The sequence below is a fragment of the Anser cygnoides genome, chromosome 4 (assembly GCF_040182565.1).
Source record: "Anser cygnoides isolate HZ-2024a breed goose chromosome 4, Taihu_goose_T2T_genome, whole genome shotgun sequence".
NCBI lineage: Eukaryota > Metazoa > Chordata > Aves > Anseriformes > Anatidae > Anser > Anser cygnoides.
The window spans coordinates 37,330,355-37,474,533 of record NC_089876.1 but is presented as its reverse complement, the minus strand read 5'-3'; the positions used below and the strand labels follow the sequence as shown (position 1 = coordinate 37,474,533).

The 144,179-nt window shown below is 36.1% G+C and overlaps 1 long non-coding RNA gene across 1 annotated transcript; it reads right to left on the bottom strand.

Moving 5' to 3' along the window:
* Positions 1 to 80,336: 80,336 nt before the first annotated feature.
* On the bottom strand, positions 80,337 to 132,635 carry LOC125184564 (uncharacterized). Its single transcript, XR_007168780.2, has 5 exons — positions 132,557 to 132,635; positions 118,158 to 118,281; positions 106,193 to 106,313; positions 104,793 to 104,892; positions 80,337 to 80,758 (listed from the first exon to the last, which is right to left on the bottom strand). It is a non-coding gene; the product is annotated as an uncharacterized lncRNA (long non-coding RNA).
* Positions 132,636 to 144,179: the final 11,544 nt, after the last annotated feature.

The window sequence follows — 144,179 nt, the reverse complement described above, 5'->3', positions numbered from 1 at the left end:
CACAAAACCTGAGACTACTAAACATTTAGTTTCCTATCTAATTTGGAACTGTGCGAATTTAAATACCATCCTTTTTAGTGTGTACACAGAGTTAACAGCAAGTATTTAAGACCTATGTGGACATCTTCAGAATCATTTTTTTCAACTCCCTTGTAGTAGATACTACTAGTATCTGTTTAGCTAAGTATTTCATAGTCTTTTTTTTTTTTAAATAGCTTTACTCAGTGTAAATACTGCAAGTGCTCTGGTAAAGAAATGTAGGAACTTCTGGCCTTCAGCCACCACCTGACACACATTACCTCCTATGGCAATTTCTTGGTGAACCATGTTTTTTAGTTCTATGCTCTGATATTTGAACTGTAGTTTCTTGCTGCTTTTACTTCCACAATTATTTTAACAAGTACTCTTACTTGTTTTCTTCTTGACCTTAAGAATTTTCATTCTGCTGCCATGGTTTCTTCAAAAAACAGCCTTTAAAATGTTACCACATGAGCAAGCATGGACCCTTTTCCCCATTGCTGAGTGGAAAGTACTTCTGAAGTCTGTGAAACACAGATGAAAAAAGTGACTAACAGCAAAACTGTACCATTTTTAGACAAGCCCTCTGAAAGGACAGATGTCTTATATGAGCCTGCTAAAGTCATAAAAACAAAAGTGACATTAGATAAATACTCTTCTTTCAGCAAAATTTACTTCCCACTCAATAAAGAGATCAAGTGTTCACTTAAGCCATCATGAGCATCCCACATACAAATTAGATGAGGATGGCAGGTGGATGAATGCATCAAAGTTTCCACAATCTTTGCATGCCAGGAAAGTCATGTCTAACCTTATTCCACAGTCACAGTTGATTAAGAGAGACTGGAAATGATTACAGAATGAGACAAGAAGTTGTTACAGGCACATGACTGGGACCTAGGTGTCCACAGTACTGATTAGCAAGTCAGTGACATCCCGCTGTTCCAGCATGTTGAAGGAGCTAAGAGATATGGGCACCTGCTTTCTGTAGGCATTGGCACCAACTGTGAAAGGTGGATTTCATTATTTGTTACCCTCCCTTCTCCTATTACTATACCGACCTCACCTACTTTGCAAAGCATGAAGGACCTCTAAATTTTTTCCATTCTCTGCAGATTATTAGTTTCCCTAGGTGACTAAGAAACACTTAGTTCTGTGTCCTATGGTTTATTTTTAAAGCCAAACCACATTCGCTGACAGGTTAACAGTTACAAACAAGTCAAAACCAAACCATTTTGAGGGAATCTGAAGTCATGAAGATTCATGTTTTTAAAGGCTTTTATCCAAGTGGTGTATTTTGCATCAAACCTTAACTGAATAGAATACTTGCTTCTTGAAGCAGCAGCTGAAACTCAGGACTCCCAGCTCGCAGGTAATTGCTAGTCTACCAAGTCAAACCATCTCATCTGCTCTTTTTCATATTGTAAATGAATTATTTGCTGTGCATTGGCAGATTGGACAGAAAAGACACATTTCTCCTACTGAAGCCCATCCATAACTGCCAGTTAATATACTCCACTGGAAAACAAGAGACATGATTCTCTGCTGCTTCAGACTAAGTTAAGCAAATCTCCACTTTCTGCTGAATTTTGTAGATGCTGAAGGAGGTAATCTCACCCCCACTTTTCCTCCATTTCGAAAGGTTGCTATGACTCAGCTTCCAAGACAGGAGGAGGGTGAAATGAACTGATACACTGTAAGCCCAAAGTCAAGTCAGGAAAGTGGGGTTTCCCTCAGCAATATTTATTATCCCAGGAAAGGTGAGCAGGCATTGGGTGGGCTGTCATGCTCCACACCTACCTGCAGAGACAGAGCTCTAAGATTATCTCTGTCAAAGTGGTTTCCCTGTCTTTGACCACTGTCCATTCAAGATGTCAGAAACAGGTCGTGAGAATGACCAAAAAGAGAATTTTGAGTACCATAGACTTAGAATAAATAAATAATAAAATCAGACATCCAATGGCAGCAAACCAACTTCTAAGTCTTTTTCAAACTTTTTTTTTTTTTTTTTAACAAATATTCTCTACAAAAGAGACCTTTTTATTGAAGGAAGAACAACAACTACAAATATATATATATATATATATCCAGTACAGAGCATAGCAGGCTCTTTAGAGAGTCTGATTCCTATATAGGGGAAGCTATATGTATACTCACACATAAATACATTTTACTTATAATACAACAATTATAAGTAATTGATGGGACTTTTAAGTGGTTACAGAAACAAATATATATATATATTTAATCTTAATTGCAGGAAAGGGTGAAATCTATAATCAGTATCACTGAGGAAGTGTGGGAGAGGGTTTACTTATGTGTTTGTCTACATCCTCAGATTTTGTGTCCTGTCACTAGGTTTTATGTGCTGCTTTTTGTAGTAACAGAATATGGAACAATTCTAAAATTGAGCTAACCATAACACAGTACATCTGATCACTATTAGCAATGACTGTGTATGTTGGAGTTAAAGAACTCTATTTCCAGACAATATTCAGATCTAACCAGTACAATCTATTTCTAAATGCAGAACACACAACATTTTTTCTTCTTGCTTAGTGCTCTTCAAGTTTAAAATTGCCTTGTATGACAAGTGTAGTATACTGGAAGTGATTGCAAATTGCCAGAACAGAAGATTCCAAGTACACTTCAAGAGCTGTTCAGACATACCAAAAGCTTTGAAAATTGTTTTTCATAGAGCTGTATTTATATGTTTTTCACCCAAATTATATTCTAGGATTGTTCTCTGAGAAATTTACACTACATATTTTCTAGTTAAAGACAATCAGCACTGCATAAGAACGAAATACATAAAGAACTGGGATACAGAAAAATGGACTTTAAAAATTGAAGAGTTTTCAGGATTCAAAGTATCCTCTACAAGGAATTCACTGGGGACAATACAGACTATACTGAAAAGATGAGCTATTTCATAACACAGAGGAAAAATGAATTAAAATTAATAGTCATTAGGACAAGTTTTCAGAACATTTTGGCCTTAATGTAAAAAAAAATCATATATATGAAATAACATTCTGTAGTGTTGAAGTTCTCTTTTTCCTTTCCCCTAGTGTTTTTGTTCAAAATGATATTTAGAGAAAGTGTTTCATTAAATATAAACTTTTCTCCCCCCAAATCCAATTTTCTCTCAGTGAACACCATCATCATTTTGGGGGTTGTGATTTTTATGAGGTTTTAATCACAACCTTGTTACTGGTGTAATTCATATAATAAGCCACTAACATCAGAATATATCTCATATACATCAGACCATACCTCATCTCACAGAGGAATAGAAATGATAGCACACACTCAGAAAACAGAACACAAAACACTTTCATGGAGACAGATTTAAAGCTAGAGGTTGAACACAGCTCTCACATCTCATGGAACTAGTCCAAGTGGTAGGACTTCAGTCAGCTGTAGTCCAGTAAGTACATTTTTTTGTCATTGCTAGTAAAAGGCTATAGACTTTGCACAGACCCAACAGGACGAGATCTCTGGGTTGGCATGCTCTTGCCCTAGCTTTAGCTGCAATAACTGCTAAGTGGGCAAGTGACCACTGTGGGCACTGGCTCCAGCAGAGCAGAGGGCAGGGAAGGCCTCTTCCCATCCAGGCCAGCCCTGGGGAACCAACACAGCCCCATAGGGCTGCATCTGCAAGATGCTGGTGCAGCTTGCAGACCTCACCTGGGAGCCAGGGAGAAGGGCACATGCTGGGATGAACAAACAAACACAAGCAACTGAGAGCGAGGAGAAAGGGACAGCTCTCCTCCCACCCCACACCATCAACCTGCTGTTGCTGTGACACCCCTCAGTGCACGCTCATCACACTCATGAGTAGCATCATCAGCCTTAGGAAAGTTGTTCACAAGGGTGAGCCAGACAAACACCAGGTATGCTCCCTTTTGCCTATAATATTTTCTGTGTAACAGTTCTTAATCCCCATCTCCTTCCCCCTAACACTCCATTCCCCTCCCCCCAATTTCTCTAAACAATGCTAAATTATTTGTACTTCAAATTAAATTTCTTTCAAACTACCATTTTCTAAGCTATTAAAGGACAATGTTCTTTTGCATCCTATAGTGAGTAGCATTTTGTACCAAAATAACCAGTAAAGTTATTAGAAGGAAAAAAATACGATTTTTTTAATTGAAGTGTTTCCTGATGGATCATCACGTGGCAGAAGAATTTCAACTTATCTTATTCCATTTTTAAATTAACTTTACAGAATTAGATGACAAAATAAGGAAAAGGTACCTATACTTTAGAATATTAGACAAGGTAGAAATTAGCAACAATCATCTTGAAACACATTCTGTTCTTTTTTGGATCAACATCTTTACACTTAAGAGCTAACAATTCATAAAACTTTGATTTATCAATGTTGAGGAAATGTTTAAAAAAATAGGTTGCAATGTAAGATTGTCAAATTGTTAGAAAGAATTAAGATAAAATCATAATAAATCTATGGGAAACATCCTAAAAAAAAGTCTTTTAAAATGCTAACATTGTGTTACATGGCATTAGTAAAATCATAATTCAGAAATTGAGAAAACATAGCAAAAATCACCATATAAAGTATTTGTGGATGGAAAAACATTCTGGGCTTTCAGAATCATGAAATATTTTAAAAAAAATAAATGAGGGGAAAAAATAATTTTATACAATTGCAATAAGCTTTTCTACTGTGGAAACAGTGCTATTCTCAGCAGTAACTGAAAGTAAAAATAATTATTTCTTGCCAAAATAAATTCAACTTTACATTTTATCATTCCAACAGTTTTATTAACAAGATAACAGCATTTTTTCTTACAACTTGGAAAGCAGAACCATGCAAATTAATAGCTAATTCAGATTTAAAAATAATGAGCTTTACTGCGTTGATTTTTTCCCATTTTCTTGAGTAGTATTTTCTTTAAGTAGTCTTTCACATAATGCACAATCTTATAAGTCCCAATTGAGTAACAATGAAGTCTCGTTAGTCTTTGTCACCTCATAATCATTCATGCTGCATTTTAAACAAGCAACATAAATTGCTGCCTTGGGAAATTATTTTGGAGTTATGGAAGAAACATGTGCCAGCTTAAGTTGTAGTTTGTTCTTGTAAAGTATTTTATATTAAAGAAGTTTTACCATGTGTACAGAAGTGTTTTCTCATTATGTATTTTTTTCTGCTAAATGTGGGTTACTTCTCACATACATTAAAACTTAACTGCCTACCTACTTTGTAACAGCTCTATTTAAAACGAGCATTTTTCAGAGGTGATAATGTCAAATATATATTCATTTTTTTAAAAAAAAGTAGCAGCTCTTGAAGTATGAAACTGTTCAGAGAAAAATCAAAAGAAAAAACATACAGAAAATTCTTCATGAAAAAGGAGTTTCACAGGACAAGAGTTTATTTTGAGGGCTTCCTTTAATTTTCCCCATATTTCACTGTCAAGTTATCTCCTTCTGGCATTTTGACAGCAAATATAATGAAATGAGACCCATGTTTGCTGACCTACCAATTAAGCAAATTTGACAATTAAATAGAAATTTACCTCCAGGCAGAGGGCCAGCACAAATCTTACATATCACTTCAGCGCCATTTTTGACACGCTTTGAGACTAGGCTGTAGTTAAGTGATATGTATGTCTCACACTGCATGGATTAACCCTTAGTGGATGCTTTCATTTACATGAGGATTCACATCTTATCCTTCCGGCAGCATGCATATGGCTTGCTATTTTCTTATTAGGTTTAATGCTACAGGGTAGGAATGTATTTTTCCAAATCTCCTAAATGTGGAAAGAGATCTACCACCATATATGATACCAGCTCACTGTAAATAGGGAAGGCACTTATCTGAGTGTTGGCGCAAGAGCAGCTAGATGGTGTTTTTCACAGAGGCAGAGCCAGAAGAGTAATTATTCTTTTGTTTAACACAGAAAACATGCTATCAAGAAGACGAAGGTGAAGTGTTGCAAGCTCATAAAACTTAAGCAAAAGAAGCATTTGTTTAAAGCTTCTACAATCTTGCAGATCATCTAAGACATGCTTGCATCTTAGCAAAAGTAGCTTGAGGTTTATGCACACCCTAAAGATATTTATCTCATAAAGAGAAAGACTAAGACACTGTGCTGTAAGAAGATCCCTTTTTGGGATTCTTTTCCCTCAGTGTTTCCTTTCCTATACAAAAGTACAGCTGAACAGACCAGCTGATTGAAAACATGATTTGTTGGTTCTAAAAGAACAGAGCCTTCATCAACAAAGAAGTCTTAAAACAGACCAAAGAAAATGAAGAAATCCCTATGGTCTAGATGTATCTCCCCTTTTATTCCATCTTAGCGGAGATAAAACTCTTCACTTGTAAGATCTGAACTTTATACTTTACCATCTGACAAAAGAAACAGTTTACAGTGTTGTATCTCAAAACGGTCTTACAGTCTACTTCAGTGAAAACCTTACATTAAATACATAAGTGTTTATTGAAATAGAAATTTCTGTAAACTCAAATGCAGAATCACGTTCTTTGATGAAATAATATTTAACCCAAGCAAGATACAGCTGCTTTAGTACCCAGCTGAAAGACTCCAATACTCTAAGCCTAATGATTAGCTTTTCCCTATGGAAAAAGAGAAAGGTGGGTTAGATACCAGCAAAGTTCTTAATGCCCCACACCATACCATACACCATCCCGAGCACTACAAGGATTGTGTGTCTTGAGAGACAGTTGTATTAGGCACACAGTTCTGTTACAGGAATCTAAATTGCATGTCTTCAGCAGTAGGATGTAGGCCCCTGTAGGTCATACCCTGAACTTCTGAGCTATGTTTCCTCACAGAATTTTATTTTGTGGAGCCTAGGTCCCACCTCAACATGCAGACTTTTGGGTATCTCAGTCTTCAGCAGCTAACTCCAAATACAGTACCACTACCTAAAACTCCCTGAGAAGCTCTGCATTCCATGAAGAGTCAAAACGTTTAGAAGCCAAACTGAACTCTGAAATCACTTATTTTCATCTTGGATTTACCGACTTAGAGATTACTTAGGTACCTAAAAGCCTTCATCAATCTGAAAGCATTAAATAAAAAAAATAGTGGATGCCTTTCCCCTGATAATCTGAAAAACAAAAAGGTAACAATATCAGGTAACAAAAGGTAATCCAGTTTAACATGCTGATTTGGCAGATCTGTTACTGAAGTTTATGCAAAGGTGAGCTCTTATACCAGGAAACCTACAAAATCCCATTTTTCTGTTTAACTTTTCCATTTAACATCCTAACATGGTGGTTGTGGTTTTGTGGACTGTGTTTATTTTATTTTATTTTTTTATTCAGCTATTTGACACAGGCATGAGACGCAGATTGAAAAATCTCCCAATGGAGATATCTTCCACCTTTAATCACACACAGCATCAAGACAAGCTCCAGCTACAGACAGTGATACCAACATACATGAGAACTGACCAGGAGGAAGCTTTCTTGATGAAAACTGATTTTCTAGGTCATTCCTTCCCCTTGTGGAAAACAAATATAAAGCAATGATGTATGTTGTTACAGAATCATCTAGGTTGGAAGAGACCTCCAAGATCATCTAGTCCAACCTCTGACCTAACACTAACAAGTCCTCCACTAAACCACATCACTAAGCTCTACATCTAAACGTCTTCTAAGGACCTCCATGGATGGTGACTCAACCACTTGCCTGGGCAGCCTATTTCAATGCCTAACATCCCTTTCACATGAAAACTTACACATAGAAATATATATTTGCACCTCTCATTCACCTATGAGCTTTTCTTTTGCCTTCACAGGAGATATAGGTCCTTAGTTCCTTCTCAGTCCTTCAGGCTTAAAAGGTAGAAGTCGAAGCTTCAAAATAAGCACTTCCAGTTCTGCATCGGGGGATGTGGAAAGGCAGAGACTTTAAGATCCCTACAGCACGACTGGGAAACCTGACCTGTTGTTAGGTTCTGTGACATGGACTTGGGAAGCTCAGCAAGCACTAGTTCTTAGCTTAACTCTACGGTGTTACCTGTAACTGTAAGGAAAAGCCAGAGCTCAGAGCTGACCCTCCCCAGCCTCATTCTGTGAACACTTTAAAAAGCTTTAAAAAAAAAAAGTAAAATTTCAAAAGCTTACATTTCCCAGCAGAGCAACACTGATTGATTACAAAGCAGTTAGATTTTTTTTTTTGTTAAATAGAAAATTTATTTAAAGAGTTATGGTCTTGTGAGGCACTTACTTGAAAGAAAATGTATTCCATAACAAAAAGCTGGTTCTGCTGGACAATTCCCTTACTGGCTGTAGTCTAAAGGATCTGTTCCTGACCAAAGTGCTATTAGTCATGTCATTCCCATATTCTTAAACATTTGCAGAAGAAAATTTTCAAAGAGATAAGTATCCCTCTTGAAATGTCTGGTGAAAGAGGAAAGGAGTATCTTTATACAAGAGTTTGCAATTATTAATTGGCTTCACTTTTACTTAGTTAATGATCCAATTCAGCTGTGATCAAAGCACAACAGCTAGATAATTCAGAATAGAAAATTGAGTTAATTTACTTAGATATGATACTACTTTTCCTAATGACTTTACTTCAATGGAGTTTCAATTAGTTATTAGGTTATTTTACTCATTAGTCCAACAAGATGTCTGCAGGCAATTAACATGTCACTCCTCATGAAAAACAGAACATGTTTTTCCAGAGGGATGTCTAAGATTTACATTAGAGAGATTTAAAAGAAGTTTATGGAAAAAATAGACATTTTTGTTTATAGAATTATAGAACGTCCTGAGTTGGAAGGGACCCACAAGGATCATTGAGTCCAACTCCTGGCTCCACAAAGGACCACCCAAAAATCAGGCCCTCTGTCTGAGAGTGGTGTCCAAACGCTTGTTGAACTCTGGCAGACTCAGTGCTGTGACCACTTCCCTGAGGAGCCTGTTCCAACAGTGCCCAACAATCCCGTCAGAAAAGCAGCTTTTCCTAACATCCAGCCTGAACCTCCCCTGTCACAGCTTCATGCTATTCTTTTAGGACCTATCCCTGTCAGAGAGCTCAAGTCCCCGCCCCTCCACTCACCTCATGAGGGAGCTGCAGGCCGCCATGAGGCCTCCGGTCAGTCTTCTGAACAAACCAAGGGACGTCAGCCACTCCTCATATGTCTTGCCTTGTAGAGCCATCACCATCTTTGTAGCCTTCCTTTGAAGGCTCTTTAATAGTTTTTAATGTCCTTCTTATATATTTTGGTGCCTTAAGCTACACACAGTACTGGAGGTGAGGCCACACCAGCGCACAGCAGAGTGGAACAACCACTTCCTTGACTGGCTAGCAATGCCATGCTTGGTGTGCCTCAGGATACAGTTGGCTCTTTTGGCTGCCAGGACACACTGTTGAATGATTCAAGTTGCCGTCAACCAAAATCTCCAGAACACTTCGCACAGGGCTGCTCTCCATCTTCTTGTCCCACAGGCTGTACGTATATCCACTGTTGCCTCATCCAAGGTGCGGAATCCAGCACTTGCTCTTGTTGAACTTCATGCTGTTAGTGACTGTCCGACCTTCTAATTTGTCAAGATCTCTCTGCAAGAACTCTCTACCTCTAAGGGAGTCAACTGCTTCTCCTACTTAGGTATCATCTGCAAAATTACTCTATATGCATGAGTCCTGCATCCACATAATTTACGAAAACATTAGAGAGGACTGACTCTAAAATGGAGCCCTGTGGAACCCCAGCAGTGACTGGCTGCCAGACTGATGTAACCTCATTTACAATAACCCTTTGATCCCCTTTTGTATGGGGATGACTAAGTTATTTATTTTTTCATGTACAATTGGGAAGAGCCTCTTTTTCATACAACATTTAGTTTTCAGTTCTGCTTGCCAGACAAGGCTTTGCCTTACCTAATCAAACAGACAATACATATTTGAACTCGACCACAAATCAAGACATCTAGTTTTCATAATCCAGGCATTGTCTTAAGCAGCTGGATATCGCTAAGCAGTGATAAACCCCTTTGAACAGTTCAAAAACCAGAAACTATAGCAATTATTCAATCAAAATGTATTAAATTGTTGAAGTCAATGGACACATCATTCTCTAATACAGCTATAAAATTATTAAGGATCTTTTTTTCCTAGTGAGTAAAGGTTTCCTTCCACCCACAGTTGCGTATTTTAACCTCTTCATTCCAAATTATTTTATCTTTCAAATTTTTTAAGTGGTAACAATATTGCTATGTATTCTACCATTAATATCCAGAATTGTTGAGCCAGATGTGTCATTTGCAGCTATAAGCCTAAAATCAACAAGAAAAGGTTGGTTACTAACATGTTTCCTGAGCACACACTTTCAGAAGACAGCTTCCAACATATCAGTCTTTATAATGTAATCTCTCCTTAAAAACAGAAATACAAACCCTCTTTACTTTCTCCTTAGCCAGAGGCCCAGGTTGTCTAATTGCATTCCTCCAACAGTGAATAGAAGAAAGGATTTCCTTTCTCAGTTTTTTTTTTTTTAATTCTTACAATAAATCAGAACTAAAAGCCCTTACCCAGTAATTCATGTAGGCTTGCCCATAATGAGCAGCATTTGAGTGTGAGCAGTTTCAAAAATCTGACCTTTGTTCCTTCATTGCATGTTTAGTACTGATCTCTAATCACACAGCATGCGAGGTAGCTCTAACCTTCTCCAATTGCTATACTGATGTAGTAATTACGTACATACTAAATCTCACTTCCACACCAACTTGTGTTAGCAAGCTGAGAAGATAAACCCCTCTCCTCAAACCTACCTATTGCATGGTGAACTATGGAGATTTATATTTGTTAAAAAAAAATAAACACAAGGACAATAGTAGGTCTTTTAACCTTCTTTCTTGATTTAGCATTTCTCAGTGGTTCCTAGGCTCTAAAGTACTCAACACTCACAACAAGACACAGTGGTAGAAAGTAGGATAAGTAAGGAAAGGGGAAAGTTTCAGCTGTGGATTTGCAAATCTTATTGCTTACAGGATAAACAATGCAGATTACCCAGACATACTGGCCCTGGAGAAGTCAGGCAGAACTGCTTACTGGAGAGAAGCACAATTAGCTTATCCTTCTAAATGTATTTCCCAAGAGACAAGATCCCACAAGCTTCATCAGCCTTGCAAAAGTGCACAAGAATGGGTCAAACCAACTCAGAGGAAGAATAATGAGCCTGACAGACAGTACTACTGGGGAAGGCATCTGTGGAGACAGCAAGGCTGACAGGCTTTTTTATTGTTTTGTTTTTAATGGTAGTCTGATAATATAGGACAATCAAATAGAAATGCACAGTCATTCTCTGACTCACTGAACCCTCTTCTCTTATTTATGGTGAGATAGGAGGTCAAGTCAGAGAGGTTTTAGTTGATGAAGAAAAGCTGCAGGGAGGATTTGCTTGATTCCAAGAAACGCCAGCTATCGTCATCTTAGAAAATTAATTGCCACATCCTTAAAAACTAACAAGTTCCCAAGAAATCTGGTTTCTAGATATAATTTTTATAGGCTTTTTTTTAAAAAAAAACTAATACAGAGGATTTGACTTAATTTTCTAGAAATGTGTTTAGGAGGAATCCTCTGCTTTTCGCCCAAATAACATCACACTATATCCTGTGTTCAGAGAATTCTTAATTTTGTTTACCAACAGAAGACACATACCATTATGACCCACCTGCAGAAACAGTCAGAAGAATTGCAGAAGTTTTCAGAAAGGTGAACCCACCTTGAAGATTTTTCAGGAATCACACGACTAAACTTTTTTTCTCTTGTGTGTACAGTTCAGATTTAACTGTCATATGACCACAGCAGTAAGAATTTACATTTAATTCTTTCAAAGGAATTGGCTTAGAGTCAAACTGACCGTCTGTGAAATTCCAAATAACTATGTGCTCAAATAAGTGTTTAACAACATTGTCATGCCATCAACACCCTTTCTGAAGTCTTTACTGCATGAAGTAATTCCTACGTTGTTCAAGCATCATTTAGTACCTTGCAGGAAGAAAGTGAAGGTTTAGCTTTCAGGATGAAAGGAGTTTGAGTATAAATGATCATTTTGAAGAAAAAAATAAATAAATGGTAATCAAAGAGAAAATTTATTGTCTGGCAGCTAAAGGATTAACCACCATGGGGAAGTTCCAGATCCTTTCTACCCCAAGTGCTTCTGTACGGGCTTTAAGCTCTTAGGAACAGCACATGCATTACTGTCCCTGAACTTTAGACCCAACAACCCTATGTTAATAGCTTAGGTTCTCTCTGTGGTGCAAAATAACCATCAGATTCCCATTTTTTTCCTATCTCAGACCACAATTGTGGTTTCACAAGTATTTCTTCTACAGGCAGACCTTATTATTCACATCATCTTCTCACCTGGCCCTATACATCATTATGTAAGGGCAAAGGGTCAGTTAGGGAATGATGCTAGTTAAACTTAATCTGACAAAAAAAATACGGAAGGAAAGAAAGCATTTTCAATGATGTGCTGAAACAAGTGTACTTCTACTCACTCTCACTTTTTCTCAAAAACAAATCAAACCCCTATGTCTTCTCCTTCAGTTTCTCAAGAGACAGGGAGAGAAAAGTGGGCTCTCTGAATATGCACCTTCCAAATACTGAAATATTTTATTAACCAATTCCTACCTCAAGCTAAAGAGAGTCAAATCTAAATTTTCCCTGTCTAGAAATACCTCAGCCACCCTGCTATAGCCACTTTGAAGAATTTCAGCCAAGTGGCAAAGGTGACCTCCTTTGGAAAAGAGCCCTTACACTTTGAAGTGTTCAAGTCTTATCTTAAAAAGGCACTAAATAAGTGTGCATGGAATCCCTACAAAGTCCAAAGCAGGTTGGAAGTAGTTGTTTCTACAAAAGAAACAGGTAACACCACACTTACCTGTCAAGACTAGACAATGACTGAAAGATCCTCTCAGGCACTTATCTCTGAGCAGTTGCTTCTGAACAGCATATAGTGTCATGAACACAGTAAACAAGAAAGCCATAAGTAGAAAATGAGTTCCAATATCAAAAGCCCCATCGTTATGAACTCTTTGGAAAACAAAAAGAGCTACGTCTCTCTTTGGTTCTTTTTCCACACACACAGAAGAATAACCAGCTAGAGGGAACAGCCAGCAGCATTATTTTGGACAGTTTCTAATCCTGCAACATTTGATATGCTTAAGCTTTCAGTTAGCTCAGGCAGAGAAAGCTAATTATTAAGTTACTACAGAAAACATAATACAAGAATACAGCACTCCACAAAAAAAAAAAAAAACAGATGCATATGGATATGCTCTTCAAATACAGAGTTAGAAAGGAGCATAGAAATTGATAAACCAAGGGTGAGCCAATCTTTTTTTTTTTTTTGAGGGAAGATGGAGAGAAGAAGAAAAGGATATGTTTGCAGATAAGATCAGACTGGATTTGATCTTTCAGACAAACTTGCCATGGTAAGACAGTTAACAATGACAAAGCAGCTCAAATTACAAAGCAAATAGTTTCTTTAGCTAATCTTGAAAATGCTGGATGATAGGTAAAATTCCCTGATTACAGAAATTAGAAGGAAAAAATTACAGCTAGAAAACCATGAACATTCAGCATCTAAGCAACTTTCTGTTCTTAAGAGCACAGTAATAACTGCACATTTTTAACCATAAGATTTAATAGGATGAGGAAGCATCAGGGTGGCTCCTTACTTCTTTCTATTCTGGGACTCACCTTTCTACTTTACTTTCATACTTCATGATTGCACAAAGATACAACATACTAAGGCTTTCCCAAGTTAAGATGTCAGCATCCACTGACACGGTATTTCCTCATGTTTGCTTTTGATTAAGGTTTATTCAACTTTGAAAAAGTAGTCATTGTACAGACGCTGTGTGAATATCTTCAGCAGTTTTGAAGACCTCAGTAAGGAGTAATGTTGAAGCTAGTCAATGAACAGATCACTGACTTCTTCAATTTATTAACTTTTTCTAATCAATGTTCTACCAAATAATAAAATACAGACAACAAAACAACTGGTAGAAGGACTGCATCAGAACTCAAAGAAAAAGCTGTCCTGGTTTCAGTTAGGACAGAGTTAATTTTCCTCCTAGTAGCTGGTAGGGTGCTATGTTTTGGATTAGGATGAGAAGAGCGCTGATAACATGCTGATGTTTTAATTGTTGCAGAGCAGTGTTTACACCAAGCCAAGGACTTTTCAGCTTTTCAGCTTCTCGCTCTGTCCTGCCAGCGAGCAGGCTGGGGGTGCAGCAGGAGCTGGGAGGGGACAGACCCAGGACAGCTGACCCAAACTGGCCAAAGGGGTATTCCATACCATCTGACGTCATGCTAAACAATATATAGGGGTGGCTAGCTGGGGTGGGGGGGCCGGCTGCTTGGGGATAGGCTGGGCATCGGTCAGCGGGTGGTGAGCAATTGCATTGTGCATCACTTGTTTCTTACACATTATTATTATTAATACTATTATCATTATTATTATTGTTATTATTTTCCTGTCTTAATAAACTGTCTTTATCTCAACTCACAGGCTTCACTTTCCTGTTTCTCTCCCCCATCCCAGAGAGGGAGGGGGGAGGGTGAGCGAACGTCTGTGTGGTGTTTAGCTGCCAGCCGGGCTAAACCACAACAATGGTACAAACAAAGTAAGCTATCTTCTCTATTGTAAAGGCGAACCTGGATCAAGTATTTACTATCACATAGGTTGTGCATCACCAAGTCACAACAACAGCTTTATCAGTTAACACAGAAATCATGTCCTGTAGCTTCATTTTGAAACAATTTCAAAGTTAATTGGAAGTGAGTAATTATTTGTACCTAATGAAAACTTATTGTCTCCTGGAAGCGTGCATATTGATTCTCTCACTGATGGACAGCTTTTCATTTCTAGGATTTTTGTGAGAGTTCAGGCAAACTCAAAATATTGTTCTAAACTAAGCCAGGTTTTTCTGCTGCTTCTTCCTTCTTACTCTTTCCCTCTGCTCCAACATGGGTCCTCCATAGGCTGCTTGCTGTCCCTGCAGGGTGTGCCTGCTCCAGTAGAAGCTCATCCATGTCCCACTGTCCCATTGGTAAAATAGCTTCTCTGCAGAGAGCTTATCCGTGGCCTGCCAGCCCTCTGGGTGGGTCGCCTGCTCAACCATGGAGCACATCCTCCTTCAACCTTGGTGTTCTCTCTGCTGTTTCCCACTTGGTTTGTTCTCTCCTTCTCTCCCTGTCCAATGTTTTCTGATCTTTGTTAAATCCTTTTTCACAGAGGCACCAGCAGCTTTGCTAATGAGCTCAACTGTGTTCTGGGCTAGGTCCACTGCAGAGCTGACCAAAACCAGCTGTGTTCAGCACAAGCAGCTTCTGGCATCTCAGAGACATCGCTCCTGCAGCTCTCCCTGCTTGCAAAACCTTGCTATGTAAAACCAATACCAATGTTCATTACCAAAAAATCATTTTAGTAGGCTTTTCTAAAAAATATATAAAAATAAAAATACAAGTTTGATGCAATACTAGAAATAGTGCATATAACTATAAGTTTAGCAAATGGATAACAAGGCAGACCATAGGACTTAAGACTCAAAAAACCCTGGAAAATAGTCACCAGCTGTGAGCCTATTTTCCCTGGGTCACAAACAGATTAATTTAATGCAGTGAGTAATTCGTATATAATGGAATCTAGTTTATATATTTTTTTCCAGCTTAGAAATTAATGCACAACATTCAAACTCTGACTGTATTTTAAGACTACAGGTAGCCATCCCATTTCCAAGAAATCCTGATGCAAGGACAAAAGGTGAAATCTGTTTCCAAACATTCACTTTTTTAGGCCTTGAGTTACAAAGTAATTTTTACTCCAGAGAAAATCTAGTTCTGCACCACAAGACCTGCACACAAATTACTTCTTTTAGAAATCCCAGTTAATCTTTTTCATTATGGAAAAATATCGAGGTGCAGGCCTAAATCAGATAAATCTTCTGGCCCCTTTTTTGTACATTTTACATGTTTTCTAAATTATTCAACATTTTTTTGTTTTCTATTTTAATAATACTCCCCTCATATCTCAAATCAGTGAGTACTGTATTACGAGAAGCACTAGGTATTTGCCTATAACATTGAAAGGATGCAAGTTAGGAGACTGTAAGGGGAAAAAACAAAAGGAAGAAAGAAGAACCTCTTGCTCTGAGCCAGTCACGTATTTGAGTGAAAAACTCTACAAGCAAAATGGTTCCCACTGCTCACTCTGGTTGTGGGATTAGAACCTCATTTCTTGTAACCAAAACCTTATGAATAAAAATGAAGCTGAGCCTCTGACCTTTATCCTCTACAAAGAGGACCATGAAACTCTTTCATCCTGTTCAACTCAAAGATACGCTCAGAACATTTGACTAAATCTGCCAACAAACCAAGTTCTGTAATAAAATATAAATCTGGTCATATTAATATAAGGCGTCACAGGCCTTCAAAGGAAGATCATTAGGCTGCCTTATGAAAAAATCAAGCACTTAATGTTAATGATACAAAAATTCTGACCGTAACCAAGGAAAAATAAAAATAAAAATCAGAAGTTTCTTTACAACAACAGCTACTTTCAAGCACAAGTTATGGAACAGCACCATTACAATGGGAATTCAAACTACAGCAAAATTGCAAATGACTCTAAAATTATATTGTGTTAAAAAAGCTAAGAGCTCTAAAAGTAGATTTACGTGCACGTATAGCAGACAAGAAATAAGAAACCACAAAACACTTAAAACACAAAAGCCCATATATTATTCATTCTCACTTAATCTTATGTACTTCCTTCTCTCAACAACCACCTTTCATTTTGTTTTTGTAAGCTTACCTGATGTTAGCAGCTCTCTGAAGAATTAGCTGGGTTTGCTAGGAGACTAGACACAAGCCGGCAAGCAAGAGTACTTATTAATTAGGGCCCACCCAGGAAAACTAATTGCATTAATTGCAATTAGTTAATTAATTAATGCAATTAATTGCATTAAGTGTAGGGCAGAGTAAGGTTTCTAGCCAGGTGCCTCTACTCATGAAAGTAGTTAATATATTTTCAGGAGGAAAAAAAAAAAAAAAACAGATCCGAAAAATCACCAGATTCTCTTCTCACTCTATTATTAAAATCATCTTCATATGTATTCTGTACATGCAGACCAGTTTGTCTAGTCACAATTTTCTGTGAACAGGTATTTTTGTACTAAAACATAAACTTCATTAGGCTTAAGAAAAATGCCAGTGCATTAGATATGTCTGTGCTTCACCAAGTCTTGTGATATGACGATACACATGGGAGATGAGTATTCTTAAGTCTTAATCTAACTAGAGAGGTGGAGGAGGTGAAAGAACAGTTAACTAAGGAAAGCTCTGCAAGAAAGATGACACTGTGTTGTACTGAAAGGCAAAGCATGGGGCTGAAAGGAGATTAACAGTGGAGGTCCTCTAGGATCAGCCTGGTGAACCGATCTGATGTAAAATTTTCACTTGAGCATGTAAAGCAGGAGAAAGGCAATGACGTGACTTGATGATTCAAAACTATCAGTACACAAAATGCTGGATATTATCAAAACAAAAGGATGCCTGAGAAGTAGTGGGTCAGATTTAGAAGTGCAAAGTGCAGTGCTAAAGAAGTACTATTAAATAATATGAACAGGGGCCAGAGTTATGAAAGGAAACTGAGAAGGCTTGGCATATTTATCTTCACATACTGATAAAATGATGCATAAGTACATATTAGAGAAAGATGGCATTAAGCAGACCTTCAGTAAGATGAGTGTGAAAACATGATAGAACAGACCCTAGAACTGTGCTTTCACGTTTAGTTTTAGGTCAAACTGCATCCACCTATTAACCCATCCACCCATCAGGGCCAGGCTGGTTGGGGCCTTGGCCAACCTGATCTGGTGGGTGGGTGGCATCCGTGCCTATGGCAGGGGGGTTGGAGTAAGATGATCTTTAAGGTCCCTTCCAAACCAAGCCGTTCTATGATTCTATGATTAACACCAGTTTGCTAAAATGCTAGAAATTTTGAAAACAGGTTTTAACAGGAAAATGCTTTTCAATAGCTTTTACTTCTGTGTTGTGCATATTTAAAACTTGTTTATAGTAAACACATTTTCACTACACACCTACTACTATCCTGCCACTTACTCTTCCAGAAAAAAAAAATAAAAATAAAAATCCACTTTCATACTGAAGGAATGCCAAATGGTTCTGTATGAAGGCTCTCTAAACTACCCCTTCCAATAAAGAAACATGTTAATGTCATATTTTAGCTACTGACAGTTCCTATTTCACCATGGCTTTTGGATGCTCTATCTGTATAACTCTATTATACCCGTCCCCTCCACCTCAGCTCAATTCTTTGCTATGGCACAAGACAGAGTATTATCCTTCTGAAAATTACTATCCAGCTTTAAATTTCAGGGCTGTCATATGCAATATCTTGAACGCAGGGATTAGCAACAGTTTCCAGTGAGGTTCAGAGACAATACCATACAATTTTTATCAAAAAGATTTAACACAGCATTTGGAATCTTTCTTAAACTTGCTTTCAAATAAGACCTTATAGGTAATAAATGTACTAGGGTTTTCTCACGTACCAGAGGCAAAATGAGGAGAGTGCATTTTTCCACATTGGGTTACAACAAAGCATTAAAATGTTGCTGTGCTTTAAGACACAAAGGTATACATATTTGCTTCTAATTTTTCCAGAGATGATTTATCATTCTCCCTGGTGTGGCCCTAAAAGATATTTTATTCTTCAGCATCTGACAAGAACAATCACTTCTCCAGGCTTTTCTACTCAGGAAAGCTGGCATATAGTCAGCCTGAGTAGGGCTTTACAGAGCACTAACTGCTCTTCCTAACTGCTTGCATGGACGTTGTTAATGCAAAGTAAATAATAATAATAATAGAAAACCAAACAAATGAAAAAAAAAAAACAAAACAAAACAAGCAATCAACAAACCAAAACCCAAACAAAAAACACAAACCAAAACAGAATTAGTTCAGAATAGCTGATAAAGTTTAAATTCCCACCATATCTGACTGTGCTATTAACTTACCAAGGAAATGATTCATTTTTCCTTCCAGCAAATGGAAAAAAAAAAAAAAAAAAAAAAAAAGGCTTGTGGCTAGCAATATTCCTGTATGCAGGCTGGAACCTGGCTGGAACTAACTTACTAACTTTTAGCAAGAGTGCATAGGTACTCTGTATTCAAATCCAGGTCTTGCATCAATCAGAGCCCACAACACTGTCTTTCACTTTTCAAGTTTAACCGCCATTTGGGCACCCTGACTTTTTCTGGAGGCTTTTCAAGCAGCTTCACAAACCACAGTGGAGCACAGAGAATTGCTTCTACTTTTTTCCCCCTGGGTTGTTCTTCGTCTTTACTACACTGCTCTCCTTTGTCACCATATCTTACCAAGAATCCATATCTCTATTTTTTTTTCCTTCCTTTGGAGCTTAAAAATTAAATGGTGCAACATGCAGCACAGATTATGAGAATGAGGGCTGCTCCCCCTTCTTTACTTTTTCTTTAGAGAGCAAACACAGTCCTCAAATTAAGGTTCTTCCATTCTCTGATACAAATGCAACTTCAGGCATTAAGCAGATGGCATTACACACTCTGTGTTTACATGACAGCTGCATCTCCTGAGATAAAGGCATCTTCTTCCCTTCACTACTCACTAGCCCCTTTTTCCTCCTTGTATAGGAAGCATCTGGATCTGACTGCTTGATGAGCTTCAGTTATCTTTCTGGCTCTAACAATTAACTCTTTTCTACCAGACATCTTCAAATGTTTGAAGGCTCTAGGTTTGGAGAAGTTTTGCTTCCCATCGCAAAGGAGAACTGAGAGTTTTCAGGCACTTGCTAGCTGACAATAATAAAAATGTTCAGGGAAAGAGGTGAGGTTTTTACAGACGTTACATGAAACTATCTATATCAGCCAAGTCATGATTAGTGGGGAGAGGCTGAAATGCAGATTACTGGGACCTTCAGTGATGCATAGAAATGCCATCTCTTCAAATACATCTTCTAAAAAGTATTTCTCTCTTTCTCATAAAAATAAACTTTGAGGGGATTCATAAAGACATCACTTAAGCAGATACAAAAACAAAACAAACAAAAAAAACCCTCAAAAGTGGATATGTTAATCAATGTTTTGTGATTTTAACATTCTTATGGCTTTGTATGTATTTTACTATTTCACTGCCTCTGGCTGTTATTAGACTATTGCTGCAAACATATATGAGAAAAGTACTGCAACAAATGTGTAGCTGACAATGAAATATAATTTTACTGAAATATATAGCAGTAACTCAGTAATTGTATGTTCTAAAACATGATTTTTCTCTATGTCAATAACAAAAAACTGATGAGAAAAACAGAAGAGACTGACTGATGTGTGGAGTTCAAATTCATGAAGCTTTAATGAATTTCAGTGAAAACTACTACAATAGTTTTCACCTACACGTACCCTCAGAAGGATAGAGTGAAAGAAGAAAAAAATCTCGTTAGTCTTATGTCTAATGTGAATTCTCTCCTGATTTACTAATGTAATCAGAATTTCACTATCTTAAACAAAGATAATAACATAATAATTGTATTGCAAAACCACCACCAACAAAATTAAAAACTCCATCCTATCTGATGGAGCTTCCCACACTGATGGATAATGGACAGATAATCAAAACAGAGATATCCCAGCACCAGTCACTAGAATAATCCTAATGAACATGACGTGGAAGAGACCCTGCTCTTAGATACATGATTTAGCAGGATGCCTCAGATGATGTTTAGCTCTAAGCACAGCGTTACATTCATCCCTATGCAGCACAGGCTTTAAGCGTAGTCATATGTTTAAATATATTCGTGAATCACGGTCATAGCCAACTATCAGAGAGCATCTGTTCTTTGATGCTGCCTCAACCCTGTCTAGCTCCCAAATTTTCTGTTTAATATAGGAAATAATTTAAGTCTATGCCAAGACTTGTTTTCTAGAGTTATTTGTTACCAGGCTGCAGATGGCTAATGCTGCAATTTGTAACTCATAAAAAAAACCACAACATTTTACTCTTTGCATTTCTTATGCTATATGCTTCGTAGATCAGAAATACATGATTTTTACCTAGGCCAAGAGAGTTTTGACCCTGATTGGAGGTAGAGAAACTCCTATGGACTGAAAAGTAAATGATAATAGGAAAAAAGACATTTGTATTACTAGCATGCTGTTGTGATATGTGTTGACAACCTATTCATCAAGAAATCATAAAAACGCTTGGGAACACAAGTTTGGGGGTTTCAGTTATATAAGTAATATCAACTAAATGAATTTATTTATTTTACATTTAATTGTAAGAAGTCAAAAGTGATAAAAATAATTACGTGAGGCAAATTTCTGAGACTATAATGATGGATTAAAGATACAGGGTCAGATTGACAGATGATATAAATTGTCAAAGTCAATGGAGCTATGACAATTTCCTTTGCTTAGAATTTTTCCCATATATTATAAGTTCCTGATTATAAGATCAAAAGAAATAGAAGAACTATTAGGTTTAGTTTTAAATTGAAGCGGCAAATGTTATGATATTCTTGGTATGGATCAAGTAGCTGTACTCCATACAGACCTTTTCATATCTTAAAAATTTTATGCATTATATGCAGATAAGTATTGCCAGAAGCACTTTCTATTACCAGATTCTACTGTAATGAAAGATAGGGATAGAATTTGGAAGGAGACATTCATCATATTTCTTTCTTGATTTAGTTAATATAAAATCTTTTAATGTAGCACTGAATACCAAGAAGACTAAGCTTTTACATTAGCAGCATTGGTACTTTATATCAGGACCTGCTTAAGAAAAGGTATTATTTCTCTTCATAATTATTTCTTATTAATATTGCTAATATAATTGTACAGTATTTTAACAGGACTCTCCTTGATCAATTTTAAAAGTAGGAATGAAACTGCAGGCTGAAATTGTTCTTTATAACTAGCTTTCATTTGAAGTGGAAATGAGGGATTTTCGCTGACCTCATTCTCTTTGTTCTTGTGGTGGTGGATAGTCACTTCTGGGGTGTGCATGAAATACTGTCATTGCTTTTGGCCCAATACTGCTATCTTTACTTTGATAGCATTCATTTGCACAATTAATTACAGTGAAGTGCTGGGATTTCTAACAGAAATAAGGTGCCAATGAAAGGCTAGGAAAATTAAGCCCTGCTGAGACTTCAAATAGAAAGAAGTCTAAGTCCATGAGCTTACTCAGGAAAGCCTTTTGAACACGCTTAAGCCCTGTTAAAGTCAATTGCTAGCCATAGTCCATTTCTTTCTGAATTCGTAACGTGAAAGCTTAAACCAAAATCTTAACTATAAGTTTTAGGAAACGTACGGGTAGGAAATATACAGCTGAAGTAGCCCCGTATCTAAATTAGCAAAGAAAAGACTTCATCCTGTGCATCTTTCCTTGAAATTGCTTAGATATGTAAGGAAATGATAGAAATGCAGGTAACTAGACGTCAAGAAGGCTTCCTGTATGTCTGTCTTATGTAGGTCAGGAGGCTGAAGAAGCTCCTCAAGACATTTCTTTTAAGAATTTTTTTGAGGAACTTAATTTGACAGAAGTTACAAATAGCAATAACCATGATGGTCTTTGCATATAGCTAACACTATTAAACTTTTTAGGGTTTTCCAACTCATAGCCTTGAGAAGCAAGCCAGAGCAGCAGCATTCATGTTCTTGTACTTTCCTATTAATTATTCCTTCTTTAATAATTAATTTGTGCAATAAGTTACCTTTAGTCACATCTCCTTTCACGCTGATTAATTATCCTAATTATTTCTGTATCTCTGTATTTTTTGCTGCCATAAACAAGACTGATAACATGGGTGGTCCAGATTATGTGCATTATCCCTTATTGCACATGATTCATGGAGTTCTAGGGATAAAACTTGAGTTAACCTATTTATTTTAACAAGGAACAAATTACTCAGGCAAATCTCCCATTCAAATCAGTAGGAGTATTGCCTGAGTAATGATTTTATTTCAAAATTAAACTTAAATTTTCCCTTGAGGCTGCCCTTATGTATATTGCTGGAACCAGATTTATTTACAGTCCTCCATGTAATCCTTACTTTGTAGAAGTATAACAGTGGTTGAAGATAAGTGTTAGCCACTAAGTCCAAGTCAGTCAATTGTTCTCTACACAGTGTATTTAGTTAACATTTCTTACTGTCTACTGCATTGCTTTTTGTCAAACCCAAATGAGAACCAGGGGGAACATTTGTGATGCTATATTATTTATATATTAATAACAAACAATCCAATTGCCATACATTACTTCTAACAAATTTTTAAACCATTACATTATGTCAGTAAGTTTATCAAGTTTATCTTGTTCAACAACTGTTGATTATTACTTGTGATCAATGGTACAAAATTAAAAGCATAATTATAAAAGCGTATCATATATTTGTACTATGGAATTATATATGTTACCATATTGCTGATCATTCCTCAATAATACATCAGTTCCTTACTTTCAGAGATAAAGGAGAAAGTGAGCCCTTATTTTCAATGTGTTAAGGACAAATTCTAAACAGAAAGGAAGCATTAAGCAGATGGTTATTTTACTTTTTCACAGCAATGAAAAACTACATTAAACTATTGATGCTGAAAAAATAAAACTCAAAATTGGGAAATACCATAAATAAACCTGTCCAGATAATCTTAACTCAGAGTTTCTGTCTGTAAGTTTTATAATAAAGTCTTCAACTATATGATCATAGAACGCATTTTTATGCCAACAGATTTTGGACTGTGAACTAGATGGCTGATGCCCAGAAAATATTTGTGGATGTCAACTAAGTCATGTTACCTTCATCACCTTCACCTTACTTTTTCGGATATTGGAAGCTATAAAATTAATTGGTATGGAACTGGAGGGAGCTAAAAGGACATTTATTTGTAGAACTAGTTAGAATGATTGGGTTGAATTGCGTTGCACAAAAAAAAAATGTTTATTTGACAAAAACAAAATGTTTCTTCGAAGGTCATTAACTTTACAGAAGACTTGGATAATAAATTCACAGAATACTTCCTCCTTTTGATGTAGCTGAAATCTTTTGTTCTGAGCTGCTTAGCAATTCATCATGCAAGTTTATAATTTCAGTTTTACACCAAGACTGAAACAGCAATCTGTTTTCCAATGGGCTTTATTCTTACAGTTAAGACAATGTAATGCCAACTTAGAAAATGCATTTTCTGTCATCATCTGTCACAGAAATACCTTATGATTCAATGCAAGTCACTTAAACCCGACTTTTGAAAGGAAAGATGTTCCTCATACTTTGAGTGTTTATCTTGTCACAGCAAAGTTTTCATTTGCAATAATGCAGTATATTCACAGCTTCAACTGAGACCAATAAAAGTTGGGCTGTGAAAAAAATAAAGCGATAGACTGTGAAAATCTGCATGTAGGTCATTTAAGTTTGGAAAAGAAAATCTTAATTCTGGATTTTTCTTAAGTTTGTGTTTTCTAAATGCAGTTATAATTATCAAATTGTTCTTATTCTGTGATTCTTATTTAAAGATAAATCAAATTGAAAATGCAAATATCCTCATTTTGAGCCATTGGAAAACAATGACAAAAAATTCTTGGAACCCCAGTGATCAACGGGCAATTACATTCAAATGATTATTCATGTCTGAATGGTTTATGGCTAACTTCTAGCAGGAGAATCAGTCTCAGGTGATTCACCTAAGATTTAAAGGACATTCACATAACAGCATTCAGAATTTTCCTCCCATTTCATATAGTAAGCTCTTCTTTTCTGCTTGAGCACCTTCAGAATGTAATCCACCCAACAGCATTTACATCTCATATCAAAATTAAAAATACCAGATCAAATTATTTTTCTTCCCATTGTACTTCCCGCCTCCAGCATTAATTATATAAAAATAATTATAATCATTTATTAATTATAAGTTAATAATTCTGAGGTATGTGGAAATATCAAAGCCAAAAAGGTGTACAAGATGCTGCTGATTTTAAGCTTGAAACCTGTATTCAGTAAGTGGTAAGAAAACCACATTGGGGCACCTCTTGCCAAGCTATAACTATCTGGACATGACTGTTCATTGCTTCTGTTATTCCTCTGACCAGAATAAACAACCTGTTGTGGACTCAATGCCCACAGAATAATAAACAATGCGTTTTCTTGAGGTAGCCTTGATTATCTATGACTACATTTACAGTAACACTAATTAACCATTCAACTGGACTTTAGGCTCCTTTATGACCAAAGATTTTTCATCATAATTGACTGATAACAACCATAATTAAACAAACAAGCAAATCAATATATAAGTAAATAGGAGGAAAGCATCAATAGTATGAGTTCTTCTACCAAAGCAACACTCCTGATGAATTGTGTTGATAGTGTCTTGTTTTGTTTTGTTTTTGTTACCTACAACATGTGTGAGTGGCCAGCACCAAGCAATTAAAAGCAACAGCCGTATGAATTATGCTGCATGTTACAGAAGTAACAGGTTGGCAGTCTGAGCCTGAATTTCCAGTACTCTTTGATGCCTGCCGTGAAGATAATTTATGCAAGCAAGTAGTACACAAGCAGTAAACATAATCAGCAGGAACTTGTCCTTCTGCTTTTATTCATATAAAAGCCTGTTCCTTTATTTCATCTGTCTGCTGGCATTTGTTTTTGTTATCACAATCCACTATTCAAAAACTACATGATAAAGTGCCTGTTCCCTGCAAAACCAGGCTGGTGGGACAGCAACACAGCTTTGTTTCTGTTACTTTTTTACTGAAAATGGCAAGATGAATTCAAGGTCTTATATATTATACACTTAATAGCAGGGACACTGTAGTTCAGCGAGATTATCTGATAGCTACAGACAGTACAGCTTCATAAAGCAGAAGACAAGAACAAAACAAATAGAACTTTTGTTTTGCTGTAATAGGATTTTCTGAAATTGTTTTGCTATCCCCCCTCAAACTCTCTCACAAAGTCTTGTCCTCTGGTTGCTTGTTTTGACCAAATCCTGCGGCTGTTAGCTTTCCATAGAGGAGCACGAAGGTTTGTGAAATGTGAAGCAGTTGAGTACCAGACTATTTCTGGAAGAAATGGAGAAATTATATCCTCAGATGATCAGTCAGTGACAAGTAGATAGGACAGAGGCACTGTTTTAACAATATATATAAATTTTATATGTATATATAAAAGAATAAATAGTGCTTGTGTGTCTGTAGACTGAAAGCAAACCTCTCATGCTGATATTGCAAAATCTTTTGCTTTCTGTACCAGATTCACTTGGAAATGATTCACTTCTACTGCTGGGTAAGTTTTCTGATCATTTGATGTGCTGACTCAGAGGCTCAGCTGTGCAATCCAGCCAATTTAAGGCAAGAAGAAAGAATGATAGAGCCAAAAGCAGGAGAGGAAGAAAAAGAGAGTAAAGAATGGAGACAATAGCATTTTTCCTTTTACTGGAGTTCTTCTGTTAGATCAGATCAGATTTTTTATTAGACTAAAATCAAGAAAATTTATTACCTGAAAGACATGAAGAACTCACCTTGAAGCCAAAGAGAAGATAACTATGTTTCACTGATTTGTTTGTTGGTCTCTATCTTCAGAGACAATAGCTGCTTTCTTAAGCTTTGCTTTTCACTGTTAAGGACCCTTTTTGTCTTTGCCATAAGGTTTGCCTGGAGTTAGGAGACATCATAGGAGTGAATTCAGGGAAGGCTTTTATGTCACTCACACTGATGGTGCTGAACTCTGGAATAAGGTCATCAGCCCCTGAGAATGTTCCTGATTGAGCTCTACAAAGCTGCAGAGCCAAGGCTGGAGGTCAGTAACATGGTGTACTGGCTAAAAAAGGAGTCAGCATTAGCACAAGGGTAAGCCGCTTGGTGTCCATCAGGGCAAAGATGAGAAGACCTGAGACTCACATGTACCCTTCAGAATTGTGTCAGTGATGGTACTAACACCATGAATAGCCTTGCAGTTAAAGGAGAGCTTTATTGGAGAAAGAACATGCAAGTGGAGAAGAGGCCAACAAATTTGAAGGAAATAGGTCAAGGGTTTTGAATAAAATTGAGGTAAATATTTGCCGGTGTGTCTGATACATGAAGTGAAAATGAAGGTAGTTTTTCTGAAGTGCAGTAATACTTTTCACATGCAGTCTACCTTCAAAAGGTGCTGTAGATATATTTAAAGCAAACCATTTATTGGAAAACATATGAGGAAAGACAAAGGAAATCAGCATCCACCTTTTTCAGAGCAAATGCTTTCTCAGCAATTTGAACCATCATTTTTGTGCACTCAGAGAGGGAAATTTAATCCAGTGTCCTGAAGCTACTTTTTTTTTTTTTTTTTTAACATTGTGTTCATATTGAAAGCAAGTGATTATTAAGAAAACTGATCAATCAGTTGGTACAAGTTTATGGGAAGACTCATTACAGTTGACACTCTGGGGATGCTGTACTGCGGGTTTCAGAGCTCAGGGAGCAACAGAGAGCACCAAAGAGGGAAGCAAAGCAGTTGTTTGCTTGTGCCCATAACAAAATAACTTTATTAGCAATAATTCATAGCACTTCAAAAATAATAAAGTAACAGTTTCAAACTATAGCAGTCATAATTTTCTAAATGAGGTGTGTGTGTGTGGCAAAAAGCCTGACACATAATTACTTTCCTCTAGCATTATGGTTTTCATCATTTCTTTGAAATCCATACCTTTCATGTACAGTTCATTAACACTGATCAAAGCATATATCTTTCTAATAAAGTCTATTTTTCCTTGTAATCTTTTGTAGATGTTTTACTTCACGTAATATTTTGGATGTTCTTTATCCTGAAGTCTCGCTTTTAATTTGTGGCTACAGTCCAAAATGCGACAGTATATAAATGACATCAAGGTGTACTATATATCTCTCTATCAATGACATCCATAGCAAGCTTCTGACTCTACAAGGCAAAATAAGATTTTTATAACTGCAGATAAGGTACTTTCAAACTGGTGCCTGCACAATCAGCTGTTTGTGCTAAAATATATAATTTCTTTGTGCTATATAAGGTTAACTTCCAAAAGAATTTTCTGACTTGAAATAAAGACATTGAATGTACAAATCTCAGAGTTGCACCTCTCACTAAGCAGCAAGGTGTACGATGATTTGAATTTTATGTAGGAATATCTGCTTGCACATTGGAAAGACTGAAACATGGCTATTTAGCCCGTACATCAGGTGCTGATTTATTTCTGATCCCTGATGAGGATGGTAGTTAAGAACATCCACATCTTTTAATGATGGATTTCAGGAGGGATGTGGGATATGGTAAATGTTGTGAACCAACATCTCTAGTAATGGAAAGTTTAAAAACAAAAATAAAAATAAATAAAAAACAAAACCAAAAATGTTTGAACTGGGTAAAATGAGGTCAAAAGTGACAGCAGAATTAGAAGACAACACTCTGGAGGTTAAGTGGATGATGATAAAGAAAAACATATTAGGAAAGAATAAAGAGATTGAAAAGCACACAGTCAGATGGGTTTTCCTGCTCTGTCACAGCTTTCTTCACTAAGACTAGTTCTGTTACCTTCTCTGATTAGGGAAAGATCTTCAACGTCTTGTTCCACAAATTTTCTGCTGATTTCAGTGGCACTGCTGATATGTAAAGCCCTGCAGCTCAGCATTAGAAAAGATAACCATAGGCTTGATTTGCTCACACTTCTATGATTTAAAATTACTTAAAGTTTCCTTATTAATAAAGAGGAAAGAAAAAAATAAATAAAACCACACTTTTCCAGGTACAGACTGAAAGAAAAAATAAGTTCTGTGAGTCCAAAATTCAATAATTATTTACTGTAGGTAGAAGAACTGTTTATTCATTTTGAAACAGCAACATTTACTGATATAGGTAAGCAGGAATAATTTTTCAGTGATTCCTGAAGAATCTATTTAAATTTTTTTTCAGAAGGTTTTTTGTTGTTGTTATGCTTTACATACATTAACAGCAACCTTAGTAGAGAATCAAAGGTTTTACGTCCAGTAATAAACTTCCCAGCTCCAGATTATTATTCTGTTATTAAAATATATACTATATAATTGAAAGGTATTAGAAAAGCTTCTCTACTACTTCTCTTTAATATTATTGTAAATAACACTGTTTATGTGTCAATTTAGGGTGAAGCTTAAATCCTCTGCCTTGTCAGTGGTAAAAACAGACCATTTTTTGAGAGGTTGTTTAACGTTAATATTTCCACCTACTTCACCTTTAAAACTGTGCACTTATGAAAAAAGTATGATAAAGAGAGTTATTTTGGTATGCAGTGAGGTATATAAACTCACAAAAGATCTTGTAGTATTTAAAATGTAGAATGTGCAGCATGTATATTTACTTTATATAAACATACTTACGTACCTAAAGAATTGTTATGTCTATGCCTGTGGATACGAAAAAATACGAAGACAGATACAGTAGTGGGATGTATTCAATAGCACTAATTACAGTTAAGACTGAAAATATTTCAGTGATAACCCCCTGCTTTACCATGCTAATAACCTTCTAAGTGTTTCTCGTAAAGATTTTCCATGCATGTTTTCTGCCTGAAGGGTTGTGTTATTATTGCCGTGTTTGAATAGAAAAAAATGGTCTACAGTTAGGTTAAGAGTGAAGAAAGATACCTTCCATCCCTTAGAAGAAAATATTAATCACATTTTGAAACCAAGTTTCAAAAGAATGGCTAACATTTGAGACTTCAGAACTCGGCTGAGCATCATCTTATTTGTAGAAGTTAGAGATGGCAAATAGCAGGTCATACACATCATAGTTTTCAGATGCATATCTAGGTTGGGCTAGCATACTTATAGGTTTTCAGAGACTAACCAGCCATCTCAGCACTATGGGATATTTCCAGCCCTGCTGCCCTTTTGTGAAGAAGCTCTTAACCTCCTTCATACAGACAACTGTAAGCCTCATCACATGAGGAACTTCTCTCTTTCTTGTGCCATTCTCCTTAAATTCAATGTGACAGAGACACAGAATAGCTCCGACTTCAAAATCTCCATATCCAAGCACTTGCTTTATGCCTCCAGAAATGCGTGGTTTTTCTAATGCGGTATCGCACACTTAATTTGTTGACAGACTTATCTTTTGTAAGAGATAGTCAGAACACTTCAGTGGGCTGGACAGCTTTCTCATTTCTACTAGTGACAGCCTGCATGATCAAGCAAGAACAATGTCATGCCTTGCTGGAAGTCCATTTAAAGTTTCCTGCTTTGGAAGAAGGTTCACACACGCTGATCTTCAACTGGAAAAACAGACTTATCAACTCTCCAGGACCGAAGAGCCTGCAATAAAGTCACAAAAATATAAGAGGCTGATCTTATTTTTAACTGTGCTTCTATTTTCTCTGGTTTTGATGTCATGACACATACAGTTCTTAACAACACATTAATTTTATGTGCACCAGTATGCTTTCCTTTTTAATTCCTTGTTCTTCTGAATTTGGTATCCTACTTGGCCTCCTATGTCCAACACCAGAGAAATCAACACCAGAAGATGATTTTTGCAGGTGAGGCAATGAATTCCCAATGTCAGAAGCAGTAAGCTGTGCAAGTTCAGGTCAGAGAAAAACAAAGTTGTTCACTGGATAGGACAGATGGCTGGGGGTACTGGCTGTCCCTGATCTGCAGGATGCATTATTTTGAAATCATGGTATCTCTTCATAGCCTGGGTTCTACTTTTATTATTATTAATCAGCTCTCACACAGGGTTCAGAAGACTATCCCTTGAAAACTACAGGATAGATGCATGGAAGCTATTTAACATGGGAAGAAAGGACAGAGTCCAGGCTCATTAATGCTTTTATAAGTCTATATTCACTTCAGTAGATAACATACTCTATATCACACAACTTCTGTATCCAAATATTTAGAAGACAAAGAGACCTCACACTTCTGAAAATAATCCACCTCTCAGAGTTCCTGACAGTACACGTAATATAAAAATATCAATTTCACTGAGAACTTAGAATGGGCATCCAGGATATGGTAGACTATTTGCCTCTAGAGTGGGAGACTGTCCCTCTTGATATATGACCCAGGCTAGGAACTTTCAGTAGTTCCTACCTGACATGGAAATGACAGATGTGATTTTTAACCTCAAGGTAATAAAACCAAGAGAGAAACGTAGTTGCACACAGAACCTCCTTTGCAAGTACTGCCTCATAAACAGAGATGTAAAGAAGAGTCACAGCCCTATCAGCAGTGCCTTGACTACTAGGCCACTTTATGAGAGCTGACAAAAGGCGGAAGAGAAGAAACTCTGCTCCTGGGCATGTGCTGGGCTTTCCTATTGCTATAGTGTATGTCCTTCCAGAGTTGCAGGAGGCTCAGTCAAAGCACTGAAGCCCAATGCACCTCAGTGCAAAGAACGAAAGACATAACCACATCTCCTTCTCATGCTGTTTGTAGTAACAGCAGGGGAAAGAATAAATAAATAAATAAATAAATCAGATATTAATGTTTTTACTAGTCCAGCTGGCTTGTAGAAAAATAAATATTATTTGATACCCAATTTTAATAATATTCAGAAATGTGCAGACAAATGCTGAAAAGTAAAATAAGGATATCAAGATTTATTTTCAGCCTTTCTGTTCACTATATTGTGTGCCATCACACATTATCTTTTATTATACACACAAGTCTCTTTAGAACACTGTCTATGTATTTCTTGCAAATGGGAGACAGCTCCTTCTAGGTTATTATTTTATTGATATAGTGCTATAAGTATATGCAGAAAATGTCCATAAAGTGTTGTTTCAGTAGATCTACTTTACTGTGGGCTTTTTCTCAGATGATTTCCTCAGTTCATGCTTTCCTAATCATATTTCCTCTGATCACAAGTCTTTGATAATCAAAGCACTAAATACTTTGTGTTTGTGTCTTTTGTTCCTGAAAAATACCTCTTTCGTGATGCCTTTTGAAAGGATAAGTGTTCATTCCTATACTTCACTGATGTTTACTGGGGCCTGACCCACTGAGTTCAATCAAGTCTGTCCAGTCTTTACAAGAAATCCAAGGAGAACCCCTTAGGAGGACAGAGGAGTTGCTTTTGGCAGAATCATTTGCGCTTTTCAATATTTTATGAAGGAAAATAAATAGGCTCATGAGGAGGACAACATACTTTGGCACATCCACATATTACAATCCAGTCAGAGCAAATATAATCTACTTGTCAAGTCACTATACAGTGTGGTTTCATAATCATGATGATCTAAATAATTGACCCATGGGGAAATAACAGGGGTTCCTTGCAGTGACAGGACTGTTTAAGTAGCACTATGACATAAGTGAAAGTACTAGCAATTTGTTGAGCTACCAAGTATGTTTCAATAACCTAAACGCTTCAGGCTGCTGACAAAGACCAGAAGGCAGGTCAGAATACACCTATAAATAATTGAAGTATGTGAACAACAAAAGAAAGCACACAAATTAAACTATGTTAGAAGGAATAAGTCATTATAGAGATTTCATATTAATAACAGACCATTATAAAATTAATAAGAATGAGAATGGGAATAAGTTATTAAGCATAGTCGTTAACTGAACATTAAAAGCATGTTTGGAGGTCAGTGAATTTGTAGCATATTTGAAAAAATTTGTAGCATATGAGATTAATTCTATCTTTGTTTCCTCCAGAAACAAATTTTATCATGCTGTTACATTTTTGTTCATGCGTATGTTAGGCTACTTGTTGTCTCACAATTTGATATAAAGGTTAGAGTCCTTAAGCTCCTACAAAATTCAAGGAAATAGTCTGCAAAATAAAAGTTTGATAAGTTTCTCAACTCAGGTTTCATCTTCTATTTACACCTTATTAAGCACATGAGATCCCTACAGGGCAGGGCACACATAAGTGACCCAATTACAGAAAAACTGGAGATTACCAGGCTTGAGACACCAAAGCCAATCAACAATGAATAAACCTGTAAGAAACTAGGCTTCATAGTCCTTCCTCACCGAACTAATTTTTCGGTCTATTCCCCCTATGACCCCTGCCTTCTTAATTTAGTCTTAAGACCACATCTTTCAACTTAGAAAGCTGAACCATAGCTATGATAGATGTTATATTCCTGAAACACCTTTTTCTGTAAGTAGCAACAAGCAGAAAATATTCCTTGCCAACTTGCTTGTCTGTTGTCTCTTTGTAGAATTTCCTGTTCCCCAGATAGTCTCCACCTGTAATTCTGAAGCATAGTGTTGGGTTTGGTTCCCCTTCTGTCCTGTCCTTGAATGTGTTAACCTGTCTTTTAGCTTTTATTCTTTTCTGCCTCTCACGCAATTTACAAAGTCTTCCTTTCTTAGAGGAACAGCTAGCAGTTTCCATTCAACTGACAGGCTTCCTTCACAGTTTATATGGAAAACAAGAACTCTCCACCCCTCTAAACGCGCCCCCCATCCCACTCCGCCCCACCCCCCCACCCACCCCATCCCCCCCCCCCCCCCCAAAAAAAAGGAATAAAAGAAAACCTAAATTTTCCAATGCTGTGATCTTCAAAGACAGCATTATTAAATCTAACGTAATAGCAATGGCCACAGAAGGATCTAACAATAATTGTTGCCATACTCTTTTTCATGCCTGACTATCTTCTTTCAAATACATTCCTTGTGTCACCATTTTGTATTATAGTCCTTATGAGAGAGAGAATAGCATGGCTCAAAGAGTGATTTGAGAATGGAGAAACTTACTAAAAACTTGGTTGAAACATTATATGGGGTCCATGATACCCCATATAAATTTCTGGGGCTGCATGAACATAACAGAAAACTGAATTACACTTCAGCTGTAGTGAGAAACTGGAGCTCACGTACTGCATTTCTCAAAAAGAATGTTACATTTTGTTTTTGTTCAACCCAATGCTTTTATCTTTGATTACACCTAGTGTAGCACATGGTGAAGACAGCTACTGTATTCCACATCTAAACAGGAGACAATTCATATACAGCTAGAGCATAAATTCACATCTCCTACAACTTAAAATTTAATTTAAGCTGAAGAGGAAGAACAGAACTGGTCCTTAGATAAATAAATATATGCCTTGTTTTCAATAGTCATGTGTTTTCTGGCTATCACATGGGAAGACACTAGATAGTATTACACAATAACAAGACAACAACCAAAAGTAGTAACAAACGTATAACAGCAAAATGGATGCCTCCCAATTACAGAGCATGCCTTTGCTTTATTTCTTTGAATGATGTTCTTCATACACATGTCTAACAGATGAGAAAGGAGGGATCAGGAATGGACCCAATAGGCTCTTGTGGAAGTAATGCTGCAGCCAGCAGACTACTAGTGACTGAGTCACCACACACACAGACCCCGCTACATGGGTATACAAACCATTGTGCTGCTTTAAAATTCAGCCCTGCATATCCCGTCCTGCAATTAAAAGCCAAGGATCTGCCTTCTTGCTCCATTTCATCTCTTGATATTCCCCTCAACAAACTTGACAGAAAAACAGATTTATTTGATACAGTGCTAGATTGAGCTAATGTGACTCTTGTATAGTGTTTGTAGTGTAAATCTAAGCTGACATTTTAGGAGCAATACAATGAGGCTTTTAATTAAACCTTCCAGATAAGGGATCCCCATTCTTTTATCCTTGCCTACCTGAGGAATCAGTTACCCCATTTTGATACCTCTGTGGATCTCAGAAAATTGTAAATGCAGCATATATTTTTCAAGACTCACTGATACCTTTATGCCTTGCACTGTCTTCAGCTCATAGTCAGAGTTCTTGATGGTTAGTAATGCCATTAAACTGCCTCCTTCTGCTGTGCTTTTGTGTGGAGCAAATGGCAGAAGTGTATGGACAAGCTACCCAGGTATTCAAAGAAAACGTGGGAATTCCTGGTTAGACAGACTGAGATGAACACAATTGTTTTCACCTATTCCCTTTATTCTCCTGCCCTGAAGAATAATCTTTCCAATATCTCTTAATTGCTGAAAATGGCTGTTGTGAATTCTCTGAGAAGGCTCATTATTTCACAGAGCGTTTGTTGCTTTTCCCACAGTTCCTTGCTTTAATGCCTAATAAATAAATAATGTCATCAGGTATATGGACATAGCTCACACTGGCTTCAAAAGCAAATAAAAAGGGGAAATTTACTTCATCTATGTAAATGAGGCCTTATCATGCTACGCGATAGTGGAAGCACTAAGGAAGTTAAGCTAGCAAAACTCTTTATAGAAGGCAATTCTGCTTAATGCAAGAAAGAAAAATGACAGAAATTGTGGGGAAGGGAATAAGAGTGCACTTTTACCCCTCTAAAAGGTTGCAGCCATAAAACCAGTGCTTAATTCAAGAAGCTAGATACTAAGTGCAATAAGCTGAATATTAAAATAAAGTTTATTTGGCAGTAAACTGATGAACTTTAAGAGTGCAGTGAACCATGTGCCTTGTATACACATATTAAGCCAAAAAACTTTCAGTTAAACTAATGTTCAAAGTACAATTCAAAGACACAAAAGCAAGAAAATGCCCAGGATAGACTAGAATTAATGATTTTGGGGTACTAAAACACAGGTTTTATGATATAACCTATTGTTTCTAGACGTATTCAGTACCAATGGCATCAGCTTAGGACTCTCAGAGGAAAATAGCTTGACTGGGGAAAGAGACCTTCTATTAAAGACATTATATTATAAAGACATTTATTATAAAATTGGTATTTTGAATGACTTCAGTTTTTCTAAGCTTTAAAATAGTGTGCCAATGTGAAGAATTTGATTTTCAATCATCAGCTCTCTGAACAGGCTGAAAATTGAATGTTTATTGTAACCATCATGTTTACCAGAGAATAAAATTCTCCACCTGCTTTTAGTTTATCAGAAGACAAAGGAGATGATGACATTATTTGTAGGTTTTCTTTCTTTTTTTGTTTATTTACACTCATGGCTTGTTTGTGAATCTTTCTGCTTGAAACTGCTCCTTTCTGCAGACACAGTATAGCATTCATTATAGCATTTCATTAGGGTCTGGTATTGTTCCAGATACTTCATATTCCACACAAGGAACTTCCTTACTGCAACTACAGAGTCTCTCTTTCTCCCTCTCTCTTCTCTGCATCCAAACTTCTCACCCAATATTCTTACTTATAACATCAACTATTACCACAGACCTGCTGTTTTACTGGAGTGGGGTACCTCATTTGTGAGATTTTCAGTGCCAAGTAAAGCAGAGCGGTCTAGTAGTTATTGTTTCTATGCCTACAGAATGTGAAGAAATACTTAAATATATTATTTCAAGCACTCTTCCATAGGCACCCACCTGTGATCTCTGACAGAAAAAGACTACCAGAGTAGCTGGCTCTTTGTTTTTTTCCTAATACAGTCTTTCATGCATTCTTAGGAGCATGTGAATGATGAATGAAGGTGGTAATGCCATTTACATGCTTAGATCTTCAAGATTAAGCCTTGCTTCTGGGAAGAAGCAGAAACTGACAGTACTGAGAAGTCTTAAGCAAAGTTGTATCTTGTTCTCCCAGCTTTCCTCTGCACTTATGCTCTGTCTCAATTAGATAAACAATCAGAAATGTTTTCCTCTGATGGACAGGAAACCTGACATTGTCTCTTTAAAATCTAAAAGACATTTATTCTTAGAGACACCTTTGTGCGCAAATGTACTTAACTGGTAGTTGTAACAGAATAATTTGTGTGTGTTCAGGAGCAGCGATGCATGTGGGTGTTTGTCTCAAAGATCGTGTCAACTAATACACAAATATCTTCAATGGAAACAACTTGTCTGAAAGCATTTACAATTAATTGCTTCTTCCTGATACTTGTTGCACTGGCCTGAAAAGTTTCTAGATTAGATGTCTGCTAATTGAGCATTCAGGGAGAGTTTTAATGTGGCATCAACATTACTGACATATTGGACAGTAATTTAAGCACCGGTAAACTTGGGAATAGTCAGCAATTAATATGTACATGTCTAATTATACAGTGGTAAGAAGCAATATGAAAGAAATTTTAAATTGCTTCCTTGTTATTCTTTGTTTACTTTTTAATTGTCTGTGCCTGTAACAGGAATACTGTAACGTGATTCTCTATCTCAAGTTTTCAAGAATCAGTCCTGACATCAGTTGTAGGGCTGCCAAAAATAAAATAAATAAATAAAAAATAAAAAAATAAAAACAAAAATCTTAAAGTTATCTTATTTCTACAAAGTTTTCAACAAAACAGTATTTTATTTGGAGGGGGAGGATAACAAGTCTTTCTGTGTAGAATTTTCAGTGTTGGGTATTTCTAATCATATGGGTAAAATTAGCACATTTCCTAAATACTAGGCATATTTCAGCAGTTGCATGCCCCAATTTCAGCTGTATTGCCCAATCTTCTTCATAGACCATATTGTCCCAGTCGATATATTTAACTTTTAATAATGTACTGTTACTGGGAATCACAAAATATACTGTCATCCAAGGAAGAATAAGTAGAGAGAAAAGTAGCTTATCAGACTGGCAAATCAGTCTCTGGACAGAATGGCAGGAGGACAAACCTGAACCAGAAATCCCAAAGGAAAGTGTTGCAGCACTTCCACACATAAAAACAGGTTATCAATGCTGAATAATAAAGTAAATAAATAAATAAAACCCCACTGTTATAATTTACTTTCACTGAAAAGCTGTCTCTCATGTGAGTAAATCATCTTTTATAATAAACTCTAGATGTCACCCAGATAATAGGTTCCACAGAAGAAGTGATTGTTTTTCAGTGCAGACACTCCCAGGTTTTATTGGGTCCTGACATTTTCAAGTACGCTTTAACTCCAAATCTCATTATTTGTATCATATCCCTATTAAAACTTTGACAGTCATGATTTTCCTTCCCTCAGTCTAAACAATCACAGGTCCTCATAAACTGAGATGACAGGATCCTAAAACCAGCTCTAATTAGAGTAATCTTGTTCTCTTACTAATTTAGAAGTCCAAACAGCAGTCTATCATCTTATGCAAATTGCATCATGTATGGAAAAAAGCCCTCTGTATTAAAACAGACCCTATTGTTATTTTATTAAAACTGTCAAAAATGAACAGCATTTTCAACCAGATAATTGCACAAAAGTTCTAGCATAAAATTAAAAATTATAATCAAGTATGTAGCTTTTCAGATTTATACTTGCTTTAGCAGTCATCCAACCACTACAAAATGCAAAAATATTAATGAAATGAAAACTAAATTGAATAAAATATAGTTTAATTTAAAATAGTTCCACAACCAAGCTGTACAAAGGAAAATCTCTTTTATCCCTTGCTTTGATGAATCTAGCCTGTGATCTTGTGAGCTTCTAAAGATGATCAAATTGAGCAGAGAATCCCATGAATCCTAACACAGCACTCTGACTGATGTCCTTAATGAACACAGTATGAGGTATTTAGACCATCTTGAGGACAACTGCTTCCATCTAGCTACTGATATCTTCAAACAGCTCTTTAGTCAAGATACACCATGGGTCAGCTATTGAAGCACTCATCTAGTAACATCCCCTTCTATGAAACATATTAAATTTGCATATTTTGCCATGTCTCAGAGTATTTCTGTCACTGGAAAGGTTTTGTTTTATTTTACTATTTTTTCTTACTTTTATTTACTATTGCTATTGTTATGATAGTTTTACAGAGGAGAACTAAAGGCAAAGAAACAGCAAAGCAAAGAATACGAAAATAATATTTTTAGCACTTCTCTCTGTATTTCTATTACCAGCTGTAAAATTATTAGTTTCACCTGAGCATTAATTTTTAACAGAATGAAATGGGTACATTTAACAGAATGAAGTGGAATACAGGCCAGCTGAGAGGCCCTAGGCAGCACATCCTCTTGCTGAGAAGTGTTCTCACCTGCACAGAGCCTTGCCTTTTACAGAGAGGAGCTGCAGACGCTGGAGCATGGTGTGAACACTGACTTCTGCACCGATCAGGTTTGGCTCCAGCCATCACCAGCATTAACAATGCAGCAGGGCTCATTCAGAGCAGGGAGATAACTGCCTCGTCTGTCTCTTTCTGCACATCCACTGCTTCCATGCAGCTCATCCAAAGCCATACGTGCTGCTCACCTAAGGTATTTGACAGCATGAGCTTGCAGCTGGGGCAGGAGCCACATATCATGTCCTGCATCCAGCACTTACTGCTCTGTGAAAGGACTTTGAGGCTCATTTGACCCAGCAACTTCACGTTTCATCACTTCTTTCTCAAGTTTCACTGTCTCTCCATTCAAAACTTGACTCAGCTGGACACATACAGCTTCTGAAGCCTGGGCTGATAAGAATCCAAGTTATCTCCCCCCAAAAAAGAATAATTATGATCTGATCAAACGATTATGCAGATGGTACTTCCCAATTTTTACTGTCTTGATTTTACAGTGAAGTTAGCATTTTGACATGAATTTTGGTTTTGAGTAAGATGTAAAGACACCATTTTGGAGGTAACAGAGAACCATAAAAAACACAGACAAGTCCTGTTACATAGAATTTCTTCTGAGTTACCACAAAAGTTTTGTCTTCTCAGTAACACAATCACTTCAGCAGAGTACTACAATGAAATGAAGATTGCTATCATATTAGAGAAAGTTTTGTGCTGACATGGAGTTTCATACATATAACTGATTTTTCCTTTCTTGTAAAGCTACTGTGGCACATTATGGTAAGCAATATTTAATTTAACACATTCAATAATATATCCTATATATCTTTTTCTTTGTGACATCTTCCTTCTTTTTCAAAATGACACCTTTTTGTTCTTTTTCACAAGAGCAAAAAATATTCAGTCCTGCTTTTAATGAATGTGGAGAGTGAGTTTTCCATTTATCCAGCCCAGATTTATGCAAAATCCTTGCAGAATCTATGCAAAAATGACACTATCATTTACAGTGTGAGACCTAGTCATTAAACAATGAAAGAGGTGCAACAGGTGATATATTCTCTGGAATATCATTTCCTGCTGAAGCACACGCCTACCTTTAGACTAGTCAAGTTGTTAACAGTCCCTTCTACTTGAACTGTGAAAAAGTAAGACTGGAAACACCAAGTAAGCATGGCAACCCTAAAGCTGTTATTCAAAGCAGGAATTGGCAGGAACATGGTCATTGCTGGCTTACCTTGACTCACAGATTTGGTAAAATGAAAATGTAAAGCCTCTACAGACTTTTTCAGTGAAGAGAAATATAAATATATAATTACAGTGTAAGCTGTGTTATTTGTTTAAAAGTGCTGCTAGCAATCAATAAATAATAAAATGGGGTATTGCACATACCTTTTCCAACAACTTCCAAATTATCATAAATTAATTCTACTGATGGCTTTTTGCAAGCTTCTTAGTTATGCATCAGGCATTGTGTAACCTTACAAATTCACCTTTGTGTGGTTTTTGACTTTTTGTGGGGTGGAGAGGTCACAGAAAGCTTTGTTAGGTTTAAGATAGTATCATACTGAAGTTCACTCTAGGAGCACTTTCAATATAGCCTTACAGTTCTAAATAGCTATAGAGGTAATATTTCAAGGCAGAATATAATGCTTATTAGCAAAAACATCAAGTAGCACTGTTACCTGCTGCTACTAAATTTCCTGTTAGAAGGAGGAGATCATAAACAGCACTCTGGTGTATTTCACTCTATCTACTGGAATTCAAGTCTAATGCTTATCTAGGCATTTTGTTTTCCAAAGTAAGTGTTTACCTTTCAATAGGTCAGTTACTTACATATATATGCATACAGCCCCATTCTTCAAAATTTTATCATATTGAGTAATGTCTGCATTGACTTCAGTGATGTCACTTGCAGGGTTCAGTAATATTCACTATTGAAGAATGAATACTATTGAAGAATGTCACCCTTAATCAGCAGTTTATTTGAGAAGTAATTGTTATGTAACAGTTACCAGTGTGTGCTACTGGGAAAAACTTAAAAGGGAATCAATCTGCATATGCCTATTTACTCCTATCAGACTTTCCTGATTGAATATGGCAGCCACATTAGGATCAATAAATTCTGTGCTCTGAAGTATTCTTGGCATTCATGCCTCTAGGTAGATGGGATGTGGCTGACTAACACTGCTCACAGTGTATAAATTTTGTACATGGGTAGGAGCACAGATCTTTTTTGTGTATTTTGTACTTGAAGATCAGTGCCTGTGAAATACAACATTAGACTCCTTCTAATATATATGTCTAAAGAAACATATAAGAATATGTGGCAGAGCTCATCAATCTGTCAGCAACTTTATTTTGAGATGAAAATAAAGGTCAGCACAAGGCCTTTTCCAACACTGACACCCTGCTCAAAGGCTGTGGAGAGCTGCAGATGGGCACACAGGGAAGGTGTGCTGTGAAGAGCAGCCCCGCTGCAACCCTGGCAGGGCAACCTGCAGCCAGTAAATGCAGCGTTGACACTGACTTTGTATAAAAAAAAAAACAAACAGCACCGGCCCCAGGATTTGTCTGGACTCTTTGCCTGTCTGCTGCTTTGTTTTATCTTGTTTAGCTGTAACGAAAATTATCTAATGATCAGCTGTCTGTTAGCTGAACTATGGTAGCTTTTGCTTAGCTTTGTACAACTGTGTGATGCAATGCTTATCGTTATACATCCCCATGTGATATGATGCTTACTGCTATATAATCTAGAACACCAAAAATTTGTAGCATAGGCCCGTGTGAGTACTCTTGGACAGGCCTGTGAGGGGCCAGACAATGAATGTTCACTGTTCACTGAAAAAAACACACCAGGTGAGTGTGAAAGGAAGCTGCAGCTCCTTCTCCATATCACATGTTGGCTGAGAGGCAGCAATGACATGGTGGAGAAAAGTGATGAAGAAATGGATGCAGTGAAAATAAAGCTTGACTGCCTTCTACTTCCACAGTCGTTTTGCTTCTGGAGAGAAAGCAATGCAGAAGTTCACCAGGCCATAGGGAAATGGTCACTTCTTGTGTAGGCAGCGATTCTGAGACTACTGTTAGACCTTCACCTCAGTATCTCAGTTCCTTGCTTGGTTGCCATTCCTCAGTCTCCAGTGCTTGTGTTTTTGCTATAAGCTCCTTACAAAACACTCAGGCTATTTCATTCAAGCCACCATTTGCAAAAAAATAAAAATAAATTAAAAAAAAAAGTGCTCCTTTAGTCAAGTTTAAGCTAGGAAAGGGAGATCATAACAGATCCTCTATCATCTACATGACTTAAAGTCCTACAGTTGTTCAAAAAGGAATGAGATGGATGTCTTTAAAGTATTCAACTTACTCTAAAGACTCATAAATGAAACCACTTATCTATTTTCAGACTAAACAAAAACATTACAAAATTGCAGCCTTCCTCAAGTATAATACAAGGTGTTTACCATGGACAATCCTGCAAAAATATTTCTTATTCAGAGGACTATATCTCCCTTTCAGGCTATTCAACCAAAGAATTACCAGGTACCAACTGATATCTATATATCTAGCTGCATTCTCTTCTCTTCACAGAAATTCAGAAGTTCTTCACATCCTTTAAAAAATGTATACAAAACACTTCTTCCAGATGCTTGTCTAAAATATTTGTGGTGAATTTTATTTAACCGCTAGGTAAGGCAACTCAGCCAGGCTCAGTTTCTCTCCTCAGTTTTCCTCTGCTCCACAAAAATAATAAAAACTCATGTATAAGCCCAAGACACCTTCACCAATTTCCCAGTTCACCTATTCAGAAACAGCAAAATGTATTGCACTCAAACAATACTGAAAATGAAAGAAACAAGAAAAGACATGATACCAGTGCTGGAAATGACTGCTAAGAACTAGTGAAAAGATAAGATCTATGAATGAAAGAATATTGAATGAAAAGCAAGCTAAATAGTTGCTGAGGGATTTACTACTAGGATTAAGACTATTTAAGATTATATAAATTTGACACTACTTTTGCAGAAGCAGGAGCATATTACATTAAAAAGAACTTCATTGTTCTCTTCTGTAAAACTCTTCTAACGTAACTCTGTTCATCACTGTGGATGATTAAGACAACAGGCTTTAATTTCTTGCAGGAGAGAGTGGAATTTCTTGCAGCAGTGGCTTGGAATAACTTGTGCTGCTCCTGACAATAAGGAAATAAGGGTAATTTTGGCCATGTCATTTGATCTTGTGGCAATACCTTTTAATTTAAGTTGGGCTGATGGGAGGAGATCATAAAATCAAAGAATATCCAACTTGGAAGGGACCCACAAGGATCATTCAGTCCAACTCCTGGGTCTCCAAAGGACCACCCAAAAATCAGACCATAGGTTTGAGAGCAATGTCCATATACTTCTTGAACTACGGCAGGCTAAGGAAGAATTAAAGCACAGCTAAGAAGTATTTCCTGAAATTTGAATCAAGCGCTGTAGGCAGTTTCATTCGAGTTTGAATGCTAGTTTACATTGTAAATACAGCCACCCTTCCTTTCACTCAATCTTCCTCAACTCTACTGAGCAAATGTTTTCATCTTTCTCTGCGTGACTGAGTATTACAATACAGACTGTGAGTAGGCCTGGAGTACATATGCCTAGCTGTCAGAAGTTGAAAAATAAATGTGGGAAATGGCAAAACCCTGTTGTTCACCCATTCTCTGCCCAAGTGTAATAATGCAAGGACACTGGAGACACCTTCTAAAACCCATGTACCTCAGGCAGAGTAGATAAAATCAAGAGAGACATCAGTACCTATTTTTCATTGTACATCATGATATGAAGATATTTGAGACAATACTAAGAGTTAATGCAAGCATCAGAAGCAGTCTCATTCTCAAACTCCTATCAAGGACTCATAATTCCCGGTGTCTCACTTTGGTGTCTCTGATACAGTGCTCAGTGGTACTCTCCTTGATGAAGTCTGACTTTCCTGAATTGTGGAAGCTCTGAAACACTCCCACAGTCAGACCTTAAGGCTACTTGCCACTGCTTTTTACTGAGAAAGGTATGTGTGGCTTGCTGGTACTTTGCAAGAGAGAAAATTTATAAATATATATATATATATATAAAATTTATAAACAATTGTAATTTGCAGAACTTGCATCAAGGCTAAGTTTAATAATAAATATCTGACTTGCCTATTTTCAGGTATTGTTCTAAACAATGTAAAATGCCTTTCCTATGTATGATTGACTTATAATTAATTAATGTTAAAACACCTGTTTGGCTAGATATTATGAATGTAACAAAAGATATGGAAGAAACTTTTTTTTTTCTTATTTTACTTAGAGTTGCTATCATTTTTATTTTAGTTATGAAACATAACTATGGCACCAACAGATATTTGTCTGTCGTCATCAGGAATTCAGTGACTGTTGTCATAAAAAGTTAAGCCAAAGTAAATACATTACACTTTGCAATGAGGTGGAAATTTTTATACTTATGAGACATAACAGACAAAAAGCTAGGCAAGGATGGTAAGACATAGTGTATTCACGACTGCATACTCACTTAAGAGAAAATAATGTAGGGAAAATGCAGTGAAATATTACTTTGAAGGCAGGATCTACTGGGTTCCTAAAGAGCTACAGCTAATTATCCCCCCCAACACCTGAAAAAAAAAAAAAGCACATATAATATTTTTGCTAATAGATTAGTTGTGTACAGTTATATATGTACAGGTAAACATGCATAGACATAGTACCTGCAATGAACAGCTGAGGATAATTTGCATTTGGGATTGATATAGTTTACACTTATTTACACAACCTACACACTTAATGGAAAGATGAAGAAAAATAAATAGAGGAAACAAAAAGGCATATTTTATGATGAATAAAAACTACTGAACTTTTGCAGATATATACATATGCCATGTAAATAAGCAATAATGCATCAACACATGAGATGTTAAACTTCTAGCTTTAGGCTCTTTCCTCCCCAGAACACCCTGTAGATTTGGATACCCATAAGGGGTGTATGTATATATGCACATATGCTGCCCATCCCTTACTGCATTATATAAATGAATTATGTGGCTTTTATGCTATGCAAGAGCTTGTTCTGCCAAGAGCTTTATATGCATATTTCGTATGTGCAATGAATTACACAGACTATTTTGCCATTGTTGACATGCTGAGGGGGAAAAATAATAAATGTTAATGAAAAATTCAATAATATAAATAGACACTACCAAATTCAATGGGACTTCTGTCATATTCTTCACTAGCACCAAGATTTCAGCTTTACTCTTTACCATGGGCAGAGACAGGAATGAGTAAAGATGCTTTGTTATTCTCCAGTTCAATTTTTCTCTCTTCAAATTCTTCTTTTCCTTCTGTACTGCATGAATACTGGCACCCAGAGTTTAAAGAAACTAATCCTTATACCTTGTGAATACCTCTCTCATACTGAACTAGATTGCAAAGCGCTGAGCTGAGTTGAAAAGAAAACAGGAAAGTGAGCCAACTGAGAAATAGATTAAAAGAAGGAAGGGGAGGAATTTTCTCATAAAAAGGGCAGTGGCTGTGCATTAGAGCACACACCACATTGTTTCCTTTGTATGTATAGTGTATTTTAATAAGTTGAGGTGACATTATTCCCAGAGACACTGTAGGAAGGTATATTAGTTACTGTAAGGAATTTACAGAGCTGTTGTGTATCTCTTAGGCCTTCTCCTTTTAAAACTGCATGCATATGGATACTTCAGGTTTCCCATGTATTTAAACCTTTTAATCCTTTTAGCATTATTGTTACCCATCTTCAGAGCTTTCATAAGCAGTGAAAGACCAGTATGCAAATTTCTGTTCTCAACAGAGTTTGGCAAAGTCCTCACTTGTTGCCCTAACTTTATGTATAAACTTCTGATCCCCTGAGGGCCTAATCCAAAGATCCTCAAGTCAGCTGAAGGAGTCCCATTTGTTCTCATGGGTTACACAGCAAACTCTCTGTGAAGACTTCAGAACACAGATCATACTGGATTTCTTTTTCTTCTCTGACAGTATCTAATTGCAACCGCCTCTCTGAAAGCCATGTGCCTGACATTCCTAAAATACACATTTCCTCATTTATTGACTAGTGCTAATACCTTAGTCTGTTTCCTTTGGAGACCAATTACATTGCTCAAATTTAAAGTCTTTATCTTTCACTTAGAGAGACTGTTGACATACTGGAAAGAGTTCAGAAAAGTCTCACAAGAATTATCCAAGATCTAGAAAATCTATTTTAGAATGAGTGATTATTTTGGTTAACAAAGAGAAGGATACCAGATGAATTGGTCCTGATCTGCAGAGACCTAAACATGGATATGATTTTTGACAGTAGCAGACTCCATAGCATGCCAAAATTTAAAGACTGGAAGTTTAAACTGAACAAGCCTGTGTATTTCTACCAGAAAAGGCAAGGAGGCCCTTGGAATTATTTGCTTAAGAGTATGCACACTCTCAATTTCTAAGTGTTAAAATCAAGCAACAGCCCATAGCCTCTGCAGAGGTAATGTCCTGTTGTGGAATCTTTTAATGAAATTCCATGACCTGCGTATGCAGAAAATCTTGCATACATCTGACTAGGTTTTCTCCCCACCTCCCTTTTTTTTAAAAAGCATGTAAGTCTTTTAACCTAGTTGCACCTTTTTTTTATGCATTAACACATCAAAAAATCAGCAAACATTCTAGTTAGGCTTCACTTTTATCAATTTCACATTTTAAAATCTGTTATCTGAAGTTTTTATTCTGTTATGTGAAGTTTTTATTGATACAGGAAATCAGGTCAGGATCAGTCCTAAGCCTTAGGGACAAAAGTGCATCCTCTTATTTAAAATCACAGGCATTGAGTCAGTTTTGTTATCTGTCAATATAAATCATCTGTGAGTGTTATTCACAGTGTGACCTCTTTTTTGAAATACATAGACAAAACCTATTTGTCAATCTCCTCTTTTAACCAAGTGGGTTACAGAGACTGCTTTTAATGATATCCATTTACCAGTTTGTTATTAATTTCTTCCCAAATGTTAGCTTTCTCAAATTGCCATGCTTCATATGTACATGAATCTGTTCAGCTGTGGTAGATATGTTTGCATGCCTCATTCATATCTACAGGTACATTCAATCTACAGCACAAAATAGCATACCATTTTGGGGCAAAATAATATTGCACAGTAACATGTTTTAACATTCACTATCAACAAACTTTCCTTTAAGTGTTTCAAATTTTTTTTTTGGATGCATGCAGATCAGTATAAATGAAAAATAAAAGCAAGACTGTAGCTGAAGCTTTTTCAACAGCTACCATTCTTCCATATACCCCATGCAGAGTGTAGCTGAATTACTCTAACATGAATTAGAAATCATTAGGCCTCTTAGGATGAAAAGTATCAGTGCAAAACAAACAACTGCTCCTATAATCAAAAGAAATCCAAGACTGAGCAAATCCTACTTGATACTATCCTATATCTTCACCTTTGGTAGTTACTGTAGATCTGGACTTGGAATCCAAGAAATGGTCAAAAGATCTTCCAGCCGTCTTTCTGATTGACCAATAACCCCCAACAATGTAACAAGGCTTAGAAGAAATGGACAAGGCATTGTGCCCATGAAGAATAATGCAGCATGTAACTGACCACAGCTGATGCAAGGAGGCTCACTACATCTCAACAAAAAGGGGAGCAGAGGGTGGCCGTTGTTTTAGATTAAACAGCTATGTCAACTAAGGAGATCAAGTGGCTATATCACAGTTGACTGGATAAATTGGTGGTGTGAATGTCTCCCTGCATTAGCCAGACCGGCACGGGTGGGGCTCAGCCCAACACAGAGTACAACCAGAAGAACAGCCAGCAGAAGAATTTTGAAGAAAGCTTTGAACTTTGGGGCCTCAACCCACATGGTCCTTCCTGGAGAAAGTGGATGTCCACTGTCATGATGGTGAGAGACTGGTACTAGGCATTACATTGGTATTGAGATTGAACTGTATATTGCAATTGCTGAAATTTTGCTAAGTGTGACTTACATTTGTACTATGATTTCAGTACATTTTGTGTGACTCTGCAAAATCAAAAATCCTATATAGCATCAAATATCTTCCAATAAGTAAATATGATATTAAACATTTCCCCTTCCACATGTGGAATACCTGGAAGAACCTGGTCAGAAAGTAATGGACCCTGACAGACTTACAGTAATGCTATATGTATATCTATCTCTATATCCATGTGTGTGTTGTAGGAATTGTAGAGGTATGTTTTCTAAGCTTCTTGTGCAAGAAGGGATCTCATGATATCATGAAGTTCCTTGACTGACTGAAGGAGCAAGGAGACTACAAATGTGAAGTTAAAGGAATCACAGAATCACTGAATGTTAGGGATTGGAAGGGACCTTGAAAGATCATCTAGTCCAATCCCCCAAAAGGAAAGGAAAATCTTTTCTTCTGATTTTTGTATTGTTTTTTTTTATTGAATAGTCATATTCATTAACGCTGAGTAGTGTCTGCTTCAAATTTTTTTTATTAATTTATCTACTCAATGGCCTTATACAAGAGCAGTTTTATACTAACTCAATTTTTATTTCTTGAAATACCACAAGGATTTTCTTTTCCCATTACAAACTTAATTTAAATCCAAAATGTATAAATGTTTTATGAAATGATATTAAAAAAGAAATGTTTCAGGTCAATCAAACATTCTTTTCAGATTAAATGTAAACATTTTGTTTGGAACTTTTATAAACTTTTCACTTCCTTGTATTTGAATTATTTTAATTTATAGATGTTATTTTAAAATGAAAAATCCAGTTGATCCAAAAATGCCAAAGTGAGGTGCTGTCAAAACATTTTATATTTTAGGCAAATTTCATATCCTCCACTATGTGTATCAATCAGACAATAACAACAGTTCTCACTAAAGCTTTTATTTAGTAAGATATAGCTATCTTCCCAAGATAGGACATACAACTCCAAGTAATACATTTATGGTTTCCCTCATTTTTGTTTCAACAAGATGATCTCCAATTAATAATCAAGGCCTCAACAAGTATCAAATATATGATCTCCAATTAATAATCAAGGCCTCAACAAGTATGAAATATATATATATATATATATGGGAGTGAAGATGTATGCATCTGCATCATTTTTATAAGATATGCTTTTGTACTATTCTGGTATTTGTATTTACTCATTTTGTTAAAAATAAGAATATTCTGAGTAGGATCTAAATGAACACATAGACTGTGCTTCATTTAGCTGTCATTAACATCCTAAAGCATACTCTCCATATTTTTTCGTGGTGCTAAGCAATACAAAAGGCATCATGCACTGCAGTGTCTTCTATTTCAAATACAATGGACTTGAACTAAGGAAAAACATAATTTAATTTGCACAGATACTCATTTCAGCTAATGTTACTCAGATTTCCATAGAAGAATGTTTTAGCAAGAGATTCTGTAGGATGCCCTCAAGTGTGCTTGCATTATACTTTGTAACTACGTGTGTCATCCTGATACTATCTGGCACTTCCTTTTTTCCATTTTGTTGAGTAGCCAGGGGGCTACTTGCAATAGAAGCATTATTCAACATGAGAAAGAAGGCAGAAAATAGGGCCCTTGTGTGCAAGTTAAGCTAAAATCCGGCCCATCGTTTCTAAGAATTTTCTGTCTTCCTACATAATATTTCATCTTTTCATCTTTTTTTTTCATCACTTTCATATTTTTCCTTTATATTGAAAATTAATAAAAAGTAGCTTTTTAACATTTTTTTCATCCATCTTGGAGTCTTCTCATATACAATCTCTTTGTTACTATTCACTGCTCGCTTTCCGTTCTCTCTAGATATTTCTAGAATGCTTTTATATTTCTTTTACTCACCTAGGTAGCATTGTTATATTTGATTTTGCTTTCTTTGCTTCGCTTACTTTACGTTTGCTTTGTTTGCCAGACAGATTCCACCTAGTCCTTTCAATCTATTCATGTGTTAGTTTGGGGGGTGTTTGGTTGCGTTTTTTTTTTTTTTTTCCCTAGGGTGAAATGAATAATGCAAATGACTTTGTTGTTACCTAACAAAAAGAACTATGTAGCTTTAGGTCTAGTTCTTTATTGCTTTACTTACCTCCCTGCAGTGAGTGGTGTCTTTTGATCGACTTTCATCAGTCTTTACTTAAGCTAAGCATCTGAATTTAATTGACTGCAGTATTTTATTAAAATGTATCTTGATTTAAATAGCTTAAGAAACAAAATAGCAAATGACAGTTTCTAGCAATCATGTCTGTTTTCCCAAAGAAATGGCTTATTTATTTTAGAGTGAGAAAAGGAATTGCATGTTAAGGCAGACATAGATAAAAGCTATTCAAATTCATATAACATCTTGTATTTGAATTTTCTTTCAAATAGCATAGCTTTAGCAAAGAAAATATATATAAAAGCAAAGACAACATTGTAAGTAATGTACAGTAAATGCTAAATTGCCATATATCCATTATACAGCACATCTGGCATGAATGCCAGATTTGTAAGCAATAACTTGTGATTAAAACATCTTGATACATTACATTGCTAATATCCTATTCCACAACAGTGTCTTTCAACTAAAAGACTCAGAGTGCTTTATGAATAGGAATGTAAAGTAGAACCTGGCTCCAAATGTTATTGCCATTCAGAATTTAGTTAATTGATGAAGTAGCTGGCAAAGTGTCTTACTCAAGACCCAAGCATATTTTCCTCTTCTATGTATTCTACCCATCTTTGGCAAAACCTATGTCCCATTTTGAAATTCATTTTTAGGAAATTACATTTGGATCCCTTCATTTACAGTGCATTCACAAACTCTTTCCTCTGTCCTTTACTCATTATATCTGATCTTGTCCCCGTTAGCAATCTCTTAGCATATTGAAAAGTATCAAAATGCCATAGTCCCAAAGTTCCATTATTGGTGCATCTTTCTGGAATTTCTGAACAGATGAAAAATCCCTTATATAAGAATGTTTACATAGGGATTGAAGTAATGCCTTACAAAACTCCAGTCAGGCTAGGATCAGTAAATCCTTACTGAAGAGGAAAAGAGAACTGTATCAATCCTAACTTTAAAGAATAAATAATAGTTCTCTAAAATTAGGTGAATGTATTACAAAGATATTTGGGTCAATGCATTCCAATGCAATTTGTTTAGGAATTTCTGTTTGTTTGCTTATTTTAACAAAGACAGATAGTGCATGCTCCATAACATTTTAATTTCATCTCCAAATGTTTCTCAGCAAGATTTGGGTTTTCATACTATACACAAGAATGCATGCAGTTCTATTCCTTTAACAGATCTTTAGTTCAGCAGCATACAATTGAGGCATATTTGTGAGCACACAGCACGTATTGGCTTGAACATTAATATTGGAATGAGATCATTTGCTAGTAATGGGGATTTCAGTTTTGAACTGTGATCACCTTCTTCACTGAGAATCCTTCATAGGCTTGACTTCAGGTGTTTGGTGTCACACTCAGGAATGAATGCAAAATACATCTGCCCATACAAGCTCATGCATTGCAGGAATCAACATTTGACTATAAACACAGACAAATTTAAAATGTTTACCTTAAAAAGGAGGGGAAGGGGGAAGTAATTCAGGTGCTTTATTTCAGTAAATTAATAGAGATGTTGTATGTATACAGGTAGAATGTCAGTAAAAGACAAATATGATAACAGGGAATGAAATAGACACCTTACAGACAGATATATCAGCCAAGTCAAAAGCTTCTTGGTTCAGTAAAAGCTCCTGGCAAAACCATTTAAGACAAATTTTAAAAACATTATAGAAAAATGTCCTAGTGTACTTTATAGGAGCTGCTGGTTAGTGATGTATTAGATCTCATTTGATTGATTTCTGTTAAGATTAGGAACATACAACATACTGGCTTGCAAAAGGAAAACTGAAATACATAATAAAATAATTTATACAGGCTGTATATAGAGAGCAGTTTTACTCATCATGGAAATAAATCTACTTCTTTGTCTGAAGCTATCAATTAAAATGGTAGCCATTATTCATGAAAATAAATATATAGTGTGTTATTCATGACAGGAGAATGTATCATGTATAAGTGGTCAATAAATCATTTTAGAGGAAAAGTGATATGGAAGGCAGTGGCACTTAAGCTTTCAATTTTCATTAAAATTGTAGCTGCAGCAAGGTATTCACCAGAGATTCAGTTCCTGCCACACAGTCCCATGTGAGGACTCCCTGCTGTTCAACAGTGATCTCTGAAATTTACAGAAAACTCTAGCCCCTTCTCCTGGACCTGACTCTGCTGAGTTCCAAAACCTGCCAGAGACACTGGAACGGGACAATGCAGGGCTGAGCTCTCCCATACCATGTATACTCCTCCTGATCAGTTTTGAAACCTACCCAGCTTTGAGTGTCAGTCCATAACAGGCACCAAATTTGCCAAGGGGAGCATGTGAAAATTTGCTTGTGGACTAGATGCTATTAGTAAAATAGGACAACAGAAGGAAATCTGTTTTACAGCATATTTAACTACATTTTCTTGTTTTCCTTATCTTCTTTTCTTCTTGCTTTATCAAAATGTCCTTAATCTGCCATCACTGCACCTAACTGTGCTCCTCTTTAAATCAATAGGCCACGTACTCTTATGTGATCACACTGTCATTTTCAAAACAGTTAATTCTAGTTGCTTTGTTTTGACAAGATTTCCAACAGAGGTTTAATTTAGTGGCAGTGAACATACTGGCAACTCAAATCCTGCTAGGCCACCATCTCAGGCATATGCTGTGTTTCATACACAATATTACATGTAATATCATGACAAAAATATCATGTGTATAAAACTAACCCAATGCCGGTTATAGAAAAATGTTGCAAATAAAATTAACGCTGCAATGCAGTTACATACCAATTGATCTTCTCACTCCTTCTCCAAACTTATCCCAGGGCAGACAGACCTTTTCCTTTCCCCAAACAGGGGCATAGATGGAATGGCAAAGCCATACAACCATTATTCTTTTGCAGTCCTCAGGTCCCAGAACCATCTTATTGACATTACAGTGCAATCAAGAAGCTCAAAGGCTGAATTAAGTTGCGTCAGCCACAGAGCTCTCCCCTTCCACCTCTGCTTTGGGAGGCACAGGTGAGTTGCATAGTCTCCATTTTCTCTACTGATAAATACTGCTGAAAGCATTTCACAACAGGATTTGAAAATCACTCATGTAGGTAAAGAGAAAGAAGGCAAAGGGAATGACCACAATCTCGGTTTCAGACTGGAATGAAAGACCTGATTTAGTCAGCGAGAGTTTTGTTAATGTCTCTAATAGACCTGCATCCTGAATATATGAGTTAAACGGTTTATGGCAGTAAGAGTCATATGGTAGCTCCCTTTTTGGCTAGTTATCAAGATTTAATCATTTTTTCAGTTTAATTTTATTCATTGTCTTAATCTTTTTTTCAGGCCTAAATTTTCTACCTGACAATCTTTCTTTAGATTTCCATTTTCAGAGGTTTTCTTTGAGAACAGGTTTTTTTGTCTATGGATTTTTGCTGCTTACAGAGACAATTAAACTGCTGATGATAAGTGCAACGGTATCAGGTTTTACATGCTGTACTGACAATAGATCATCACAAAATCCTCCATTGCAGTTTACATATCTTGTAAGCTGTTGCCTTTTATTTACAGCATACTCATAGCACACTGTTGTTAGCCTTTTCTGCATTGACCTTCCAGCTAAATGAAAATGGTTTGTTGGAAGAAATTAGATTACCAGTTATGGTGTACAAGTTCAACTTCTCTGATATTTGCTCAGCTGCTATAGAGGCAGATAAAATTCCAAGAGAATTTTATTTGTGCAGGCTGTATACTGTCATCTAACTGACCGACCATGTAGCTCTGCTCTAAAGCTACTCACATGATCCATCAATGTTTTAAAAATACTGCAGCAAGTTTCCCCTTCCTAGGCAGAAAGCAAACCTTCAGGACAAAAAGGTTTCCTGGTCGGTTTCTGTCCGTGAACCTCTTGTGACCCCTTCTAAATTCAAATTTGCTGTAGGGTTCAGAAAGAAATCCAAAAGACTATCCAAGACCAGAGATGATAGGAACGGAGGAACAAATAGCCAACACTGCACGTTAGGAAATCTGTCTCTATATAGACCACAGTAACTGCCACCTAGTGAAACACAACTTCCCCCTCTTAGGATGGAGAAACAATGGTTTGGAGGAAGCTGGTACCAGCTGCTGTGCTGCTAGGAGTTTTGCTCACTAATTGGAAAATATTTTATAACCCTTTTATATAGTTTTAATGTCTTACTTCTTCTACCCAGTAAAAGTACATGTTTCTGGACACTGGATCTCTCTCTTTCAAATAGTGCTTCTCATTGGGAAGCAGGAAATGGCAAAAGCACCCACACTGAGCTTAGACATACCTATTGCTTTAATTTATAAATATGCAACAGATTCATATGCCCACAGAAAAATAAAGGCTTATACATCATATTCAGTATTCTGTTTATCACACATTTCATAAGTATAAATATATATGTAACTATGTGCATTTGTTTTCTCCAGTTGGATAGTATCCATAGAACATCCCAGTCTTAAGTTCATTTACGTCTAGTGCAGTAAGAGAAATACAACTAATAACATGATGACATACAAGTTATCTTTAAAAACACAACAAAAAAAAAACTGCCATTCAAAATCACCGCAAGTAGTGATATATCAATTAATCAAGGCAAAAGTTACTCCAAGTTTCACTGTTTACCAGCAATTTCATGTATTGCCACTTTCTTCCTCAACAGTAGTCATTGGAGTTTCACGTTATAAAAGGCCCTACTCTGAAGTATTGATTCTATTTAGTGATCTCATTTTTTTCTTGAATGTGGGTTATATTTAAGAAAACATGGTAAGTTGGCATACATGGATGTTGGAAAAGAACAGTGCGTTGTGGTCTAAAGACAATCTCGCATGTAAGGGGTTATTGTACAGGTAATGGTGTTTTTGATGATGTTGTAAAAGAAATGAGAAGGTTGGTACAAAAGAAAATCTCATAAAATGAGGGTGCATGATGTCCTCTGCCAGCCAGCTGAGGCTGGAAGGGGCTTGGGTGATTATTACTGAGCAGTTTGAGTAGATTTGTTCTGGTTTGGCATTTGAGGTTTTGGAAATAAAGCAAGCCCTGAGGAAGGGGATGCAAAGAGATGATGTATGGTAGCGGACTTCATTTTTCGTTGTACAGCTGGTGAGCCTGCACGGTGACTTACAATTAGCAATAAAGTCCAGACAGCGCTTTACAAATCGTGAGCTAGGTGAATCCTTTACTATCAGAAGAATTGAATACCTTCAAAGAAAAAGAAGCCTTCAATGAATGCCTGCTGAAATTTAAATCTTAATTCATTCCAGCTATGCTTGGGCCCCTTTTAGTTTCTCTTCCTGTGAACATTCAAGCAAGCAATCATTCCTTGTAGAAACCAAAATTTAGCTACATGGGTTCCATATTCATATCAGATGAAATACATTTTTATATGAAATGGAAAAATAATTGAAACAGCAAGGGGGAGAAGGGGAGATGTCTCAGAAAAAAACTTATCAGAGCCCTGCAACAGCAGCAACTGAGCACCCACCAAAAAAAATGCCATTTATATAAAAAGAAGCATATGTATAGACATCCTATAGGACATGCAGGAAAACATAATAAGTATAATATATATATATGCAGAAATTTCCTATATGTTACAAATATCTACACCTATACAAATCTGTATATATTACATACATTTTGCATCTGTGTTATTTTAAAAGTGACCTATAAATGTTTGGTGGTTTAGTTTTTGGAGTTTTTTCTCCTTAGAAAGAGGATTTCAGAATGATTGTGGATTCCCCAAAGTCTGCTGCAAATAAATGCCGATATTAGTGACCAAATGTACATATCCATGAGCACAACTGTCAAGGTGATTACCAGTGGTCTTTAAAAAAGAATTTTAAGATAGTTCCATATGCAATGCACATGGTGAATTATCACCCCCAAGGGCAGCTTCACAAATTGGCTAACTGTGGTGTCTCATTTGAATGTACAAAATGTCAGAGAATACACAAACACTCAAGCCTTGTTATTTCGACAGCAGATAGCCACATAACTGGTTGCTACAGAGCAATGCCTATTTCCTTTAGAAGTTCAATAGACATTTTTATCAGACAATATTTCTTATTCTGAAAAATAAAATAAAATAAAAGGTAGTATTCTATTATCTGATGATAATATACTTCTAAAATAAGACCTCTTTATCTCATACATGCATGTGTGCACATCAAGTTTAAATGATCAGGCTAGGGAGCTCCATTTCCTCCTCCCTGCTTCCATACAGGAGGTGTCATACAGCCAAAAATAGTAGTTTCAACTATTTAAATGTTTCAACATAGTGAATGACACATTGATTCTCCTGCTACTTTCCCTCAGACTTCTTGGTACTGGGAACTAGGATTGTGCTGGCATTGCACACACTTTCTCTCAAGCAAAAAAAGGATTGCAGCTGTGTCCACCATTATCATGCAGAAAGAAGCAGTAGAGGACTATGATTTCAGATTTGAGGGTTTGGATTTGTGAGTTTATGAGCACTTTCAGATCCTGCTAATTCCAGAGGAAGTAGGAAATGCCTAGCACTCAACAGGAAGTTGAGGCCTTGTTCACGCTAATATCAGCTTTTATGTTTTAACATAACTTTTATGCCTGTGCAAGCACACAGATGAGATTTTCAAACCTGAAATTTTTTGACTGCAGATGAATTACTGTAATTACATCTCACTAAAGCAAGGACAAAATACTCCTTTCTTAGCTATGAAGAAAAAGGCTATAAAGGGGAAAGTTTTTTTCCATGCCAGAAAATGAATGCATTCCCTGGACTCAGTCAAATTCTGAAACATCATGTGTTGTCAGTATTCATGACTAGGAAAAAGACAATAAACAGTGTAGATACCCAGTCAACTCTTCCTTTAACCGAGTAAATTGCTAATCTGAGAACTTCTCTTTAACAGGGATGACCTGATGAACATAGTCATTAAGACTTGAGAAAAATTGCCAGGCATTGTGCACTCCCTTACTGTATTGGATCTTTTATTTAAACTGTTAAACTGAAATCACTTGTATACCAGTTAAAAGAATACCTACAGGGTGGTGGGGCTAGGAGGAAAATCATTCTTCCTATTTATTGAATTTTCATATTGAGAAAAACAGCTATAGGATTTGAAAGCACATTTGCTGGGGAAAAGAATTTGCTAAAGATAGAAAACACAGTGGGGCTTTTCTCCAAATTCCCTTGCTGATAAATGAACACTAATGCTTAAGCCCTTCTAATGAAGACAAGTTTACCATGGAATAAAGTCGTCAATGATGAGCAGAAAATAGAGCATTTGTAAATACAATGTAGCAGAGAATGATAAAGCACATCCAATTTATGCAAAGATGTGCTTGCAGCAGTACGATAAATAATATCCACATAATCAATTACTGGAAAAAAGACAGACTGAATAAATTGTTTTCTGGCAATTTATGGAAAACAAGCCTAGCACAAAAAGGACAATTTGACTTTAGTCTTTTAACAAGATTGCCTGACGAGCACTAAAACCAAACTTACTAATGATTCAAAGGACACAATATTTATAACTGCCTATTTTCATTAGCAATAGAATATTGTAAGTAGGGCAACAACAGAATTCCTTTTTTTTTTTTTTTTTTTTAAGTATGGTATACAATGTAGTAATAGAAAGGTGTACATATGACATTATACCTGAGATTCTCTGGTTTAAAAACATGCAGATTGCAGGGGGTAGGAGAGGAAGCAAGAAAAACATATTTGAGGCTCATCAGTAAGTTTTAATAATGGGATACCATAGGTATTTGAATTTGGTAGTGTAGACGTGCATTTAATAGTCTGATCCTACACTCACTGGTCTTATTGAGAAAGTTTTTATTGAGCTGGGTGGCATAGAAGCAGGCCTTCAGAGAGATTTCAGAATAACATTGAAACAGAACTGGGAAAGTTGCAAATTATAAGACTGCTCCTTTTCAGAGACATTTATTTTATGATCCTAAATATCTCTGAGACGCAGAGAGTGTTTCTAGAAAGCATCAGTAACTGTTTAGTATACTGAAAATATTAGAATGAGTAAAAACAGCCATTTTGTATCCCAGGATTAGATTTGGAAGACAATGTTACTGAAGAGAAACAATTCTCCAATTCCCCCACCAATCAAAAGAAAATAAAAATTAAAGAGAAAATATCTGGGAGCTGACAGCATATAGAGCATTTGCCTGTAAGGGTATTCAAATTTTCATTAGAATCTGCATAAAACAATGAGATAACTAACTAAAAAAACATTTAGCAGTTTATGACCTTCATTCTATGCAGAACATTAAAATTCACATAACCTTCACTTTCCTTATGAAACATTCAGTGATGCCTGTAGCACTACTTATTCTATTAGTAAATAAAATACTGGTTTTATTTTGATGTAATTCCAGCATTATAAAAACCTCTCTCTTCATTCATCCACAGACAAGGTACATCCAAGTTCCAGCAGGCTAAAGTTTGTTATTTGTCCTACTTATGTGACACAGCCCAAACTTCATCAGCTAAGCAGATTAAAAGAAAAAACCAATAGCTAGCTGATACAATGCTGAGTGAGATTGTTGATTGTGACTGAGAAGATAGAGTATGAGACCGGACTCCCTAAAATTTGCTATTGACTTTGGGATTTGGGTAGGTGTTTGAATCTATGCACATGATGCCATCCCTCTATTTGGGACTCTGTATCAAATTTGATCTATTGGCTGTACAATTTGCATGTTTCAGGGTAATCATACCTTGATTAGCCATGGTCTGATTAATGGAAATACTTGGTTGTTCAAAGGTCTAACATCTCCCATCAGCCCATAAATCTTCAGGCACTGGTCAGGCTTCACTGCCTACAGAGTTACTTCCCAAAGTCTTTATCACTAATCCAGGACTGTAAGACTTCACTGCACAAAGATTTATATGCTGAAGCATCCTCATGTTAACACTTATGTACTAAAAACCTGAAAAGCAGTTGCTGCTCCGTTCCTGACCCAATTAACAGTTATGCGCAGAGACAGGGGCTGTAAAAATCCTGAGTGGAGTCAAAGCAAGCCAAGCAAACACCCAACACAAGTCCCCAGGGAGCCTTCATAAAGGTTAGAAAGGTTTTGTGTTGGAGAAGCTATGCCTTATGTAAAGTATTCATCCGTGACAAGGTTAAAGACTTCTTGGAGATTGGAAATGACCACGTTGAATATTCAAAGTGTATTTACCTTGCACTACACATGCAGATCCCTGAAATGTTAGAGCTTCACACGTCACTGAGAAAAATGTGACTAAAATATACTAGAAATAAACTGTAAATATTTACATCCTGAACATAATATACTGAAGTATAACACCATATAAATTACTTTCTGAAACAAAATAGTAATAGATAGTTCATTGTTTCATAATACTGCTTCAGTGTTTAGGATTCAACTGTAATATTAATAGGAAAAAGAATTTCAGCTTCATGGAAATATCACTTGCATTTCCCAAGTGTTATACTTGTGCAAATTGATACAGCACCAAGGCTAGGAAAGTCTTACACAGAACACAAGGATCTAGCCCCCACTGAAGCATCAGTAAAATTTCCAGTGAAAAGTATATATCCACATCATTGTAAGCACAGAATATTGGAGACATGGTCTAATATGCTGGAGTGAACCTCAAATGTAGGCATAAGGGCACGTTGATATTTCTGGATGGCAAAATTCCTCCACAAAATGTGGTGGTTTTTTTTTTGTTTGTTTTTGTTTTGTTTTTTCTTCACAAGAAAAAAAAAATCAACATTGTACCTGCTCTATAGAGTTACTTCCTCAGAGAATCCTCCATTTCTAAATGCAACAGAACCCCATTTTATTAACTGTCCTCAGAATAAATTCTGCATCCAATTTTCCCTTCTAGTCAACCATGCAGTGTCAATGAAAGGCTTTCCTGTCACAGAAACTACAGGAAACACATGTATTTTCATTTTAATAAAGTAACTGATACTGATAATAAAGAAAGTTACAAAAAATACTTTAAACCTTTATCGCTATGTTTCTCATGGTAACAAAATGAGTCAAAATAGAAAATATCTGATGAATAGATTTATGTTGGCATATCAGAAGACTATTAAGCATCCTTGAGAAGGTTAAATCCTTCATTTTGATTTCACGTTGAAGTAAACTATGGACATCACTCCCTTCTTAAACAGCAAAACTTTGTATGCAAAGACCTTAATTAGCATGGAAGCATGGGACAACCTTTTCTGATGCAGCTTTCTCTCAGTTTAGATCTATGAGGGAGTGTCCTCTAGGATCAAGAATATGTATGTACAAAGAGGCAACAAGACTGGGCTAAGCAGAGATGAGAGGCATGTATCATTACCTTACCAGAACTATTCAAAATTTCCCTAGAGGTGAATCTAATCCGAGGCTTCTAATTGTTGTATCTGTTCTGACTTCTGATTAGAGTTACTAAGTACTACAGAACATCTTTAATAGGGAGTACACACTCATGTTGCTCCCAGACAAAAGTCCAAGCTTCAGTCTCCACTTAGATCATACTTGTGAGTGGTTGTAAAAAGCATTATCGAAACTCAGGGGGACAAGACAGGTGACACTCTTTCCATGATGAATTTCCAAAATCCAAAGTTTTCAGACAGTTTAATGTTATAAGTTGTTCTTGCAAGAATTAGAATCAAAATCTCCTACTTCACTGAAGTAATCTAGAGAAAATGCAAAAATAAGAACTACACACATTTGCAGCCCTCTGACCATATCCTTTTTTTTTTTCCTCCCTGCCAGAGGGCTACCTGAGCAAAATGTTAAAAGAACATTTAAGTTTGAGGGCTTGACAGAGCCATACACTACCCTGAATTTAGAAAAAAAAATAGGAACAGTAAGTTGTCATTAGCAATTAAATACAGTTATCAACATGAAATTGTTGGTAAATGGATTTTTTTTTTGGCTAGATAATATCTATTTTTAAAATGCTAATAACTTCAAGCTGACAGCAAATTGCACAAAGACTACATCATGTGAGGAATAGAAATAATTCTACCTACAGTACATTCACCTGTGAAATACTGTGTGTATGCACTTTGCTGATTCCTGTGAACTTCATTTTGAACAAATCAACCACAGAATTACTCAGGATGGGAAAAAGAGGGAAAAAAAGAGTGGGAGAAGGAGATATATTTCATGAATAAGACAGCATTAGTGTTCTAATAAACTTATTTATTTATTTATTTAAAGATAACACCAGCGACTAACAAAGGCGTGTTTAATATAAGACACATGAGGAAATAAATGAACGTAAGTAGAGAAGTTAAACAGTGATTTCCTTTTATGTAATTCTGATGATGAATATTAATTCTTTTTGTATTTCTTCTCTAAATAGATACATGACCCAATCATTCACAGCCCTACATTGTCTTAAAGACAACCTGACACAGACTACCTGTGAAAACCTGGTGTGCAAGGAAATTAAAAAAAAAAATGGTATTAAAAACAAACAAACAAACAAAAACTTACTGGCTTGAAGTAGCTGGAATAGCATGAATGTTGACTAATTACACTCACTGATTTTTTGAGGTCATGGGTATCTCCTACCAATAAGTTTCTGTGAAATTGCTCTCACAATATAGATGAAAAGAGATCTGATCAGCCTAAACCACAGGCAGCACACAGTCATGAAATCAACCACCAATCTGTCAGCTGCAAATACTGTAAGAGCTATTAGCAGGTAGTTTTCTAGGTCACCTGTCCTGTATGGAGAAGCAGCTTGTTAAGAAATGCTGAAAGACATCCTTGAGTACCCTTCACCCAAGTTGCCTTGTGTGTTCCTTACCAGCAGCCACAGGTCTGAGCCATTAAGTTCAAACAACATAATCTACTCGAACTTTAACATTCCATTTAGTGTTAATTTATAATTGAAATCTTATGGAACTACAAAAGCTTTACTATTTTTATTAAAACCAAGTACATTTATTACAATCTGAAACTGCAGCAAGAAGATTTTGGGTTGAATATTTCATTAATGTAATTTTTCTTTTTTATTTTAAAAGAAAAATCTTGGGGAAATATAGTGTTCATGAAGGCAAGGTCTTTAAGTCCTGCTTCAAGAAAATACACAAATATTACAAATACAAAACTGTGACTTCAGTGAGACATTGTATGTAGTCCAAGGTAAAGTTCCACACAAGTTGCTTTTCAGAGCCTAAACTTGAGGAAGACATTATTAATTGTTTGAGAAAATGCTGTATATTCTTCTACGTGCCTTGTCATATATTCCAGTATAGCTTATTCTAACACCTGCTATTCTGACTTTCTGACTACATTCTTTTACTAAGTAAGGGATGCTTTTCTTTTTTTTTTCCCTTTGACCCACTTACACAAGGGGACAATGACATGATTAGCTATATTTTCACTTGCTTCTCATGTCTAAGGAGGTGATGGGCCTGGTCCACTAGCACAAGGTACCTCTCTCTGCTGCAAGTTGCTTATAGTTAAGAAAAAAAGGCTTAATGTTTCTATTGCAGCTAACAAGATATGCCAATTTAAAAAAAAAAAAAAAGTCTTAAAAAAATATCTCTGACAGTTCCAACTAGGAATGTTTTCCACAAGCAAAAGACTCTCTAATGCATGCAGAAAAGTGAAGAGATGCTGCATATGTAGCGCCTGAAAGATTTTCAAGTGTTGCTACAGACTGTAGGAACAACCAAGTGTTGTCTCACATGGGGATCAGTGCCATGAGCTATGCAGTTTTTGTCAACTCCTGACAATTTTCCTTACTTTATAATTCTGAAAACATGTCAGATAGTTCCTTGCAAGGTGGTCAAATTGTATGCACTTTTTATAAATGAAACAACCAAGAGCACAAGAAATTTCATCTAGTATTTATGGACTTATTTTTACACATAATGGAAAAGAAATATGAGGTCTGGAACATTTTGGTCATTTATGAAGAAAAGCAGCATATATTTTCTGAAAAATAAAAACTGAAAGAGAATATCCTTCCAGTGTTAGCAATAGAATGAAAGAAAGCATTGGGGTAGATGCAGACCCAAAGAACTATACACAAAAACAAAGCTGTTACTTTCAAGAGCATATCTCCCCACTTTTCTTACTGCATGGAGATTTCTCTATGGAGAAGTGGCTTGGGTAACTACATACAGAAGGGGCAAACTTTGCTGGAGAATTTGTAGTCCACAGCTATTTCCAAGAAAATTATACATAGCCAGATACTGCATGGTATTACTAAAGGAATTAGGCAACTTCTACTTATAAAATCTCAAAGCAAGGAAGAATTTATTAAACACGACTAAGCATTTTCTAAACAAGCTGTGGAAATGAAGAGCTCTTTCTCTTCCCTCTAAACTGCTTTTGAAGTGTTTTCCTACAGAATTCACACAGAGCGTGAGAACTTCTACACAGAGCACACCTCAGTGAGGCAGAAACAGGAATGAGATTAATTATTTTAGAGAAGCAAACAGCCATTCGCAGAAAATCTAGCACAGCACTCATGCTACCTAGTCACCAAGGTACAAAAGAAAGTGCCACTTCTCATTACGCTGGAGTTGTTGTCTGTTCTTTGTACATTGCTCTAGCACAGTGGGGCCTGGTAATAAGCACAGCTCCTAGGAGAGACTACAATATAAATAATAACGAGAGCATGTGCCTTAGTGTAGCTGTAAGAGCCCTAACCACATTCATAGCATCTTTTTAATTGGCACAGTTTTGTTACTTTTAGTGAAGCTACAGCAATTTAAACCAGCTGAGAATCTTACCCATAGTGCTAAGTCCTGTTGCAAGAGTAAAGTAACTTCAAGAAATAATAGCCTCAGAAAATCTGATGGTCTGAAAGAATATCAGTTTTTAATATAATCTTTCTAAAACAATTAGGAAGGACTCCAGTTTTTAAGAAAAACTAGATAGGGGCCATTTCATCATATTATATATTAAACTAATGATATTCCCAGAAAACTCAAGGTTCTTTATCCCCACAGTTGCCCTCAAGTTTCTGGCCAATATGATTCATATACAAGCAGTATGTTTTTTGAAAAAGCAGTGACAGTTTGAAAATGGATGAAACAGACAGAAAGGAAGACAACTTGAACACAAAACTTGCAAACATTTATGTGGCTAGATCTCTACACAGATCCCTTTGTGGAACTATGTCCTTTGCAATTTGCTTATTGAGAAATAAGTGCTTGTGGGGTTTTTATAAGAATGGGTGGATATACTCATCAATTTTGCACAGTCCCCTGTCTGGCAGTTTTACTTTGCTGTTGTCTGAGGTCTTCTTGCTTAAGTAGCATCAGATCATTTTCCCCATGTCCTATAAGCACAAAGGGTATCAAAGATATTATATCCTAGCCTCTACCTCTGCTGTCTTTAGGCTCTGAAACTTTTGATTTCTCATAATGTCACAAGTAAAAACTGAATTTGCCCCCTGAATTTCAATGGCCACTTAAAACATTTTTTTTTCTTTTTTTCTTTTACTGCTAGGGTTTCCAGGATTTTTGCTGTTTGATGTTGAGAAGTATGGACATGTAAAGAAAAGATCAAAGTACACTTCTGGTTAATAAAACTCAGCAAAAGTTACTGCACAAAATGCTGGTAAAATTAGACTTCATCAAAGAATCACGGATGGCTAAGGACAAGGGGAAAACATTAAAAATCAGGGTAGAAAAAAAGTTAAAAAAAAAACAACAGAAGAAGGAAGTAAAAATTAGTTTTAGAAGAGCATGATGGAAAGATGTTAAACATAATCTAATTTCATATTTTTATTTTCACATTTGTTTACAGATCATGTTCTGTAGGGTATATTAAAAAGTTTGTAGCTCAATAACATTGGTGGTGGTAAATGAGCATGCTCTCTGAATGACAAACAAAACTCAATATTTATGTTTGCAATTGTAATTCTTCATAGATTAGATTTTAAATTATGGAAAAAATACAATTTTGTTTTCAGGAACAATAGCAACAAGTTCTTTACAAAGTAAGACCTTTAGTTATAAACTTTAAGCTTAAATGTCTTATTATTTTTCTACTATAGAAAAAGGAAGGAACTACTTTAAATTAGACCATTTTTCCTTTGTAAAGAATTCATTTGACAGGTTATAAATAAGAAAGCAAGTGCATGTTCCATATTATACTACTCCTACTTTGTCTCCTATTCAGCATTGTCCAATATCTGTTTCAAGCAGCAACCATTGCCTTAATGGATGTTATCAAAAACTAAATAGTTAATGAAGAAATACCTTGTTCCATAGGAAAATTATGCAACTAGCCCTCAGAACTAAGATTATACACCCTATATAGTTGATTTGAAATCATGCTTATAGTACAAGTCACTGTCAATTATAATCGATATGGAATCATACTTAAAATAGCGCAAGTTACTATCAGTTTTCCTGTTATTGTTATAAATGACCAGTCTTTCCCAAGAATGGTCTTAATATTTCCTGGCAATGAGTTTGACATTCAATGTATTGTTTAAGGTGTGATTCCTCTTACTTGTTTTAAATTTCCATTTAAAATTTGAATGTATTCTTGCATCAGAAATGAATAACCAATTTTCCATCACTACAACAATCCCAGTCCTCTAAACATAACTAAGTATTGTTGTCTGTATTCAGTAATACAGAATGCCACTAATAATTTTTGTCACCCTTTTGTATTCCACCTGGTTAATCCAAATCAGACAGGGAGTTAAAGTTGAAAGCACTGTTGATTTATAAAAACATTCCATGCTACTATTGACCAACTATTCTTCCTCTTCATGTGAACTGAACTCTCCTGGCTTGGCTGTTCCAGGGTGCTGTAAAGGAGTTTTCTTACACCTGTCCAAAAAGATGTTAAATTGCTCTAGACAAGCAAGACACTGCCAAGTGAAATAGATTGCATCTGACAGGTGGAAGCTTTATTGAACTAATCCCAAAGGAGCAGTAAAGAGATGTGAAAGAGTGAAGTCCTCCTCTGTAACCATCACAACTATTTAAAGCGTCCAGTCCACATAGAGACCATGGAGGGAGAAAAACTATAAAATTTGCACAAAAGTGTAGGATGATGATGCTGAGCTTTTTCTAGAGTCTCAGAACAAGGATTCAGTGACATTAATAGCTCAGGGGTCTTCATCTTGTCAGATACTGGTTGAGAAAACCAGTGGCATTCCCCTGGAGTGAATGAAATTTAAAAGCACACAGTCTCAACCTTTCCTCTTGAACTGCCTATGCAACCCGCTGCTGTGGTAGAGCTGAAAAGAACAAGTGAACATGAATGTGTCTTGTCCATTGAGAAATTCCTTCTTTCTGGTCCAGGAATAAACAACCTATCAGACTGTAGAACATGTCCAGGCAACCAGCAGTTCCCCTAAGAACAAGACAAATTTATATATATTATATATATATATTATACATGTATTATATACATATATTTTAAAAAATAAAGAGGAATAAGGGAAATACCACTATGTGGGGGGAAAAAAGGCCTCCAATCCTTCTGGGGGAGCTAGGACAATATGCCTTGAAGACTAAACAGTTACTGCTTTGTACTAAGATGGCTCTCCTCTGCCTCGTTGGTTACTTGTGGTAGGAAAGATAAAATGAAGAACAACTTGAGGCAGTAACACAGATAAAAAGCTGTGGGCATTTCCTTGCAAATCCCTTGCCTGCAGAATTAACATTCCTACAATCTGTCTATCCTGTGTTTGTCAAACAAAAGCTGCTACTTTGCCATGTTAGATGGGATAAATATTTTCCAAGTTGAGACAGTTAGTGTAGATGTCAGCAACAGAGATGACCACCCTGACTTATCCTTTCATTGTGTTTTGAATGTTGATTATAATTGCTATCACTCGGTGAGAACCAGAATGATGAGATGGGGAAGTTCTTACTTTGATCTTTCTTTGCACAAATTATGCAAAAGAATCACCCAATGTTCATGTGTGAATTTATTATTTTTTTAAGATTAACATTTAACTAGTGAAGAGAAAGGAGAGCCAACTCCCTAAAATTCATAAAGCACCAACCCAATTTCCAGAAGACATCAATGAGATGACGTCACCTTTCACTTTCAGATTCACTGTTGTGGATTTAAAGTATTTTTAGTGAAGTTTGTGAAGTTTCTCAGGATTTGACTGCCCAGTCAAAAGCTATGAAAACAAATTGCTTTCAAGCAATTGAATAACTTGCAATATCAGTTTCTATAAGTAGAAATAAACAGAGCTTTGTTCTCTTTTGTGCAGATTCCTTGGAAAGAATCTTACTTAATGGACATTGGCAATTTGAATTCCAATCCCCTTTACTTCCTGGTGTGCAATCACAGCAGAAACAGGGTATTATTAACCAGTTACTCTCTGGAAATATTTTAGAAATCAGTTCTAGATCTGACATATTTTCAAGTAGCTAACTCAGATTGTATTTAAAGTTTTTCCATACCTTGCCACATATTTGCTCAGCTTGAGTTCTAATTTTTTTGGTGCCCCGATTTGCTTCCTTCTTTTCAGGTTTGCACATGCAGTGCATTTCATGTTCTCTTCCATTTCTTTCTCCCTCCCCCCTTTTTACTCCTTCCTTTTCTTTCACCGGTTCTTTGGCTTTCTTTGTTACTCCATTTCTTCCACTCCATCAATCTATTGATTGACAAGCTGATGTATAGCTTTAAAAGGGTTCTCTTAAGTACTTTCAGTACCACAAGACCTGCCAGGTGTACACAAGGCATGTTCATTTTCAACCCATTAAATCGTCATTGGACTACTGGAATTTCTGACGTGCAATGACAATGTTTTTTTTTGCTTCCTCAGAGACGTAAGTTTGCCAGATAGGGGAAATTCATGTATACCAGAGTAATACCCATCAAAACTGTGGTCTGTATCCTGCACTGCTCAAATTAGAGTCTGCTGCCAGATTGTTTGAAAGAACATACAGGAAAGTACACAGCTGTGGCAGTCTCTTACTAAATGAATAATGCAATATCAACATCTGTACGATTTTTGAAATGCTAAATGTTCAGATATGAAGTCTCTGCTGAGGACACAGATGGTAATGATGTAGTTCTTGCAGTGGTTCCCATCAGAAAGAGACAGAGTTCCATAATCAGACTGGACTGTTAATGCCTGAAACAATACTTTCCTTTAGCAGCACTAGCTTTTAATGCATCTCAGAATGATAAATGCTTGCTTTGTGGGTTGCATTTAATTCCAAGCTTTGTTAAGCTAAGGAAATCCAGTAATGAATATGGACGTCTTCAAGCATGAATACAGATGCCATCACAAGCTGATAGCACTCAGCAGGTGAATTTAAACTGACAATCCAAGTTAAGGTAGAATAATTAAAATAAATCTTCTATTCAGTGAAAAAAAAAGTGTAAGAAAGTCCACTGTTTACCTCGGCAAAACACAAATAACTACGCAAACTTCTCCTTTATGCACAACGGTATTATTTCACAGGACTATACTTATTTTTCTGCTGTTTAAAACACATCAGTACACATTGCCTAGTGAGAAAAAAGAAATACAAATCATCTCTGGTTTCAAGCAAACAAACAACTGTTCATCAAGTGTTTTGAGGTACCGATGAAAGAGAGCACCATGTCTTATAATTTATTCTCTGTCCATTATTTTTTTCCAGTCAATAAAAATTGTGTTCCAAATGCATTGAGCAAATACAAAACAGTACTTTTGCTCAAATTAGATGATGTTCCTGGAGTCAGAAGAAAAGCTAGAAGAAATGACTGAAAAGCCAACATAAAATTAAGCAGAGCTGAGAGGCAGAGGAATTATAAGAGGCTAATAAGGAAAGCAATGACTATATGAAACAAGTCTCAGAGAAGGCACGATGTCACCAATCAGCTCATTTGGACAGTTGCAGACTGAACACTTGATCCCAGACAAAACTTATCTTCTTAGCTGGGATAGGCTCTCCAGAAAGATCAAGGATTATTTCCTTTGTGCACTGACACAGCTGAGACAAGTATAGCAGAAATTTTAAAAACTGTACTCAACTGAAGACGAATATTTGAAAGGCTTAAAAGACAGGGGAAAAGGTCAAGATGCTAAACCAGAAATTCCAGGAAGTCTGTGTAGGCAGAGATGGAACAGGACACATCATTTCAACAAATGTTCTTGATTAACCCTATAAGTAACTTAATAAATTGCAATAACCCCCTTTTGTCTGTTTGTTTTATTTTTTAGGAACAGATGAGAACTTCAGCCAAAAGAAACCTGATGCAAATAGCAGTCACCATTCCTATTTAAATGCAGGAAACACCATCTTCAGAGACAGAACTACTCACCTCTGTAAATCTTGGAGTTCCTAACCAGTAGCCCTCTTGGAAGGGATGGAACATGTGTATTTCTACTAATGTTCTCTAGAAAAATCAGAAAGGGATTTTAAAGAAATCAATTTTAAAATTTTCTTTTTAAAGAAAAGGAAAGTCTTGCATCACCCATACTGCCACCTTTAGGAGTTGCCTAACAGCTTTGTCAGTCCCATCCTTTCATTATGCCCAAACTATTTGTCCTCTGTACCCTGTGAAGACGAGGAGCCACATGCTTCTTCTGCTTCCTGACAGAGATGTTAAGAAAAGTGGATTCCTATGTTCCTTTTGGGTACTTATCTTTGGGTTTGGCTCTTTCAAATGTTTGAGTTGCAGTCCAGCAGAAGGCTGGCTTGCCTCTGGGATTGGTGAAGCCACCTAAGCAAAGCTTGCAGACCAATGTGCCTTTATCCCTGCAGCAGAGAAGGAATTTTCGTATTCTAGAAGTCCCATTTCGAAAAAGAATAATTGCTATTAGAAACACTGGGGGATGAGGGGACAGACAGAAAGACAGACAGAAAGACACAGAAAAGAGCAGCATAACCACTTCCTAAAGTCAAGAAATCCTACAGAGCCTTGGAGTAGAAGGTCCTGGGGGACCATCAGATGGGTTCAGTAGTTTTATCACCTTATAATACCCCACGTATTGCAAAACTATGCACAAAATCCTCAGCTATAGATTTAAGAGTGAGAAAGTTCATATAAAACAAAGCCTCTTAGGTCATACAATTCTTTTCCAGGAAAAAAAAAAAAAAAAAAAAAGTATACTGCTTTTCCCATAGGAGAAAAAGAAGCATTCATAGCCAAAAAACAGAGGCAGACTGTGAACTCCAGGGTCACAGAAGCTGTTATAGCCAAGATTAAAACCCGATGAGAGTTCTCCTTAAGTAGAGAGGCAAAATTCAGGACCTTTGTGCTGTAAACTGAAAAAGAACTTCTGCTACTGAAGCAGCAGATAGGGATAAAATGTCCAGACAGGGATTCACATGTTTTGAAACAGAGAAACCAACTGACGAATGTACATCTTGGTGCACAAAACATTAGCATTTTCCACATGCATGAATATAAGCTTCAAACCAAGCCACGGAGGGCCTTAGCGACTTGCCCAAGGTCAAAATATAAAGCCTATCTAAGGCTCTTTGATTGTGATTTGCTTTCTAATGTAGATAAAGCTCACATGCTGAGGGAACTGAAACACTTTTCAGGCATACAAGAGCTCCATCTAACTAATTTACTATTCATACATACTTTAAAGAACCTGATCCCAGTAGATGTTTGTTCACATCACAAAGCTACCACATATTTTGAAATAATCTGTTAGAGTTGGAAGACTCTGTAGAGGATAGGCCCAGAAATCCAGAACTGAAACAGGAGATATGTTACAAAGCAGGATCAAAGGATACACCGACAGATGCAGTCAGGAGGCTGAGATGGTGTTTCTGTGCTCTGGTAATAGCATGAATTCTGGGTATCTTGTGTTAATACTCATATGTAAAGCATTTATCAAAGACTTAATAATGGCATTAATATGGTAATACAATTTCTACTCTCTTGTGGAACTTCTACAGTTGGTAAGAGTTATATTTCATTTTTCTTCCTAGGAATCTTCTACCTTTTCCCTACATCTTCTTCCATTCCTCAGTTTCTTAAATAAGAAAATCCTGGTACCTACTCAGGCACATTATCACATCATTTACACTATCTGCTACAATACACTCAGAGAAATAAGGGCCTCACTTTTTGGTAATACCAGCTTCCTGAAAAAAAAAAAAAATCTGAGCCAAATCTAGAAATGTCCCCTTATTTTTTAGCTACATAGTTAACTCCAATTGAACACTCACTAGAAATTCATTCAAAATTACACATATTGTGAAATACTTTGCTGATGTCAGTCAGCAGCCTCACTGCTGAACCAGTTTCACTATGTGTCCTAAAAAGTGCATATAGTTCATGCATACTTTCTGTTTCCTAAGAACACAGAACAACACAGACTTGTCTTTCTGATTTGGCTGCAGGTGGAGCAGACGCCACTTTCTGCTGCACCTTTGCTGCCCAATTAAATGAAATAGTACTGTACAGAAGAGAATATAAGCATTTTCCATGACACCCTAACCTGGTAGGTGTGGTGTTCTGGCAGTTGTGGAATGTAACTAAACACCTACCTAAATATCTAAGTATATTTATGTTTCCATAGACAAAGCACTTCCCTAACTGAGGATGCTGATCCATAACAGACACTGATACTACAGATTACCAACACAAAGCCAAAGAACAAATGACCTGTTTGGAAAGACTATGATTTGCAGATCTAGGATCTTAGGAGAGTTTCAGCATGTTGAAGAACCTAATAGAGAAAGAACAACATGTTTTATAAAACCTTAAATTATGTAAAATACTGAGATGTATTATATGAGGCATTTTAAATAAGGGCATAATAAAGGCTAAATACTTCTGAACTGTCTCAGAAAAATTAATCCTTCTTAATTCATGCACCATTACTAGACTCTGATATTAAAATGCTGCCTGCCTTTAGGGTGATGTAGTTAATAATTATTCACTTGTTTTAATTCATATTTTATGTACTATGTATTTTTACGCAGCCCCAACTGTGGTGGCATCCAACGATTAAAAACAAGCATAAATTAAACACTCGCTTACTGGCAACCATCTTCAACTAATTAAGTAAAGGACCTCCTATGATAATTAAAAGTTCCAAATAAGCCAATACATCTCCTAGAAATCTTAAAAAATCCAAACTTTTCAATAGGACCTTTTTGGCAATGCCAAGGAGGCATGCCATGTTAAACCTATTGTGAAAATAAGAGCCAGATCATTTTGTCTCTCTGACAATGACTGGATGCTCCAGGACTCCACAGCACAATCCTCCCAGCACCACTTTAACAGTAGTTAGTGTATTGAGGCCAATGTCAGAAAAATTATGCTCAATTTTTTAACACTGGCTTTCTCAACAACTCTGGGAAAGAAAACTGGTATTCTGTATACAAGTTCTTTGTCTCAGAAGCACCACGGTGCTAAGTCAGGGAGTTAGTTATGACATGATGTAGAAATTTAAAGTCTTCTATCACCCTTATTGCAACCACTATAGTACACTTTCCTTAACAGAGTTTATCCTCAAACATATTTGAGGATTCTAGCATGGACAGAGATCAACAGAAAAAAAAAAAAAAAGAAAAAAAAAAAAAGAGAACTTGGGGAAAAAACAAGCAAAAAAAAAAGTATCTTTCTGGGATGGAATGGCTATAACAGCATCCATCATAGTTATTAAACTTTTGCATTCCCCAAATAAGAAACAGTATGCAGTGTTTATCATCAGAGAACAGACAATGTTAATACACCCAACAGTCCAGTAGCCTTTTTCTTGTAGCTACACATGGCACCATAATGGCACCTGAAGAGAGGATGTAGGATTTATAAACCTCTCAAGCAGTCACAATCCTACATCTAGCACAGGAGGAAAAGTTGCCAGCTATAACTCATACAAGAATATGCAATGGGGAAGAAAAAAAAATTAAAAAAATATATAAATCAGACTTCATGGCAAATGCCCTCAGGAAAACAGAAGAAAAAAATAGAAATTCAGACACTGTTCCAACAGATTTAAGTTACGTAATTTTTTTAGGCCTAATTTTGGACCATTCCAGTCCCTAGTCATCCTTCCGATGAGAATAAGAAATCATGCCAAAGATCCAACTCCCAAGTAGCTGGGTCTTAAGCTGACAGGGTTTGAAATATAAAAATCAATACTACCTTTACCTTAGAACTGGTCACGAATCTTGATGCTATGAACTACCTCCTGCTGTACAGAGAGAGAATTCATTGTATTAGCATATGATTGGTGAATATTAAATTATCAGTATGTGATATAGATACTTTCCATGAGTATGCTATGCTGCATAACCCATGTTACACACTGAAATCCTGGAATGTATTCATAACTTTGTTGCAGTGGGAGACTGCAAACTTAATAAAATATGTAATAGTGCCCAGGAAACAAGATTCAAATGTACAGTAGAAAAGTATGAGTATACAGTCCTGATATTTTGAAAAAATACCATTGAAGTATGCTATTGCTTTTAAAGTTCTATGACTTTCCTCTGGCAAAGCTGCTATCTGCCTTTACATGTAGAATGGTATTTCTGTTATGACCTTTTGTAGGTTAGGAATATTCATGTTAAAAAGACTGAAAACACTACTCATCAATATTTAGATTTGAGAGACATGTGAGGAACATATCTATATTAAGCACCCTCTTTAGGGATACTGAAATACATTTATATCAAGAGATATTTAGTCTCTTGTCTAAATTATTAGTAGAAAATTTAAACAATTTACCACATTTCCTTGGGTAGCCAATTAGAATATTACAAGTAATTAACTTGTATCATACTTTTTGACTACCTCAAACACATGCAAGAAGATACTTTTCAGACATAAAAGACAAGTGTATTCTTTTAAGAAAAATGGTCCAATAACTTAACAGCAAAAATAAATTGCTCAGTTAGGAGCCATGTAGGTTTCTCTCCAGTGAAATTCTGTATCAATCTGCCTCACACAGCAACCACCACATGTAGGCAAAAGAGTCCTGGAAATTAAATAAATCGTGCCATACAGAGGAAATAAAACCAAACAGTTCCATAACACAACACAGCAAGATGATGATAAAGCCAGATTTCACAGTGTTTCAGTCTCTCATATACTTGTTGTATGTCCATTATCACATACTTCCCATCCTGAATTGTACTCTATAAATCCATTTTTCACTTTAAAAGTTACAGAAAAAGCCTATGCAACAGCAGATTTGATTTTGAAGGGTACATACGCATATAGACCCATACATCCAGTGTTGAAATAAAAAGATTGTATTACAATTTAAAAACCGACACATTGATAAATGTCAAAAATATTTTCATTTAGACATTCTGACCATATAAGCAGTGTTTAATTCCATTTTAACTTGATTTATTTTCCAGACTATACCTTATACCTGACTTATCTTGGCTCATTCTGATAAACCAACTTTCCTAGGTCCCAGATCTGGTTTATCTAATCTAAGACACCCTGCCCAATTAATTCTCATTTATTTTGCGGGAGGATTTATTAGCTGAAGCATAATGACACACTTAATGCAATTCCTGGCCAACTCAGAAATCAGGCACAAGAAGCTTGTATCTCCCTCCAAAAAGTTATATAGAAGCAAGTTTTGTTTACCAAATTCTTGCCACAGTACTCTCTATTGCGGGTTCCTCTCCACAGCTCTCCCACCCTTCTTTTCTAAGCATACCTAGTTCTTGTTCTCTTTGTGTCTACATCAGGCAGATTTCCTCTCCTTTCCCCTTTCAGCCAGGAACAGGCAACATCTTCACTACAAGATCTGAAGCTTCCTTTTCTACAAAAAGGAAGGCTAGAAAAACTCTTCATAGAACAGCAATGATGAAAAATAAAAAGTCTATGTTTAGCTGTTTGAACCCGGACAATTTGGGGCAAATTTTCAAGAGAAGGCAAAGGTCACAGCCCTGATGCAGCAGCCCCTCTCTGCCAAACTCTGACCACTTATTTGACAGTAAGATTTCATAATTATTTTAAATTCAGACTAGCAAATAGTTTTTCTCTGCTAATGAGTGAATAGTTTCAGAATTTTCCGAAGTAATTCCGCTCAAGTAGTTATAGAGAGGCAAAATTTGAAGCAAATGAAAATAAGATTCTGAATGCTGTGTCCAGTAACACAAACGGGTACTTCAACATCCCATACCCAGAAAAGTTGACCTTGAAAACCTTCTTACACAGACAAAAGTAAATCAAGTGTTCTTCTTACGTTCTGCAGCTTTTAATTTCTATATCAAATGAACAATCATTCTCCAGCACATAGGGCAGATGTGCTGGGGATGAGCATGCTGTGTACATTTCTGCACAGTGCTATTTCATGAAGACATCAAACACTTGGCCCAAAGAGAAAAAAGGCATCAAACAGTTGTTGCAACTCTCTCAATGGAAGAACAGCAACATTACTCAAAAATTTAGTATCTGTAGTTTATTTTATCCTCTTGTACTCAGGCAGGTGGACGTTATAAAAAGGTCTCAAAGCTAAGGTCACACAGGGAGCAATAAAGCAAGGGTTCAAATACTTCTTTGTGCCTGTATTTCAGGCATTATCTATTATTTTAGAGGGACAAAAGAGGACATCAGTTCCTTGTCTGCTCTTTCATGTCACTGATAGCACTTCAAGAAATGGTGTCAGTGCCAATTGTGAAGATACATTTTGTAATGTGGAAGCTGTTTCGCTAGGAGACAGACATAGGTCGTCAACCTGGGACTCACATGAACATATTAAGGGATGTTAATGCAGGGAGTGAAAACAAACAATTTTCTGACATTTTTTAAAGATATTAAGTTTCTACAAAAAGGAGAAATGTCATCTTGCTGTCAAACAAGATGACATTGTTTGATACAGCTAAAAAACAACAACAACAAAAACAAACACAGTGTCTCTCCCTGTGACACCCCCATCACCCCTCCTTCCAAAACAAAAGAAAAACACCCACCTTCTATCTGGCTATGAAATTGCATCAAAAGTTACCAAAGACACATCCTCATTTGGAAGCAGCAAAAGGTGGTCCTGGAATGTCTATTTTAAAGCACATGAAAGCCTAACAGTAAGACTGGGAAAAGTTTTGTCTTCTTACCTAAAAATTGTTCAAAGCTCTTATCTTCTTGTCCCATAAAAGAATGAAAATGACTTAGTTCTCTCTCCTCCCCCCCCCCCCCCCCCCGTGAAATTATAATGTAAACAGAAATCAGAGTGATTCTCATTGCTTCAATTCAAAATCACAGCTATTATCTTCATAATATTAACAGGGCTAAACGTTTTTTATAATGTTCCCCCAAATTCATATCTAAATGTAATCAACAGCTTTGCTCCTCTGACACAATAGACTTACATAGCAATAGCAAAATTCACCTTTGCAGGGAAAAAAAAAAAGTTTACTTAAGATTGTGGAATTAATCCACATTACAGACACTAACAACTATCTATCTACTGCACATTTTGGTCACGCATAAAAACCACACCAAAAATTCCTATGTACAATGGTGACACGAAGAGCTTGAAAAGAACACTTAGAATGGTTGGAGTAAAATGCTTATAATGGGTCATATTAAAAGCAAATAATATTTTCATTATCAGTATAAAATAATCATTTAAGACTGATGGATATATTGAAGCAATACAAGTAATTACAGTTTAAAAAAAAAAAAAAAAGACTTTTTCAGAACAATAATCTATTCAAAAATGATATCTTTCCTAGATTCTATCTTAATTTCATGCATAATGAAATGAATAGAAGATTATCATTCCATTTCAATGGACAAGTGATCAGGCCCTAGATACCCTTGCTGTAGTGAACTTCACTACTGAATTTCAATGGAGGGAACTTTACAAGCTGATGTTAGATATTGTTCTGGAAATTGGTTGGGGACAAGTTACTCACACAGCAATGTGGTAACATTTTCCCAAAGGAAGGAAAAAATTATATTATCACTTGAATTAGAAACTTGATATCTCCAGCAGCATAAGGCACAAGAAATCCAAGTTAACACTTGCATCTTGGTCTCCTCTGTGTTAATGTTATTAGGATTTCTAGATGGTTCTTTTTTCTTTACCTTTAAATGAAGTAGGTACAAGATGTAGCACTAAGTCTTATACTTCAGACTTGATCTTGTAAAAAGCTGAAAGTCCTGAGCTGCTTTAGGAAAGTAGAACCACAGAGTTCAGAAGGCATTCTTGTCAAAAAAATCTACATAGCAGACTTCCAATACCACAAATCAGTTCTTGTTCTTGTCATTGTTCTGCATGAGTCACTGTTTTAAGATCACTGAGGATGTTAAATAGATTTATGCATGTGGTTTCCTTCACAAAATTTATTAGCTAGAATTTGGGTGGGTACATTAGGTTTATGAGATGCATTACTGCCTCCAGTGGTGGGGAACATTATGAACAAGCCCGATAGAAAGGCAAGTTTCTTACCTCTGTAATGTCACATATCTTATGTTCCTCAAGTTTTCTGCATTTTTTCACTCCTTCAAAACCGAATAAGCAATATTTAAGTAAAAACACTACACTTCATTGAATCACAGTATAAAGTTCCTCCTCTTTGATTGCTGATTGCTCTTGTGCAAGAGGTCATAAACATTATCTACAAAATAAAATTGCATATATGGACCACCCAAACATGCTATGAAATGCATCTTTGGATCCTAAATAAGCCTCCAAGATTTTCTTGGAGGTATGTTCTGTGTCATGTCAGGCAGTATTGATGCTTTCACACACTCTTAGGCTTTCTGCTGGGAAAAGAAAACAAGACTGCGGTTTGTGTTCTGCAGTATGTCCACAATTTTAACAGGAAAAACAGCACCTGTTTTTTTGTGTGTTTTTTTTTTTTTTTTTTTTTTTCTATTGCAGCTTCCCAGTTGGCAAATGTTCTGCCCAGAGGGACTGCTACCAGGATTTATGCCAACAGAAGTAGGAATTAACTGTGATCAACGGTTTCCATGATTAACAGAATAAATTCCCCTTCCTACAGATAAGAGTCTGGATTCTATCAGAAGGGATATAAAACAGAAAAGCTATGACAAAGGCACATCCTTATGCTCAGGTGAGTTGGGGAGGTGACTCTTTCAGAGGTGCTCATCCTGCTAACTGTGGACAGTTAGCAGAGCTCCCAGCACCGTCTCCTCCTGGGACTGCTCTCTGCCACCCAAGCAGTAATCCTCCTCAGCCCCAAGCTCCTGCTTCACTTCCTCTTGCTCTGGCTTCTCGTCACCTCAGCTCTAGTCTCTAAAAACATAAGTGAGCTAGAGCTCTCCTTCACTGTGATTGAGACACATCTGCAGTATGTTCCTCAGTAAAACTCCAGAAGCGGCCTGTATGACAATGGGATTGCATTATGTGCACAACTACAAAAAGTCATGCTTTACTCAGTGTAAACCACTTTCGACCTTACGCTTTTCTTTCACAAACTGCTGTTTTGGTGATGACTACTCGCCTCCTCATATTAAGCAACCATTTCTGCCCTTCACAAAATAAAGCCAGAGTGAATGATGCAAAATCAGAAAATATGAGTGGATACACTTTTCACCAGTTGGGTTTGCAGTGAGGATTGCCTGGCTGCTTCTACCTCATCTAAACAATAAGAGAAAATGTCCTTTACAGTTCCTGGATAGAGTTCATTCTCTGCAAGCAGCCTGTTTTTCCTTTGAAAGGAGAGTAGGAAAGGGCTACATGTTATACTCACTCAACTATTTCAAATGTTCACTTTGTATATCTGATTGGGATACATATCTCATGTAGATTTGTTCTAATCTCATCCATTTTCTTTCTTTACTGTAACCACAAATTGCCCTATTTCAGGGAAGCCGAAGACATTCTTTCGACATGAGTCTACTCCTCCAGAAAATGATCTACAACAGGGACAGGCTGTTAAGAGAGCCTGGAGAAGTGATTTATTTCCCTTAAGTAGAAGAGAAGCTTGGAGAGATGTGCCTCCTTGCATGTGCACATAGATTAGGTACCTACATGCAAGTAGCAAAGTTACTTCTGCTTCCTTCCCTCTTCTGTATCCTACACTGAGTATCCCATAAGGCATTTACTTTTAGGGAGAGTTGATTCATACACTTCAGTTGTAGGCCCTACTTCTATATTTTATGAATGATTAAGAGCAAACCTCTAGCATAAGTGTCTTTTTTTCCTGCCTTCCTCAGCTTTTCTCACTATCTGTGTAGCTATTCATAAATATATACTTGTTACTAGTGGTACAATACTGTCTCTCTGACACCCACAACAAAATTGATCTGGGCCATAAATCAATAGTGCTGTGAAATGCAAGAATGCTGAGCTCTCGTGGAAATCTTATCCATGTTATGCTTTACAGTACAACCATGCATGCAACTGCCACGATTGTCATCTACAGCTTTTCCTGAAGCGTAAAACCAAATTATGTTAAGTATTTCCTTCCCCACCCCGACTAAATATATAGACATATATTCAGGGCTTCCCATTGGTGACAAATCTGGATCAATATCACTCACAAGAAAACACTTATCTAAGTGCTACAAATGCTAACACTCTCATTAAAGACCTGAGCTCACAGAAGTCACTGGCACCCTTTCAAATGACTTCCATGCTGATCACATCAGGCCCTGAAATACCTCAGGAAACACCTATAGTACTGAAAATTACAGACATTTCCAATGAGAGCCTTGTGTTGGTTTTTTACATAAAGTATTTATGAGAAAATATTGAACTGTATTTCACAGTGACTCAGTAAATAACTCATGTCATGCTCAGTGCTTTTGGGTGGTAATTAAAGATTTAAGGCATTCAACAAAAATGTCATTGCTTAATTAAAACCAATAAAAATATTTCCACATTAAAATATTTGCTTGTTGCCACTCAGACTTTGTTCTAGGTGTACTATAGGATTTTTGTGGCTAATCTTACTTAAAGCAAGCACTAAGCTATTTTTCCCTGGATGAAAGCTTTAAAAATCATATTGCCTTAATCTTCACCAAGTTAAGAATTTTAATGTGAATTTATTCTTCAAATGTGTGGTCCCATATGCATTATTTAATTTCATTAGAGATAATGGGCAAATTGATACTCACTATACTTTCATACTGCTTGTGTTTCTTTGTTGGAATTGTGGAGCTATAATCCAGCTATTATCAGGCAGAGCATTACAGACTGCATCAGCCTCTGACTGGCTCTCAGGTCCCTCTCCAGCAGTTCTCTGGTCTATAAAACCTGTGCATACTGTTTCTACCTCCAAAACAGCAGCAGAAAAGTGACCTCCGTCCTCCTCGTCCCCCCAGGCAATTGACTTGATAAGTAACATTGACTGGTGAATTAACCTTGCAGAGGGCTTAGTTTGATCATGTGCCGAACAACCACATACTCAGTAACGCAAGAGAGACAAAATCCCAGAAAGGAAAGAAAAACCCTGAATCCGTATGTATTGTCTCAGTGAGAAACATTAAGTGGGATTCTGTCACGACACAACTTCAAAGGAACGAGCTACGTGTCTAAGAGATCCTCATGATGCATTCAGGGTTCCTGGATAACAGAAAGATTCGGAAGCATATTCTAGATAACCTAATGGAAAAAAGGTCACATGGACCTTGATTTATGAGATAGAATGTCTATCCCTTTGCCTACTAACTCCTATTTTTGGACTACTGACATAAAATTATAAATATAAATCATTTTAAAATACCTCAGTTAAGTATTTGTGTATCTTCAGTTTGGTCTCTTTCCTCCTCCTTCTTTATCCTGGATGAACAGTATTTAGCCGTATTCTGTGCAAAGAAAATGACAATTTCTACAAAACAAAACTTTGCAAAACCTTCTCAGTGAACCAATATATTTTCACAGAACAGATGGATTCAAAATGTAATTTTTTCACCAGTATGACTGTATCACAAAACATTCTCCCAACATAGATATTTGAGCTAGATCCATTTGGGCTAGCTCCAGCAACGGCATCAGTCTAACTATTCCAGTAAAACACTCCACTTAGCTGAGTACAAGTCAGAGACTTTCTTGATGTTCAAATATCCTGTCATTGAATTCCTGTTCTCTACTACTTTTATTCTCACATTCAAAGAAGTTTAAGTAATGAGTAGGTTAGGCTTTTTTTTTATCCCCCCCCATAACTGTGATGGCAAATTCAATCATACCATGAATTTTCAGGTGTTACATATTCTATATTTTAATTTCAGCTAATAAAAAATGAAAGCATTATTAGTACCAAATATTTTGGCTGACCCTAGAATACCATATTTCATTTTCCACTTTAAATGGCGGTATACACATTTTCATTAATTCCCGTCTTTGCTTCTTAGCATCCTAATTTCCTCATAGACTTCACTTTTTATATCTTTAAGAAGCCTTTGATCTGTTTTGCACCTTAAAATATTTAATCTTTTTTTGATTTTATATAATCATTTTTGGTGGGTTCTTTTGAAGTCTCCATTGTATTTATTGCTTTGCTATATCTCTTTATTTTTACTTTCAAAGAGCTTTCTTTGTTCAGAGACAGGCATTACTTTCCCAATGTTATTTTCCTGGCATGTTCATCTATAAGAGGTTTGCATTCTTTATTTTTTAATTTGAGGGGCTTTTAGGCTGTGCCAGCTCTTAATACTTACCTTCATTCTATGACATCCTTTATTGCTAAATACAATGAAAATGTGTCCTCTTGTATTTGGTGGCTGTACCACTGTTGCTTCTTGAGATCACTCCTACCTCAATAAAGGTTAAATAAAGAATAGCCTCTTCTCAGAACAGTGGAACAAGAACCACTTGAAATGTTAATAAAACATCTCTCTGCTTTGTTGTACTGTGCTATTGATGAGTTGATATACAGCTAGTTGAAGACTTTTATGTTTTGCCAATTTTTTCTGCCTCTTAAAATCCAACTCAGAACTATGCAAAGCACATCTGTTTTACTAATCTAAGGAAAAATACAGCACAGACTACTGATGGCAGCAAGTTGGCCATCTAACCGGTCTGCATACTACAAACTGCATACTCACACCAAAAACTCAGCGGTATGGTAGTTTTCTATCAGAATTTTTAACAATAAATGGTGATATGCAACCTTTCAAGAACAACATGATTTTCTGATTCACGTGGACTTTCTTCTATATCTTACATTTCTGATAATTACCAACATCTGTCTCTAGGAACTGATGTGGAAGGGTTTATTTGTTTCTGCTGCTGTTTGCAGTTTTCATAGTATGTCAAAAGCATCATCTAGTTTGAAACCAGGCAACACAAGCAAGTCAGATGCTGAGCCCAGAAGTTGTCTGTGCCTCAAAGTTCATTACGGAGCAGATCGTGGTCATTTGAAAGTATCCAAAAATGTAACTTCTAACATAGTGGTACATAGCGTCATTGACTCTATTAGATACATAGATTACATTCTTCTCTGACATGAAGATTTATCCAGAGGAAAAAATTCCCCAGCTGATTTACTCATAGAGCATTAAGGCCTGTTTTTATGAGCAGCTCAAAAGGGATTTAGGACAACACAGGTTCTATACTTATTCACAATTCATAATACACTAGAATTATTTTCATTCTCACTCAAGGTCCTCTAACAGAAGCAACCATATCAATCATCGGGATTTAATCATTGTGCATCTCCCAGTAGATGATCTGAGCTCCTGGAGTTAAGAGACTGGGAGAAAATTTCGGCTTTCGTGTTAAGGAAATTTAAGTTTTTTATCCCTTATGATTCTCAACAACAGCTAGAAAATAAAACTCCCAAGCATCATAAACAGAAATTAAAATAAAACCTAAAGTGAATGAATAGTTTTAAGATGTGTAGATTTTCAAGCCAATTGCACTTCTAGGAGACACTGAAGAAATGGTTTATGGCAATAAAATCTACTAGGACACAAAAAGATGCTCTTTTGTCTCACCTTTTGAAGTACTGCTGCAAGTCAAGGTTCACACATATTCCCTGTGCTTCTCACACAGTTCATACTGCAGGAGGAGTTTGCCTTCTGGCACCTCTCATCCATGATTCCCTGCTGGTCCATGGCACAACACAGACCCCTTTCTTTCCCAAGGCAAAACCAGAATTTGCAGGATTGTGCACTCTTGGGTTTTAGCCCCAGGAACTGAAATATTGTTTGTGCCATTTGGGGGGTGAAAAAGAAAGAAAAAAAAAAACATACACACAAAAAACACTGCAACCCCTCACTTCCCACTTATCCCCCCCCAAAAAAATTGAGTACTACTTTGGTTAAGTTCTTGGTATGCTTTTCAGGAGAGCAGATTCACATCCCCCTGCCCATCTTAGTTTTACCACTAAATAAATAAATAACATTATAACTCTGTGTCATGCTAAAAAATAAATGAAGTTGGTGCAGTTGCTTGGACAATACTTGTATGCATCTTCTTTCCATATAAAAAGGATCTTCATATTATGTATGTGTCAGCCAGCCAACCCTCATTTAAAACTTCAAGGTCTGTTACTATTTTAAAGACAAGATCTGTGAAATAAAGAATACTCTTGAAGTTGTGCTGAGCTTTGGGAACTGTGGGGAAAATATAAAGTTTCAAAGTTTAATTCTTTGTATGGCTGTATCTCAGCATTTTCTTAAGTAATATTAAGAAAGGTTAGCTACCATATTAGTGCTGATTTTTAGAAAAATGTCATCTTGGGGAAGGTGGATAGAGGGGAATAACATCAAGATGAAATTACCAACAAAGAAATCCTACTTTCACTGAAATAAGCCCCACAGATATTGTAATGTAATTTCTTGTTAATGAATGTATCGTTAGAATTTTTCGACAGAAGAAACCTCTGAATTTTAAACTCTCATAGATCTTTGTTTGATCTATGTATGACACAAACATTTTATATCAATTACACTATTTCATTTTCACAGTTGGGTGAAACAATGATAGATTCTGGGTTTATCTCCCAGTAACTCAGAAACAATGATTAAAATCATTAAAACTCTTTCCACAGCACAAAAACTTGACGATGCAATGTTACTTGCAGATCCATCAGGAAGAGGCCTTCATTCAGCTCACTGATGCAGTGGGGGTTTTACTTGTACCTGGCTGCTGAGATCCAAGGTTTGAAGGAGTGAGAATTTACACAGTGACTTTCTAAACCATGGAATATTCTTTCCCTCCCTCCCTCCCTGCTCACATAACCAAGAGTTTGAAATTGAACTAACAGGGGTTCCTATTAGACCTCTTCTGTTGCTATTAGAGAGCAACCCACACTGCACAGCAGCTTCTAACCCTGTACACTAATTTCAGCATTAGCAAGTTGCTTACCTTCCGCAGACCTGAAGGTTACACAGGTTACTTACTAAGAGCCCAAGGGCTACCTCCAATCTGCATATAAACCATAGACTTTTAATATGAGTGCTCAGAACCATATTTGGTTGTACTTTATCCTTACACATTATGCAGATGGAACATAATTCATTGTAGTTCAAGTTCATTAGTGGCACCAACCAGCAGTTCTGCTGTTTTATCCCCATCCTTCAGTTACAGGAAGAGGGCTGCTGGAGCCCACATTATATGACTCAGCAGGTCTCTTTTGGCCCTTGGGCTGCACATTACATGCCCCTGCTCAACTGTTTGATTTGCTGAACAATCTCCGATTTCCAACTGGGGATGTAAACTGATAATGAGATTGCTTTTATGCTCTAAATCTCAGTGGCATTATCACAAAGGCTATTTTCTGGCTTTTACAGTTGCCTGAAAGGGAAAGGCAAATAAGCAGTAGAGGTGAAAACAGAATTGTTGTGTAAGTTACAAGGCAAACACAAGCTGCTGATTCAGGAGAAAGTGCAAACTAGTTCCAGGCAAGTAGCATTTTTGTTTTTTTCTTATATGCGTCACATTGAGTATTTGTTTAAAATCCTGTTCAGATAGACAGGCACAAAGGATGTTGCATTATATGTCCACCAGCATCTTGGGAACAACACATAAATGCTGTAAATGCCTTGCAAACATTAAAATAGCATAGTAGGACATATGATCATTTTGTATACAATCACAGTATGCCAAGAGATCTGCTCTACATCAGCAACAAAACTAATGATCTGTTAAATGCAATATTAAACAATCTAGCAGCACTTCTCTTTCCAGGTGTTATGACAGTCCATAATTACTTCTCTAATTCTCACTTAACATTCATGCTATTGCATAGTTTCTGGTTGTCAGGCATCGTGTAATTGTATTTTAAAATTCGCTAAAGAAATATAGTCTTGAGAAACCATAAGCAGCAGGGGCCAAATTTTAATAAGAATCTCTGTTAATGTCACTTCAACAACATGAGTCCCACTATTTAAATCACAGGGGGTCTTTAACACGCCTTCAGGGACACACAGTTAAAGCCAAGAAAAATGTCACAATTATCCACTGACTACAAAGAAAAAAAAGTAATGAAGTTGTTTAAGCATTGCTAGAAAATTATACTCTTAATTAGAGCATTTGAACATTTTTATACTTCTCACTTTGGTAGCGAGCGGTAATGACATATATATTTATATCAGGGGTAAACACACAAGACACTGACCTTTACTAAAATTAACTGGTAATGAGTCTGTTGCAACACCCCTGAACTCCAGAGACAAGTCTGTGCTGTCCTGCCAGGCTGGCCACACTGCGTGTCTCCTTGGTCCACTGCCACCTGCCCTGTCATATATCACACCTATGGTACACAGGGAGCCTGTCATAGAACCCTTCCCTAAACTATGTGCGCCCTTATCCAGTGATGGCCAGTAAAGCACTAGAAGAGATCTGTGCTTCTCTGCACACAAAGGTATGTAGGAACCAGGCAGGTGGAGTGATACACAGCCTAGTTAAGTGAACATGCTGGGAAATTCCAGGTGGCTTCAATGGGGACATTAAAAGGTACATGCCACAAACCCACACTCTTCTAGGTTTGTTCTTTTTCTGCTCTGTTAGAAGCCTATGCGATGACTGAGACAAAACTTAGCAAAAGGAAACTTGAGTCTTAAATCTCTCCTCTATGAAGGGTCTGTACAGTCAGTAGTGAACACCCTAACTTCTTTTACTGAAAAAACAAACCTCTGGCTTTTCACCTGCACAGAACACTGCACAGCTGTAGTAGCAGGGCATGAATTGCAGTGAACTATGCATTCCTACACAATGCCATTACCTACTCGAGTTCCACATTTATTTTAAAAGTCCTTGAACAATACTGTGAGGAAGGAGGAAAAAATAAAATAAAATAGTACTGTATTGAGAAAATGTCTCCAAAATTCTTCCAAAACACATAGCATATCAGAACACCAGCATGATGAAACTCTATGGTATTATACTGACCACTGCATGCTGCAGGTGAAGTATGCCATGTCAAGTATTAGAGAGCAAAGTGTACACAGCTGAGAGAAAATAAAGATTGGGCAGCAATCACCAATTACCTCCATGGGTCATATTTGCTTCATCCTTATCTAATTCCTGTGCAAGACCTTAACTGCTGTTTTGAAGTTTAACACGTCCTCTGATGAAGACTCTGTCTTTTCTTATGTTTTGACACCCATATGATTTCTATGGGTACCTCAATGTTTGCGCTTTTCACTTCCACTTCTGTTGTTCCAAGCTGGTTACCATCTTCAGCTTTATTAGTACCAGATGTACACAGTTGAGCTTGACCACCTAACTACAAACGCATGTAACTACTTTGTCAAGCTTTGACTGACAGTAACAAAGTCCATCTTGAGTTTCCAGAAGCCACTAATAAAAGCTGGAATGAGCCACCAAGCAAACATCCAGGAAAATAAACTGTATGAGAGCTCAGTGAGTGCACATACATTTTAGATTGATGAAGGGGTTTTTTCAAGGGTGATGTTGGTCCTGTGTCCATACTTGGTGTCCCATGACACTCGGGCCCTTCCCCTCTTGGTGGAAACAAGAAACATGGAGCAGCTGGCTCTTAAAGCATGCCCAGTGGATCTCAGGCAACCAGTGTGAAATTCGTGCTGAAAAACACAGCACAGATGCAGGTTTAGGAATGCAACAGATGAAATGAAATCTAACCTCACCCCCAGTTAGTAAAGAAAATGCATTGAGTGAGCTCAGCTTCCCCCACTCACAGAGAAGGAATGAAATGACTTGACAAAACCATATTGAAGGGGGAGAAGAAATGGGAAGGTAAACAGAATAAAATATTGTTTCTCATTTTTAATAATAGTTCCAAAAATAACAAAACTAACAATCATATCACAAAACAGAGAACAGTATGTAGCTCACTAAGGAGAAATACAGTCACCATGCAAATCCATGAAAGATTTTGTAAGGAACTTATTCCCATTTTGGTTTCTTTCTTCTGAGAAGGGGGCTACCGGCTAGAACACAGTTAAGAGAGTGAAAAGACTAAAGAGTCTTAGACCGCTGAGGTTATACACGATTTGAGGATGTACTGACCTAATCCCTGGCCAAGTTGAAAAATCCTCTATTTTTTTATTTTATTTCTTTTATCCCACAGCACATAAGGCAACTGTGGGCCAGGTTTGGAAGAGGGTAACCATTTTTTTTTAAAATATATTTTGTACTGATAGAGCGAGAAGGACAATGACTTGGCATTTATTTGAATTCCTTACATCACAGATCAAATCCACAAATATCATTCACAAATGTCATTCTACCAAAGGCAAGACTGCTGAGCAGAAAATATCTCACTATCTGATTACAGTACTACTTGTTTAATTAATGTAATGGAGAGACAGGACAGTATCAGACTAAATAAACAAGCTGCTAATCTTAATGGGACTGTGTTTTGAAAGTGAAATGAACTTCTGATCTATTGATGACTTTCATTATTCTAAGAATAATGACGGCATACTCAGAAATACTTGTGTGCGCAATTTTGTTTTGCTTTCTTTATATAATTTTCCTTACAAGCCCTTCAAAGTTGTTATTTATGTATTTATATGGTGCTTACCTTTGTGGAAGAGAGTAACTTATATCCTAAGGCTGCATGCTATCAGAATAGATCTCAACTGCATACATCACACAGAAGACTACAGCATCTTCTTCAACTTTGTGCAACACATATTTACTCAGGTGGAATTTAATTAAACTGAACAAATTAAATTTTGACTACTGACTCATTTCAAAGCACTGGAGCAGAGAAGTAGACAGTGACACTGGAACAATTTGCAACCATCTAGGACATCACTATTTCTCATCAGCCCTTTATTAGCCATTAATAATTTTGTGAATTTAAATTTGATTTGTACAGTGTAACAAGTAAGTTGAGAAGAAGAGAGACCTATTAAGGCATGCATTTCAAGAGGTCTCTCAAAATGTGGAAACACCAAACTACACACTTTTTGACAAGTATAAGGAACTGTTTTATTGGCTAAAACATATATTTCATTTTCTTTGATTTATTAGCCTTTCCTTCACCTACTGAACATAACCTGCTGACCCTCTTTCTATATCCACATTATACAAACTGAGGCTAGAGCACTTTGTACACGCATTTATGTTCTTATCAAATTATAATTACAGGAATTGCAGAAACGAAATTAGTATTCAAATATTCCTTTGCCTCTTTTGACTTTGTATTTATGTCTTTGTTTGACTGTCTTTACCAGTCAGATGCAACTCAAATTGAAATAGTCACTGAGCAGTTGTAAAAGGTCAGTACAAAGGCCATGTGCTTAACTGCTCCATATGCTCAGTCTGGTGTAACCCATGTCAGCTTCAGTACCTAAGCAAAATTTCCCAATCAATTGATTTGCTTCATTCTTGTACAGGGCCACCTCACAACCTGTGGCATGAACAACTGATAAATGATTTTATGATTCTAACCTGTGATAAAAAGCCTCCAGTGAGGAAGGTCCTCCAGCCTCCATGAGTACTTCATTCCAGTGCTTAATTCTTCTTACATTAGAAAAGCTTTCTACTTAAACTAGTCTCCTTTGATGCAGTATAAGGTCATCACTGGACATAACTCATTCCCTTAGATCTTGAAACAATCCTTTGTATATTTGAAAATTGTTCCTGGGTCTCTTTTTTACAGTCCTTTAGATAAATCAACCCCAGTTCTCAGAGAGCACCATCTTTTGCATGGCGCTCTCAAGCCCTCTGAACCTTCCCCTGATTCTCACAAAATAACCCGTCCTCGTATTCCTCTGGAGCTGGGTGGCTCTGCACAGGATTGGAGGTTGGGCTCTGATCCTTGGTAGGGTTTCTAGACACCTTCAAAATGCAATCACTGCATTAACTCCTTAGTAACTGAAGTGTAGCAGTAGGTAAAATATTCCACATTTTCCGAGACAAACGGAGTGCACAAAATAACCCTGATATGGTATGTCCCCATAAGTTTCATCATTGAACAACATTAAAAAAAATAGAAAATGTTTCTAAAATAAGCATTTGGAAAGCAGAAGGAAAACATAAATCACTGTGATTGCTAAAACAAGTGAACAATAATGGATGAAACTCAAAATGAACATCAAATAGCACAGAATATTTCAACAGAGTAAACTGGTGCTCAGTAAATGTTCACAACATGTGAATAGCTGAGGATGATTTTTCTTTTACTGAAAAAAAACACTGTATAGAAATGAATGCAGGAAGAAAAAGCAGTAAGAAAATTTACAATCAAAGCCAGAACAGAAGAAAAGACTAAGATTCAGCCCTATCAATAATACAGGAAAAAGGATATGTTCTTGTCTACTTTTAAAGATGAGGAACATTTAAATGACAAGGCAGATAATACACAATGATTTCCAACATGATTTTTTTCTTACACACTAACAGAGCTATCTTCAGTGTGGTTTTACAATTTTATGTGCAAAAACACAGAAGTCATCCATACAGATATATGAGAAAAGCACAGAGCTCCTGTTTTACACGGTGGAGGTCTGTGGAAAACCTCTACATGTAGTGCTATAATTCAGGAAGCCCAGAAATACTCATTACATGAAGAAAAGCCCAGGGCTAACCATAAAAACTGTAAACCAGGTTATTTAATTTCAATCACAATTTATCTGTGCAGAAAAAGCCAAATGAGGACAGACTTGAAGAGCACAGCCTTTTGTATAAGTTTCCATGTACCTTGACAACAGGAAGCTAATAGAGCTATCTCTCTGTTTTGCATGAATAATACTTGTTACGTAGTTAGTTCGATTAGATTTATGAATTGTTCATGAGCTAAGTCTCATCGTCATTAATACGTGTGCTAAGCGTAAGCTTTCCTGGAACAGTTTAGACAACTAATTTGCAGGCTATTTTTTTGTGAATTGTTTGGTTTATGTGTTCTCAGATTTGGATAGTGGGTGGTTGCTAATTCAGGCTGCACTGTTTCAATTTTCATATTGGCTGACAACCTTCTTGCAAATAATAACAAATCCTCCACAGCCCCCCACCGCATGTCCAGGAGGAATTCTTAGATGCATAATTGATCCATCTCAAATAATTAAAACATCTAAGACTTGTGAACATTTGTACAATTAACCAGAAGATGCTAGAAGGCTCATGACTGATGCTTAGTAGCTCACTATGGAGCACAGCTATTCAAAATTTGACACCTGTCCTCAGAAACAGACTTGCATTTATGAATCTGATCTGAAACATTTGTTTATTTTTGAACCAGCTGTGGACACTATCTTGGAAACTATTTTTACTACTACATCGAAGTGCACAAAATAGACAGTGCAGATGCTACGGGCATAATATTTGGCTAGGATAAATCAACAGATTTTATACAAAGCTGTACTCCCCTTGACAACTGCTGAGATTTGGACAAAGATGGTGAACAGACAGTTAATAGATCTTTTGAAGCTATTGAGAAGTTAATTAGGCAGGGTCTCCATCTTTTTACTTTCTATATTAATGACATAAAGCAACATAAAAGAAGTGTTCCAACTTTTTAAAATTATGAGTAAATGGGAAAGGGGCAAAATAATACCTGTGAATAGATACAGAAGGAGTTAATACAATAGGCTACTTGGCTTGAATAGACACAGCCCAGTGAATACTTTGGGAATAAAGGAAAAATATGGAATTATTTACAAATAAAGGAGTGCATTAATGCAATCAATGAGCATAGATGAGCTCTGAGAATTAAAACATTGGCAAATGTTAATCATTAAAGACAACTGCAAGGGTTATGAAAATACAAGCTGTGCAAAAACTAGGAAGCTAACAATTAAGCCCCTTCCTAGATTCTAGAAATGTAACATCACCTGTGTGCTCTCTCAGAAATCTATAATGTATTCAGCAGTGAAAAGCATACTTATGTAATGCTAAATAATGTGCAAACAGTACAATTGAGCATTTACATGGCAGTTCACAACTTTTTTCCTCTGAAATGCTTAAAAATTAAAGTCCTATTCTGAGAAACACTTTATACAGCTTGAAACCAGGTCTATTCACAGCACAGTTAATTGGGCTACTCAGAATAAATGATGTCTGGTTGTAAATACTTGCATGATCATCCCTAAAAGAGACAATATGACAGGTTTGGATCTAAATGTTAACTGTTACCTAATCAAACACTCAAAAATTATCATAATAAGTCATTCAAGCAAAGTAAAGCATGACTAGGTGAAATTACTTAAGATAAGTTATGTTGCACATATAAAAATAAAATATTAATTTAACCCATTCAGCATGGTACAGGTGGCAGAGTATAAAAATTAACAATCAAGGCAGTCATTTAGGATTCAAAACTAAATGAACTTTAAGGCAATGGACTTTATTCTGATAATGCTTGTATCATAATATTTGGACTGTGCAAGGTGCCTAACAATTTTCCCACCAAAGCCCTCTGTCTACCATTCAGCACCAAAAAAAAAATGTATTGTGTTTTTATATTTCCAATAACGTCTCCAGTTGTAATTTTTAAGAAAAGAGTGAAGGCTTGGCTGTCTGCCTGCTTGGACTTTCCACAGTTCAGATTAGGAACGCATTATACAGTTTAATGTCCTTGGAAGAGAAACAGGTTTGTTAAAGTCTCTTTCAAGGTGATACAGTTTAGAAGTTAATCAGTTATTTCCCCAAGTTTATACATCATAAAAGACATTAAAAAAGCAGTGATGGGTAACATTTTCACTACTATACTCACTGACAAATTCACATTTATGTATATCTTTTCAAAATCTATCATCTGTGTAGGGTTTTTTGTTAGCTTTTTTTTTTTTGAAGGCAGAAATAATTTTTTCAGTAGATTATTTGTGAACAATTTAAAGAGATACAGCAAACCTACTATTTTCCACATGGTATTGGATGCAACACTTACCATTGTTATAGCCTTCAAAGATTAGCAAGAAAATAATTTATCCACTTCTTTTTTCAAATTATATTTATTTTTTCCCTGTTCATAGACCTCATGTGTAGTTATTTTCCTTGCCTTCCCCAATGTGTGGCAGGTTCCTTTTGTAGCCTGTATGTACTTCACTACAACAGTAGGTTAAAAAAAGCAGGAAAGTGAGGAAGATGTAACTATAATCCCACAAAAAATAGTCTGACAAGACCCCTTAGTAGGTAGAATGCTTCTAAATCATTTCTAAGAATGACTAAATTTCAAGTTCATGGTGTTCTCAGTGCCTGTAAAAGCTACAACTTTGGCAGCCTGCAAAACTGAAAGTTTTTTTCACTAATTCTGCAGAACAAGCATGGCTGTAGTACAAGATTTCCCCCATATTACACCCAAACCACTTCCAACAGATCACTTCTGCAGGGGTTAAACAGTAGTCAATTCTTACGGCATCATTCTCCTAGGATGCCACCGTTAGCTGGAGTGGTAACTAATACACTCTTGGCTATCTACAGATTCATCATATTGGTCTTGAGAGACAGAGCATATGTTTCAACATCTTCAGGAGATGGAAAAATGGTTAAAGTTGTTGTAGAGATTATTTCAGCATGAGACACATCTACTTCAGATCTTATTTCTCTAACTCTTTTGGAGGCCCAATGGAAAAATCACCTGCTGAAGAGGAAAATTGATTGTTTTGAATTTACTACGCTCAGCAGCTATTCCCAGCTGCTGAGCACTCCAGTTGATGAAGCTCGCATGCAAGAGGTAGGAATACATTGGCAGTTCCTCATCAGTTGGCAGCAAAACTTCCACCATTCCACATCTATATCTTGGAGGTGAGAGTGTCACTGACACAGACCCCCCTAACTGAAAGATATTAGCATATAAATGATCAGTAAAAGTCTCTGATTTGCCAATGCTTTCTTACTGCTGCTGTCAACCACCACAAGGATTGTAAGCTTCTTTTGTCTATATATTTTATTGATGGATAAGATAACCACAACATATACACTTTCATCGTTCAATAGGATCAATACTCCTTTAATGTTGCTTTAACACTGATTTAAAGTTGTTTTATCTTTAGAGTTTCTAGTGGGAAAAAGATTATCTAACCAGTTATAGATTGAGTCCTTCACATAACACAGCTGCGATTTTCCCAGGAGTAAATCCAGAGCAGAAAATCTGGCTAAATTTTTTCTTGACCAAGTATTGCATGATCTCACTAAAGTATCAGGTTAAGCCTATAAAATACAGAATAACATGTACATTAAAAAGAAACTGCTACACATTGATTTAATTGACATCTCAGTCAGTTACTCTTTCTGTGACCCTGGACAATTAATTTACTTTCTGTTTTACTTCATTTCTCTATTGTTAAATGAGTTCTTAACAAACATTCAGTTATTGGTTATTGTAGGTCTTTGTGAGAAGAGGACTGGAAACTGGTTTATGTTCATCAAATGAATTAAATAGGTCTGCTTTTTTATACATTTAAATGCCTAATAATTCCCTGTGCTCTTCAGAAAGAGTCAAGGGGAAAAAATGTCTTCTGATGTTCAGTCTTTTCAAAAGTATGTTCAGCAGTGTCCATCAAATATTTAATTGAATAAACCATTAATCAGGAAAATTAGTAGGAATAAACAAATTCTTCTTCCAGTAGAAACATTCCAATGGGTATTTTGCCATTTTTTATGAATTTATCCACCCCTCTAATTAAAATGCCTCTCTAAGTCTCGTCCTTTATGTTTCCAGCCTCAGAAACTTGGAAAAAATTTCAGTTGACCCTACAAAGTATGGTGAGGTACCATTTTTTTACGGCCTTCAAAGTAAAATTTTACAGGCCTTGCTAAATAACATTGGGAGGGGGAAATGAAAGAGCATTCATTTTCAGAAAAATTGTCATCTGATACCTGTGGCTTTATTTATCTGAATCTATGTCTAGAGTGTAGGGCAGACCTGCAGTCTTACTCCATGATCATCCATCCAAACACAATACAACTCCAGGTTTGTACTCCTTCTAAAGAAATGTATGGTATAAACAGGAAAAAGAGTCTAATTTTTTTTTTTTTTTTTTTTTTTTTTTTTTTTTTTTTTGCCTAGACATGGCTACAGAATGAGCATGCATTTATTGCTTGGAGTTTGATAGTCTTCAAAGCTCACAGACAGGCATGTCTAATGGTAAATTAAACTATTTAATTTCACGTTTTATTATTTTTTCCTGCTCTCTGATGCAACAGCATTTGAAAAATTACTAATAGGATAAATATGATTTAATTAAATGTGCAAATGATCTGTGTCTTATTGACTTCCTGAACGGTTACTAACATCACGAGTTAGATCCTTGGAAATCAAGAGCAATCAGTTCATTTTCAGGAGGTAGCTAACCTAGGTGATAACACTGAAGTAGAATATTCAAATAAGAGATAAATGCAAACTTTTCTGATTTTTTCCTTCCAGAAGCACTTAAAACAAATATAATAATGAACAGAGAGGCCCAAAAAAAAAAAGGAAAATCTTATTTCAGAATTATTAGAGGACAGAAGAGAGAGGATATTGCTTTTTGGAATAAAGCTTACTCTTCTGTGAAGCAAAACCATGTAAATAGTTGCTACACAAATACATCTGGGCATGGAGCAGACATATCCAGCACAGACATGTAGCTTTTGTAACTGGTTCCTGCATCTGTCATCTCTTAAGCCTCTCCAACACAGGTCACATAGAGAAAGAAGCAGATGTCAGGAAGGAGTTTCATCTACATCTGCTCTTGCCCAGTATAGTCTCCAGCAGAGACAATATGTCACCAGCTTAGGTCTGAGGAGCATTTTGGCTGCTCCATTTCTGCCTGGAAATGATTGGACTATTACACAGGGTTCGGAAGCAGCTCCCTCCAGCCACCGGATGAAATGATATTTTGGGATGTTGATTTACATTGAGATTAATTACAATCATGACCATGGCAAACTGTTATACAGTGATTTCATAGTATTGTACATATTAAGTCAAAGAAGACGGAGTTTGTATTCTTGGTATTGGGTAAAAGTAACCATACTGTTATTACTTATTGGCTGCCTGAGTTAAATGATTAGATGGTTATTTAATGTAGCTAGGTGGTAAGCCTTATGTCATTATAATTATTCAATTGTTACAGTCCTAAATAAAAGTGGACAATTTGGATCAGGAGCCTGAACATCTGACAAGCTGTGTGGTGTCTAGATCCAAAGTTGTGTTTTAGCACACTATACATATGTGGGCAGCTGCACCATTTAGATGTGGATCCAGCTTTGGGGTGGAAGACCCCAGGCTGGTTTGAACACTTCCTTCCAAAGTCTGGCAGATTTCAGTGTGATGGTTTTCAGTTAAGTCCATTTTTAACAAAAGCAAATGCAAATGAGAAGCTACCCAGAAATAGCACTGCATATCAATTTTCTACATCAATTTATAATGCAGTGGAAACAGATGGTACATTCAGGCATTGTCAGAAAAAGCCATTTGGGTTTTGGTGACTGTTCCTTTTTTATTTTTGATGGTATATTTAATCTATTTCCATAGCTAACATGTTTCAACACCTGTACAAAATCAGATACCACTGTGAGAGCATGTAAACTAATCTTGGTAACATATGCAGCTTTCTCAGTCCTGAACTGATTTTCTGACCAATGGCGTAAATTGTAAAGACTACCTCTTTCTGATGGCTCTCAACACCGTTCACTTGGTTTCCACTTGGAGAAAGAAAAAATAATTTATCAGGGACCATGAGAAGCCATTTCCAAAATCATGAAAGGTTCCTTCTATTTTAGAAGCCATGCTTTATGTTAAAGATGAGTCATCGGATCATTTATTTTTACATTGTATTCCACAAAGTATTTGTATTCTACATTTTCTACAGTATAAAAAAGGCTAGTATGGTTATCTAAATTCAGGACACATATCTCAGAGAAAAGATTAATTCAGATAGGGCTTGGGGCAACACACAGTTTATGTAATTTACTGCCACTGCTTCCACTGCATCTTTTCTGGTTAATTCAGCTGCAGTAGAAAAAGTGACCAATGTTTTTTCAGTGGAGGAGGGGGATGCTTTCAGGGTTGCTGGGATGTAGACTGGTTTTGCATAGTCCTGAAGTAACTCCTCCTATCGTCCACAGCTAATCAGAAATTCCCCAGTTAAAAACTTTCATCAGAAATTGTTCATTTGTGAAGAGATTCAGTCACTAAAATCCACAAAATATCTCATGCCCCAAACAAAATTTCTGGTCATGATGAGCAAAAGCAATGCAGAGGGCCCAGCTGTCTATTGTTAGCACACACAGAAGCTGATTTAATTTTGTGGAATGAACCTTAGTTTTCCATGTTCCAGTGGTCCTTACTTGCTGTTCTCTCCCACACTCTTCAAGTCTTATTCTACCTTGTATTTAGTAATTACTTCCTTGAACAAATACTTGAATTCCAATCTCAGTAAAATGATAAAATTACCAAGCTAGAAAGAATTTCATCTGCTTGATCTTCTTTCTACCCTCAAGCCCACAGTATTGAATCTTTAAATTACAAAAATTCTCTCAGAACAATAAAACTATTTTCCTTTAAGCAAAGTTTCTTGTTATGCAATAAAGAGAAAATAAATATACATCTTCTTGAACTGTTGACACCAGCTCTAACAGCATAAGATTCTGAATATCCCCTCCACTGCATGGTAAACATTTTTATTTTTTATTTTTTAATCACAAACCATTTTTTTTTCTGTATCTATCATAGGTAAATAAAGACTAATGTGAAATATTGTAATAATTCTTACATCAGCTAAGACATAGCAATTTTGGAAACTCAGAGAGAGGGTCACAGTAGGTTGCAAATGACATCCTCAAAAATAAATCCTGACAACTGGAAAGAAAAAAAAAATGAAAGAAATAGAAAAATGAAGACTTTATATTCTGTGCTCCATAAAGAAAGGAGGGAATATGACTTAGTTCAATAAAACACATGAAAGGGGGAAAAGATCTGAATTAACTGAAACAGTGTAGTTAAGAAAAGAATCAAGTAACATTCTGTGGGGTATGAAACAAATTATTTAAATTTTATATGACTTGGTTCTCCCATTTTGTAAAATAGGGAATATACTTTCTTATTTGCTTTCTTGTATTTTTATAGCATGCAGTCTCTACAGCAGGCTTTATGGAGCCTGGTATAATCACAGCTGCAGTCTCTAAATTCTACAGTATTAATCGATGAACCTTAACTGTTATGTATTTATGATGGCATGGCCTTCTGGATTAGTACTGCTGGTAACACCATTGAGTTTACTGCCAAAATGTTTCAATTGGGTTTCTCAGTATAGACAATCAGTATAGAGAGTACATTAGCTGCAGTGTGAAGACATTAAATCTCACTAGATGTGTTAACCACAGAAACAAAGCATTACCTCTCCTTGCACAACCACTCTTTGAGACAAAAAGGAAAAAAAACAAACAAACAAACAAAAAAAAAACCTATATAATATTTACTCCCCAGGGAAGTATACGTTTCAAGACAGATTTACATTGAGAAGCAAATCAGCACACTATGTTATTTCCACATATCAGAAAATGGATGCTGTAAAAATCTTTGTTTACATACCTTAATTATGTATCTGATATTTACAGATAAATAAAATAGACACAGATCAGGCATAAATCAAGGCAAATCATATGTTTATGTTCATCAATCGAACCTTATTTTTTGTGAATTTGTTGATAACCTATTATTTCAATAATAAAAAACAAGTAAAAACTTCCCCCAAAAGATCAAATTCTTCTTCTGTTTACTATGCAAATAGAAGCGAACTGCATTTTCCATTTCTAATTAAATCTCTACCTGTTCCTCAATCAGGTAAATTGCTATTAGCTTTTTGCAAAGTTATTTTTGGGACTATTTTGAACAGAACTATTCTGGTTGCTATAATTAAGACTTCTAAAATTAATATTTAAATTTTATAATTGCTGGACTATGGCATCCTGAGAAATAATAATTACCTGTCTGATTGCAAAGTTGAAGTGAGCTGTTATGTGCATTTGACTTTCTTTAATCTTGCAGCCTGCATCCCTGCTCACTTGAACAATGTTATTAAGTTCTGAAGCTGATTACATGGGTTGGTTTGTGAGTCAGACAGACAGCCCTTCAGGCATCTAAAAATAATGTTCTGTTTCTTTTGTTAAGGGAAAAAAAATGCCTGTGCCATTTTAAGCAACCTGAGCTAGACCTTAGAGTGAAAGCCAAGCCTGGTCCAAGCAATTCAAAAACCTCACATCAAACCTAAAGTTCTTGATCTCACCAGTTGAATGTAGGGCTGAGATGGATGTCAGTAACTCATCAACTCTGTCTCCAGTTCCCGTCTTTAGGTCTGAGACTCTCTAGGCTTTCATAACAGCAGGGAATTTGAAACAGAGAACACAAGAAATGATTAAAGTAATTGCTCAAAAATAGCAAATAACTCCATCACAGGCTATTACCCACAGTGATGTTACGTTAGTGAACGGGAAAGAGTTCAGTGTTCACATATAAGTCAGAATGACAACATACCTGGCAAACAGGAACTACAAATAACTTTAAGGACAAAACACCCTGAGAGAGTTCAGTTCAAGACAGAGTATGTGTCCATTACCTTTCATGCTTCTGTTTAAAGGTCTTAAGAAAATACTGTACTTTCTCAGGTACATTAAGGGACTGCTGTTATGATTTTGTTTCTTTTTCTTTTTTTAATCCTTGATGAGAAGCATGTTCTGAGTCAAATGTTTTGATTTCTGTATTCACTCAATTCACCCAAACGTGAAAAGCAGACCAATCTACAGAATAGAATAAAAGGCAGAAGAGGAAAGAACAAATTCCATTCAGTATAGCACAAAAGGAGAAACAAACCACCTCAAGAGCCCACTTCTCAACATTTAAGGTCTGGTCTCACCCTCTCTAATGTGAAGCAACCTAACAAATGTTTGTTAGGCAAAAGCTGATTAAGACTCAGCAGAGAAAGACAGCTTCCCCTGCAGTGATTGAGTTAATGCAAGACTTGAATAGCCCTCTAGAAGCTTCTCTCTATTGATTATATGAGAACCTAGGACAACTACACTCTTAATTAGGATCCTCAGTTAAGTACTTAAAATTTGGTGGGATCAATGCCAAATAAAGCAATTACCCTCACTTTCTTCACTTTTTTTTTTTTTTTGTACTAGTAGAGTACGACATCACATCCTTTATTTCCTGGGAGACTCAACATTGAAGATACAGATCCTAAACTGAAAGCAAATGTGCTGTGTTTCTCTTTTTTTTTTTTTTAAACTTTTTATGTCATCCTGATTGAGGGACCTCTGAAGAGCTAAAATGGTCTCTGCAATACTATTCTTCTTTTTTTTCCTTCCCCTCCCTTTCCTCTTTTGCTGAAGGATTTACCCCCATTCTGTCTTTCATTGATTCTGTATAAAACCACAATGACAGAGTGCAAGGAGACAGAATCACCTTTCAAAACCAAAATTAATACAACTAGGCAACCAGATTTACAAATAGTCTCCAGTGTATCTACTTATGTCCTCCCCTCACCTTCAGTAAAAGAACTGTAGTTTCCTCTTACAGTAAAGTATTTCTGTTGCTCCACGATTCCAATTGCTCGTTAGTATTTTCACTGTAGCCTTCCTAGAAGACAGTGATTTGAACTGAACCGTCATTCATTTCCCCACCACGTATTTGCAGAATTTCAGAACCATCTTACTTTCATTTTGCTTCTGATTGCCCATTTTATGTCCTATGCTTATACTATAAGTTTAATATTACGCAGTGTACTATTAGTTTCCATGTTGCTAAATCATTAGATAGTGATTCCATAGATGACTAATTAAGTATCAATCATCAATTTGAACAACATTTTGAACTATAGGTAATTATTCTTTAGAAAAAACTCCATCCAACCGTTCCTTTATTTACATACGATTTATCAGTAATATAAGTTATACTTTCATCTGAATTATTACAAAGAGAATATTTCAGAAAATTCCTCCCTCAAATCAGAATAGTATTGCATTATGAAATTTGTGGGTTTAATTATTCCAAAATCATGCACTACCTACAATATTTAACAATCGTCTCTAATTATGGGTGCACAGGGGTTTCTCTGCTTAATTCAAATTGCCCTGATGAAAGTCAAGGCATTTCAGTGGGAGAAGGACATGAAATGTTACAAGATATGCTGGAAAGAAAGCTTTTCTCATCTGATAGAGGGTAATATAATTTTCAAACTGAAGTTTCATTTTTCTACTGTCTTTAAAAACTGCAGTTCTATTTTAGCAACCATAAAGAAACATGTATAGGTACAGATATACACATATAGAGTGATTTATTTGAAGTGTAATATGTATATCTAGAAGAATGGATGTGGCAAGAGTATTTTACTGACAGTCTGTATTATGTAAGCTGGTTAATACTGAGAAAATAGTCCTACCCTGGTCTGTATGTGTGTGTGGTGTGGTATTTCTGGTAATCATGTTCAGTTATTTTCTGAATCCAAAATTAGAAACACCCATAATATTGACATAAGATAAAGCACCTAGTGAACTATTAACCTTTTCATTCTGAGAGAAAGGGGATTATTCCAAAAAGTGATCACAGAATTGCCTTTCTTTTTATTCCCAAATAGGGTATCTTTCTTGCTATAAATATAGGACTGGCGATCAGGATCAACAGAAAGCTTGAAGTAAATATTTTCTTCAAATAAAATTTGCAAATCCATCACTTAACATTCAGTTTTCCCTCAAATTAGGAAATAATTGTTCTCAAAGCTATAAATTATTCATAAATGGAGATATCTCTGATCTTGAAGTGCTCCCATTTCTAGTGTTCATGTTTCTAGTGTTCATCTTTCCCTAATGTCAAGAATGCAGACTGACATGGGTTCATCTTCTCTAGCAAGAGAATTTGTTTTCATATACAGTTCTATTCATCATTCTTTTCAAAATAATAGCTATGCAGCAACAGTATATTTAGAAACAAATTTTCCTAGAGGAAGGTGTTGTTTTTTTTTTATTTGACAACCTGAAGACTGAACAGTTGTGTGCGCACGTGTGTACACATGCACGTACATTATCTGCATACATATTTCTAACTCTAATAAGAGTTAAAATTTCCCCTTTCTAAGCTTTTGTTCAATAAAAAGAAACAAAGTCTTTTATAGTCAAGTATCAGTGATCATTTGGAACCATTCAAGCTGTACTTTTTAATCCTGATTAGTGAGAATAACAGCATGCCCAAGGAACAAAATTGTGATTGCATTAAGTAGAACTGACAAAAGTCCTATTAGAAAACTATGCACTCTGCTATGTTTTCCAATAGTGCTGCTTTTTAAAACAAAAACTCCCATATTTCTTTTGTCAGTTGGCAGCCAGAAACTGAAATTCATCCCAAATGTCTCTGTACTCACTATAAAACTCCTTTATTATAAAGATTATACTGCCATCTATTGGGTGGCATTACTATACTATATATATATGTATATATATTTCTTTGGAGTCAGCAAGGCGTGGAGCTTTATTAGCAGTTAGATTACAAAAACCTTTATTTAGAGTATAACATATGTCTTATATAAACAGCTTGGTCCCCTCTTTGCTACCACTATCAAATTACATAGAGTGAGACATTTTAGCAGAGTGATAAACTTAACTTCAATGACATGTCACTGGAACAACAGAAAACACACACACACACACACACCCAAACCCCACCCCTTAATACTCCCTCACATCTTACAAAGATCTTATAGAGATGTTTTCATGCACAGTATCTGCTAGTGGAACTGCATCACTTGCTATGTTGGAATAAAAGTTCTCATTTCCATGTAAGTGGCAATCTTTTGCAATACAAAGAGATTCCTGTGATATATAGAGACGTCACAGATTTTTTTTAAAGCAACATAGTGAAGCTTCAAAGAAATATTTTGCCAATCTAAGACTGATTTTTATTTTCTTATAAAATTTTAATTGAAGTTCTGATTTCTTTTGTGACATCCCTGCTCCATCTATCTGTATCTTAGGCATATGAAATGTGTATTTTTATGGAGGATCCAGGTGTCAAAAGTATAAGCACTGAAAACTTACAAATTTTGATAGTTGTAGCTCAGTCCTTTTCTTAGTAGGACCTCATATTGTAGAATAAATTAAGCAAGCTGGAAAAGTGTCCCCGTGCACTCTGTCAGTTCTGGCAATGTAGAGCCTTGAAAGCATTGTTCCACTACAGAAAATAGACAAACAGCAACAGAAACAAAAGAATGACATATCTCCTTCTTTGACCTCATCTACTGCCATATCTTTCTGACACTCTGACTAATCAGCTATCTTGTTTTCCTTATCTTTCCGAAGAGCAAGAAGTCCTTCTACCTTTTGTGGACCAGGAAAAGATTAGCTGACTACAGCAAGTATCATGCAGATAATCTCTATCATTGTTGATGCATACACCACTGGTAACCAGACAGACTTTTTGTGTCTAGAACGGACTTGGAAGGCCAGGTGAAGACAGTACCTCTCTATTTTTAAACAGAAGATATTTGGCCCGGAATACTGAAGTGCCAGAAAGCTGGTACCTCACAATGCTAATTGTACAGGCACTATGGAGAGCAGAATTTCACTTAGCAACCTCTTTGATTTTTTTATTACCGAGGTTAAGCCCAGACAAGTTTAGCTAAGGCCAAGAGGAATCCTTACAGAATGCACCAGATTCTTTTCTATCATGGTTGGAAAAAAACATTTCTTCAGGCTACTGTTCTCCTAGGTGAGTATAAATGCTTCCCATTACCATTAATGGCATAGAAAGGATAGCTAATAATTATTAGACTAGCAGTCAGATCTTGCCTCTAATTATAATTCTACTACAGCATTTCTACATGACCTTGGGCCAAACACACAAATCTATCTATGCTTCAGGCTACCACTGCTAAATGGAAATAATGATATATTTGTCCCTCAGAGCAGTGTCATGAGGTTAAATTCAGGTTACTGTAATAGTAACATTTGTTTTCCAGTATTAAAATGATAAAAGCCATTATAAGTCTATTGGAGAAAGATTAGAAAGGAGTTTGACTTTCTTTTTTTTAATGCTTACTTCTTATCTTATGCTTTTTATGTTTCATTTGAAACATCATTTGGAAAAAAAAAGTGTGTGTTGTTTTTTTTGTCTTTTTTTTTTTTGAAATAGTCTCTGCTAAACAGCAGCAGCAGGAAAATTTGTGTATGGCAAAGCTCCTGTACAAAAGGAATGTGCAGTAGAAGAAGGAGGCAAGCTACACTCTTGCTATGTGGAAGATTACAGAACTTACTTACAGAGATACTGATAACATGAACTCAGTGTATTTTGAACAACTAGAATTTCACTATTATTGGGGGAAAAGTCTCTTGATGGCAGCAGTGTAAAACCACAATCTCTGCTAGCTCCAGTGGTAATGAGGAGATGAAAGAGTGGCTCTAGTGTAATATCAACAGTGTGTTGTGGTTTTCTTGGACACAGAGTAGGAGAACACAATTTACATTTACTTTAATACTAACCTAAACCCACAGTGCAATTTGAGTTATAGTGTAACATGCTTCTAGTGTTTCCACTGCTCCAAATAACTGTCCTTTCTATTCATACAAACAAATATTTTTCATATGGATCCTTGTCCCTTTCCACAGCATCTTTGTATTACTATGACTATGCAATTATCTTTATTTTTTTAATTACAAGACTATGCAATTATCTCAGTGGGTACTGATAAAGTTCTTGCTTTAATAAACTCTTGGTTTTCAGTCCCACAGAATCTTGTTTACTTCATCCTAATCCTAATTTGGCCAAATATATATTGGTTATAAAATAACTGTACCAGGAGTTATGTTAAAAAGGAGAGGGTGGGTTAAAAAAAAAAAAAAAAGTATTTTACTTTCTCTGGTTTTCTATCTAAACCAATGAAATTATCTAACAGAGACGGGACATTCCTCTAACAGCAATAAAAGTCACAGAGGTCTTTCTTTTTCTTCTCTTCAAACCCAAGGGCTACAAACACAAGGACCATTGCCTGCTGAGGCTTGTATTTGGCTATTTGGCTGCTATAGAACATGCTACTTGCAACCTATAGTAATAAAGCAAATTCTAGATTTAAATCTGGTATTTTGAATCGTTGATTTCATGCTATACAGGCTATATGAAGATAGAGTTGAAGATAAATTTGCAGATAACTGTTCAATCTCATTTCTGCAGCAATTCAATCTGCGGATAAGTACCAAGTAATTTTGAAATATAGAATCACAGAATCATTAAGGTTGGAAGAGACCTTCAGGATCACCTGGTCCAACCGCATCCTGCTACCAATGTCACCCACTAAATCAAGTCCCTAAGCACCAGGTCCAACCTTTCCTTAAACAACCCTAGGGACGGTGACTCCACCAGTTCCCTGGTCAACCCGTTCCATATATCTTATTCTAAATCTCCTGAGATGGAATCCTGTTTTCATTTGTACTAGAATATGTCAATTAATATAACATATTCAATTAGCAATACAAGAAACATAAATGATTCCTTACCCATTAAACTGTCATCATACTTCCACCTCTCCCCTGCCGCAGCAATGTGTAACAATTCTTAAATGAAATGAAAAACAGTTCTTTGTGTTCAGTCTCTGACCTGAATGGAACATATGAGAGAACAGCACATGTGAGTGTGATGCACTAGAGGAATTCAGTATTGGACTAGTACATTGGGCATAGTTGTCATGACAAGGAAAGAATTAACCTCTGGTTAACTAGCAACTAAGCACCATGTTGAAAAAAAAATATTTTGCATGTTTGTGTGTTCTCTTCATCATACCATTATTCTGAGGTTCAGAGAATTAATTTAAATCACACTGTTCCTCTAGGGGCCACTTGGATCTCCAGCGATTTGTGGTCTGGCTTTTTAAAGGACTGAAGACCAGTAGATATAACTAAGTCAAAAGCATTTGCATTCTGAATGCATAAATGATGACCTAAAATTCTGACTTTGCTAAAATGGCATGAGCCAAACTCAGCAGCCAGTTATTTCAGGTCTGAGGACCTAACAGCCACTTCTCTTGGAAAAGCATGGAAATTCTCAAAAAAAAAGGGAGGAAAAATAGAGAAGACTACCTCTCAGCAATAGCTTTATTTACGGTAACTTGTATGTGACTGCTTGGGCAAGCAACAATGCCAAAAACTGAGGGAATGTGGAGTCAAAGTCATCCTTTTGCATGTATACAAGGTGAAATGGAGGGCAGCATTTACAGTTAGGAAAAGTTTATGTGCTCAGCAGCTGTTTTCCCCCTATTCACTGGACTATAACCAGACGTGGAGAAAGGATATATTTGTTATTTTGTACTCAAACAGCTGTTGTCTCTCCTACAGAAGAGACAGGTGACCTGACTGTCCAGAAGGCCAGATTTGGCTGAAAGGTCATAAGCAAGACCTGGCTTGCCTAAAAATTCAGATCCTGCATGCCTCAGACCAGATTTCCAAAAGCAGTGGAAATCTTATAGTTCAAGCCTCAATCATTCTGAGCCTCAGACTCTCATTCAAGAACGTGAATAGCAACATAATAATGAATAGATATGGAACATGTACAGCAATAGAAATCATGGATATTCAGAGCAAAATATAATTTAGTATCTTCATCATCCTGAATGAAAAGATTGAACAGCAACCATCCTGTGATCTTTATTCCATTAGATTAGATACCTAATTTGTAGTAAAAGTTTGGAAGATATAGCATAATTAAAGAGCATACCATACAGCTTAGACACCAGAGATGATGCAGCTAGAGAGCAACTTTAATTCTTAATTATGATTGTTTCTAATATTTCAGTGGTTGAATGCATTCATTTAGCAGAAACTTTGGGGATATTTCTGAGAGGGAAAGGAGCTATTTTAATAATTCAAATCCATATAGATGCACTCATGATGCTTCTGGTTACCTCAGCTTCTTAGCATACCCCTCTCTTGATTTCGTCTCATTTCTTCTCTTTCTCTTTCTTTCCAGTGTTTTTCCAGGCTCCTCCTTTTCTTCCCAGGTTTTCACTTTTCAGTCCCAGTAATCTGTAGTGAACACGAGTAAAACAAAAATGGAATCACTTTTAAAATAAACAACCATGGTGGCTTCTTTTTTTTTTCTTTTTTTTTTCTTCCAGGAAAACACAAGTAAACCAGAGATTGAGGGAGTTCATCTAATAGTACCAGCTCTTTTTATCTACTTTTTATGTCAGTCTATAAAACAGTATTATGGATGGAAGGAGATAACTTAAATGACAGAGAGTTCCTGGTATAAAGCCTTTTTCTTCCTTTTGTAGAGAAACAATAAGTGAGGCAAAAAGATATTTTGTTCTACAAAGTCTCTAAAGTTCAACTTACAAAAAACACTTGTTCAGTTATGTAGTACAGCACTCCTCCAGAGAAAGCAGAAACAAGACGAGACAGCTCCTAGTTTACAATAATGTCACTGAAAATAGAAATTGTTTTGTAGCTTTTATGTTTCCTGGGCCTAAACAAATGTCTCTAACTTCCAATTTCATTTGTAATGTGCACTGGATCAGTCCCCTTTCTCCTTTTCCTTCCCCTGACAAGCACTAATTGTTTGTATTTCACACATTCCTGAAGGACACACATTCTTTTAACAGCTGAAAGGAGACATGTATTTCAAGCTGGGGTGAGAGTAGAAAAACATTTAGGTTATTAGCCCCAAAACGCTTGGAAGGCCAGAGTCAGTAATGCAATCATGCTGATAGTAAGCAGAGATCATGGCAAAAGGGAACAGAGGACAGCAATCTGCCAAAATCCCCAAATCCACCCACCCAGCAGCTGTTCTGGAAACCCATTGTAACAAGTTTATAGCCATTTCTGCAGGTGCCAAATGCTATTAAATAAATATAAATAAGTTTATTGAAGAAGAAGCTTGTCCATAAACTCTATTAGATTTTCAGTCATATTTTCTGTCAGGTCATTTTCTGATGTTACTTCAGAAAATTCACTAATTCCACTGCACACTATAGACCTCTCCAAACCTTAAGCTACATTTATCCTTTTCAGAGTCAACTTGGGATAGTAGAATTATTATAAGGCAAGAATGAAGCCATGAGGATTAGAAAATAAGATTAAAATCATATTCTTGAAACACCAGTATCATAATTGACATAATTAATTTAATTTCAGATTAGACTGAAATAGGATTTTTCCTGTTTATTGTATTTGCTCCAAAGATGTTGGTTTTAAAAACAAAGAGCAAGTAGGTGGTACATTGTAACTGCATTGCAAGAGAACCGGACGTTTTATATTGTAGTCATTGTGGATTACTGAATTCAAGAAAATGACTAATCCTTCTCATTAAATAAACCAAATCCAGAAAGTCTTAGCACCCATAATTTCTGGGAACTGTGGATGCTCAAACTGTTCCCTATTTGGCTTGCTCTCCTTTGGGTCCTTTGCTGGATGTCCCCAGTCTCAAGTGAAGCAATCAATTGATGATGCTCGGGAGCAGCACTGAGGTTCCCAATAGTTGATTTTATAGCAAAGGCAATGTTCACACAGTATATGAATGATTAGACAGCATTTGGAAAGTTCAGTGCAGTTTTATATTTAGTGTTAGAGGCGTCATTGCAAAAGCCCCAAAGCCTGGCTCTAATAATAACAAATAAATCATTGGCTACTTAGCTTACATCTAGGTTCAATCAAATTTTTAACATCAGCTTTCTAGAATAATACTGTATGGCCTACAATAAATATAGCAAGAGAAAGCTATGCAATTATAAGTATCTATATATCTCTATGTTGTTTGAACCACCGCAACTCTTCATGTTCACGCCAATAACATTCAATTAGCTCTAATGAGTGTAAGTTTTAATGCTTAACCCAGTGTCTCTCTAAGGATAAGCTTTGCAAAGAGGTGTAGCTACTAGCTGGTAATATATAACACCATCTGATTAGGAGAAATTATTTTCAAAACATATCTGCCATAAAAAGCTAAAATGAAGGGTAAAGTGACAGAACAACTGCTGCTAAATTCTATTTTCAGCATTGTAATTGGGATAATATACCATAATTTATTTTAATGAGTTACAATTAAGAAATGGTTTCTAGGGTTGCATGTAATTTCTTTCAATTATTAGTTATTAGTTGTTCATGCATAAATGTGTTTTAATATTGGCTTATCTGAGCTACAGTAGGTGATTAAAGCTGTTCAGTATATTAACTTTTCGTTTGTAGAGTTGTACATTGCAGGGGCAATTCTAGCACAAGACATTTATAAGAAAGAGATCACAGTGACACTTGGGAGAAATATTTCTTAAGTATTACAAAAAAATATGTAAAGCAATATGGGAAAGGTGTCAGAGAAAATCCTGATATGGTTAACACTGAATTTTGCTTTATCTAACTGCAGCTACAGTCTAATGGCCCCTGTCTTAATAAAATATTTAAGTTAACCTGGTTGCAGAGTGAGTTATTATACTACATATTCTTTCACTTTATTAGGATAAAGAAATATTATCATGGGAGGCTACGCTAACAAGCCTAGACATTGCTTGTATTGTTAAAGAACAGGTTTACATCTCGGAGGAGTGTAAAGACCTAGAGAAACTGGAACCTTTTTAACTGAAAAAGCATTCTACTTATCTTATAGAAAGCAGTCTATTTTGTGCTAAGAAGAATGGCTTATAACAACAAACAGCCTCTCTGTTATCAGTCATTCTCATATAACACAATATTTATTGTGCTTGCTGTTAACCAAGTGAGGGAAAAAAAAATAAAAAAGGCACTGAAAAATTCTTTTCAGAAGACAAACATTAACCTGACCTGAGAACAGTGTATCTTAACCTCATCAGTACAACTCTTATGGGAACCAATGCATCTACTTACATGTTCATTCACAGAAAAGTTCATAACTAGGCTATAACAAGAGATCATGGCATAGAGAAAATTAACTTTTCTTTTTTTTTTGATTTGCAGTATTCTGTCAGATTATATTTATGTTCTTTAGGCCTCTACGCATCCAGAAACTTAAGAATAATGAATAAATCTTTGAAGATTTGCTTTGTAGTTCATTAAAATTAAGTTAAACTACTTTAAGAAATATTTGTATTTCTAACCACTGTGCATATGTTGTTTTTGCTGAATTTTAAACCACATTTCTCATTCCAGTCATGTTTAGCCATCACAACAATAATACCTAACTATAATTAATAATTATCTCAACTATCTTTCAGGACATTAAATAATGCATCATGATTTACAAACCCCTCTTAATTTCAAATAGTCTTTATGGCAGTTGGTTAATAAATAAATGTCATACAGTCTTAAATATTTATAAAATGTAGATTTCTTAAATTAATAGAGGTTAGACAAAAAAAAAATGGAGGTGTGGGGAAGGTTTAAATAACCAATTATTATGGACCAAATTCAGTCCAAAAATATGGGGGCAAACTTTACTATGATCATTGGACTCTATTTGACCAACGCAATAATGTTCCTTATTTGTTAGATTCAGTAGCCTCTCAAGTAGAACGTTTTGAGCTTTGAACTCTTTAAGGTTTTGAATTCTTTGAATTCCTTATAACGGTTTAGCATTTTTGCCTAGGACAATCTTTCTGGTGACAGATTATGTGAAACAATAGCTACTCTGTTGCCTTTATAGTAGAAAGGCACTGAAAAAGTACATAAAATTTAATTTGCTGCAGCATACCGCCTTTTTCTCTTGTAGAAATGCATTCACTCTTTACACGCTCTAGGAAGGAAGACCTTTTTTTTTTTTTTTTTTTTTTTTAAGTAAAGAGGAGATAATTCCCAAGAAGTTTCTCAAGCTCTTTTGATTTTCAAGGAGAAAGAATTTTGAAATGAAAAATACTTACTAATCATACTGTTGGAGATTGATTTGAATCCTAGCCATACGTCGGACAGTAAAAAAAAGGAGAATACTTTGTGAATGGGAATGAGAAGCGTGAGATCATGTAGGGAAAGGAACAAGGGGAGCTTTCCCTATAAGATTTTTTTTTCTGGAAGATTCTCAGACATTACTTTTGGTTTGCTGAAAGATCTCCCTCTACCCAGGAAGCTAGTTGTACCATTACCCCATTTCAGTAGGTCCTGACCACACTGCTCCTTTAAGCTCCAGTGAAAGGCTTGGTACTTGAATCATTTTTAACTATCAGATGAATTGAGCAAAAAATAAGAAGCTAGGGCATATTTCATTTTACTGTCTCTAAACAAATTAAGTTTTATCTGGAAAAGACTGCTGTGATCAGCACGAAGGTTTTATGCTTGCTATTTCTCAGGATGTCGAGGATGGGTTTCCATGAGGATTCGTTACTTGTTTTTTCCTTGCAATCAAGCAAAGCCTATTTTGTGCAGAAACAAGGTTGACTAAATCCCTCTTATACAGCAACACAGAGTACATGAGCAACACAGCACAAGGCGTATTACAGCCTGCATAATAAATTTATTGAGGCCTTTATTTTCCTGTACATTTTAAATCTTTTCTTCTCCCGCTTGAAGATTATATTCATCCTGAAACATTACCCTTCAAGTGTTAAAATGACAAGTGCTGATGAAGGTAAAGCTGATCAGCTGCAAGACTCCCACTGCTGCACATTATAAAGTTTCTGTTGTTCAAACAGCTCAGTTAATTATCCAAATGTGAAGGATATCAGGAGGGGACCTGCTGAGCTTTACAGCTGACTTCCAGGGAATTATCCATAATAGAGCTGTTATAAGAAAATTGTGACAGACCCAACATACAGGGACCTCTGCTTACCTCTCTTGAGGATTTGTGCAGGACCTTATAATCAAACAGGGAATTAGGAATTTCCGCAGAATCAAAGGGAAGCTACATTTTGTGGGGGAAAAGCAGTGCAATCAGCCTCTCAGTGTTTTATCACATAAACCCAGAGAGGATTCCGGAGTCACACATGTTAATTGCCTGCTGTAAAGATGACTGCTATTCCTCTGGTGCCAGTGACTACTTTCTCAAATTTAGGTTCTTAAAATGACTATCATGCCTTGTCCATAGTTAAAAAATACAGTTCTGGCTGCCTCTATGAACGTGTTTTGAAAAGCCATATGATCTCTTTCAAAAAGCACTCATAATGGGTGTTCAACTGCCCATAAATATTTTAAGCTGTTATAGTCAACATTTGTGCACCTGAGACAAACAATCCCACAGCAAAAAGTCAGGGTGAGGAAGCTCCAGTGAATACTGAGAGTATGAAAGACTGAGTAATATTGAGGTGAATTGGGTAAACATGGAATCTGCTAGAAAGAGTCCCTAAAAAACTCAAACCTTTGATAAATCCACACACACTTGCTGATATTGCAACAGCTATGACGCTTGACTCTATTTCATGACCATAGTCAGTTGGTCTAAAACAAAAGATCTCTCTGTTCCCTCTCTTTTTCACTCTCCCCTCCCAAAAAACATAATTTGTGTACATAGCACAATGCTGTACAATGCTAGATAGCCCAGGGACTGGAAGCAGAATAGTAATATCATCTCGTCTCACTTAGCAAAGACAATATGCCTTTTTATTTTTTACTGTTTCCAATAAGCACTCATCAGTATAGCTGCATGGTATTGCATTCACCTGTGTCGGCATTCCCTGGCTAGAAAAAATGGCATAGCCTTGTGATTAAGTTTTGCAAGAAGAAACCGAAAGCATCAAGGAGGGTCCTAGTGAGGAGTGATATTTGAAAACTAACAGGGTCAGATTATCCAAAGTAAATAATTAATATTCCATGCCATGCAGAGGGAAATAATACTATTATCATTTCTTACACCAAAGCTCACTGTTACAATTAAATAAACCTTTATGAGAGACCTATCACCATAGCATCTATACGCCATCAATTCATAATTTCTACACATTCATAATTTTTTTCCAGAAATAAAGTATCTCTCTCTGAAATATTATTTAACCTTAGTATAAGTTCTAAGTAGGTGCACCTAACAGCTTCTATAAAATGATGTGGAGTAGAATGAGTGATTTTGGGTTTGATAATATCAGTGAAAGTTATGCCTTATTACTAAAAAGTCATAAGTGGGATGGTATAGTAATGGAATACTAATAGAAACCACATTTCCATAACTGAGATAATCCATATTCTGTAGTACCACAGGTTAATTTGCAAAATTAATTTGATGTGATAAATGGGTATAAAATTGTAAGGCAACTATTCAAAGCCAAAATCACTGAGAAGTTTCTCTGCTATAACCATTCAATTTATTATTTTTCTTCCTTCTTTCTGTCTATACTTTTCTCAGATTAGGAGATTGAAAACTATATAGATTTTGTTACCAAATCCTTCAGTGGTAAGATTAGAAAAAGGACATCATTATCCTGGCCACAAGCTGGTTTAGCTATACTAATTCCAGCATGGCCACTTGTGTCAGGCACATCATCTTTCACTGAATCTTGGGTCATGGACCTTGACTCAAGAATCAGCACAAGGTTCAACAGACTAAGCATTGATGGTGTTGCCTGTAGAAGTCTTATGCTAAACCTAAGAATTTAGTGGAGTTCTGACATTTGATAAATTCTTCCCAGTCTGCTGTCCCATTCTAAATTTACTGCTTTCATTTACTCATTGTATTCTGTATACTTCTGCTTCTCCTGACAAAAATTCAATCATGGAAATGATCATATTTCCCACCAGGACAGAGAATTACCTCCAGATGACCTCCAGAAAAAGTCTCAGATTAAGCCAAACCCAAGCATCAGCAGTGAAATGCATCAGAAGTTGGCAGGCTGTGCTGAATACTGCAAACCTCAGAAGCCACAGTACCACAGTTCCCTTACAGTATTCCATACGCTTACATCTACTTTTGAACACAATTTGGTAAAATAGCATAACATGAATAGGATAGTGACACATCAAAACACATACACAAGAGTTTTGCTCAACTCTTTCTAAGACAGTTTAATCTGACTCAAAACTCTGCCTCTGCCTCAGAGCAACATATTCACTAACCTACTGACATGGCTACTCCTCCCTTATCTGTGGTCTCATCACAGATCAATGAAGAGGAGGAGACATAGGCCTCCAGCCAAGCCATTGCTGAGCATACCTCCAACTATTACCATGCATCTGAATCCCCCAAATGACAGGCCCAATGTATTTATCTTATTTTCATAAATTTAAGTTGTTGAGAGCAGGTCTAGTTCTTTCAGCCCAGAGCTTGACTGTCAGCTTGACTGACTGCAAATCCTCTTCTTACAGAAAGCCCCTCAAGAATAATTGCAACAGCATGGCAAACGGTTTTAAAGCAGTGACTTGTCTAGCAATAATTCCCCTTGTGCTCATGCTTATATTATAGGAGTCCTTTCCTTTGCTTACAGCAGTCTCTTAAAGGCTTCAGTACTGCTTAACCTTAAAAAGTTCCTGGCTGCTTGTCTCTTCTTGCTGTAACAATTTCACTCACTGTTTTACTAATCCTTCTGTTATTACACAGTGTTTCATAAACAGTATTTGCATATAGCATCACTGAGGCATTATACATACAACTGTTAAAATAGCTGTTGGTAGAAATCAATATTTTCTGGGTGAAACTGCCTACTTCATGGCTTTTGCAGCATTTTGCAATTTAATTGAAACTGTAAAAACTTTTTTTTTTTTAAAAAAAAGCAAGCTATCATTCTGGAAGAAAATAAATCACACATTTTTTAACAAATAATCCTGGGTGATTCATTACCCAAGCCACTCAAGAAATGCAAAATTATTTTCAGATTTTATGTTACAAGCTTGAGACAAAGAGTTTAACGGTATTGTTCACTAGACATAAAGCCTAATATGTTTTTAATGCTATTAAGAATATCTTGGCTGTTTTGACAATGTCTTATTACAATTGATGTTGCTTTAAACTTCAGTCTACACTAAAGAAATGTGATTAGCTGTTTGCTCCTTGAGCTTTATACCTGAATTACTCTTCCTCAATAACTTTTTATTTCGTTAGCATGCACAGACTTCTGTAAAGAACATTGTAAAAGCAAACTTTTTGAAAAATGTGTATGTTAAAGTCCTGTCAAACACAGGATCTGAAGCTGATGTAATTTGCAAAATCACTGTAGATTAAAAGGCCAAAGTTCCAGTTCCAGCCATTATGAAATACAAACGGGGCTCATAGCAGGAAGCTCTGGTATATAAACAACTTGAGCAAGAGTTATTAGCCTGGGAAACCGTCTAACTAAAACTTAGAGCTATCTTACTGGTAAAGAACATGTTTAAAATACTTGGAATATAAAGCCACAACTAAAAACTTTGTCACACTTTCATTCCATTCCACATTCTCCACAGCAGTGGATTGGCATTCCAATTTTTGTCACTCCTAAATTTAGAGGATTAATGGATTCTTCCCTTCAACTGCTGAGTCAAAAAGACAATAAACCAAAGCAAAAAAAAAATTTAATTAAAATAAAAATGGTGCAGAGAAGATTTTAATGAAATGCTGTGTATTTTCCATTTCCTAAATATAAGTACCAAACATAAATGGGAAAAAAATGCATTTTATATAAAAATAAATTTTGTTTTAAAGTTAATTTTCATTTCACTTTGTAAGAAAGATAAAACTCCTTTCATAGAATTTCTTGAATCTTTGAAAATGAATCCCTGCTATTTCTGTTCAATAGCCCAGTGATCCAAGAATTCATTCACTCAGAACAAGAGGCTTTAGAGTTCAATTCCTTCATCCACAGTAGTGAATTGGAGCCCAGTTTTCTTGTGTTTCGTGTTTCATGACAGTACTTCAGCCACCAAGCTATTAATCATATGCAGATTGTAACACTGGGAATTATTGTCTTAGAAGGTGGGCAGACCAAATGTCTTTGCTCATTATGGTTGTTTTGTCCTTCTGAAAAAAAAAAAAAAAAAAAGAGAATTTTGACTCTACCACCTGCACTCTAGCAGATTTCACATTCCTGAGTGGTAGCTATTAGCAAGACCAGAGAAGATGAAAGCTACTAAGTAAAAGAAAAAATGGCAACAAACACTGTTTTTAATTTAGTCCTAGCAAATACCTGCCTTCCTTGTCCTATGAAATTCTGAGATTGTATCTTTTTTTTTTAATAGAAAAATTGCCTTCAGTGATATGCTTAGCTTACTGCTTTCCTCTTATCAACCCATTCATGTCATGTAACTGAAGATAGTTGCAGTGCTGTTTTTGTGACCATGAAATTAATCTTATTCTAACAGGAATGTATGCAAAGTCATTAGCGTTTTCAGCAAATACATCTTTCTTTTTGCTTCTTTTCTAGAAGTAAAATTCTTTATTGTAATCTGCTCCCTCTGAACTATTATTAAAACATCTCATTTTCAGGCATCCGTGTAAGTAAACAGGATCTTCTGGAGGAACAGACAAGGTTTTTCATGAGAAAGAATTGTATGGCTGGTATATTTCCCAAGAGACCACACAAATTATTTCTAAAATACACCTGGTATCCACCATCAAGGAGAATAAAAACCTAGCCGTTTCTCATGAAACAAGGTCTCTTGAGGGCCAGCTCTCAGGGCTGCCTCTCTGCTATCTAGCTAGTTTTTCATACTAAATTCCTGAAACTGAAATTGATTTTAATCAACTTTTTTTCAACTCATTCCACATTCACTCACTCTCTATTTTTATTTATTTATATTTTAAAGTCCAGTGGTTTTGAGATATTGCCTTTCACATTTATAACCTCAAGGGCATTTGAAGTTCTGATGACATTGTGATCACTAGACTTTAGACGACTCTCAACTTTTATCTTATTTATCATCCTTGTCTTATTTCCCAGCAATATTAGGAGTAAGTATAAAATAGCCTGTACTTTTACTGGATAGTCCACAAAATGTATCAGAACAGAGTGTTGCATTACCTCCAGGAAGCGATACCCTTTCTTATCAATTCCATAATTGCCAGCCCAGTCAATATTAACTAATTGAATTTCCAATGATTAATGATCTATCCTTTTTATAGGCTTTCCTTATCTTCTTCTTCTTTCTAAGTCTTGCCTAGGAGGCCTATAACAATTTTCAGTGATTTTTAGGTTTTAATTTGCCTATCTTTCATCTTCATCTAAACTGTCCCTACTCAGGTGTCTAAACTGCATATGCCATTTATTTCTTTTAGTCAAGTAAGGTTCTTCATACATATTGCCATATGTCTTTCTGTCCTGCTGTGTCTATGTCTTTTACCACATATATTTATCAAGGCATTTCAGTCTTTATTTCATTTCTTGAGACATATGTATGAAATGAATATTAGGACATGTTTATGTACTTAATTAACATTCTATTTACATAGAGGTGTACTCTTATCAGAAAGCTGACATACATTCCTAAGTGTCACAAAAAAGTATTCTAAAAATGTATGTGCTCTTGAATAAATGAAGTATTTTAAAATGCATGGTTTTACTGGATAGTCTCACACAAATGAAGGCACTTATTATTCAATAAAAGCTGTAGATGGTCTTCTGACCTGCAAAATCTGACACTACAGTGCCTAATATAAGGGTGTTGTATTTGAAAACAATGGTTTCAACAGGTTTGTGCTTCAGTTTCTTTGGGTGCATAATGGGGTTGAGAAAACTTTTCTACTTCACCTGTAGTGTTACATCTATAATTGCCCTAAAATACTGAAGATATTTTTACATGACAGCAGTGCTATTTAAAGAGCCAATGACTAATATAAAGTAGTAGCTGTTATAATTTTGAATGATTACACCAAAATCAGATGTAGAAGCTGGAAATATCTGACCACATCATGTATTTACACTACTTAGTCCTAATTTTACCTAACAGCATGAAACAAGACCAATCCATAGGCAAAGACTTCTTTACCTATGAAAAATTCCATTTCATTCACAAGGCCAAAACTTTATAGGAGACGAACATCAAGTTTGTGCTGCCATACATGCAACAAGCACCCTCAGTGGTCACCCTCAATGTTTCCTTCGTGCTGCATCTGAACAATTTTAAGCAATGAATTAGATCATTTTAACCTGTGAAACTCGAGCAATGCAGAAACCTGAACTCATGAGACTACAGGTTTGTCTCTGATAGAAATCTTTTGAATGTCACTAAAAGATTTAGTGTTACTTACCTGAGCCACTTACATAGCATTACACAATGATACCTTGATTTGTTTAGCTGAAAGCTTTGATACTATTTTTACATCTATCACCTTGGAATCAAAATGTGAATGGGTGGTTGTTCCCTATAAAACAGAAGTGCTGGATTTATAGCCTTGAAGGCTGACACGCTGTTCACAGTCATTGACACGTACAGTTCAGCAGTAAAATGCTGGAGTTTTCTTTTACTGTCCTGACAAGACACCTCACTCCTGATCTGGAAAGAAATTACACACAGTGCCACACAGATCTCCCCCCACACGCCATAATTTCTTCCTAAGGAGAGTGATACTATCTGTGCTCTTTTGTAGTTTTTGTGATGTAGGTGTAAGACCACTCATTCATACTTGTTAAAGTAATTGGTCAAAATGTAAGTTTAAGAGTTCTGCTATAAAGACTCTCTATTATATTTGCTATAAATTAAATGTGCTAGAATAAATCTAATGCTGGCATATCAAAATTTCACATATGGCTCTGCTTTCACCATCAAATATGATGGTAACAGAAAAAAAACCAAATGTGGTAATTATGCACATCATCATTAGATTCAGACTGACAACCACATTTTAAGATATATTCAGTCCCCAAAACTCAAGCATTTTATTTTGAAATCACTTTAATGGCAAATATTATTTAACAGGGAGATGTCTGCAAGGTTTGCTTCTATATCTTCTCTACAGTATATAGCAAGAGAGGTAAATACAGACATGGAGAAAGGGAAGGAGTCATCCCACGTGATTTTGTGCTGTGCAATTGGATAGGCTGAACCTAAGGGCTCGCAAAATAGCCTGGGAAGTCTCACCTCAGAGCTTTTACTGGAGATTTTTCACTTCTTCCTTCTGTTGATGCAGCAGTGAAAACAAGGCACTGTCAGACTCATCCTTTGCCAGCCTTGGACATGTTTTCAGTCACTTGCAGTGAACAATCTGAAACATAAAACAGCCTTAAGCTCTGAAAAGGAGTGCTAGATCAGCCTTTATAGAAATTGTAAGAGGCTAAAAGAAGCACAAAGATAAACTAAAAAAAAAACTTTTGCATATAGATCACTGAGTTGTCTTTTAAACACTCAGCTCACAACAGAGTATATTGCCTTCATAAATATTTAAGACAGTAGAGGACATATGAAGTCTTCAGTGTTTAAATAGTGCCATCAGTGGCATTTCTAGTTGTTTAAAAAAATAATAATAATTCAGGAATATTTATTGAACATTCTGTGAACTGCTAGACTGCTAGTGGCCCTTGCATACATACATTTCTCTTCATAACCTGAAATGAGTGTGCAAAAATAAGCAAACTGCTTTTTGGCTAGACATTTTTGATTGCTCAAAAATATTCTCAAACCTGAGTTGACTATTAGGAGCAATTGCAAAAGAGTATAGAACAGTGATTGGGATCCCCTTGAGCATAAACACAGACCAGTCTGGGCACAGGATACACTCTGGAATGAGGTGTATTGCACTGCAGAACATTTGTTGCCAGGTTAGATCATTTTTACTGACACATACATGAGGTACTGTTAAGTAACAGTAGACATGATGCTCTAATAATCCAGCTGCCCTAAAGTAAAGCAACAAAAAGAAGAGTAGACTAGCTGCAGGCCCGGATTTTGGAGATGATTTGAAAAGGTATTTAGTTCCTTTAATGGATCAAAACCTGTGTTATATGTCAAAAATCACTCACAAATATTATACACATATCAAGTAGTCATTGTATTACCTGGACTAACAGCCCCTTTTTTTTCCATGCTAAAACACTTTTTTATCCCCTAATACCCATCAGAATGATGAAATTCATGCAAAAGTACTTGTTACTAAACACTTATATTTGCAGACAGCAATCCATGCAGTTCTGGAGGCCTCGCAGCAAGTTAATGAGGTTTGAGTATTCAATAACTGAGATAAAACCGACTCAGAGAAACAACAGAGCTGTCAGGCTGTCATTTCTAACAGACAGCATAATGAAACCTATAACAGAGGGCAGTTAAGAATAAATGCACAATAATGATCTGGTTGGAAATAACAATCTGCAATCATTTTCCTTATTTAAGGATAGCCCTTCCTAACTCAGTGAATTTTTTATGTATTTATTTATTTGACAGCTATGCAGCAAAACCAGTAACCACATGGAATAAATGTGTGTCTATTGTAGCATTTTTTGCAGGCCATCATTTCATTTTAAAGACAAATTCTCCAGAAGAATAATTAAACTCCATGCAATTGAAGTATTACAGCAACAGTAGCTCTTGCAGGGCTGAACTGTATTTAAATATATACCATTTGAATTCTGACCTCAGTGCTCCCAATTGGAAGATGACAAAAAATAAAAATACATAATTGCTGAATATCAAATCTATTGTTTGGATCTACTCTGGACACACAGAAAATTGTATGTTCATTAGAGAGAAGATGTGGAAATTGCTCTTCATCAGAAATGAGCTTCCCTTCAAGAATCTGAGTCTAGGGGAAGAAATGAAACTGAACTCCTCCTCCACCAAAAGGAAAATCTACATACTTTTCCTCAGGTGTGCCTAGCATTAAGCAAACCTTCCAGTGGGTCCTGAGGCATCAGCTCCCCTATCATGTCTCTATGTGCTTCTAATGCACCAAAAATCTAGACTGCCACAGACAGTGGCAAAGCCTGGGTGTAGGTTTCCAAGCCCCCTTATCCGGAGGAAAGGTAGAGGGGCAGGCCCTGAACACAGAGAAACTGGGAGTGGCTGCAGCAGAACCTACTGATCGCTTCTGTGTAGCGACAGTCATAAATACCCAGCATTTAATGTTCTGGGGGCTCTTATGCTCTCTTTCTCTTATTCAGCATACATTTGCAACAAAGGAAAATGAATAGAAGCTGTTACAGCATTAATCTAATCATTTTTTGCAGTAAATAGATATTACCAATTCCGTTTTTTCACCACAGACCGTTAGTAGTTCACATCACTGACAATGGATAATAATGCCCTTCAGCTCTGCTATAAACTAAGAAACCATCTTTGTACAGCCTAATTCCTACAACACAATTAAATCATGGAGAGACAATACTTAATGTAACAGAGCTACATATTTAGTTGAAAGCTAATTCTTCTAGTGCATAACATGAGAAGTGCATTCAGACATTTTCAAAGCAAGATGCAGTCCTCTAGTCCCTCAGCTTTCACTGGAGTGAATGAAAGACATGTGGACTATCACTGAGTACCAGAACTGTGTGAAGGTATCATACCTAACAGGGCTTACTATCCTTCCAGGACCATCAATAAGAAGACTCTTGCTGGTTATCCTCACATTATATAGAGTCAAATTGGAAATAACAGATTAAAACCATTATCACTTACTAATATTATAATTATGACTTCCTGTAGACTCTGCTTTTAAGAGAAAAGTACAGTAAAAATCTGTTTTAATTTAAATAAGCTTTCTGAAAATTAGCTGAGAAATATAGCAAGTCTGCTCAAAAATTGTGTGCTCTTTGTACAGTTTTTGTATGTATTATGGCACCTTCTTCCTGAATACTGTAAGAATGTCAGATTTTATAAGCACTTCCCTACAGCTGCAAATATCAGGGATTAGAAAACAGATGTGTGGTATCTTTTTATATCTAAGAATGTCTCTGTACTTCCTACTTGGTTTAATGTGAAATACGATATGTAATTATGATCTTTACTTGTGCACAAAAGTATTTTAGAAAGATGCAGTTTGTTTGGTTTCCATTGTTATTTACATTACTGTTATAAAATACCTATTATGCATAATGCTATGTTCAGCTGAAAAAACAACTACAAGATGCACTCAAAGTTTTTAGGTTTGGGGTTTGGTTGTGGGTTTGTTTTTTTTTTCTGGTTGGTGGGTGGTCTTTTTTGTTGTTGTTTTGGTTTGCCTTGGTTTTCTATTATTAGTTCAGACACACACATTCAGGTACATTGGGACTACTGTCAGAAAAATGTTCCCATGTCCCTGGAGCGTCTCCATAGAGAAGTCATAGAACAGTGTTTGCCATTGTTGCCAAAATTAGTCATTGGTTTTCATTTAGCTGAACTGACTTTCCCTTTGATTAAAAATAAATAAATAATTAAATACATCTTCCTAGCCACCTCTGACTGGAATCCATACCTTCCTTCGCCACATAAAGGAAAAACTTAGCTGACATTTTCCCCTACATATGGGAACATCTGCAGTGTTCCCTTGCTCATCAAACTTTTACATGTAGTATCAACTTTAAAAAAGTGTAGACCTGGGTTTCAGACCATTGCAAAATGCTAAAATAGCTACTGAGAGTACAAAAAGTCCTTTCCTCCTACCAACAGCTCATGCAATTTGTTAATTAAGGCTACCAGGAATATTTGTGGGTCTAATTTCACTTGTCCTGAAATTGCATATTTAATCTTTGAGCATGTTAAAAATAAAAAAAAAAAAATAAAAAAAGAAGCTGCTAGAAGGAAGATGAATAGGGCCCTCTGTTTTCTCTCTCTCCTTTTAACCCAAGGTTTAAAAATACAAAAAATTTAGACTCATATCCTTCCTCTGTGTGAGATGACCTACCATAGTGATGAAGGCTTTCTAACTAGACTTCATGCTAAACTGAATAATTCACAAATGCACTGATAGATGTTACTTTGTGTGAGCTGCTTCTACTGGATCCCCAAAATGAAAACGCTATAGTCAGGAGCCTGGGAAATTTTCCTGGTAGGAGGCATACGATGGGTAAAAACTGCTGAAAAGAGATCTGAAACGTGGTCTTCTATTTCACAGGAGAATACCTTAAGCTATGAGATATTGAGGGAAATGAGGATAAATTGTCATTTTCACTCTTTGGCAGTTTTGTGAATGTAGTCCTTCATTTCCTGGCTTTTATTGCAACTGTTGAAACATTTCTCAGTATTTCAAAATACTGTTTCAGCACTGCATTCTCACTTCAGCATTTTGAAAGTGCATTTTTGAGGAACAAATCATGTAAAAGAAAAATATCATTCAGCTCAACTTCTGAGAGGCTTGATTGCCCTCTATTGTCATTATCTCATCTAACATAAGTTTCCAAAGTTATAGCATATATAATTTGGGGTGCATAGCAGAAGATTATTAAGTGTATTCTTTAAAGCTGACTTGAGAGCTGATCAAAGAGTTTTCAGTATTTTTTGAAGGCAGAATAATATTGTTGCGGTAAAAAAAAAAAAAGTCATTCTGATCAAAACACTCAATTTTTCAAAATAATTGCAAAATAAGCAATGCGGCAACATCCTAACTTCATAGCTATTAAAAAAAAAAAAATGAAGCCAAAAACTATCCTGAAATGCTGTGAAAATGGCCTCCTCCTCCTAGTAGTAAAAAAATAAACAAACAAGAACACACACACACCATTTTCCAACATGAAAATTGTTTACGTAATAAGACTGCATAAAAGATTATCTGTGTGCACTTTTCTCACACTCTGATAAGGTACTGAGTATCACAGGAAATTTACTTTAATTTTCACTTAACTGAAGAGAACTGTACACTATCAGTGTTTAGAAAGATATGGAAGTCCTTAATTCTAACACCAGAACATGTGGATGTTCTTCCACAAGCATTAGGATCACCTGTGTCTATGACTATTTTCCTTTGTCCTTTATTAATTTTCTTTTCTTTTCTTTTCTTTTCTTTTCTTTTTTCTTTTCTTTTCTTTTCTTTTCTTTTCTTTTCTTTTCTTTTCTTTTCTTTTCTTTTCTTTTCTTTTCTTTTCTTTTCTTTTCTTTTCTTTTCTTTTCTTTTCTTTTCTTTTCTCTTTTCTTTTCTTTTCTTTTCTTTTCTTTTCTTTTCTTTTCTTTTCTTTTCTTTTCTTTTCTTTTCTTTTCTTTTCTTTTCTTTTCTTTTCTTTTCTTTTCTTTTCTTTTCTCTTCTCTTCTCTTTTCCTTTTCTTTTCTCTTTTCCTTTTCTTTTCTTTTCTTTTCTTTTCTTTTCTTTTCTTTTCTTTTCTTTTCTTTTCTTTTCTTTTCTTTTCTTTTCTTTTCTTTTCTTTTCTTTTCTTTTCTTTTCTTTTCTTTTCTTTTCTTTTCTTTTCTTTTCTTTTCTTTTCTTTTCTTTTCTTTCTTTTCTTTTCTTTTCTTTTCTTTTCTTTTCTTTTCTTTTCTTTTCTTTTCTTTTCTTTTCTTTTCTTTTCTTTTCTTTTCTTTTCTTTTCTTTTCTTTTCTTTTCTTTTCTTTTTTCTTTTTTCTTTTCTTTTTTCCTTTCCTTTCCTTTCCTTTTTTCCTTTCCTTTTTTCCTTTCCTTTCCTTTCCTTTCCTTTCCTTTCCTTTCCTTTCCTTTCCTTTCCTTTCCTTTCCTTTCCTTTTTTCCTTTCCTTTTTTCCTTTCCTTTCCTTTCCTTTCCTTTCCTTTCCTTTCCTTTCCTTTCCTTTCCTTTCCTTTCCTTTCCTTTCCTTTCCTTTCCTTTCCTTTCCTTTCCTTTCCTTTCCTTTCCTTTCCTTTCCTTTCCTTTCCTTTCCTTTCCTTTCCTTTCCTTTCCTTTCCTTTCCTTTCCTTTCCTTTCCTTTCCTTTCCTTTCCTTTCCTTTCCTTTCCTTTCCTTTCCTTTCCTTTCCTTTCCTTTCCTTTCCTTTCCTTTCCTTTCCTATCTTCTCTCTGACATATTTTCCATGAAATTCTCCCTTAAATAAAATAGGAATTAACCTTTAGCTCATGCTCAGGGAAAGTTAAATTTTCATGTCTGGAAGTGGGCAATTGCACAATCATGCATGTCTCTTATAAATACAGCACGTCTCAGAGAAGAGATGTTCTATGTGTATTTTTTTTTTCTTTTTCCCCTGTAAAATAATATTGGTAATACAACACAAAAAAAACCATGCCATTTAAGATTCCCATTGCAACAGATTATATGATTTCAGGGAAGAAAATAGATCCTTTTAAGGTCTGTAGTTACTTCCTCTTTAATACTGACCTAACTACATTAAGTTCTGGTTGCTACTCCAGGTCTGTAATCGAGGTTGCATCATGGAAGGAGTGTTGGGACCTTTTCTTCTGTCATAATCTTAACACAAAAAGGAGCATTAAAATTCTCCAAAGGGCCTTTTACCTTGTTTTGAAAAAAATCGTTCTTAGAACACTACTGTCATTTCTATTTTAAAGTATCATTTCTAGAAAGGTGAGGAAAAAGACTAATTGTATTGATCTTGGTGCTGGAAATATGAGTGAGCTATGAATGACAGCTTGAGAAATCCTAATCGATATAAAAAGAGAGCTTTAAAGATCATTTAATTGAAGTAGAGTAAGTAGAATCTTACATGGTTTAAATAATGTCAACAGAAAAGTTACTGTTTTCAGCTCAGTACACATGATAAGACTTTGAGAGTCATAAGCACCTAATACCATCTCAGGAATTTAGTAGTGGGTAAAGATTAAAGCTTACTGTCTCCACAGGGTGCTGAGCTCTTGATTCATGTTTCTTATAACATCAAGTCCGGATTATTGTAATACCCTGTTTGTAGGCCTCTTTGATACAGTGGTTTGCTGTTCACGAGCTTCAACATGCACAGATTATAACAACTCCGATTGTCAGTGGAATTGAACTGTATCAACATCCTACCAGACTTGATTGCCTTTTTGTCAGATTTAACATTATTTTTGAAACATGTGTTACCTATGTGCTTTTGGAGCATTTTTCAACTTTTTTTTTTTTTTAACTAACTTGATGATTTCTCATTTTCTTTGCTGCATATTATGGTGACCACTGGATGTGCTCTCCAAATAATGTGGAATATAGTTAGAGAAGCTCTCAGACTGGGATAAATACTATAAACTCTACAGAATAAATTTCTTAATGCATGTTTTGCATAAAATAAGAATAAAAAGAAAAAGATATAATATATAAATAAATATATATATATTTATATATATATTTATAATATATATAATAAATATATATATAAATAAAAAGAAGAGAGTAATCTTTTTAATTATCATTCACTGTGTCTATCCATCAAGAAAAGAATATTAAAAATAAAATCAAATATTTGGGCTTAATTTCAAAGAATTCAGCACTCCCATAACTACTGTGAATTTCATTACAAAGTATTCTAGTTAAATAAAAAACAAAAATTGAGTAAGCATTTAAAACCAAATCAACATGGACTGCAACTCTAGCTCTAAAAAGAAATAAATATATACAACAAGAATGAGAAAAAGAACTGAGTGAAATTCACTATGAAAAAAAAAAAGTTTATTTAACAATTAATTACGCTCTTTCAGTGGGTTGAAATGTTACAAAACCAAAAACTGGGAAACTACGGTGTAAGTCCTTTTTTTTTCCTCTGCTATATATGAAAAATAAGCAGATAAGTAAGAAAAAATTCATATATAATGTCACAGAATGTAATGTCAATTATCTGTAAATATCTGAAGGTATAAACAATTTTGCACATAAATTATTCAGCTTAGTCTATGAGAATGTAATTACATTTTTGCTGAAAATGAAGGGAAAGGAATTACTGTAAGCATTGCAAATGTCTCACAAAATGACAGCAGCCTTGCACATTGGAATGGGCAAAATACTAGACAATGTGATGTCTTGAACAGTCTTGTGTTATAAGAATCAATTGAAAATTAATATATAATCCCACCTCTAGCATCCAAGATTTTGTTATACCTCTGAAGTTTCTCATTCTCAAAAGAACAACTTATCTCTCCAAAGCAACCTGAAATAATATTTTCCTAAGTAGTATGCAGTATTGCAGGTAATAAAAATTTTAATATTGTTGAGATTTTTTCTACGATAAATAAAATAAGACATTAACATGCATCCTTCAGAAACAGAAAAGTTGGAACATTTAAATATCTATTACTAACCAACAACATCATTTGTGGAGGTCTTTTCCTTATAACAGATCTTTGTTTTTTTGTTTTTTTTTTTTTTTTACTAATGACTTTATTTTCTGTTTTCGGAGTGTATGATATTGGCTAAGATGCCACTCTGCCATTGTGAGGAAGAGAAGACATTACACTTCTGATTTTTCCCTGGTTTTAATTAAAATGTAGGCATATTTCCAAGACTGCATGTACTATGAAGAACATGAGGTCTATAATAAGTGCCTATTCCAGTTTGTGAAGCCCTAGTCTAATGAATCTGTATAAAACTGAAAACTGTGAAGTGCTATTTATATAATATGAAATAATTTGACTATTGAAAACATTTCTAAATATGTACCCACCTGAAAAAATACATAAGAAATGAATCTGTTATTTTGTTTAGTTTTTATAAGAAAAGCTTCCTTGTCACAATAATCAGCACAAAAAAAAAAAGCTTGAATCTTGAGAAATGTTTTTCATACAGCTTGTATAAGTTTCATTCTTAACTAAAATATACATATAAAGCTGTGAATATACAATTAAGATCCATCCAGAAAAGAAAAATAAACTATTTTATTTTGCATTGTGTGTGATGAGAAGGTTGTGGGCCATAAGAAGTCATGACATACAAGTCAGATGATTTAGTTCTAGCTTTGTACATATATTTACCTGATTGCCTTACAGCTTCAGGTTTTATTGGAAAAAGTTCACAATGTTGGTCTCAACCACAAATACTTGATTTTAATTTACAGACAAACACACACTTCTGGGGAGGGAGGGGAGTCACATTATAAATGATCCCTGTTAGTTGCTCAGAATTGGTGTCACAATATACCAATATAATCTGATAATACACACACAACTACAAATCTCAACTCTTCCACAAACCAAAGGATTGATTATAGTTAAACCAACCTAAAAATGATTTTAAAAAAGGTTTTTACTGTCCTATATATGTATCTGCAAACCAAGAACCTAGTGACAGCACCATTGGGTGAGTAGGAAATTATCCACTTCCCTACCTATGGCTGACATGTATGGAAATGACCCTAAAACATCTGAGAGTATATTAACTGCCTAATGTACGGGAAACATGTTAAGAACATTCAGTTTTCTTTAACTTTATCCAGTCAAGAATCTTCATATCCACATTTAGAAAGCTAAGAAGAAAAAGGAACAGGCAAAAAACAAAACTACTTATTAAAAAAAAAAAGGCAGAATAGAATAGAAAACAAAATGAGAATGAAACTCTATTGAACAATCCTGCATTCTTATTTGTTTTGAATAATATCTATCATTTTAAGTAACCACTAGAATTTAGCATTTTATTCATGACATTTTATTCATTTTATTCATGGCAGCTCACCAGTTGTATAGGAATTAATGGAATCTTAAAGCATAGTACAGTCAGCCTGGCCCCACTAAAGTCAACAGCAATGATGTCTTTGATTCCAGCAGTAAGAATTTTACCCTGAGATATTTTGCAAGGATCTAACAATTCTGATGGAACTAGAATAGAGAGGATTGTAAATTGCTAGGTGAGAATGGGTAAAACCAAGAATATTAAACAGAAACAGTAAATTAAAATGTGACTGTTTTGCTGTTATCTCACTGTCCCTATCTGCGCGTGTCCTCTCTCTCTCTGTTCATCCCACTACTCACGGTACCATCATAAACTGAGACAATGAATTCTCTAAGACAGCTTCTGCTTTTATATTATTTGTTTGTAAAAATCTTGATAGAGTGGGACCCTTCTCTTTGACTGCAGCTCACAGGTACTAGAAAAAAAAATATGACTGTAACTACCAAATTAACATCAACTTTACTACTTCTATGACCAAGTGACGTGCTTGGTGGATGAGGGAAAGGCTGTGGATGTGGTCTACCTTGACTTCAGTAAGGCTTTTGACACCGTTCCCCACAACATTCTCCTCAAGAAACTGGCTGCTCGGGGCTTGGACTGGCGTACGCTTCGCTGGGTTAGAAACTGGCTGGATGGCCGGGCCCAGAGAGTTGTGGTGAATGGAGTCAAATCTGGTTGGAGGCCGGTCACTAGTGGTGTCCCCCAGGGCTCGGTACTGGGGCCGGTCCTCTTTAATATCTTTATCGATGATCTGGATGAGGGCGTCCAGTGCACCCTCAGTAAGTTTGCAGATGACACCAAGCTAAGTGCGTGTGTCGATCTGCTCGAGGGCAGGAAGGCTCTGCAGGAGGATCTTGATAGGCTGGAGCGATGGGCTGAGGTCAACTGTATGAAGTTCAACAAGGCCAAGTGCCGGGTCCTGCACCTGGGGCGCAACAACCCCAAGCAGAGCTACAGGCTGGGAGATGAGTGGCTGGAAAGCTGCCTGGCCGAGAGGGACCTGGGAGTATTGGTTGATAGTCGGCTGAATATGAGCCAGCAGTGTGCTCAGGTGGCCAAGAAGGCCAACAGCATCCTGGCTTGCATAAGAAGCAGTGTGGCCAGCAGGTCTAGGGAAGTGATTGTGCCCCTGTACTCGGCTCTGGTGAGGCCGCACCTCGAGTACTGTGTTCAGTTTTGGGCCCCTCGCTACAGGAAGGACATGGACGTGCTCGAGCGAGTCCAGAGAAGGGCGACCAAGCTGGTGAGGGGTCTGGAGAACAAGTCTTACGAGGAGCGGCTGAGGGAGCTGGGCTTGTTCAGCCTGGAGAAGAGGAGGCTCAGGGGCGACCTTATCGCTCTCTACAGGTACCTTAAAGGAGGCTGTAGAGAGGTGGGGGTTGGTCTGTTCTCCTACGTGCCTGGTGAAAGGACGAGGGGGAATGGGCGAAAGTTGCGACAGGGGAGTTTTAGGTTGGATGTTAGGAAGTACTTCTTTACCGAAAGGGTTATTAAGCATTGGAACGGGCTGCCCAGGGAGGTGGTGGAGTCACCATCCCTGGAGGTCTTTAAAAGACGTTTAGATGTAGAGCTTAGCGATATGGTTTAGTGGAGTACTTAGTGTTAGGCCAGAGGTTGGACTCGATGATCTTGAGGTCTCTTCCAACCTAGAAATCTGTGATACTATGATACTTCTAAAGCTCTAATAAATGTTCCGTTTTATCAAGTGCTATTATAGAAGTAAACCTGTTAAAACATTCTCAAAAATATAAAGAAACAAATTATTTTAATTAGATACGGATGGCCAAATACACTCTTAAAATCCAATTTTCTGCTAACCAATTACTTTATTGTCAACAATTTAGACTCAACTTCTTTTATTTTCTTCTCTTCCATTTGCAATCATTTCCTGAGAGGCTGCTCCATCTACTTTATGATCAGACTTGTTTTCCTTTCCAGCAATTGCCATGTAGAAATACCTTCCTTCATTCCAGCAAGTTGTCTTTAGCATCCTAGTCTTTGCTTTCCCCAAACCATGGTAAACATTCTTCTAATCTAAATAAGAGCTTTGGTTCAGACCTGTGTAAGTGTTGCTGAAAATTCAGATTCCAGAGAGGCTCTGTATATGCCCTGCCTTGTGTGTAAACTATGATTAATACTTTCAAGCCTTTACTCTTTCCACTACAGAGGTAAAATTTAAATATAACACAGAAAATGGTACATTGATTATGGTTTGGGACATCACAGAAACATAACAACTTCAATTGCTCTTTTCCTAAATTCTAAGTGCAATATAATAGCACTTTTTGTACTCATTACTAGAGAAGTGATTCTATCATGGGATGATTACTATCTCGTATAACTGAAAAGGCTTTCTTTTGCCCAAGCTGTTGTGGATGGCACACTGATGTCATGTAAAGTAAATCCTCTGATGCCATCAACCTAAAGGCACCAAGGGAATGGTCAGGCTTCAGTCCACAGGTTCAGGCTGACATGACAGCTGTTGTGTGCCATGCAAGGTTTCCCCAGGAAGAAGGGCAAACGTTATCCATCATGCCTGTCTATACAGATACATGCAACTTTCTCACCCCCACTCCTCACCACCATTTCAGTGAAGCCAGTGTGTAACGGCACAGTGTTTCATGCAGTTTCAAACACGCAGACTGTTTTCAGTACAATTGCTTGGCTTCTTTTTTGCCTTAAATAACAATACTTTTTCTCATTGTAGGAATTCCTTCAAGAGTGCTGTCTTTCCAAATTGGTCTCTCTTTAAAATACTAATTCAGTATGATAACCTCAGATTTATACCAGAGTAACAATACAATGTTTTTGCTAGTCAGTATATAGATTTGATGACTATGTCTCAGCTGCAGACAAGCAGTTTCTCCATATCGATTTTCTGGGAAAATACTTTTTCTCTACCTCTTGTTCCTTCTTTTTATTACAACACAGATTTCCTTGGATGTTTTTTCATCTTTTTCTTTTTGCCAGCTCAACTGTTTTTCTTTGCTATAGCACTGAATACATATTTCAAAATGGCTTTCATTGATGTGTCTGCTGGATCTGCTGCTTACACAAATACAGGTTATTTATTACCTTCCTGCATTGAACTGGACAACCCCCTGAGTTACAATATGTTTGTTTTTTTTTTAAAATGATGCATATGAAGTGTCTTTCAACCAAAGTGTTTGAAGATCTGTCTAAATGTTGATCAACTGATACAGAAGTTGACATAAAGCAAACAAACAAATAAAAACCTACACAATAACAAACAAATAAAATCTCCCTTAAGAGTGGCGTGACTTCTATTACAGTAATTTACAAACTAAGTATTCCACAAGATCTTTCAGGATTTTGTTGTTGTTGTTTCACATAACATGATATCTAAAGTTTTTAAAGCAAAAAAAGAAAAGATAGAAGGAAGACAGAACCCTGCCTGCCTGCCTTCTCTTCTTGACATACTTCGGAAGGTAAATGCTTGCTTTTAAAAGAAAATAATAGGCTCAGTGCTAAAAATCCCAATTAAAGGAAGGAATCTCCAGGAAGCACTGTATCAGATGCATAAATCCCAAAGAGAAGCAGACACATCCCTGTCCTCACCACTTCCTACGGTCTGGTTACACAGCTTTTCAGACAGATGTCTGTCTTGCATGGATGTGATTGGATGGATTGCATGGATCCTTGCATGGATGTCACTCATCTTTCTTGCACTGCACAGAGTCAGCATGACAGAGTCTGCTTACAAACCAAACCCCTAACTGAGGGACACAATGACACTGCATACTGTTGCGCTGAAGACCCTTTGGGACTCTGTCATTCAGTATTATTCTACACAGCTGCATTCTGGGTTTGACAGCAAGATAATTTACTAAGGGTCTCTAACTTTGAAGTCAGTGCCCAGCTTTTGTATCAGTTCAGCTGCCAATGCTTTAAGTGATGTAAATATTAACATGAACTGCTATGGTAAAGGAAAGCCAGAAAGGCAATGGATTCTTCAGCCTTTTTCTGATAATTTTTTGCACTTCTGAGGGAGATTGCAATTTCAAGTCCTAGGCAGGAGCTAAGTTTATACTACTCACAACCTATTGCTTCCTCAGCCAGCAAACACAGAGAGATGAACAACTAAGTTATTGGGAAGAAGTAATGCTATCCAGCTCTTTAGAGTAAATCTCTAGTATATGTTTTACAGCATATATCTTTTTCTTTGTTCATATAGCCTCTCTTATTATTAAGAGCAGTGCTATTAAGAGTAGTACTGAGTCTGAAAGCCTGGCAATACACAGACATACAAAAAGAAACAATCCCCCTCAACAACTAACGCCAGAGTATCTCTGCTAAAATCTCTATGTTTATCAAACAGACCTTCTTGATTATCCCCTTTTTAGTTCCACCTGAATGTTTGCCTTTGCAAAGAAAAGGTAGAGACTTGGCCCCAAGTGTTTTTACTTTAACAGAACTCTGATTATTTTTTTCTTATTCAGTTCAAAAATAGAAGCAGATGGAGTCCAACGTCCAAGTTCTTTGGAGCCTAGAATACCAGATCTGTAAAATGGGACTAACAATAACTTCATGTGTGCTTTTATTTCAGATTTTTCAGTGAAAGTTATAAACTGCATACATATAAGCACTACAAATAGCCATAAAACAATGAATAGTCTCATCAGCTCATAAGGTAAAGTAGAAAACAAAACTGCTGTAAACAGTTATGCAGTGTTGTAAATGAGCACAGGAAATGTAAAGTATTCACTGGCATTTAACCCTGTAATCACTGAAATGCTTTGAGACTGAGAATGTCTTCTGAACAATTTTTTAAATCTTAAATGTCATGATGAAAAAACAGAGAATGCAAAGAGTGTAAGAATTTTACTGAGAGCACTAGATTGGCTAGCACTGGTAACAATAATGAATATTAAGACAAGAAGAGGAAAAATGTTGCATTTATGTGCATGGATTAAATACATCATTAAGCATTAAGTTGATTTATTTTAATTACAATTTTCAACAAATTTACCAGCCACTTACAGGTAAGATAAATCAAACCGTATGTGACTTACCTTTAAAGTGGACAGAGACTTACTCCCACTCAGGAATTTCCTTTAAATATTATTGCATATTGTGTTTTCCAGGGGCGCTTAGAAATTAAAAATATTGCAGTGTGTTAAGGTAGCAAACATTTTGGTGCCAAAGGATGCATTCAAAAACTATTCTAAAGAACATTCTGATACAGACCTTTAATTTAGCTTAGCATTCACTCTGCAGGAAGCCCAAATGCTTTTGCATTAACACACAATTGCTATTTACAAAGAAGGGATCAAACTATAATATGATAAGGACATTTTTTCTTTCTCATTTTATTTCCAGAAATCACACCTGAAACACACCATCAAATTTTTTTTTATATTAATGCTACTGAAGTAACAGATAACAAAACACCCTAATGTCAAAAGTCATTTCATTTTTCCATCAAGAAGAATGAGGCCATCTCTAAACATATTAAAATATTACTCACTTTGACAATAAAACTAGTTCCAAGACATGAACTATTGCTGTATTAGAGAAGGGAGGCAATCAGTATTTTTCATCCTCTAAGAATCTCTATAATACAAAAAATCCATCATGTCTAATGGAATCGGTAAGTACCTGGAAGGCAAATGTCTTTTCTTATTTCCAGTGTGAAATCTGGTTTGAAACAAGCACTTATAGTTAATTCACTTCTCTAATACCCAGAAAAGTTTGACCAATAATGAATGAATATTATCAACATCTTTTTTTGGAAATGACATAATTTTTTCATTATTATTCCATAGTGTATTGTTGTACTACTAAAGACTCCTAAAGGGATGCATATGAGGCTACACTTAAAACTCAACTGTACTTCGAATGGTAGTATTACCAGATTTCTATCTAAAGCAGATAGTTTATCAAAATTGTTAACTGTTATAACCCATTGCTATTATATTTTTTTATGCTAATCTAAAATACCAGTTATTAGGGTTATTACAGTCTCTAACACTAATGACAATATTTGTGTTCAATATATTGCATTCTATATAGGTATTTTTAAATGTGCCTCATGTCAGATACCAATTCAAGCAATATGGTTGTTAAAAATACAATTCCATGCATTTCATTATCAAAAGCTTCATTTTGACTGAGTGGTAATCATCACTCATGAATTTAATGAAACATATGCTTAAAAAAGAAATGTACAGGAATGATGAGTAAATTTTTAAAATTAGTTTTTATGTAAAAATCAAGAACTTAAATATTTTAGCTGTGACAAGTTGTACAAAAGATCCTTTCTCTGACAATATTTAAGTTGCTGCTGCTGTGTACCAGCCATAATGGTCCAGTGATCATCACACAGGCTATTATAGTTTTGTACTTGGTATAGTGTATCTAATCCCTCTAACTTTATGCATCAAGAGGCTGGATTATTGTGATGAAACGCCTCCTTGCTGGGGAAAGACGGAGTTCTCTGTGAATTTGGGACAGTTACTTAATTTTTACTTACCTATAACTCAGTCAAAATATCCCCTTGAAAATGTTTACTTTCTTCTTCACTGAGAAGCAACCTATGAATCCAACGAATTCACCCTCCCTTTGATCCTAATAAAACACTGCTTTGTCACATATCCAGTGGAGTTGAGTCCCATACCTAAGACAGAAGCAAGCCTGCATGAGACTTTTGCATTGTATTGCTTTCACAAGCAGTGAAATATAGCTAAAGGCCTTAGTTCTCTCATACTGTAGTATTCAGGACCTTCATAGGATGGGGAAAAATACTATCCTAATTTAATTTACAGAAATTGTTACAATTTAAGTTTACCATCAGTTTTATCACCAACATTAATTACTTAAGTCCGTGTGACTTTGGGAATGATAATTGCAAGTAGCTTGCATTTCACACATTTAATGGGGATTAGAACATGAAACATATTGAGATTAGAGAACAGGAAGCTGAATCCTTCTGCCAACACTGAACCACAGCATACATACGTCTTCAGGTTGATCCATGAACAAGAAACTTGTTCAGGGTCTTTCAGTTGCATTTTTAATATCTTTATGGCTAGCAACTTCCTGTCACCCTTACTAAAGCAACCAATTCATTGCCACCTAGAAATAAATGTCATGGTACCTAAATATCTACAGCTCCCTGCAGATGATGAGCACAACCAACTCGTGATCTTGAAACAGCTTCCTTTTTACCACCAACCAGAGCTATATTTGAAAGGACATAAATACACGTGTGCTTCAACATCCTCGTCAAAGCCTCTAAGCTATCTAGCCACTTTTTTTTCACTTGGGCTTTTAAAAACTGCAATATTTTTGAAAACATGGATGTAAATAAATCATTTTTATGGTGTATTGAATCATGATTTTCTTTAATTTAAAATTGCTACTTTCTTTGTTTGATGCATATCATTTTGCAAATACGCTTTGGTTAATGGGACTTTACAAAGTGAAAAATTAATGATCAGATTTGTTATTTAAAGACCAGTAGCTAATGTCTCTTTTCTGTGTGAAAATATAAGCACAAAAGCACAGACTGAACTCTTAGTTACTATGGTGATATCATGAAGCATGGTAGAAAATGTTATTTTAAAGCATTCTTCTATTTCCTATTCAAACAGTTAGTACAAAGTATTCTCCAGTATATTTAGTTAATAGCAGATCAATGGCTTTGTTCCTCTTCTGCCAGGAAAACTATAGACAAAAAGGAATCATACTGCTTAACAATATTGCTATGGGAGACTGGATTAAAATAATCAATATAGCTTTTAACGCTTGCTTTTCATTTTAAACAAAACTTTCAAATTCCAATTCTTGGATTGTCTCCTACCAGTAATTGTATTGGATTACGTTATAACTATTAATTCCCATAGAAACTAACTGTTGTAACGTAAGAATTACTGCCCCACATCAGATGCATGTCCATCTTCTCTGACACCGTTTTTTTCAGAGTGCCTAATCATACACGCCCTACCCAAAAACCCAAGAAAACTCAGGAGAAAAAAGTCAGTGTGATAGTCTCTAAGTCTCTTATGCCATATAGGGCTAGCACAAACACTAAGTGTGGTTCCAATATCAGAACGATGTTGGGTAACTCACCATGGAGCTGTCAGTTTAGCCTTAACTCCCAGTTATATTGACTACAGAGATTTAAATTCTCAGGTAGAAATCCAGTGTCTAAATTACATAAAACCTGTTGGAATTATAACTCAAACAGTAAACAACACAATGAAGGGCTTACTCCTTTTAAAATCAACATGAAATGTTGATTTGATTGAAATCAAATGAAACAGTACACTTCACATCTCAGGATAGGATCAGAAAGTCTCAAATCAATCAAGTAAATTAAAATTGTTGTTATATATGCATGTTTATCATGACTAACATGGCACTGCAGGTTTGTACCAATTCTGAACAATAAAACACATTGGCCATAGTCACAGGTATGGTAAGAGACCACAGTTTCATCAGTGAAAAAAAAAATCTGGTGTATATTCCCTAAGGAACTATTCTTCCAAATTCTACCACTATCTACAAAACAAATATCTTATTGCTGCATGGTGACAGTATTGCCTTATCCTGCATTATCTGACTGAAGTGCCAACACACTACTAAACAGTTCAGTGTTCAAGTAACCATCTGCTATTAAACCTTTCAAAGAACAGGGCACTGATTTATGAAAGGAAACTAGCCACCTAAACTTGACAGGTATTAATTATCACTTTGCTAAAAACTATATGAGTTACATATTCAACCATATATATAGGTAGAAAGAGTTAAGAAAGTAGCAAAGCGTGGCACTTAGGATAATGCATCATTATAGAGTATCATGTTGATTAATAGTAAAAACAAAACTAAAAATTTAAAAGCAATTTTCATAACTTCAGTTCATGTGTGACACCAGGAAAGCTTGCTATTCAGAAAACTAGAACAAATTATTCTTGTTAAAATAAAACAGAAAAAATAAAAATTCCCAAAGAAGGTTAATTTTTCAATAACGTTATTGTGTGCATGGTAGTTCTTACATTACGAATTGACTATCCTCCTCTCTTTTAGGTTTTCAAATGCCACTTAAGGCCTCTCTTACAAGGAGCGTGAATAAATAGCTTGCTGTATAACAAGTATGCTCTTTCAGTTATATATGCCCAAATCTTTGACAAGTGGCCTGGAAAGAGTACAGGGATGCCATTCAGATGTGCAGGGAAGGGATCAGGAAAGCCAAGGCACAGGTGGAACTGAACTTGGCAAAGGATGAAAAGAACAACAAGAAGGGATCCTATAGGTACATTAGTCAGAAAAGAAAGGCTGAGAGTAGGTGTACCTCCTCTGACAGATGAGAAGGGAAAACTAGTAACAACAGACATGGAGAAGGCTGAGGTAAGCTCTTTGCTGCAGTCTTCACTGCCAGTCAAGCTTCCCATGTCTCTCGTTTCTCTGAATCTCTAGGCTGGGGCTGGGGGAGCAAAACCCCTCCCACTATAAGCAAAGAGCAGGTTGGAGACCACCTGATGAAACTGAACAGGTACAAGTTTATGGGGCCCGATGCCATGCATCCCAGGGTCCTGAGGGAACTGGCTGATGGAGTTGCCAAGCCTCCCTCCATCATACTTGAAAAGTCATGGCAGTCAGGCGAAGTCCCTGGTGACTGGAAAAAGGGAAACATCACTCCCATTTGTAAAAAGGGTCAAAAGGAGGACTCAGGGAACTACAGCCTGGTGAGCCTCACCTTTGTGCCTGGAAAGACCATGGAACAAATCCTCTTGGAAGCAACATTAAGGCACATGCAAGACAAGGATGTGGTCTGAGACAGCCAGTACAGTTTCACCAAGGGCAAATCGTGCCTAACCAGTCTGGTGGCCTTCTTTGAAGTCACCTGTGATTTGGGGGATATCTCTATCTGCAGTTGAAAAAGTGGTCATAATTTTAAGGTTTTTCATAGATAGATGGGCATATTTCTAGAGAAAGAAAATAGTCGAAGATTAATCACTGAAATGTACCAGTTTCAGGAGACAAACTTACCCATGACTTCCAATCAAATGATATTTGCCAAGAAAACAAAAAAGGGAAAAAAAAAATCTTGTCATTTTTGAAACACTTCATGTTACAACAAAATTTTATATATATTTATGTGTTTACACACACATGCTAGAAACTGAGTATATTTGCTTTCATGAGTCAGGAGACCAAAGTTAACATTTTTTACTCTGAGCAAGACCGAAAAGGGCTAGGACTTGGTGCTCCACCCTGACTGAACACTATGCCCTTGAACCACACAAAGAGGAATAGCAGTACCTTGGCCTCAAACCCTACTGTAGGCAAGCCCAAGACTTCCCAATTTCCTCTGCTTGGCTAAAAAAAGGCTGCAACAGAAATGTAACAGATCTTTTCAGGTTCAGGAGACCTTTTTTTCTCTTCCTTACCTTCTAGAGGGAAAATATATCTTTTTTTTTACTTCCAAATTCAGCCTCCTTGAGCTATACCTGAAGCATCCAACATATTTGGAAAAGAGTGATAAGTACTGAATAATCTGTCATGTGACCCAAGATTAAGGTTGGTCATTTTAACATCTCATGTATTAGAGTGAGATGAGGTGCCTCTTGTTTAAAAATTATTCCTCTGTAATTTATGTTGTCTAAAAATGATCTGGTTTCAGAGACTGGCCCTGTTACTTTTGTTCATATTAAAGCTTGATTTTGCAAATTACTAAAGACTACACAAGGCTAGACATGTCACGTGCTTAATTTTCAACATATAGCTAGCATTAGTGATTTAAATGTCATTCCTGATAAATATGGTTTTGTGTGCCCTTCTGTCTTAGGTCAAAGATCATCTAGCAGCCCTGAAGGCTACAGAAAAAAATAAAATAAAAAATCCACTTAAACAAACATTTCTGGACTGAGACCTTTAATTTGCAAACAATATCAGAATTGTTTTCTGACAAGTATACTACCAAATTACTTCATTTTTATTTTTGTTAGATGAATGGACAAACATACTGAAATTATCGGACAAGCTGTTATTTTCTGCAAGAATATTCACAATGCTCTGCTGATTTACATTATGATGTCCTTAAAAAGCTGGAGTAAACTGTTCATCATAACTTCATTTTCTAACTAACTAGTCTTTCTTGGCTTCTTGGGAAACAGTGCTCCACAGGTATTCTTTATAGGCAACAGATTAAAAACTAAGGATAAAGTTCGCCAATGTTTAAATATCTGTTGTTTTACTTGTGAGGAAGAACAGCCACAGGAAAAGAAAGAATAAACCCAATGCATTTAAGCATTTAATTCTACAAGATTCCCTTCATAGACTCCTATTCAGATTTACTTAATTTTTGATAAAACATTTGCTTACAAGATATTCCTCAGAACAATTTTTTCACTATAATTTGCCTGGAGGAGAGAAAAAAGCAGTCATTGTGCTGACTAGTGACGACAATTTAATTAATAATTTTCTTTTTAAATTAATATCAAGCATACATACAAGCATCCTGACAATACTGGCCACAGTGATGGCTTGAAGAAGCCTATAGCCGCTAATCTTCCAAAACATAAATAAAGAGCATTATGACTGATACCTTTCCTTGGCCTACAAAAACAGATAATTATGATTTGGCATTTCATATATCACTACATAGATCAAGGAATAAAAATATTTTGCTGGAATGTATACATACATGGCTGTACATTCATGTAGTGGTACATGTTGCCAGGCTTTTCACATCTTGTCAGTCATCACTATTGCCTCTGTCAGAACTAGCCACCAGACTTTAACAATGAATGATACAACCCAGTATAGCAAATTCCATTTTCTCATCCTCTAACAAAGTTCTGATTTGTTAAAACTTTGTGTGTGTATATATATATATATATGTTTGTGTCTATATTATATACATACACACAGGTAGCACTAAAACTATGAAGTCAACTTTATTCAGATATTTGGTGTATGCTGTGCCAAGAAGCATTATGGGAGAAAGAAACATGAGACTGAAGACAAAACTGAGGAGTAAGATGAAGGGTCACAAACACCAAAAATATACGAGCATTCTTTTACTAGAGATTACAAGCACCTTGCTGTAAGGAAACTGAATTTGTGCTCTAAGCTCTACATGATATGTATTTACCTCCTGTGGTTCTGCTATAAAAGTATCCATAAAATGATGAAATTTGGATACAGGAGGTTGATTTGCCTTTTTCTAGAAAGTGCCATAGAAAAGAGTTATATTTTGTTTGGGAAGATTTATCCTATCTTATATTGAGAAGGATGCTATTTATTACTGTTATGTAACCAGTGGAGCTTTGGAAATTAGTAGGCACAGGGCATGACGCTTTAAGCAATGGTTCAAATAAAACAAAATTAGTTTTTCTCCTAGGATATGACCATGTCATATGGTCATATCCAGGCCTCACAAACAGAGAAAATCAGCCCTCATAAGGAAAGGTTGAAACATTCTACCAGCTGAGCAATTTAAATTCTAAACATTTACTAGAAGACACAAAGGTCAGATATGTACCAGTATCTCTAGACACATTGATATGTTATCTCCTTCTCTGAAGGAAAAGAATTATCAGAGAGAGATTGTAGATGAGAATCAGAAATTAGATGCAGACACTTCTAGAAACTGTATCAGGTGAAATCCTGCCCATGGGATGATACCATCCCAACCTCAAGTTCCAAAATATCTGCTGCTCAAAGGGGAATACTCAAAATAAGACCAAAAGCATACTATTCTTGCTGAGAATCCTCTTATTCTTAAGATGCCAATTATGTGATATGTTAGGTTCACAAAAATATTTTGGGATATGAGTAATAACAAGTTAACAGTCAGGGAGTAAGGATGCTAAAAGTTTATCAGAAACAGTGACTCTGATAATGGATGTTTGGATAATTGGGATTCCACTGTTGTTTTTTTTTGGTGGTGGTGGTGGTAGTTGTTTTTTGTTGTTGTTGTTTGGTTGACTGGTTGTTGGCGTTTTTTTCTTTTTTAAAAAATATACAGAACGCTGTCTTACTTTGGAATAATGAAAACAAAATGAAAACAGCACAGTTAATTTGATTCATTTCAGCCCATCTCCAAAGCTTTGCTTCTCCAATCTGTTCAGTTTCTGCTATTGGTTAGAGTTGATCTCCCTCCTAAATGAACCTTTTTGGAGGGATAAATCCATTTATAAATGGGAAACAAATCAAGCAGGCAGGCAGAGTAGTGTTTCTGTGATTGCTGAGCTGTGACAAAGTTTTTTATCTAGGAAAGAGAAAAGGACTGCAATAAACTCATTTTAAAATGCCTACAGTTCTTGGTGCAAACACCAAATTAAGAGAGAGATATCCACTAGCCCTGGCACAGGTTTAGCTTGACAATGACTGGCTAACACACAGGAGTGGATCACTAACAGGGAGAATGACGTAGCCCATAATAACTTACGTTTACTAGTAAAAACATTTGTGTAGAAGCAAAACATAACAAAATAACCCAGGGTTCTGGTTCTTCTTCAGAACCTGCTAACCTGCTAGACTCATCCACATAGTAGGAAGATGATAACTTTAAATATTTTTAGCAAATCTGAAAACACATAGAATCACAGAATTATTAAGGTTGGAAAAGACTCCAGGATCACCTGGTCCAACCATCACCCTACTACCAATGTCACCCACTAAACCATGTCCCTAAGCACCATGTCCAACCTTTCCTTGAACACCCCCAGAGACAGTGACTCCACTACAACCCTGGTCAACCCGCTCCAATGCCTGACTACTCTTTCTGAGAAGAAAAGGCTCCTAATTTCCAACCTAAACCTCCCCGGCACAACTTGAGGCCATTCGCTCTAGTCCTATTGCTAGTTACCCATGAGAAGAGGCCGACCCCCAGCTCCCCACATCTTCCTTTAAGGTAGTTGTAGAAAGCAATAAGGTTTTAGGGGTGAAGGACTGGAGATAATACAAATAGAGAAATTTAAATTTCATGACTCAGTCACTGCAGGTCTTAAAATCATGTCTAAGTTAAACTGCAAGGAGGATAAGTATGAGACCTACATTTTAGCAATTACCACAAACAAAAGAAATTAATTTGACTGATTTTCTTTTCCAGCCACTTCATCAGAACTTCACACACACAAAAAAACTTCTTTAAGGTAATTTGAGCTGAGCTTGGTTTGCATTGGTTCAAAGTTTGAAAATCCAAAAACCTAACCCCATAATCATGTCTGACTTTACCAGAACAATGAAAAGCCCAGTGATTAGGGCAGACAGTTGTACAGGGAAATGCTAGTTCTAGGGTTCTGCTATTCCATTTCAATACGAACAACTATAACCTAATCTTCTCATAACCCTCGTGATTTCCCTAAGCAAAGGAACATGAATTATTCTAAAATAAATTGCAGTCAGGCTCTCCTCCTTGAGATGTTCCATCCCACAAATAAATAATTATTATTTAGGCAGTAGTCCAAATAATGGTCTCACTAGAGAGAAGTGAATACTAAAATCCTTTCCCACTGAAAAAGGGGAGTAAAAAGGAAGATAGGGGACAGCATTTGTTGGTTTCTCAGCACTGCTAAGAAAAGAGCTTTGAACACCCTTAATGAAAACAGAATCTTTGGCTCTATGCACAGCTCTTGTTCAGATGAGTTCTTCAATTTTTTTCAAAAGTTTGATGAATTTTTGGAAAATCTTGGCATAATATCTGATCTTTGCCTTAAGACCTAAAAAGCTTTCTGAAGGTTTTAAAAGGGAAAAAATGATCCAAATATTTCTGTTGTATTTTTCTGTTTTGTTTTGTGTTTTTTTTGGGGGGGAAGGTTCTCTGAGAAGAACTTTTATTGTTTTGACAAGTCTGTCTTTCATTTGGAAAACTCAATTTTAAATGAGTAAAGTGACAAAATTGTAAAGAATTGTAACATTTCCAGGTCAATATTTAAATCTCATTTGTATCACATGTAATTTGAATAGAAGTCAAATGGAGAGTATTTTCAAGGGCTTCATATATAAATATACAGAAAAGTAAAACAAGCTGATATTTTATCAATTTTAGAATACCTCTGTGTGTGATTACTAAGAACTGGAGGTATGGCATATCAAAGTTTATATTGTGATTTTTAAACTGATTAAGTCCTTTTAGTATTAGAGGAACAATGCTAATTTTCAGAGACCTAGACTTCTGAGGATTTGATCATACTTTGCACAGAAAATATTTTTTACATTTAAATGCTCACTTTCCAATTCTCTTCTTCTATAGAAAAAAAAAAAGTTCAAAGAAAATATTTGAGCTGTTCCTTCATAATCTCTATTCGTACATAAGTTCTTTGAACCTGAGCTATTGTGTCTGGGTCTCACCCAGTGGAGCTTTTAAGTTATTTGATCTGGAACTATTTGGTTTTGTGCCTCATGGACGAAGCCCTCTGGACCCATCTGACCTTAAAAGAATTGCTGTTGACTCAGACATCCTTAATTCATCTGTCAACTCTAGCAGTAGTTTGACTGAAGCTAAAGTTAAATCATCCTTTACCTAAGCCAGCTTGCTGGAATCCATGTGGTCTAATTGAGGCACCTTTTTAATAAGAAAGACCCTTCACTAAGCTCTTCTTAATAAACACAAGAGAAATGCATCATAAACATGAAAATCCTTATGTGTTGTAAGACAAATTTATGCAGGCATTTTAAAAACCATGAGACAATTTGTTCATACGTAGCTACATTAATAAGGGCTAGTACAACTCAAATTTGACATTTTCAAGGAGTTATTTCTGAGTTACTTCATGGCAAAAATTCTGACCATAATGTATACAAGATGACATACTTGTGTCATGTCAACAGAACACAAAAACAACTGAAAAGGCACGGCCAATTTTTTAAGTTTCACGTAACTGGAAGTGATTTACCAGAGGATCAAGGCTATTTGCTTTTCCACCCAGAGAAATACTGGCTAATATAAAACAACCCACTAAGTTTTGTGGTATTGCAGAAGCATACACAGATTGAACTTGCAACAATTCCAAATGAGCTTGAATATGGAAAAAAAAAAACAAAACAAACAAACAAAAAAAACACTATTACAAAAGGAAAACGGTGATGAAAGGTTTGTTTATGAATTCTGTAAAGGGTAGGGAGATGAATAGGGTTCTCATTCTATCTACAAGATGTGGTGGTAATGCTTGAAATAGGCTGTGAGGATTTTTACAGCAGACCATGATCAGGTACTGCACAATGGTCACATCCAAACAGCAGCCTGAGCAACAATCTTTATTGTGCCAGTCATATTCAGCCTCTGTCCCACTCATTTTTGGAAAGTGTGAACTGATGCTAAGCTTTTTGGATTAAAGGCATTATGGTAAATAATGAAAAAAATAAATAAATAAAAAATAATAAAAAGATTTTAGAAATCAGTAATGCACAGTAATGGAGTGAAATGCCATTATATTGCAGAACTCAGTAAGCACCATGCATTCAAAATTGTTCTGACCTTAATGTCATACTCCTAAAACAAAGATTATAGGTCATGATTACATTGCTGTCCTAGGAGCAATTCTGGAAAAAAAGAATAGCAGTCTGACTACTAGAATAGCATTTCAGACTGACTGGGAAGATTGTCTAGCTGTAGGATTTAATATAGTCTTTAGAGGTATAAACAGGTGGATATTTGGAAAAAAATGTAAAGTTCTGGTATTATTT